The sequence below is a fragment of the Poecilia mexicana genome, unplaced genomic scaffold (genome assembly GCF_051168715.1).
Source record: "Poecilia mexicana isolate PSO_F unplaced genomic scaffold, ASM5116871v1 scaffold_4, whole genome shotgun sequence".
NCBI lineage: Eukaryota > Metazoa > Chordata > Actinopteri > Cyprinodontiformes > Poeciliidae > Poecilia > Poecilia mexicana.
The window spans coordinates 10,752,210-10,893,006 of NW_028263373.1; the positions used below are offsets into that span (position 1 = coordinate 10,752,210).

The window sequence follows — 140,797 nt, forward strand, 5'->3', positions numbered from 1 at the left end:
ATTAAATGAATTTAAAATGTAGGAATGGGATTGGTTAAACATTTTCTCAGTTTTAAAGTCCAATTTGAAACAACATACTTTGAATTAACTGACTTATGACTAATATGAATGAATAACAGATTATACTTAGAATGTCTAAAAGAAACTTCACAGACCAAACAGAAAACAAACAGCAAATGGCTTCAGTATTTGGGTCTCTAGTTAAAACTGGCAATGCAGTTGAAGTTGACTCAGTGAAACATCTGAGAAAAGCCATAACAACCATCAACATTATTAGACAGACAAGAAAAGACTCTACTGTGTGCCATGCAAAAAGGAGAAAGAATGTGTTTTTCCTTCCCTTTTTGTATTTTTCAAGATCCAAAGAGAATTCCACATTTTGGGTTTGTGCAAAACAAAGAAGAAAAAATCTAAATTTTACATATGCTTTTAGACCATATGTTCAAAGAGAATGTCTGCTATCACAGGAAAGATTATCATCCATTATAATCTGAGGTGCAGGAGTGAGGGAATGATAATTGCTGAGCAAAGGGTTTTGCAGCAACATCTGCAGTCATTCAGGCATTTTAGGCAAAGTGTTGCTAAATTTAGAAAGACAATTCCAGAGGGGGAAATAGGGAACATATTGCCAACAACCAGCCACTATTCTCAAGCAGTATCAGACATTTCCATCATCTATTGTTGCTGAAATTGAAAAGAAGATGAGATATTTAGCTCTTTTTTTTAGTTAACAATGAGGGTAAAGACTTTATTTCCATCTGGTCCCTTCAACTCCAAAACTCTTCCAAGCAGTGCTGGAAACTGATGCAACCCAGTGGGAGGCGAGCCTCCACCCCCATCTTGTTTTCCAACATGTTGCCAGCATCATATTTAAAATGCAGATTTGTTGTCTGTGCTGTTTCCATTGCGGGATAATGTGCAAATTGCATCACAGTTGCAAATGTAATATAGACTCGAAGTTTGAGCTACATGTGAATTTAGTATTTAAAGTTAAGTCCCGGAGGAATACTTAAAAGATCACTTTTGATACTTTTAAATGAGTTAACGTCACCTGCCTCTGTTAGAGCATGGCGTTTGGACTCCAGTTCCACCTTAAAAAAAAAAAAAAAAAAAAAAAAGAGTTCACACTGTAAGCTCTGTAGGGGGGTGGTGTCCCTGCCTCTCCCCCTCCCTCCAGTGGCCAAACTTCTTCATTAAACTCAAGCGGCTTGTTTGCGTGCTCAGCGGCTCTCTTTTGGAGGATTGTGCGACCAAGAAAAAGATCCACGGCTCGGTTCGATGTGCTCTAACAACACCTCCGCTGGCTCTCATTGGACTTCATCTGAATTTAATACATCGAGTAAGCTCTTTCATGTGTTTTTCTTATTATAAATCCGACATGTTTAGTGTTAATTTAGAAATACGAGCATATATAGTTGAAGAAGCGCCGTTATAAGTTTGTAGTGAATGTTATTTATGTGGGAATTAATCCAGAATTGCCGACGCAGTGGAAACAGGTGACTGTGTCTGTGTGTGTGTGTGTGTGACCCTGTTTAGAAGTATCCCAGCAAATGCCTTCCCTGAATGCCCCATTTATCTGCTCGTCTTGAAATAGTTTGTCTGTTACACTAAAAAGGACGTGCCCCAGCCTGCAATAAAAAGCAAGTCTGTGTGTACTGTTGCATCCTGAGTGTCGTTAGTTGTAATTACATAGAAATTCAGAGCGAGCTCAGGTCAGATTTAGTGTAGGGTTAGAAAAGTTGCGGATTTAGTGAAACGTATTTGCAGATTACCTGAAGATTATGGAAAGCCCTGAGTTGGTTGAGGAATGTGTGATTCTCAGATGTGGCAAGAGACCACAGTAAAACGTCTAACTTCTGACTTCTCACTTTTATGTTGTTTACTCAACTTATGAACATGTTGTGTATGTTTGCATCACTTATAATGTAGATAGTTTTACTTTTGTCATTTAAACTCTTAATACAGTACTTAATCATACTCCTTTAACTTCTCTATCTTTTTTTATATATTTTATTAACACACTGCAACAGGAAACATGGGGCAGAAAATGACACACGTTTTTTTTTTTTTTATGTTACGTGTAAAAAACATGTTTGTTATTTATTTTGTCTTTTCCTGTCTGTGTAGTTGTGAGTTATGACATCAGAGGGGAAAGATGCAGACATCATGCTGGACCCCCAACTTATCCAAGAGACCGGGGAAGTTTATAGAAACCCCACTGAGGTGCAGATGAGTCAAATCGTGCTGCCCTGCCACGCCAATCATTGCGGGGAGCTGAGTGTGGGACAGCTGCTGAAGTGGATGGACTCCACAGCCTGTTTGTCAGGTGAGGAATGAGAAATGATTGGGGGCAAGACACTTCACCCACCTTGCCTGCTGGTGGTGGTCAGAAGGATCAATGACACAATATAGAAGGGCAGGGCAGCTGTGACTACAAGCTGATTTCATTGTAAAGTGTCTTCCTGGGTCCTGAAAAGCGTTATACAAGTCTGAAGTCATTTCATAAATTCATTTATATATTTTTTCATGCATTTATGGTATTTGTTGTACCTATTTTTCTACAAACCTTCACAGATAATAAATTCTATTATCCAAGTGCGATAGCAAGCCATCTGTTATCTTCCCATACATCAGTGAGTTTTGATAGACCATAAAATGAAATTCGGTGAAATTGAAAAGTTCTGCTGCTGGTGTAAGTGAATGAGTAAAGCTAGTAAAAAATATTCTTAATTTTAGTGTAATCTCTCCTTTCCCAGCCGAGAGACATGCAGGCTGCTCCTGTGTCACTGCATCGGTCGATGACATCCACTTCGAACACACAATAGGGTAAGGTATTATCAACACACAAAATGATCAGCTTGTGTCGTTCGTTTAGGATTAATCTACCAAACTACCCTTTGAAAGATGCTTGGAGTTGTTGATTTCAATTATTTGATTTCAAATAATTGAAATCAAATGTGTTCATCCTGCACTCCCGTAATATTTAGCAATGACGACAAACGTCCCACATTTAGAGTTAGTTTTCTTACTGTTGACTTAAAATAATATCTGAGGGTAAAGAGGGAATATGCTGTGTTGAGTATAATCATGTTGATAGTAAAGAAGGGTCCATCTTTGTCTCTTTCAGAGTTGGACAAGTTGTCAGTATTATTGCCAAAGTCAACAGAGCCTTCACGTCCAGCATGGAGGTTAGTGGACCTCTCTCCGGTGTTTCACTAAAGTGAATCATACTTGAGTTGAGCAGCCGTATTCGTACATAAAAATGTAGTAAACATGTGAATTTCAGGTGGGCATACTGGTGACTTGTGAAGATCTTTACTCTGACAGGCAGTGGAAAGTTTGTCGTGCCTTTGCCACGTTTGTTTCCAGACGAACCGAAGCTGGAAAGGTAACGGAGCGGGGACTGAAACAATCTGGAGCACACTGGCACTTTGGCGGAGCTCGCTTATCTTCTCCTGGCCGCTTTGGTTCTCTGTGCGCACAGGTACAGCTCAAGCAGGTGATTCCTTATACACAAATGGAGCAGATGGAGTACAGCCTGGCAGCAGAGCGGCGGAGGATGCGACTCATCCATGCTGAGATTATCACAGACCTGCTGAGCAGCAGCACAGCTCAGCTGGGTAAGGACACAAGGTCTTTTAGAACAGATCGCCATCTAACGTCAGAAAGATTACAGCCTTTTCTTTTTGGTCTTTCGTCAGGGGAATGTCAGGAGTATGACGACGCCGTGCCATCTGAGAAGACGCGGGTGGAGAGCGTGGAGCTGGTGCTTCCACCCCATGCCAACCATCAAGTCAGCACTTTTGGAGGCCAGATCATGGCCTGGATGGAGAATGTGGCTACAATTGCAGCAAGGTATGCAGTTATTTTTTTCTTTTTCTTTTCAAGAGCTTCACTTTTAGAGAGGCTTGCAAAAATATTCAAAATATTTAACATTCTTTTATATTTTAACCCCAAATCATGAAGGTCAAAGAACCAGATAGAGATGAGTACAAAAGTAAACTTTTTGAACGCACCGCCGCTGGCAGCATCATGCTGTGGGGATTATGTATAGGAGGATGAGCGAAGTTGATCAGAGGGAGGCGAATCTGGAAGGAAACCTGTTAGAGGCTGATGAAGGCTTTAGTCTGACACTGAACACCTTACAACAGGAACATAGCTGTAAACATACAATCAGATCTACAATGAAGTGGTTTTGATCAAAATATATTCATGTATTGGGATGAATGCATGAATACATAAGAAAACAGAGTTGGGAACCTGAGGCAAGACGTGATGTTCAGAGATGCTTTGCAGCCATTCTTTCTGAATCCAAATTATTTTGCAATCAAGCCTACCAAGCTGCTAGAGAAATACCCTCTAGAGGCCTACAGCTGTAACTGCAACAAAGTGTGATTCTTAAATACATAAGCACTCCACGCTTTTATATTTTTATTTGAAAAAATGTAAAAGACATGAATAATTTCCTTTATACCTTACAATAATGGGGCATTCTGTCATTTATCTATCAAAAAAAATTCCAAAGAAATGCATTGAGGTTTGGGGTTTTGGTTTGATACAAAAGGGGTGTATATACTCTTGTACATACATACTCTATAAAGTATGTTTTGTTATCTGTATGACTGGAGTTTTGAAAAATATATATTTAAGTTTAAAAAAGGTTACCACCATGTTATGATTTGTGAGGAGCAAAGAAAAGAAACATTCGGTGTGACTGTTTTATGTAAATCTAGCTAAAGTGTTATTTTTGAGACCTGTGAGCATCACCACTTTGTTTTTCTGAGATCTTTAGAGATCCATGCTGCTATTGCTATGCTACATTTCCCCAATTTTAATATTGTACTTAACACATTCATGTCTTTAAACACATGAGTGGATGTGGATTTGATGTGTATCTGTGCTTTATAGCACAAATACACATCCATATCTTCTCTCTTTTCTGTCTTGATCCAGCCGATTGTGTAACGCCCACCCGACCCTGAGGACCATAGACATGTTCCATTTTCGTGGGCCGTCACACATTGGCGACCGGCTGGTGCTGAAAGCTATTGTTAACAACGCCTTCAAACACAGGTGCGTCTCCACATTACCTGACAGATTTCAGTAAACAATGCCTGAATCAACTGAGTGATGTCAGCACTGTCCATGTGCAGTGCCTCTGATTTCAATCTGCACTTATGTACGCTTAGTGTGTTTGCAGCTCTAAAAAAATAAAATAAAATAATTTTATTACTGATGCTGTGTAGCATGGAGGTGGGAGTTTGTGCAGAGGCCTATCAGGGTGGAGAACCTCTGCGCCATATCAACAGTGCCTTTATGACCTTTGAGGTGCTGGACAGCGACAGGAAGCCCCGCACGCTGCCGCACCTACGACCCGAGCCTGTGGTACGTTAACAACGTTTATTAATATCATTTGGAGACCTTGCTCTGCATTCGTAATCAGCATTCGCTTGTCTGGATTAAATTGGGGTTTCATGTGTTTTAAAGGATGGAAGAAGACGTTATAAAGAAGCTATTGCAAGAAAGAAGATTCGCCTTGACAGGTATGTCACATTTATAGAGCCTTGAATTGAATGTTCACATTTTCTCATGTTACAACCATAAACTTCAACCTATCTTTGTATTATAACCTGGATAGACCAACACACTGCACTGTGTTTTTATGAAATCGAAGGGAAAGGTTGCATTGTGTTCAAGCATTTTTTCTTATAGATACAATTCTTAAATGGGTAATTAACATTTGCATTCAGCTTCTGACTCAATACTGTACAAAACAATGTGTTGCTTCAATCACAGCTCCAAGTCTTTGAAGTATATCTACCAGCTTCCCAAATCTAAGAGGTTGAAAATGCTTGCCTATTTTTCTTTGCTAAATAGCTCAGTTGGATTGAATGGAAAGCAACTTTGAACATCCGATTTCAAGCCTTTCCACAGCTTAAGTTTGGACTTTGACTAGGACGTTCTAACTCATGAATATGCTTTGATCTAAATCAGAGATGTCCAAAGTCGGTCTTTTGATATGTGACAAAATGCAAAGAAGTTCAGTTGGTGTGTGTGCTAATTATTGCAACATGTGCAACAAAACAAATACACACCTTATTACAATTGTGCTCAGTTGATGTTTGGTATAATGAGACTGTAGTCATTGTTAGGATTTGCTGTATAGTGTGAATTTGGTTTGAGGTAGATCTTAGTTTACTGAATCTTAAACTCTTGATATGCATATTATCTTCAAATCAATTCAGTTTGCTTATGCAGCACCAGTTCTCTGTAAAGATCATGGTGCAGCCATAGTGTTTTGTGAATATGGCGTGACAAAGCTCCTTGTTTGCAGTATTTTTCATTAGAAAATTACTTGGCTCGGCTGCGTATCACAGCTGAGCAGACTTTGGTGGAGAGTTTGCTAAGAATGAAAAGCTCATTGTTCAGCTGTTAAACACTCTGCTTCCAGCATAATCTGTGTTTCTTCAATTTGGTAACCAAACGTGTTGGACTCAACCAAAAAAGTGTTGGTGCTGGTCAGATTTGGTCTTTGATTTTGTGCCTTAATGTTTACAGGAAATATATCATCTCTTGCAAGCAAACCCAAGTGCCTCTGTCTGTGCCCTGGGATCCAAGTAACCAGGTATCTTAGAGAAGCGAGGAAAGCCCACCAGACTTGGTGCTCAAGCTCAGGAGTTCACTCAACCGTTTGGTTTTTCAGATGTACCTGAGCTACAACAATGTATCAGCCCTGAAGCTCATGGATACCCGGAACAACTGGGTCTTAACTTCAGAGAAAAATAAGGTCAGTGTATAGTTAGCCAGGCTGGGATTAGCTTTACAACTTTCATTCTGCATTGTATTATTTAGAAGTAGGAGATGGTCAGATACAGCAAAATGTTGATAATATGAATTATATATTTTAAATGCAAAATTGCTTGTTGCTATAAAACATACATATTTATTCTACCACGTCTTTGAATAAGTCTGACCCCCCGCCCCAAAAAAATACACTGAAGTAATGTATTATCAAGTCATTTTACCCTGGGAAAAGAAAAGAATGGTCAAGGGGCATCATTAAAAGCCCAAAACTAAAAAGGCATGCTTGGAGTCTATGTAAATGTCTCACTGGCTCTGTACATGTTGATACCTTGAACAACTTCTGTCTATACATGTTGACAGGTGAGACTATACACATTGGAGGAAAACCACATGCTTTGTGTCAAGGTGGAGATGTACGTCAGCGTCCCAGCAGGGCAGGTGTTCCACCTGTTGTCGGACCTGAGGAGGAGGAAAGAATGGGACCGGCATTATGAGTCAGTAACACACACATTTCCAACATGGTGCTGTAAATACAGCAGATGAAGTTTAGATTGTTCCAGTATCTGTCTTATCTCAGCCACCAGCAGCGGAGATTTACGGCTTTTGCACAGGATTTTTCATTAAGAAAGCACTAACTTCCAGATGAACGCTTACTTGTGACATTACTGTCGAGTACTCAAAAGCCTGAAAACTTTTAATATGTTTCTAATTAAATTTTTTTGTCAATGTTTCAACCACAGGGAGTGTGAGGTGATCAACCAGGCAGATGAGGATGACACTCTTTATCGCGTGGTTACTCCTTCTGTCAGCAAAGGGGGCAAAGGGAAAGACTTTATCTTGCTCGCATCTAGAAGGAAGCCTTGTGATTCCAGGTGCCGCAAAATAACATGTTCTCTTTTTCCAGCTCGAAAATGATTTCATAAGGTTGGCTGGTATTTATACCACAATTTGGCCCACGGTTGAGAAAAACTGCCCTGGATTGCTGTTTGTGAATTATAAATGTTAAAATCAATTAAATGGTGGATTCATTTTATTTAGCATTTTAGATCATATTTCTCACATTTCAGTTTCTAAAGAATGTTATTGCTATTTTTACTATTTCACATTTTTTCTTCAATGTGTATTGATATAAACAGGTCAAATTCCATGCAAAATATAAAGTGCAAAGTATAATTTTGATAGCATTTTGTCAATTCATTTTTAAATGGTTCGTCTGCTGCAGTGCACCAAATGTTTAAATAATTTAAACAATTACTGGGTTTTGTTGGACAGCGGTTTGTCGACTCATTTGAGTAATAACTTTTTTTGTTGAATTCTGGCTCTTTTGTACCTCCATAGAATTTAACCTTTTTTTTTTTTTTTTTTGCTCCATATATAACTCCTTCATAGAATTCCATTTTGTCTCTCTCAGGGACCCGTACCTGATCGCTCTGCGTTCTGTCACTTTGCCCAATCACCCGCCTACAGAAGATTTCTCAAGAGGAGAGGTGCTCTGTGCTGGCTTCACAATCTGGGAGGAGTCCAGTTCAGTCACCAAGGTTAGCCCAATGTCTGTGGCACAAGCTCTAATGCTTACAGTGCATTGTTGCAGGTATCGAAATTGATCATCCATTTTTTGTTTCAGTTCACCTACTACAACCAGGCCACACCAGGTGTCCTCCCCTACATCTCGACAGACGTGGCTGGCCTCTCCTCCAGCTTCTACAGCACGTTTTCCGCTTGCAGCCAGTTCCTGGAAGCCAACAAAGACAGCCTGGGTGCTCTGCCGCCTTCTTCATTTTGATTTAAAACCCCTCTCCCATAAGCAAAGTCGGGGCATTATCAGGACAGAGTAGCATTGTTTCACAGCTCTAATCCTGATTTCACACTGCTTTGGCGGTGCTGGGCTTAAAAGCCATTCTGAGATTATGAAGGTCTGCTAGTTTGTACTTTGCATAGACAAGTTCAAAACAGAAGCGCACAAATGAGTTTATGCTTCTGTAGTTTTTGTTTCTAAGCATTATTTTTTGAAAAATGTGCAATTCAGATTTCTAGATATATTATTTATATTTTGTGAGCCATCAGTTCATACCAGTCCAGTCGTGTTGTCAGATGGTTGTTTCACTGTGACTTGACACTGTAAAGAATTTTTCTTTTTTAGATAAGGTCAAGTGTAACTACTTTGTCACTTTGTATGTTAATATACTTGACTTCAACGATAGGAAGTTTACATGTGGTTTTGGCGTATAACTTTGCTGTTTTCATTTGAGACAACAATGTATAATTTTGTAGAATTTCACTTGAACTGATTTTATTGTATAGACATAAGCTTTGAGGATAAAATGTGTTGAATTGCTTTAAACAATAAATCTTTTAACGCTGTTGATTATATTCTCTGAAACTTTTCATGTGCGCCACCCTTTAACTTTGCATTCCTAACTTTCTTAAACCTTTTTATATAAAAGCTTCTGATACAGTTTCACAGGTCCAGGAGAGGAATATGAACTAGTTTTTTGTCTAATGCAAATCCACCTTCATAAAAAATGGGTGTAATTCTCAGTACAGTGTGAACACAGCCAAATCCAATCCTCTTAATGATTACAGGAACTAAATCTGCCCAGAATCAGCACACCACTCCTGCAGGATCACATCATTATATTTCTGCATTTTGAACTCATGTTTTACAACTAACACTTTCCTCTGGACTAAACAGGCCATTTACCTATTGTTGGTCAGAAACAGAGAAATAAATTTTTCAATTAAACTTTAAAATGGTGCATTAGGCAAACAAAAGCATTTTTTCTCCATTACTCATTTCTGTTTTCACACACTTATCCTGAACAAAGTTAAAGACAGGAGCAAGCTTATTACATTAAACAGCATGCACATGTCAAAAAACTAACAAAGTTATTTTAAATCATCTAGTTTTTTTCAGTCTTCATTTGATCTAATATTATTTCAAGCAATTAAGGAATTTTAGCTGGAAACCTTGGTATCATCCAAATAGTGTGCACCAAGCTAAAATGATGTTTATTCCTAATCAATACAGCTAAAAGTGCAAATCAGTTTACAAAGGCTGCACCCAGAGCAAAGTGGATTCACTCATTATTGTGTTTGTTGTTGGAGGGAGCTAATTTGCTGAAATTAGGGATGGAGTCCACTTTGTGTCGGTAAATTGGGAGCCAGGAAAACCAGCCTAACAACATTAATACTAAAGGCAGTGGTCAGGATCACAGCAAATGCTGAGGGCAGAAAAATTGTACTGTGACTGGTAATTTGAAGCTAAAAATTTTATTATAGTTTTGGGGTTCTGTCTTTTCCTTTCATGTCAGACAAGAAATAAGCAATTCTGTACCAAAGAGCTTGTTACTTTTTTAAGTTTTGAGATTTCCATAATTTTTATTCTTTAATTTCTAAAGAGACAAGCAGTGGCTTTTCCCCCCTTTTGGCTTGTTTGTGTTTTATTATTACACTAATTTTAAGAGAAATACATTTTTGCTTGATCTTGACCTATGAAACACTCAGGCCTTATTAAAAAGCTCTAAAGCTTATGAGATAAACCAGCTTTGGGGCAACACAAAACAGATGGGTTATTAAAAAGTCTACTTTAAGTCAGATCTTTAGGTATTTTGCTAATTTGACAGGTCATTTTTATGCATTCTATCATGATCAGGGACAAGAAGTGGCAGTAAACAAGGGGAAAAAAACAGCCAATGCCATTTGTAAAGACTTTTGAAAACTACAGAGTTCAAGATGCAAAAGTCGGGAAATAAAACTATTTCAATTACAAAGATTTTTTTAATAAATTTATTTTCCTTTTCTATAGTTAGCATGAGCTGGGAATAACTGCAGCCAAAAAAAAAAAAAAAAAAAAAAAAAAAAAAAAAAATATATATATATATATATATATATATATATATATATATATATATATATATATATATATATATATATATATATATATATAATATATTTTATATATATTTTATTATTTTGGCGGCGGATTGGACGCACGCATGCGCTGTAAACACAACTGACCACGTGATCACACCTGACCACGTGATCAAACCCGGAAAAACAGAACTGACATAAACAGAATAAAGTCCCGTGAGTTCAAACTAAAAACAACATATTCGGCTCTCTACTGACTGTATTTAATTTACAGTAGAAGCGCCAACATGAGCCAGGCCTGCAGCAGGAAACTACAAACCGCAACAAGAGAAAAGCTCAGGAGACTGAACTCGCTGCGTGGTGAGCTTAATTTTTCATTCATCTTACTTCGACTGGAGCTCAGTAGAAGTAACATGTTGGCTTTCCTGAAGGTCGAGAGGTTTTACCGGGTGAGTTTTGGGATGTCGTGGCTGTGACTGCTGTGGACGGGAGCCAGAGGGAAGCTTACGAGCTGCAGATCAGAGAGAAGGTTGAGAGGAAAGAGCTTCCCGTCGGAGTTCAGTACAAGGTCTTCTCGGATCCTCCTGGGTGCAAAATAGGTCAGTAAACCGCTGTCTGCGTTATTTTGTTGCACTCTTTTCGCTTCTGTTCTGTAATGTTTAAAGTGGTGTTGTTTTGCAGGAAATGGAGGCTCCACTCTGTATGCTCTTCAGCACCTGAATGACATCTATGGAAAAGCTCTGAGCAACATGAGAGTCCTCCTGATCCACGCAGGTTACCTATATTTTTCTAACTAAAATATCATGCAGAATGTGTTGGTTTGGTTGTAGAGATTTTTTGTGTACACCTTTCTTGAAGGATATGATAGGTTTAAAAATTTCTTTTAAAAAAGAAGGGAAAAATAGTATTTTTTTTTCCTGAAGTTTTGAAAGATACATTGAGATATTATCAGGATTATTACAAACATGTTTTTAGGATTCTAAGTGCTCTTAGAAAAGGATTTAATTGTGTGAAAGGTCCCATTCAGTTAGATCAGTTTTATTGGAGTTGGATAACCATACAAATTCTGTGGTTTGGGGGATTCTTAGAACCACTTTTAAGTGATTTATTATTAATAATAAGAAAGCTAATTAACAAAGACAAGATTGAACTAGAGATGTGCAATATATCAAATATGTTGTCATTTGTCATTGCAACATTAATGTGTGTCTTTATTCAGATTTGCCAATCATATAATTGGCCAAATGAATAGAGTCTCACTTTGCTATTTGCCCATATTTGTAGGTGGCTGTAGCACAGTTGCCAAAGCTTGCAGTGACAGATGAAGAAGGAAAATTAGTTTTAATCACAACAGTACAGTACAATTTATTCACAGTTATGTTTTTTTAATAGTGGATAGTTCAAACCTTGTTTTTGCAAACAACTCCATTGTACGCACAATTTCTGTTCCTATATCACAGTTTATCTTTTCTTGTCTTTTCTCTTTTTTTTTTTTTTTTTTTTTTTTGTCCGTCAGCTTCCTCCATAACGGTGGAAACGTATCCACTTCCACCCTAAGGGAAAGATGAAACTGTTTAGGAATTACAAAACTAAACACTGAATATATTCTCTATTGAAAGAAAATAATACAAAATATATTTTTAATAAATGTAGAATTGTATTAAAATAAAGAAAAACACCCACCAACATTTGCCACTTCCACATGTTGTACCTTCAGGTGGCTTCAGCCAGCGAATGCCCAGTGCCAGCGCTCTGGGAAAGATCTTCATGCCTTTACCGCTGGGGAACCCCATCTACCAGATGCTGGAGCTCAAACTGGCCATGTATGTGGATTTCCCATCACAAATGAAGCCTGGCTTCTTGGTGACCTGTGCAGACGACATCGAGCTCTACAGCATACCAGAGGAGGAGAGAGTCAGCTTTGATAAACCAGGCTTTACAGCTTTAGCCCACCCCTCCCCACTCTCTGTGGGAACCACCCATGGCGTGTTTGTGTTGGAGCCGCGTGAACGTTCCTCGTATCCGGAAATGGAGAATGCCTCCTGCCTGTGTTTTCTGCACAAGCCAAGCATCGATAAGATGCGGGACAGTGGAGCTGTTTGCACGAATCAGAATGGCCTGTTCTCCATGTCTGACATTGAGTTTGTCTACACAGACAGCACCTATTATATGGACTTTAAGACTGCCAAGTCACTTCTGAACCTGCTGAATGAGTTGGGTCCGTTGAACTGTGAGATCGACGCATACGGGGACTTTCTTCAAGCTCTGGGGCCGAAAGCCACAATGGAGTACACCAAAAACACGGCTAATGTCACCAAAGAGGAGAGCGGTCTGGTTGAAATCCGACAAAAGATCTTCCATCTACTTAAAGGAACGCCCCTCAATGTCATTCTCCTCAACAACTCTAAGTTTTATCACATCGGGACCACCTCAGAGTACCTCTTCCACCTGACGGAGGACGAGGCGTTCAGGGGCGAGCTGGATCTCCTGTCATCTGCCTTCAGCGTAAATGCCAATGAAAACTTCTCTGGTTGCTGCATCATGTACAGTGTCCTTGATCCCAGTTGCTCTGTGGAGGCTGGGTCAGTGGTGGAGTACTCCAGACTGGAAACAGGGGTGTCCGTGGGTGGGGGGTCCATCATCAGCAGCTGCTGGGTCAGTCCAGGCCTCTGTGTGCCAGCTGGGGCTTTCATGCACACGTTATGCGTTACCCACCAGAAACAAATCAGTTTTGTTACCGTCTTCTTTGGTATCGAGGACAATTTAAAGCAAAGCGTGGCTTCTCCTACATATTTGGAGGAACTAAAGCTTTTTGGACTGGACCTTGCAAAGTGCCTGTCCCACTGGGGGATGGAGAACGAACGCCTCAGATTCTCAGGAGACGCGTCGAGCTGCAGTTTGTGGAACGCTTGCTTGTTTCCTGTTTGCTCCGAGCAGCAGAGCTCCTTCTCGGCGTCTCTCAGAATGCTGCAGGCCATCCTGAGTGGCTCCACAAGCCCCCCTCCCAGAGACGCAGCTCTGATGTCGATGCAGGACTGTTTACAGCGCAAGAACCTGGAGGAAATGCTGAAGCTCAAGAGGAGGCTACATCATGACATCAATATCCAACTTGGCATGTAAACAACCGTCGCTACAGACATTGAATTCATTTAGAACGTTTCGCTTTGTTGGTGAAAGTGAATGTTTTGACATTTTGTAACTTTTTTTTCCTTTTAAAACAGTTTCCATAAAACCACAATGTGAATCATGTTTTGTTTCATACTTTTATGTGTGGGTTTACATTCATTAAATTGGAACAGTTCACAATTGGAATTGTGACAAACAAATTTGGTTGAGGATACTTTCGCTTTGCCATCATGAATTTTAATGGTCATAACACATTACTACTATTGCACTATCTGGTGCTGCTGGAACATTTGCCAACCTGTTTGAAACGTTCTGTTAATTTTCCCCCCTTTTTGAAATGCCAAAATTGCTGTTATTATCAAACAGCACAGAAAGGGCATTTTTGTGAGATATTTTCTAAATTATCATAGTACACCCCCACTAGCTGCTTCATTACACACTGCAGTCGATGTTATTCTGTGAGCATTTCAGTAGAAGCAAGTCGTAATGCTGTTAGAAATTCAAACCTATAATAAAAATGAATTCAATCCTAATTTTTCTGTCACGCATTTTGTCCTGTGTCCTTCTCCCCTGTTTGTCATGCTGTTTTTGGCGCTACTACTCACCGATCACATGCTTTGTTAAATACAGTCCATAGACGAACAGAGTGAAGGGAGATCGGTTGTCATAGTTGTGAGGCCTTCCTCTCAGAAGTGTTTATTTTTAGCACCCAGCTATGATCCGTCTTTATCTGGACCGGGGCAATTGTGCCAGAGTGTGAGATTGTGTTCTTCTCTCACTGTAGTTCACAAAAAAAGAAAAGAAAAAAAACTACACGGCACTTTTAAGAAAAGACCAGTTCAATGGGAAACTACAAATCCAGACCATCTCAGACATGCACAGGTAAGGCCTTTTTTTTTTTTAAAAATGTAATCTTTGGATGTACAGGACTTGCTCCGCTTGTGTTTTATTCTGAGCTCTCATCTCACTGTTTACCGGAGAAACACAGAGGAGCTGCAGAAGCCTTTTACGTGTGTTCCACTGTTGGCACAATCTCTTATTTAAAGTTGTAAGCACGTCGCTTCACCTGTGTTACGAAAGTGACGTGAAAAGATGATCGTGTTTGTGACAAATGTGCTGTGAAGATGAGTGGAAGAAGAAAGTGGGCGAGTCGTACTCTGTGATCATCGAGAAGCTGGACGACGACTTCCAGCTTCCAGAAAGCGCTCTGGCAGACCTCCACCTTGCTTTCAGGTGACTCAACATCCCCATCCTTTCACACAAAAATAAAAGTGAATCTGACAAAAAAAATAAATAAAAATCTGCAACTTTGTTGGATGTCAGTCCCGCTTCGCGCTCTGTTGAGTTATGATTTTGGGACTGTGGTTGTCTGCGACGCAGCTCCGACGAGGCTTTCCAGAAGGTGAACGTGAACTACCGAACGGAGAAGGGGCTGTCGCTGCTGCATCTCTGCTGCGTGTGTGGAGGTATGCATGCCTGCTGGAGTCTATTAATAACGCCTCTGCAAAATGTGACAGTGGATGGAAGGATTACTGTGGCGCCCATTGACCTTATTGTGTGCAGTCGACCGTTCTGTTGTCTGCAGCAAAAATTAAAGACAGGTGGAGAAATGAAGCGCGGAGAAGGGTTGATTAAATTTCTTTACTCCGTTCTGTGAGATTTTATTGACTAAAGTATCGATTAATTAGTTTCCCGTGTACCCAGGAAATAAAGCTCACATGCGTACCCTGATACTCAAAGGCCTGCGTCCTTCTAGACTCACCAGGAATGGCTTCACTGCCCTCCACCTGGCTGCTTACAAGGTGAGGCAACTTGTGCCCTCTGCCTTATGTTTATGAATTTGAAAACTTTTTTTAAAGGCTTACCACATGATGGAGCTTAAGTGCTTAAAAAAAAAGATGTGACAGCTGCTTCAAAGTGGATATATTTGATGATAACCTTAGGAGCACAAGACATGTGCTACTTCTTGGTGTGTTTTCTGTGCTGCAGGACAATGCGGAGCTGGTGACTGAACTCCTGCACGGGGGGTCAGACGTGCAGCAGGTGGGATACGGGGCCCTCACTGCTCTGCATGTTGCTACACTGGCTGGGCATCATGAGGTGAGACGAAGAGTCACTATCCTACATCTATCCCTCTCCGTTATAACTCAGGTGCCATAGTTTGTTGCGTTCTCTGAAGCCAGTAACACAATTCTGCAAGCTGGAAGAAAGACAGACTCATCAGCATATCTCTAACCCTATGGAAGCCCTTTTCAGCCACTCTAATGGGGGGGGGTGGGGGGGGGGCTAACTTGTGTCTCATCATACTAAGATACTATCTCATAATTATGACTTCACTATCTAATTTTATTGACTTAGCTTCAGTATTTCATAATATTGAGATAGGGAATTTCAATTGTACATCTTGAATTTTTCAATATTCTCTAAAATATTATTTAAAAAAAACCCAAAAGCCTTAAGAAGAGTTGTTGAATTTGTTTCTAGTCCCATCATTTACTGCTAATAAAGTCAGCCATTAGGTTTTCAGAGAATGGAGGAGAGAGTGGAAAAGGTAAAAGCAGTGTCAATGGGTTTTAAATGTCTTTGCAAACACAGTTACTTTCTTTGGGCTTCCACGATGTTAAGTCTATTAGAAATGTAATTGCATCCCCTTGTAGTAGCAGCTCAGAAAAGCCTCCCTTATCAATTAAATAACACACAATCTACTGAAAACTTTACTAAACTAAATGCATTTTGCAAAACCTGTTCTGGTTCATGGTTTGTTTTGACATTAGAAGAACTTGGTAAACTCCATTTGCCTTATATCTGTATGAATGAACTCATGTTGATGTTCTCGTTTAGGCTGCTGACATCCTCCTCCAGCATGGAGCTTTCGTCAACATTCAGGATGCTGTGTTTTTCACTCCGCTACACATCGCCTCCTACTATGGTCATGAGCAGGTTTTCGTCTCGCATTTCTTTGCAGAACATGAACTGAAACAAATATTTTTGCTCTCCTGATTTCCCCGTATGAACTCTGCCTTCTCTCCAGGTTGCAAAGCTACTGCTAAAGTTCGGGGCAGATGTGGACGCCGGCGGTGAGGTGGGGGACCGGCCGCTGCACCTGGCGGCAGCCAAGGGCTTTCTCGGCATCATAAACCTGCTGGTGGGAGACGGTAGCAAGGCTAACGGTGAGACCAAAGAATCCAAACTGATCTGCAAATTAAGCACGAGAAGTCAGAGTCATTTATTTATTTTTTTTTAGCTGTGCTGTGCAGCAAAATCAGTTTGGACCAGCATATTTCATCCTTCAGCAAACCACTTGGGGCTCATTTGCAACATGCTCAAGCAAGCGACAGTTGTTGAGCTTCTCCCACTGCTTGCTGTCTGTTAACCAGTGAATGCCCGAGACAACGAAGAACACGTCCCTCTCCACTTCTGCGCCCGCTTTGGTCACCATGAGATCGTTCATTTTCTCCTCGAAGGGAGTGGCGAAGTTCAGCCTCATTCCGTCAACATCTACGGGGACACGCCTCTGCACCTGTAAATGAAAACGCTCCACAGATCTGAGTCTTGCAACAGTTTGCTGTCGTCGACTCGATCTCTTTGTGTGAATGTGTTTAACCAGGGCTTGCTACAATGGCAAATTTAGTGCGGTGAAGGAGATGATACAGCTTTCTGGTACGGAAAGCTTCTTAAAGGAGAACATATTCAGTGAGACGCCACTTCACAGGTACAGACGGTGCAGAGCTGGTTCATGTATCGCCCGCTGAGCAAGCTGTGAGGTGGTAATAAATTTCTGCTTTATAACGCAGCGCATGCACTTACGGCAAAGACCTGGAGATGGTCAAATTCCTGCTGGGCCAGAACGCCATGAGCATCAACCACCAGGGCAGAGATGGCCACACAGGTGATCTCTCTGTTGCGTTCAAACTGATGTGACTCTCTTTACCTCAGCAACAAAATCCAAACTCACATCCACACATTTAGCTCTCCACAGCGCCTGCTTCCATGGCCACATCCGCCTGGTGCAGTTTCTGCTGGACAACGGGGCCGACATGAACCTCGTGGCCTGTGATCCCAGCAGGTCCAGCGGGGAGAAAGACGAGCAGACTTGCCTGATGTGGGCTTACGAAAAAGGTGTGTGTTTGTAAAAGCTTTAAAAAGAATTCATGATGCTTCAACTTTTAGAATTTTTTTTTTTCCTTGACTGGTTGGGTTTGTCTGTCTCATTAAATCCCATTAAGGCACATCAACATAAAGTGGGAGAATATGAAACAGTTCAAGGCAATATGAAAACCTTTCTAGGACCCTTTCTGCAAAATGTCTATAAAGATCAACTAAAAGCCAGTGATGGTCTTCTCTTTGTGTTTGCCAGGTCACGATGCCATCGTCACCTTACTCAAACACTACAAACGTCCAGATGATTCCCCTTGTAATGAATACTCCCAGCCAGGAGGGGGTGAGAATTAACCCTGTTAATTGTCAGCTGTAATACAATCCTAAAATAATCTCCCAAAAAAAGCCTGATTTTGTACATTTTTCTTCCAGACGGCTCCTATGTTTCAGTGCCATCTCCGCTTGGAAAAATCAAAAGCATGACTAAAGGTAGTGAGCTGGAACGAAGCACATCACCCTGTCATCTCAGAGGGCTGCACACACCGTGTCTGTTGCCAAGGGAATGGGCTCAGATGCTAACACACACACACACACACACACACACACACACACACACACACACACACACACACACACACACACACACACACACACACACACACACATGTGCGCGCACACACACACACGCATGAGACAGGCTTCTTGTGAATTATCATACTGGGTAAAATTCGCTGTTGTCAATCCCACTTAAAAGAAAAGGTTTACAACAAAATGAGACTGTTTTTCTATGGGACAAGTTAACACACCAGAGTAAAAATAGATTTTAAAAAAAGCACTCAGATTAAAAAATTAACTAAAGCAGCATGTGTAATAACAGCAAATATGACACAGCGTATAAAGAGCAGTGTCTCCCGAACAGGTGTTTGGAATAAGCCAATGAAATTTCCAGCTCCCTTCACTATTGTCCGCAGGGCTCTTTTGCCTATTTTACTGCATTAGAGATCAGTCTCTGGTTGTTTACTGCTTAAAATTATAGTCAAATTAGTAATTATAATAGTTCCGCTAAGGTTAAGCTTTTAACATCTATTAATATTTACATTGACAGATAACAGGCTTTCTGAGCTGTAACCATGAGGATAAAATCCAATCTAAGATTATTTGGTATAAGATTTTGTTTAAGTAAATCCTAAATCATTGTCAGGTTTTTAGATAGCCTGTAACTGGGACAGATAATTTAAATAAAGGATTTTCTTCCGACTAGAGTGAATGAGTCTTTTTTTTCTTTGTATTGTTCTTCCAGAAAAAGCTGAAGTGCTCGTGCTCCGGGCCAGCCTTCCGTCTCATTTCCACCTTCAGCTGTCTGAGCTGGAGTTTAATGAAATTATCGGATCGGGTAGGTCCACTCGTCTTTGTTTTTCCTGACGGCTAATGTGCTCGAAAATCTGATAATGCTATTGATGAGCATATGCGTTACATCCGCAGGCTCCTTTGGGAGAGTCTACAGAGGCAAATGCAGAAACAAAATTGTCGCCATAAAACGGTATTTTTCGTCCCACGCAGACAGGAGAAGGGACTTAGTATCCAGCAGAAAGTGAGGAGAAGTTTGATTTCTTCTTCTTCTTCATTTTGGTGTTGTTTTTAACAGGTACAGAGCCAACACGTACTGCTCAAAGTCTGACGTGGACATGTTCTGCAGAGAGGTTTCCATCCTCTGTCGCCTCAACCACCCCTGTATCATCCAGTTTGTGGGGGCGTGCCTGGACGACCCCAGTCAGTTCGCCATCGTTACCCAGTACGTCTCCGGAGGCTCGTTGTTCTCCCTGCTGCACGAGCAGAAGAGGTGAGGACATGCACGTCATCAATGCACAAACATATATCACAGTGCACCGATTTATAATCTGACATCTGACAAAACCACTAATTAGTATTCCTTGTCAACATGGTCAGTAAAACAACTACAAATAGTCACAACCTGAAGGAATGCTACATCTTGACAGTAAAGTAAAACTGCATGAAAAAGAAATACAAGCTGTAAAAACTTCAGAGGAAGATGCAAATACTTTAAACGGTGATCAATCGAAATCATAAATAAAAGTTAATTAAGCGATGAGTTGTACTTCACAAATGTTCACAGAATAAGAACAACTATGAAGAACTGACCTCTAATAATATTCAGCTATTTTCATAAAGAAACAGAAGGTATTTAAATATGATTCGTTGTTGATTAGCATACCTTCAGTTCCCATTTATAAGGTTACCCTCATTTGTCATAGAATGATAGATGGAAAAGAACCTGAAATACTAAAAAACAGATCTGTCAAAGTGCTTTGAGGAAAACACTTTCTTTGATTTCTACAGTTCATTTAAAGCAATTCAGTCGGGTTTATTACGTCAGAAACGCCGCAGGTGGAGAGCCTCGACAACCACCTGGATCAATGAATACCTGACCAACAGATCACAGTTTGTGAGACTGAAGGACTGCGTGTCTAACCACCTGTACAGGAGCACCGCAGGGCGCTGTACTCTCTCCACTCCTTTTCTCCCTGTTCACCTCAGACTTTCAGCACAATTCAGAGTCCTGTCATTTAAGGACAATGTGTTGGGGCATTCTTCTGTTTTACAGTCGTGTTGGTACAAGCAATCATCACGTCTCTATTCTTTCTGTGCAACCATCTCCATGTTACTAGATGCAAACTGCGTTTTATATACTGGACCAGACTTCTTCAGAGTAAGAAGTGAACTGGAGCAGTTCTATTATGTTGCATTGATTCCTAAATCAATTTGTGTGTTGACACAAACAAATGTATCTTTTCCAACTAAATGGAAGTCGTGGAGAAGCTCAGCGTGTTAAATTGATGTCATAAATCCAATTTATCTATATTTTGTAAAAGATCAGTGTATACCAGGCGGTAATTTTGATGTAAATAGAGGTCAAACTGCAGGCGGTAATTATTTGGTGTTGCAGGATAAAGCACATGTTTGTACAATGCGGGTGACAGGTTCGGGTCACATTATCAGCCTTTTGTTCGCATCAGTCCACCAAACTCTGCCCCTCAGCCGGGATCATCATTGATCCAGATGAAGTGTTCCGCTAACTGTGTGGCCAGGTGCTGTCTTTATAGACTGTCCTATTGATCTGTGTAAAGTGCTGTGTGTGATTGGCAGAGGCCATTGATCCGGCACTAAGTGGTTGCTGCTTTAATGATGTGTCAATGGACAGGCTCATCGACCTGCAGTCTAAGCTCATCATTGCCATCGACGTGGCCAAGGGCATGGAGTACCTGCACAACCTCACCCAGCCCATCATCCACCGGGACCTCAACAGGTTGGTGTCGCACCAATGACACGTGTGGCGGGCTGCCATTTTTGGTCCTAAAATGGCTGCTGACGTTACGAATGGCATGTCTTCCTTTCAGTCACAATATCCTGCTCTATGAGGATGGACATGCGGTGGTGGCTGATTTCGGAGGTCAGATTGTCTTTTCTTTGAATTTCAAAAGAAAGATGAATGGATCCAGGATGGATGTTTTAGATCTTCCATTTAGGACATCCCCAGTGGATGTCAGAAAGGTGGATGAATGACCAAATAAAACAGCAGAGAACATCCTCTTGACTGGTTAACTAGTGCACCTGAACAGCAGCATCTGATACTTCCCCACCTAACTATGATGGGTGTACTTAGTTTTTTTTTTACAGTCGTCTTGTCTGTTTTAACTTTTTCTTTGTCTAATAAATAATGAAAGAAAACATATTTTACACCGCTTAACATGTAACATGAATCTCTTTCCAAAAATACGTTTGTATTACGAGAAAAATAACAAAAAGAGCTACTTACATCATACCGATTTGTGTGAACAACAGAGTTATTGATCTTTGCTTTGCCTCTGAACGTCTGTCTCCTCCTTTACAGAATCAAGATTTTTACAATCGGTCGATGAAGATAACCTGACCAAGCAGCCAGGGGTCAGTGGTATTTGCTCCTTTCATCCCAATTCTCCTTCCCCTCCTGCCGGATAGCTCTCCTACAGAACTAGCCACTTTGAGCGGAAATAAAACTCTGTGCTGTGTATTTTGTGGAAGCCCAAGCCAGAGATTCTGCTGGCACCTACCATCAATTACCCGGCAGCTAAAAAAGAAAAGTGCCATCATGCAGAATTTGTCTGGATGTGCTGACTCAGTGCTACAGAGTGCTTTGCCTGCAGTTTGATGTTAAGTGTGTTGCGTCTCTGGGGAGCCGCCTGTTGTCTCCAACTACTTGCCCTCACTAGGACTCTGTGTTTATCACAGTAATTGACCCATATTTCACCTGTGCGGATGCATGCGTTTGACCTGACTTGATGTTTTAAAACACATCATCCATATTCTTCTCTACGCTGCAAAACGAGATTACAGAATTGCTCTACCCGCTGTCCTCTGGGTGTGCAGAACCTGCGGTGGATGGCTCCTGAAGTGTTCACCCAGTGCACCCGCTACTCGGTGAAGGCAGACATGTTCAGCTATGCCCTCTGTCTGTGGGAGCTGCTCACTGGAGAAATCCCTTTTGCACACCTGAAACCAGGTAATTTTCTGTCCTCTAAGCAATATCGTAACTTTAGGAAAATACATTTTTGTTGCATAGTTTTTATGTGAAGTAGTTTTAGGATCTGAGTTCTAAACTCTGATTTAAAAAAAAGGGTAGTATGTATTTTAAAAAGTGTATACGACACCCTCCACTATCGCTGAAAGCCCTGATAAAGAAACCCTCCCCCCCAAAAAAAATAAAAAATAAAAAATCCAACTTTTAATCAGTGGGAGGAAAAAAAATTGTTTATAATACTTATTTCACAAAATTACCAGATCCACATTCTTTCACACGCTAACAAATAAGTGAAATAAATGTAAATCAGTCAAAGTGGATCAAATTGCCTGGGAACCTTTATTAGTATTCCAGTTTCTATTTCCTTGAGGTATGAATATAATGTGACACAGATTTTCATAATTATCTTGCTGCAGCACAGAGAGGAATATAATGTGAGAAATGGGGAAAAAAAAAAAATCTGTTGCCTTGCGACAGACTGGCGACCTGTCCAGGGTGAACCCCGCCTCTCGCCCGGAACGTTAGCTGGAGATAGGAGGCAACAGCACCCCTCCTGACCCCACTAAGGGACAAGGGTGTAAAGAGGATGGATTGATTGATTGATTGATTGATTGATTGATTGATTGATTGATTGATTCTCCAGAGCTCAATGTGGGAGAGCTGCAACACAGTCACAGAGTGAAGACTTTCAGAGATGTGGGTCACAAAGTCTTTACCATCAACAATTAAATGCCACCAGCACATCAACCAGAACCTGGAACCCTGGATGATCTAGAGAAATTATACAAAGAAGAACAGTCGAAGATTCCTCTCTCTGTTTTCTTCAGCCGTTACTACCAATGTGAGAGTAGAAGACTAATTGATTTGTACAAATGTGAATGTGAAAAGTGCTGCATCTGCATTGATGCTTAGCTATCAATGCAATTTGATAAGAGTTCCTGCACAGCTGGTACATTTAATTTATTATGGTATGAAATTGGTAACTTACATATTTATTACCAAGTTCATTGTTTATAACTTCTCATGTTCAAAGTGCCATGTTTGTGTTTAATCACAATAGAAAGTGGAAATTAACAAAAAATAACAAATCAGTTACATTCCTGCATCATTGAAAGGTTTACAGCAGAAATGCATTGTAATACTTGTCAGCAGAAATTGTTTGATTTCACACCTAAGTCTCAAATATTCCTCTTACCCTCAGCTGCTGCTGCTGCAGACATGGCTTACCATCACATCCGGCCTCCGATTGGCTACTCGATCCCCAAACCCATCTCTGCTCTTCTCATGAGAGGCTGGAACTCCTGCCCAGAAGTACTTTCTCTGATTTCACTTTCCACCGAGTTTATCTCTTTAATTATCAGAATTAAGAATGGGCATCTTCTCCCCCCCCCAATAGTGTACAAAAACAAATTTCCATCTACTATATTTGGCACTGCTCAGCATGTACACGTTATATTAAACAGTGAAATACAATAATTTCATTAATCTCTTTTGCTGTGGTAAAACAATGCAGAGTCAGCTGGTCCTTTATGCGCTTTACGAATGATAGAGTCTTGTCCCCAGATGATGCAGCATTACCCCGGTGTTTACATCAGGGAACAAATGGGACTGGCTCCCACTGTGCTGCGATGCTCGTAATTATCTGGGACAGTTTTCCACTTTGCCTCATTAAGACGCATTACTTCATGGCTGAATGGTGCCACCGCCGTATTTCCCTTTGTGACAGATATTCTTCCTGTGTGCCAATTAAGGTTGCCCAGTAAATCACCCGTTTACCTGCCTTTGAGATGCCACGTCACAGCCCAAGTGTATGGGAACACGGTTATTGAATTTCAGTTAAATTGAAAAATTGCTCTTAGAAACGCATTTATTCATGTCAAATATGATTGTATGAATATGGTTCCAGTGTTTATCTTTATTTTCCTTGGTTTTATTTGCTGAACTACACACAGGCTGTGACGACCACGCAGGGCGCATAACCCTAGCAGGTCCCAGGGGGCGGTGTTTGTTCTTTTACACCGAGAGAGGAGATCTAAAGCATCACTTTTAGAGCCAAAGTTCACCTTTGCTTCACATGTGGGTGGACTTATTTAATAATGAAAACAGAAAGACAAGCACACACACACACACACACCTGTGTCTTTGCTTTGGGGTAAGATTGATGCCCTAGGAGAAAAAAAAGAAAAATACAGTTTGTTTCTCTCTTATTTCAGGACAGGCCTGAATTCTCTGAAGTGGTTTCCAACTTGGAGGAATGTCTGAGCAACATTGAGGTGTGTAGCAACAAAACGTACAGATTTTATGCTTATGAATATCCAAAGCAAATTTGTCATGGAGATGAGAGGAAATTGCAGGGAAATCCAGCCAGAGCAACCTCAGGTTAATCAGATTCACAATAGATTGCAGCTGTGTACACAACAGGACCGAATGCTGAAACTGAATAAATTACTTGTTTAAGGGTCAGCGCACATGCTTTTTTCTAACATTTACCAAGCAGATTGATTTTGTTTTTTTTGTTGTTGTTTTCTTTTGCATAAAAATTTACAGGACACATGTCCTAAAACACTGAGATATTTTATCCTGGTTTCATATCTTTACATCACTAAAACATAGATTTATAAATAAAAAAGGGCATGTACAATTCAGAGATCCACTAAAGCAATGCAATCTTCCGTGATGTGTCACAGTTGATGTCTCCGGCCTCCAGCAACAGCAGTGGCTCACTTTCGCCCTCTTCCTCCTCTGACTGTCTGCTGGGCCGAGGAGGACCCGGTCGAAGTCACGTGGCCGCCCTGCGCTCTCGTTTTGAGCTGGAGTACGCTCTCAACACCCGCGCCTACGCCTTCTGGACTCAGAGGTAGAACAGATCAAGGACCTTCTTAGACAACCCAAAGATTAAGGGGTTTGCAACACAAGGGGCACTCAGAATATATTTTCTCAGTATCTCTACATAAATAAAAGACGTCCATAATGCAAATCAGCAACCAAAATACTCCCTAAGCTTTCACGGTCGAGTTTCTGCAGGAGGCTTTCAAAGTGAATCCTTGAAAATGTACAAACAATAAATTCTCGAGGGAGAAAATGTCTGGAACACTTGTGGTTTGTGGGGGAAAAAAACCCCTCAGTCTGTTTAAACAGTTGTAAAACTGTTGTCCTAGTGACTAGCTCAGTTGTGTAATGCAGCAGTGAACAATGGAGTTACTTGGTAACCGAAGAGGAAACAAATGAAACCAACAAGCAAAGGAAAATATGTGTGGCATTTAGTATCAGATCAGGTTTTAATGAATGCCCAGTTTTAAAACTATGCACAAAAAAAGGGGAACTGATAACGGTAATTAACTCGGTAAATAAAGGTGAGATTATTTATCATGTTACTGACTTGTACACAAAAGCAGTGCAAATGCCAGCCACAGTCAGTTTGATCTTTTTGTAGATTTAATATATTTTAGATTTTGAAATAACAAAAGAAATTTTATTTCTAAGAAGTTTCATTTCACGGTCACATCTTTTAAAGCTTTCATGAGGATTGTATACTGTGTTCTCCCAGAAAAGGAAAGCAGTACATGCTGAATGTCTCATCTTTCCCCATCTCATCTGTCCTCTTTACTCGGTCTTTATTTCAGGACGTGTATTGTTTTGCAGCTGATTGACAGACAAAGAGCTGAGGTTAGTCATTTTGTCATTTTCAGTGAGCGCCGCAGAGCTTCTGGTGGACTTTCACTGGAGGAGATCAGGAGGAACATGCAGTTCTCTCCCATTGATCGAAATGGTTGGTTTGCACAACACATGAAATGCAATCTATAGGTGTTTCCTTTGCATGTAGGGCAAAAAGTATAACGAACAGATATATTTATATATATATTTATATATACATTTTTTAAACTTTTGCTTCTCGGTTGATTTTGTGTATTAGAGCTTACGATAATTAAATAATTTTCCTTGTTATCAGTAAAAAAAAAAGGTAAAAAGTGCAAAAAAGTAAAAAGAAAGTGAGTATGAGTCAGCAGCTAAAATTTTCGGAAAAGGGACGACATGGCACGTAAATAACATTGAACGTGGGTATCAATTTGCAACACAAAGTCTAACTGCAGGGTCCTCAATGAAAGTAGTGATAGCAAAGTTTCTGGAGGTTATGCTGGAGAGGTGAATGGAAGCAGCTAAAAGTCTCACTTCTCTGTACTGCAATAATATAATCCTTTTATTTCTTAGGCAGAGTTTAACTGCAGTACAGTTACGTAGCTTTTGAGAGGTTTTCACATTAGAGAATGAAAACTCTAATTTTGACTGTAGATAGCTTTCCTACATGCCATTTGAACCTTAAACGCCACTTGAAGATAGGGCTACATGTGGTTCATTTGGATGTACTGTGCAGTTAGACATGCTATATCATCATCAACATGTGGTAATGGTGTTTCTATTTTAAACAAATGTGGCTCTACAGGTCAATTTGTGTCCAAAAAGTATGTTTTATAATGTCTTTAACATTGCTGCTTTGAAAATTATAGAAAGGCCTATTGAGATATAGCTGTATTTATTCTTTCAAGGCTTTTAGGTTTCTGGCTCTCAATTATGATGCTTGCCCTTTAACCCACAGGCAAGCGTTTCAGCTGTGGATTATTATATGTGTACTATATGAAGTATTTCAAAAAGAAAAATGCATGTAATTTTATGTACCAGTGTAAAATAAAAGTAGCCCATTACTTAAGAAGCTCACAACAGCCTGACTCTCGTCTTCTTCTTGTGTTTCTCAGGGTATGTTTCTGATCCCATGAGCACCATGAGGTTCCGCTCGTCCTTCAGTAGCAGCGGAAGCTTTGAAGACAATAGCTGAGCTGTTGATCATTTACTGCATTTTGTGAAATCGCTGTAGATAATGTTGGAGAGGCGTGCAGAAGATGTGATTTTTGCTGACTTATTGCGAATTTACTCAATGTTTGATGTTTGTTTCTCTTTTATATGAGCGTAGTTTAGTTTTATGTCTTTGCATATGCTTTAGAACAAAGGCTGAAACGTAAACAATTTGCTTTTGTCAATAAACATGTAGCACCCACTTTCAATTCTCATTAAATTTATTTTCATGTTGGCCTATTCACACAAGCTGTACATCAGGGATAGCTATTGCATAAAATGCTGAAGCTGCACACACCTACACCTAAACATAAAAATATAAACTCTATCTAAAAAAAATACAGTTAAGTATTAGCAGCAAGGATCTTTTTGACATTTCACTTCATCACCACCAAGCTAATCATCATTATCGGTCTCCTGTTGCTGATAATGTCACTAGGTAATCATGTCAGAGTGCTGACTGAAATGGCCATTACCAGTTTGAATTACAGACCCCTGCTGAAAGCCGGCCTGCTCGTAGCCACTTGGTTGGAAATGTAAAGTGCATCAGAGGTCGGCTAAAGATGCGGGAGTCTGACAGCTATGAATTATTCAATCATACGTAAGCAGGAGTCGAGGTGGATCCGTTTACAGGTAATAGATGATAGCGGCTGTACTTGATACTGCCACATTGTGGCTAACAGTAGGAAGAGGTGGGTCTGCTGTAAACATTGCGACCAGCAGTCAAAACACAAGGTACAGCTTGTTCTTTCTGGTTATTCAGGTGCGACGGCCGTCTAAGAACCTATTCTAAAATACACAGAGGCAGTAAGAGACACTTGAGGAATTCTGTCAAACCCAAACCTATGTCGTATTTGCTCTTGATTGCTGTAATCGATTACCTATGGATCTTAAGTTAGACAAGATTTTCTCAAATTAGCTATTAAAAATGTGACGTTATTGTTACTGTCCACCATCAGACCCTGAAGTGGTCAGTAAAGGATAAGAGGTGTGACCAAACAACGAGAAAGTGCTCAGGCGCTCTTTGCTCAGGGTGTGTTTGATGTCTTTGATGTCTCTTGTCTCTCCACTGAAGCGTCGCTCTAACATTTTAGTTTGGACATCGTCATCATGGGGCTCTTCCTGGCTCCCATCAGCTGAGTGAGATGTTGTGAGCTTCGTTATTTGCGTAGTTTGACGTCCGTCTCTGCTGATGTTGTTGAATGTGTCGTCTGTGTCGCCCTGCCCATTCAGGGAGTTTGATTGTTCTGGTTTGAATGAAGGGTCTGTGGCTGTTTGCTTCACAATCAGACCTGGACCACTGTTCGCATTTCCACTACTTTGGTTCTCAAAATCACTTTCGGCTTGGAGAGAACTTGAGAAAGTCTCCACTTCAGCTGTAAAAGGAGTGTTTCCCTCTTGATTTTCTTTGTCATCTTCTTGTGATCCCCTACTGTCATGTTGGTCAGTCTCTTTATTTGTTTCAGGGTTTTTCTTACCGGCCTCCTCACTGCCTTGTAGTCCACCTTCATTAGCTTTAGTTTGAGCCTCATTTCTTGAGTCCTCTATGTCTCCATCCTCTGAGATCCTTCCCATCTTTGTTGGGCTCTCTGGTCTTAGTAGCTCGGCAGATTCTTTTTCTTCACCATTTGGGTTGAATGCCTGTGCATCTGAGATCTCCTCCCTCAGATCTTCTAAAGGCTCAACAAATGTCTCAAAAAACTTTGACGTTTGGTGCATTTGTATCCAGTTTGTGACCATATCCGTATTGTCATCTTTTGCTAAAGCCTCTGGGTTTTCTTCACCGACAACATCTTCTCCGTCTATGTTTGGATCTAGAGGTTTGAGCAGCACACTTGCTCCCTCCTCTGATGCCTTGCTTATCTCCTCTGTGTCCTCTCCATTCTCTCTAGTTTCTAGTGGTTTGTCAGTAATAGACCTAGACATCCCTTCATCTTTTTGCTCAGCTGTTTCCTCCACATCACCAGGTGAAGAGATTTCACTTAAAGGAGACACCTCACCGATATCGCTCTTATTGTTGCCTAGGATCAAATTGTACACCTTGTTCTCATTTTCAACTTCCTCTACTTCCTCATTGGCATTTCTCTCTTCTTGTATTTCTGCTCCAAATGTCTCTGGCTCTGAGACCGTGCTAGCAGCTTCATCATGCTTCACCATGCTGCCATCCGCTTCCTCAGCATCGCTTTCCGGTACACCAGTCTCTGGGACCTGATCAGTCAAGCTGTCCTCTTGCTTTTCGGCATCGTCTCCAGACTCCGTAACTACTCCTTTTACCTCTGTGCTCTCAATTTCTTCATCTGGCTCATCCGTTTGTCTTTTCTCTTCAGATGTTACAGCATTTCCCTCATCCTCTTGAGGTTCTCGCTCAGCTGCGAAAGAACTCTCCCCATTTTCAGCGTCTATTTCCCCTGTTTCACTTTGCTTCTCTGCTTCTCTTTCACCAGTCTCAGCTTCTGAAACAGCCAGATTTGGCTGATGCATTTCAGTCCCTTCTGCTGCTTTACTTTCACTGACTTTCTCTGACTCAACGATCTTTTCAGAACTTGTTTTCATTTTTTGTGTATCCAAGTCAACATCTTGACTTCTCTCAGGTACTTCTGTGGTCTCAGATGCCCCTATTTCCTCTGCTACACTGTTATTGGTTATATCTTCATATTCTTCATCGGTTTTATTCCCTTCAACTTTTTCCTTCTCACCATTTTCTGACATTACTGCTTCATCATCTTTTTCTCGTAAAACTTTCTTTGTCTCACTCCCTTCTTTGCTTGCTTGACCTTTATCATCTCTTTTTGCTTCAGGTTCGCCCCAGCTGACTTTACCCTCATCTTCTTCATCTTTAGCATCTTTCTCAGTCTCTCTAATTTTATCTTTATGCTCCTCATCTTGAATTTCTTCACATTCTGTCCCCTCTGGTGGGTTTTTAGTTTGCTCATTACTTTCATCAACCTTGCTTTCATCATTAATTTCTTCTGCTTTATTTTCAGCTCCTGTTATCCCCTCTAAATGTGTAAGGCTTTGCCTCTCTGCTGTTTCATGCACTTCCACAGATTCTTCTTTTACACCACAGTTTTCCTCTTGACTGTCATCCTGTCCTCCTTTACCTCTTGCCAATTGCTGTTTTGTTTCTGCATGAGTCTCGTCATTAATGCTCTGGGTTTTCACAGCTTCCACATGCACGTCTACTGTTTCCTCAGCTGTGGAGTCCCCACACTCCTCTGGTGATCTGCTTGAATTCTCCGCTGTGACTTGAGCTTCCTCGCTGTCTTCCTGCATCTTGTCTGTGCCGGTTTCAGGTGCCTCTTCACGGCCGAGGGCCTCTTGTTCCTCTGAGGATTCTGCTTTTGTCTCCATCGTCTCGCTTGTAGCCTCTGCCTCAGCAATATCTGGCACTTCTGGCTCATCGACCTTCTCTCTTGGCTCTAATACTGATGACTCATCCTCTTCTCTGCTTTTTGCCCTTTGCCCTGACTCATCATGCTGACTGTCAGGTTTTGCTGAACCTTTTTCCACTTTTTCTTCATCGCTATGGGAAGCCTCAACGTCAGCCAATTCATTTCTTTCAAAGGGATCCTCTATCTTGTCGTCTTGTGCCACGTCTCCATTTACAGGGAGGTGGGCTTCACCTGGTTCCTCTGATTTATCCCCCTGTGTTCTGGCTTCATCCTGTGTGAGCTTTCTATCCTCCCCAACCTCACCGACTCGCTCTTCTTGGGTGTTGTCACCATGGTCTGACACCTTGACCTCCTCGTTTTCTGCTTCTGTAAACACTTTTTGTTCCTCTACGACTTCATTGGCAACATTTTCTTCACAATTCGTCTCTTCTACCAGAGCCTTCAGATGTTCTAAAAACGGAAAAAGCAATTTAGGACATTCAACTGAATGCAATCTAACTGAGTCCATTTAAAATGACTTGCAAATATATTCATACCTACAGTTTTGCATTTTGGCATTTTAAACCGACAGACTTTAATGTACTGTATTTGTGTTTTATGTAATGGATCAACACAAGTCGTTGTTGTTGTGAAGTAAAGGAAAAGGATACATGCTTTCCAAAACTTTGTCCAAACAAAAATCCTAAAGGTGTGAAATACATCCTAAAAGGAAACCAACAGCCGCCTCGCTCGGATCGGCACTTCTCTCTTCGCAGTGAAGGATGGTTGTTTACAGTGCGGGCAATTTCCAGATTTTGAAAATCACATTTTCTTTTTCTCCCACTTCTCAGGTCTGCCCTACCTGGTGTTGGTTTACATAAATCCCAAATCAAATACAATAAAGTTTTGTGGTTGACAGACATGAAAAAAATCAGTGGTTGTGATTACCTTTGAAATGCACAATGTATAACACCTAATTACATCAATTGTCATTTTCAGATACTTTTCAAAACAAGTTGGTCCAATTCACATCCAGTTAAATTTAATCCAAATAGGTACAAAATTCTGTTCAAATCAATCCCATTTTCAGTTGCAGAAACAAATCAAACTTTTTCTCAGGACGCTTTATTACAAGAGTTAAAAGTTTGGTACCTTTGTTTTCTTTGTCAGGGGCTTTATCCACAGGTACCTCCTCTTCTTCAGTACTGGTGTCACTCGGTTCAGGCTCAGAGCTGCTCTGAGACTCTTTCAGGATGGCTTCTGCCAGCTTCTCCTGCACAGATTTGGCTTAGGAAGGGCAAGGAGACATGGTGCATGTGACTAATCAGAATATATCAATGCTTGAGCACATAAAGAGAAAGAAAGAGAAGAACTCAAGAAAAGCACACCCAACTATGAAAGCAATTATTTAATCACTCTTGGCAAACACAAGAAAACTGCACAGCATGCACAAAATGTTGGAACTTGCACATGCAGACACAAATCCACAACTCAAACAAAACACTTAGTCTGTTTTTTAAATTTTAAGGCAACTTGAAATTAGGCCAAAAAGAAAGTCTCTTAAGTTTGGCTTACGGTGTTCAAAAGGCTTGCTATACAGTGTAGACAGCTTTATTTACTTATACATCCTATCTTTGCAGAATGCATGAGTGAAATATTGACAGAGAGTGAAAAGCTGCTTGATTTGTTTAGGTACGCACCGCATGAATATAAAGCAGCTCTTCACAGCTGCATATTTTAAGCATACTGAAAGATTATGCCACATGCAAATGTATGCATTTTTCCTCTAAGTGACTGCTTCCTTCCTCTTTTCTGATTGCAATTTCACCACTTATAAGAGCTCTTCTTTTTGTTTCCTGAGCTTTGAGCAATGTTTTTTTGTATGTACTCAATAGATGATGTTCTCTAAGTACTGCTGATTTAAGAAAATAAACAAAAGATAACAGTTTTAATCTAAAACACTAACAAGAATGATGCTACAATAATAAAAAAACAGCACACAAGATGAAGCTAGTCTTTTTATTTAGCTCAAATATCTTCAGTTCCATCTTGTGCGTTGCACTCACCCCTCTCTAGTTCATCCTCAGTTTTGATCTCAGATTCAGAATCCCCTACATATTTGCCTTGTGAGGGGCTATCATTGCCCAGGAGGACGCCGGTGTCAGCAATTTCAATCCCTGTGCTGTCCATGGCGCTGTCCAGTAACTCTGGGTTATTGACCGAAGTGGGCTCGTCTATGCCGGGAGTGGTTTCTTCGTTTATCCATTTGACTTTTTTACTTACAGGAGCAGCATCTTCTGCTTGGTTGTCCTCTTCAGTATTATCTTCTCTCTCCTCATCTTCTGAGGGTATTGTGGTTTCACCACTAGTCTCCTTATATCTACCTGACATGACGGAGACCGAACGAGACCTGTTCTCTTCTGAGCAAAAAAAGAAAAAAGAAAAAAAAAAGATGGAGTGTTTTAATTTCTCTGCTTCAAACCCCAAATGTAAACATGAATACCAAAATGTGGTGATGATTTTCTCTCAACACATGAGCCAATAAAAGTGCTTTCTAATTTAATATGAAAGCATTGCTCTATACATGTTGTAATACCTCTTATTTTTTTCTGTATAACTTAAAGTTAATTCCATGGGATTTATTGGGGTTTTATGTGATAGACCAAGACAAATGATTTCTTATGCAAATAAAAATCAACCTTCGTGTCATTTAATCTCAGCATAAATCTAGTCGTTCGCCCTCAGATGTCCGTTAGAGAACATTACTGAACATCATCTAAAGGAGAGATTCAGTAGCCGTGGGAACTCTGGAGGAGATGCAGAGATTCACAGTTAAGGTGGAAGAGTCTGTTGATTCTGTATTAGACACTCACTCTACAAAAAGGTATAAGAAGTTACGTTAGCGGTGTAAGGGACACAAGAAACGGGTAGAAGACAATGTTCTGCTCGGATAAGACCAAATCAGACGTGATTTTTTTATTTTTTTTGTGGACGGACGCCATGAAATATAATTGGGGTGGTGAAATCTGACACAACACATAGTCAGCAACAGATGATTCAATAAACTATTGAGTTGTCTTGTAGGATTTTTCTTTGTTGAAAATGTTGAAAACCATGAATCATTATGGTAACACTTTATTTGAAGGGGGTTGAATAAGACTGACATGACACTGTCATTTACACCTGTCATGAATGTTAATTAGCCTTCATGAATATTTATGACTGTTGTCATAAAGCGTCATTCGGTAAATTATGACACTTTTAATACAAAGTTGACATTATTCAAAATGTCTTTGTTATGACAACTTGACATTAACCAAGAAATCATTACTGATATAAATTTGTTATAAAAGTATTACTGATTGCACTTTAAAACTTAGATAACTTTATGTTATTAAAGGTAAAGTTTAAACAGTAATGATTTCTTGGTTAATGTCAAGTTGTCATAACAAAGACATTTTGAATAATGTCAACTTTGTATTAAAAGTGTCATGATTTACCGAATGACGCTTTATGACAACAGTCATAAATATTCATGAAGACTTATTGATGTTCATGACAGGTGTTATGTCATGTTTATGAAAGTGTCATGACAGTCTTATTCAACCCCCCTTCAAATAAAGTGTTACCATCATTTTACATTCACACCAAAACTATGGACCTTTTGTTGGTTTATCAAGTGAAATATTGAGTTTGTGTTGGTGCAGCAAATGTGACCAAGTTAAAGGATCATCTGCTTTTGTAATGTCGAGTGAGGAGGTTTCCCTACCGCTATAGACCTCCTCTTCCTCAACCTCACAGGCCTCTGCCTCCTCGCCCTGAATCTGGGATTTCATTTCTTGTGGCGTTGTTTCTTCCATCGAACTTTCATTATCTGCTTCAAAGTCTTCTTCATAATCTGAGGATGAGAAAACCAAAAATGAACCACATGTATCTTTCAATCAGGAGCCAGCCATTGTTTAGTTTTTACTCAATTGTTTTAGGTACTATACCATTTATGATGTTGCTCTCCACAGATGCTGTCTGCTCTATGGCTGTTGTGTCCATTTCAGGGGATCGGTAGCTCTCGTACTCCTGTTTTGAGACAGCTACTTCCTCAGTTGTATCTGCCTCCATCTCATTTTCATCTTTAAGGCTAGTGGCTGACTGTTTTCTGACTGTTGAGACCATTTCAGGTGTTCGACAGCTCTCGTACTTCTGGTCTGATGCAGCTTCCACCTCACTTGCATCTGATTCCTTCCCAGGTTCATCTTTAAGGCTAGCAGCTGACAGTTTTCGTGACAGATCTCCTTTGACTTTCTTTGGAGGAGGAATGGGCAGTTTGTCCACGCCCATTGCTACGATGCACCTAAAAAAACAATCCCCCAAAAAACAAAGACATTTGGTTGCAATTAAATACTGACCTGGGTCCTGCTTGCACCTTCCCTCTTGCCCCTTGTTATCCACGATAACCCCTAATGCCCATGATCATCTACTCTATAGGATGTAGTGGGAATTACTGACATGTGAATCGTTGATATAACAATCTCTTTGTTTTTGCACATTTCAAATGTAAAACTCTCACTTGTAACAAGGAGTCGCCCCCTCCATGCTGGAGAAGCCAAAGAGTCCATTCCTTCCTCCGATTCGGGAGCCTTTACTGTGTTTATATTCACAGCAGGAGCTCAGCCGCTCCACTAGTAACCCGTTCTGGTAGAAGGTCAAGCTGAAGGGATAGCCTCTGTGGCGCCTTGAAAGGAACTGGAAAACATCTAAGGGGAGGGAAGATCGAAGAAAAAAAAGAAGAGAATCATAAATTAGGTGTGATATATGAGTATATTTTGTCTCGCTCTGCGAGCACCAACCTCCCTCGCGGAGTTTTCCCTGGTACACACACAAGTTTTCTCCTCCGCAGTGCTGCTGAAGCACTTTGATTTCATCCCTTATAACGGATGGGTGGTCAGAGAGATGAACCAGTTTGCCAAAGTACACCATGGTCACTTGCACTCGGCTCTGGTGAATTGAGCCCTTTAGCCGAGAGGGATACTGAAGAGAATAAAAGATGGTCGGCTGATGTCATTTTATCAAAATGGATGGATGGGCACAACTTTATGACAATAAGGCAAAGAATAATGTGTAGAAATACCAAACATTAGCCATATGTAACAAGTAAAACAATATTTGACGATATGGGCTGGTATGAAATGTGCATTGTTGATTGGATGGACTAGTGATTTATTACGTTAACACATCTAATCACAGAAGAGCAGAAAGCACTGACCTCAACTCCACTGGAAGAGGTGCTGGGGCGCAGCCTGCGGCCTCTGATGGTGCTGCTGGGGGCGCCTGTTGGGGGTACCACTGGGGGCGTTGGTATTATAAAGTTCTTGGTGACTGGGAGGCAGAAGCTGTCCAGACCAGGGTAGATGTCTTTTGTGGTAAAACGTCTGCGGGACTTGAAGTTCGCCTGAGTGGGAAATCGTGGAAGTCTCAGTAGGTGCTGATAACACCTGGCTTGGTTTCAGTGCAGATCAGACACTCACAAGGCAGTTGTACGGCTGGCTCTCCAGAAAGGACAAACTTTTTCGGTAAGGTGAGATGTGCCTGGGTAAAGCTGTGCTGCTTCTCCTGTGGATGGGCTTTAGGCGCACCGGCCTCTGCATCTTTCCCGGAGCCGTGCTTGGTCGAGTCAAGCTCGGCTAGTTCAGCCACAGAGTTTCCATCAGAGTTGTTGCACAGTCACTGAATACTTGAACTACATAAACCATTCCGTTTCATTTACTGTGCCTGACAAAAGCATTCACACCCACTGAATCTGTTTTGGCATTTCATCACAGTACACCCAAAATATTCAAAGCATTTTACAGGATTTATTTTTGTGACAAACCAACACAAAATAGAGCATAATTGTGAGCTTAATGAGACAAGGTTTTCATTTTTCTTTTAAATAGAAATATTTTCCCATGCATTAGAGCTGTGCTTTAGGTCTCAGCTGGTTTCTTCTCTGATTAAAGCTTTCCTCGTGGTCTTATCAGTTTATGTGGAGGGCCATATCTTAATAGCTTTGGAGTGGTGCCATACTCTGTTTTTTTGATACCGGATTGAAAATCCTCTACGAGATGTTTAAAGTTGTTATTTATTTATTTCAAAGGGAAGCATGTGCATACAAAATGTCCCAGAGTTAGCCATACAGGCTAGTTTTCTAACCTCACCCAGTTTCAAACGTCTCTACGATTGCATCCCTGGCCTGTCTGCTGTGTTTCTTAGTCTTCACTAAAATTCACCAATGTTCTCTAGCAAACCTCAGAGGTCTCCACATAACAGCTGGATTTATACTGAGAACAAATTAAATACAGGCGGACACACTTTTTGATAATCTGTGACTTCTGGAGGCAATTCCTTACCCCTGGATTTGTTTAGGGTGGTTAGACTTTTGAACAGTGAACAGGATTTAATTAGTTAAAACTGTTGAAAACCATGTCAGATTTTCCAGATATATTATGCAATATTATCACCTTAAATGACATTATACCATAGATGTAGTTTGTAGTTGTAAGATGATAGAATGTGAAAAGTTCCCTTGGGTATGAATACTTTTCGCAAGGCACTGTACAAATTTGATGTCTCAAATTTATTGTTTAATTTTGATCTGATAATTCAATCTAGTTTCTGAAATGTGATCCATACAAATTAACAGTAAATAAAGGTGGCGGGAATGATGTCGTCGTTGGTTCTGCATCTTTTCGTTTCCCCATGCACATCAGCTCTGCTGCACTTCAGACAAGGCCCGACCTGCTGAGCTGTGAGATGTTTGCAGACTTGAGAAGAGGGGGATTTCATACGGTAAGCGCACAGATCAATGACAGGATTACTGCTGCTGTTTGTTCTGGCATCAGGCCCCGTGACTTTTAAGGCTGTAAAAGACAGCACACAGCTAATCCTCAGCTTCACACAGAACACAAGTCTGCAAGCAGAGCAAACAAACGCTGACATCCAGACTTAAGTATCAGTGTTGATTCTAACATGCCAGCTGTCAGCGAAAAGAGGAAATCCTTTTTTATGTTTGACAGAAATTCTGTAAGGAAAAAGAAGTGATTAAAATGTTAAAGATCTACAGCTCAGCGGATCATCCTGTTCATTTGTCTGCAGTCTAGACTGATAAGGTTTTTATTTTAATTGCTAAATAAAAGTGGTACTACTTCTTATATAAATATCTGATTAAGTTATTTTAAACAACTGATGCTAGCAGGTCATCCTTACCACCATGTTTTTTTTAAAAAAGCATTTTTTTGTGTGTTTATGGTATTGCAAGTGAAATTAAAATCCCTGAAATGTTTAAAACTGCACTTAAACATGTGAAACCAACGGAAACAACAGGACAGATTATTTCTAAGAGAAATCAACAATCACTCATCAATACAGCCAATGTAGTGGGTGTTGTTTTGTGCACATTTAAAAAGACAACAACAAAAAACATATTTATTATTACATTATTTTTTGTAAAGTAAAATAAATTATTTTTGAAGGATTCAGAGACAAGCAAACAATTTCATCTAACAAAAAAAAAAAAAAAAAACCTGAAGCTTTCATCGATTTATCATAAAACGGACTAAAGTTTACAAAAATAAAGGTATTATTTGACTTTGTATGATTTAGCAACTATTATAAAATATCAGAAATGTCTAATGTCTGCAACATGCTGAACGTCATCTTACTGAGGATTCTGTGCTGGTGCACCGGCATGTTTTAACTCACGATGTCACAGGGTGCAAAGTGTTTCCCCAGTGGACCCGAGAGCTGTTCCCAGATGGACCTGGATGTCGTCGGGGGGCACGGAGTCAGGGCGCGGATCATCTCTTCCTCATACTTTTTACAGCGCTCCACCTTCCAAACAAGAACATTTATTACAACTTTATATGTTGCCGCATATAAAAAGTGTCATCCGAAAAGGTTCCATCTTCATCACTAAAGTATTTCACTTTATATTTCTAAAAATGGACGGATGCTTTTGAGGCTCTTCAGACATTTATATTTGAAAAGAGTCAAATTTGGAAAAAGCAGGACGGCTGGATTGAATGTAAATGACGTACCTTAAACCTTTGCACTCGTTGCTTCTTTTCAAACTCCACCTGTTTCCTTTTGACATCGATTTGGTGGTAGTGCTGCGTGGCCGAGCAGCAAGAACAATTAGCCTTACTTACTGAATGAAAAGATTTACAAATGAGATGATTTTTCTTTTTTTCCCCCTGTTTTCCTCCCATTTTTCTCACCTCTCTCTCCAGCACCTTGTGGACAATGGCTTGGGCCAGGCACTCTTGGACATGGTTCTGGTTGGCTGTCTGGATCAGTTTATGTCTATACTCCTTTTCTGGAACAATTCGCCCACTCCTGGTGATCTGATCACAACAAGCGCTCTCAGACAGACAATATGAGCCCTTTGACTCATCACATGCCTGAAAAATGCACAGTGACGTACCAGTCCTGCTCTCAGCAGGTGTTTCCTGATTCGACTGTTGCTGAAGTAATCCGCGAGATGTTTGTCGGTGAGGCTGTTGTAGGCTGGCAAAAACCTGCAGAGACAAAACCAAACCCAACGAGAGCCTGAGCACAGTCAGACTTAACGAGGAAGCCTCAGACATTAAACCTCGTCTTGATTACAGCTAATCAAATGCTTTACTTGTGCACCGCTCTGTGTTTGTTTACTGGCTGTTGTCCTCTTGTCCTCATTAACAAGAAATCAGCTCTTCCACAGTGCGGCAAATCAGAAAGGAGGAAGGAAGGAAGGCACCTCTTTTTTTTTTTCCCTTCCAGAGAAGATTTGATTTCCACCAGCATTTGTGTATAGGGTCGCTTACAGGTGTTTGATTACACACATAAATTAAAGGGCTTGGCACACTTGACCTTGGCGGCCTGCTCTTTGTGCACCTGGCTTATGTCTGCCTTTGGTACCGTTCAGCGCTGGGTACAGCTTTCTGCCTGAAACCCTGGCTCTAAGTACCAACTCGGGCTTAAAAAAAACACAAATGTTAAGTTTAGACAGCGTGTTATATGTGTTAATATTGAAGGAACTGTTATTTCTGGTTGGCCGTTTTTGCTTGTCAGGACTTGTTCAGCGTAATCCCAGTTACACACTTGACTTGGTAGGTTTCGTTGTAGTGGGCATATGGCCTCATAGCAACATGGTCTTAAAATGAGGCTGAATTGCGTAAACACAAATATACCTTAGTGAACTGGACCGAGCTAAATTGTGCTTTGTTAGATTTGATGAGAACGTTAAAGCTACTTTACTGTGAAATCGGCCAAACTCCTTTTAAATGTTGTTTTTCACAGACACAATAATGTGATGTAGTCAATGTAATTTTATAGTCAGACGGTCGTAGGGACGATTCCCGACCTGTGTCTTTTCTACATCGAGTGTGTATGCGTGGGTTCTCTCCAGGTACTCTGACTTCCTCCTACAGTCCGAAAACATGACTGCCAGGTTAATTGGTCTTTTTAAACTGCCCTTAGTTGACTGTGCGCATGGTTGGTTGTCCTGTGTGCCTCTGTATTGGCCTGTGATGGATTGGCAACTTGTCAAGCGTGTATCTGGCCTCCCTCATAATATCCGCTTTATATTATTCACTAGCCGCCTGTGTTGGAGAAAAGATCCATTCCAATCTGTCTATTCCAGCATAAATTGCATTCAGTTGATCAGTGTTATTTCACTGAGTAATACACCCAAGGCCTGAGTGACCTACCACACATAGGAGTGTTTGTGCCTTTCCCAACAACAGAACTTTATCAAAATTGGTAAAAGCAGGCAATATGTTAAAATCCACGATGAAATGCACAAGCCTTTTGAAAAGAAAACAGGCCCAGGAAACCACATAGACCTCACCATACTTAACAGGAGACGTGGAAATTGCCCATTGTTCAAGTTAAGGTAAAATTTCAGCAAACTTCCATACTACCAACATTTTATTTGTGATAGTAGGAGGGGCAAAAAAGCATTTTTTTGGCATGCTTTCCACCACAGGGTTGTTATGGAGACATGCTATGGAACTACTTAACAGAACTTCAACTGTTTTAAGCTAAATAATTACCCTGACTGTTGACATATCGGTAGCTATTTTCTTGCACATATTTCTGGACTCTGTGCACATCTGCTTACTTTCACATGTTCGTTTGTCTTTCCCATTTTGAAGACAAAGAGAAACGGACCTATTTGTCTAGTAATTTTTTACACAATAGGAAAACAGAAAGTCATAACACACTAGATAAGAGCTGCTTGATAATGATTCACTTAAAAAAATGTAAAAATCACAGCTTGGTTTATTATATGGGAATTGATAACTGTACTAGTAAGTGTATAATTGGAAATTTCATTTAAAAAAAAAATCATATTTATTTGCTTACGTTTTAAACCACTGTGTCAATTAGGAATATGTGGTAATAAATTTGCCATAATCGTAATATCACTGTGCACAGAGTGAATACTGCAATTACTTCTTTGAAGACAAAAATATTGAGAATTATTTTTAAAAATCTGCAAATTATCTTTTATGCTGTTGAAAGAATACAGCTTTGAAGAAACAAAGTTTTAGATAGTTTGAAACAAAAACTATATTTAGAACTTTTAACTATCAAAAAATGTATTAACTTATAAGACAATTAAATTATTATTATTATTATTATTATTATTATTATTATTATTATTATTATTATTATTATTATTATTATTGTACTTTTGGCAAATTAATTTCCTAAAAGTTAACTAAACCGTTGATCCTTTCACAGCCTTTACAGCAAAATGAAGTTAATGTTTTGTTGTTGTTTTGTTTTTTTCTATTAAGTAAAGCAGAAATCGAAACATGAAGCCGAAGAGCAACTAATCATGCTAAGGGTGGTCGCACTACAGTTTAATCTTACGCCTGAGGCTCCCTCCAGTGCTGAATATGGAAAAATTAAACTGCTCCTACCCTGGGGTGAAGTGTTTCATGGTTTTCAGCCCGTAGTCTCTTTGTTTTGTTTAAAAATAAAGGTCCCGCAGTATCAAAAGTTTAAAAGGTTGAGATATGTTGCTCTGCCTCCCGCTAGAAGAAGTCCAGGAACAGCGTCAGGTCAGAGCGGTGTTAGTTAGAAAGTGCAGCGGTAGATTTATAAGCAAAGATACGGACCATCACAGGAGCTGCACCGCTCACCACCGAGTAACTAACCACCCTCACGGGTTGCCATGGGAGATCACGTGACCGGGCTGGTTTCCACTTTCAGCGTCCGACTGACAGACAAGCTCAACAAGGCTAGCTTGAGTGTAAGAGCAACATCTTCTGGTGTCAAAACTTAATTTTTAAAGAGTACGTGTTGAGACACAAAAATAAAACAATGCAGAGGTGAAGGTTTCATAATATGATTTGTGTTATTTTATCATGAAAATTTGTTTTATACCTTAAACATCTTACTGAAGATTAAAAAACGGACTGAGGTCAAATAGCCTTTAAAGCAATAAAAATGTACAGTAATAGCGCAGTGTTTCACCATTAGCATCACTTGTGAAATAAAGTTGTTATGCGTTTAGATGCATAACAACTATGTAGCATTTTTAAAATTCTCACTAAAGCAGTAAAGTAGATCTGCTTTAGGTCTGTAAAAAAAACACCAACATTATATATTCAGTATTATGTCATTATTAATGTTAGTATTGGGTAAATTTTAAGCTATAGTACTTGGGCTAACATTCAAGTTTCTTTGCACAATAGACTCACAATAGATTAGTGGCTTAGGGTGGACAGAACTGGTGCAACTGAATCCCTGAATCCAACATGGAGGCCTACAAACGTGATTGTAGGCCTCCATCTTGGTACATGTTGGCCAAAAAAAAAAAAAAAAACCCTGACCTTTTATGTTGTGTCTGAGTGGCCTTTCAGGCCATGTCAGTGCAGGACTCGTTTCAAAGCACTTTTGCTTCCACCTTCAAACAGAATCTTCGAAATCCGTCATTGCTGTAATGTTGTGCACATAGAAATGATTTTGCTTGACCTAACTGGTCTTAAACATAAGATGATTCGAGCTTAATGGAAGGTTAATGAATACAGAACTGGAAGGATTTTATAGTTACTATATTGATACTATGGCATCCCTGGTGATTTATGTCTTACTGGCTGCTGATAAATGAAATAGCTGCTGCATTTTGTTTTCTATGTGTAAGTTTGTTTGATGAATTGGACTTAGTGTGAAAACAATAATAATAATAAAGGATTTCTGCCTTGTTGCATTTCAGTGCACTTTTACCTCCCTTTGCAGTGATTTACTGTTATCTAAAACAGGAAATATGTTGGCACTGATCCACTCAGTAACATCAGTGCAGCATTTATTTTGTGATGTGTAATGCATGGAAATCTGGACAAAAAGAGTTACGACTGCAGGTCCTCTGTTGCCCTCTTGTGGAGAAGTAAAAAAAAAAAAGTAATCTTACTTCCTTACCATCTTTGTGGCCATAGATTTGAATAGACTTACTTTATTTAACTTCATATAGTCAAAAGGTTAGCTCATTTCAGAAATTGGCTGAATCCACTGGCAACATAGCACAAAAATCAACAATTGGAGAACAACTGAGAGATGTAATAACTGTGCGAAACGCTTGTGAACAGAAGTGTGTGATTTCTATAATGACAATCAACACTTTCCACTGATTATTGTGACAAATATTAATATTTTTCAATGCGACATTTGCAAATGTAAACAGAAACTTAAATTATTTCTATTTCAAAGTGATACACCTTAGATATTATCCTATCTATTTAGAGATACCTATGTCATTTCAATCAAAAACAGACGTCTTAGTTACATTAGAATAATTTCAAATTCAGAGTAATAAATCATTTTACCCTCAAATGTATACTTAATATAAAAATGCCAGTGAAATAAATGAACACAATTATTATATTCAGTGTGACAAAAATGTATCTTGTGTTGACATCGTTGACGTCTCAGATTCAAGTGTTTGTCGTTTGTCAGATACACTCTCAGTTGGGCTGCAGTTGCTACTCAGTGTATCTTGTATTATGTCGTATTGTGTACTTTCCATGCTGTTGTAATTATTAGTATTAAGCATCGTTGTTGTTTCTCGGTTTTGTTTTTCCTCTTTCTGCAGATCGAGAGGCAGACTGCAGAGGTGCGAGACTTGTGTTCTCTCATTCTGTGCTTCTTTTTCTGTTCTACTCCTTTCTCCTTTCCTTTTAAACATTTTCCCAAACTTTTCCTGTCTATTCCATCTCTGAGTCCATTGCACTTGAAATAAACCCAAAGAAATTTCTAATTAAAGTATCAATGACAAAAGCTGTAATGCTCCACTTATGAAAGTAAATCAAAATTTGGGCGTCACCTTGACACGCAATGATTCTGAGTGCAACACAGGACACATTTGAAATGTTAAAATTAAAATTAAAATAATACTTATAGAATTAGAAATGCAAAGTGACTTCCTAAAATAATTAAATAAATATGAATACGGTGCAGAAATAAAGATTTTCATATATTGTAAATGCTGGCACCTTATTTATTAAGAACAGCTCCACAATAAGTTAGTCCCTTTCAGTATGGATGACATTTCCTGTAAAATGTAAAAGAAAGAAGAAAAAAGAAAGAGTTGCACCATAAGGAATACAACCAAAAGCTTGTCTCTCAACACAGGAATTTAAACATGAAACAGAACAACTGAAATGGACCTTTACAAAGTAAAACTAAATTCCGACTTTACTGAAACTTACACACAAAAACAATTTTAAAAGTGTTGCTCCTTTCTAAGACAATAAATCAGCATAACTTTCGAAATTAATAATTATCTTCTCGGTACAAGAAAAGCAGGCTGAGCTGCAGGTTGATTTCTGTTTTAAACAATATGTCAGTGATTAACAACTGCTTATAAGTGCTTGTTAAAGGTCTAAATTGTTTTTGGACAATATTGAAAAGCACAGAGTGATGCTGAAGCACAGGCTGCTTTGTGCCGCCTCAGCAATGGCCTCTGCGTGTCCAGATGTGCACCGCTGCAGACCCCTCGCACTCCGTCCTACTGGAGACCCGCCAGGTAGGCGAGACGCAAACTCTTGTGGAGCTGCTGGAGTCGAGATAGATGCACCTTCATCCCTGACAGCAAACAGCAATCAAGGCAGATATTTTCACCAGCACTAAATACCTGACACACACACATACGCGCGCGCGCACACACACACACACACACACAACGCAAGTCTTAAAATAACAATTAGCGTGGAAATGGAGGAGGGGTGATTATAAATTCCATTCAGGAAAAGGTCTCGGCTGTGGGGTGGGAGGTGGTGGGGCAATATCAAGGGGCGGGGGGGAGTCCTGTCGTTCTCAGATTGGGGTGATGGGGTGGGTGGGGGGTAGCAGTTTTTGCAATCAGCGTTAAATAGAGCAGTTTTGTGCCTGTGTGATTGTCAAGTGGGCCATTACTCGTTGATAAGAGCACTTTTTCCTTATGCCGCTCTGATTGGGCTGCGCATGCTGCTCAGTCTCGCATGCTGTCCCAATGCAATCAGGGCCCTCTTTCACCGCACTGCCATTTTCACTGCTGTGATTTCCACCAAAGCCCCCCCGCCCCCCTTCGCCCGCCGCCTCGATCCTCCACCCAACTCTACCCCCCCCCCCCCCGCCTTCCACCTCCTCATCCAGCCTCCCACCTCCTCCCTTTAGATTCAATGAGTGCCCATTTACAGCAAGGAGAAAAGGTCACGCTAAACTCGTTGGGTCAATTGTAAACCACCTCAAATCCGACTGATTTCAATGAAAGAAATGAGTTGGGTGCAGCCCCCTAAGAAAGCAAAGGTCCACGTGGAAGTGGCAGAGTTTTTTCACCTTGCTGAACTAAAATCTCCCCCACATTCTTTCATTTAATAATGCTGAGTTTTTATGAGACAATATCGTAAATCAGTCAAAATCCGCATGCGTGGCTCACCGCCTCCAGGTTGAAATATAAAACAAACTGTAAGTGAGTTTGTTCTAAAGTTGAAGGACTGTTAGGCGCTGTTCAGGTTTGTCACCGCTCTCAACCTGGAGTGTCGGCCAGAACACCACTCAGGCCAGGATTCAGCTCAGGACCAGTTTTGGATGAGGTGCAGCAGGAGTTTAATGAAGACACGAGGCAGGATCCTTTAACTGTTCTGTATTCCAAACTGTATCACAGATAATCCACTGAACATGGATGGGCATAAATGTGTCTACATGAAGGTGTGTGTGGTTTCCTAGAATAAACAAAAATACAGAAAATAAGTTCAAGGTGTCCTATCATTACACATTACACCATGCTATTATACCTTAGATAAACTAAGAAGGAAACCTCTAAGTCAATATTACTAAGCAAACTTAGGCAAGTTAACTCCACAGTTAACTAATAACCATGCCTCTGCTCTACTGAGAATAGATATGCATGTGCGACACAATGCTCTACAATACACACGTAGCATATAGCTTGGACTTAGCAACAGGTGAAATAATAGCAAACAAATAAACTTCAAATCACTCATTTAGCTGCAGTAAACACTCAAATATTGCAACTTACTCATCAATGACGCACACTCTTAAGGAGAACACATATACGATGGTCTTTCCCACGTGTTAGCACAGCGGCTCGGTTACCCAAACTTCCCCACCAGATACCAGCAACGTTGGCTACGGCAAGGTGTTGACGTCATCACTGCCCTAACTACGGTATCCCTTAAGGGACAATAGTAACGCTGAACAGAAAACACATAATACAAAGAGTAATACTCAACACCAAACTTAAACTATATATAAGGGTCTTTTGAACAGCCGCCCCCAAATGTGTACAATACATTTGCTCAAACAAAAGACTCTAGATAGGGCGACCTTGCGCCTGGGGGTCACTGTCCTCATCAGGTATGGCAGGGAGGATCACAAGCCGAGCCACAGGTCGAGTGTAAGTTCTGTCCTTAATCTTCACATCTGCTGACCTGATGTGTCCATCAGGACTGGGGTGAACCTTGACGATGTGACCCACGGGCCAGAGAGCCCTGGGCAGATGAGGATCCACAATCATGACAACCGTCCCTTCTCTGATGTCATCTGTAGAGGTTTGCCATTTCTGGCGGGTCTGAAGTCCAGGTAGATATAGACGAATAAACCGTGCCCAAAAATGGTCAGTGAGCACTTGGGCATGCCTCCACCGCCGACGGCTCAGAAGTTCATCTTTGGAGTAAACCACCTGTGGCAGTGAACCATCCCGCCGCCCCATAAGCAGGCAGTTTGGTGTCACAGGATCCGGATCTCTTACATCGGATGAGACATAGCCCAGCGGCTTTGAGTTGAGGATCCCCTCTACTTCCACAAGTACTGTACGGAGGACCTCTTCTGTGACGGGCTGAGCTCCGACTGTAGCATATAGTGCTGTCTTCACAGAGCGGATTTCTCGCTCCCACACGCCTCCAAAGTGCGGAGCTGCAGGAGGATTGAAGTGGAACTGGATCTTGTGTGGAGCTAGCAGTTGCTGAAGTTCCAATGTCATGGCTGAAAACGCTCCCCTCAGCTCAGCATCACCTCCTCTAAAATTTGTGCCCTGGTCTGAATAAAGCTCAGCTGGTGTCCCTCTTCGCGAAATAAACCGACGCAGAGCCATCAAAAAGGAGTCTGTGTCAATGGAGGTCAGTACATCCAGATGCACGGCTCTAACAGTCATACATTTAAATATTATCCCCCATCTCTTTTCCAAACGGCGGCCTACTTTAACTTCAAAGGGACCGAAGCAGTCAGTTCCAGTGGAAAAGAAGGCTGGCTTGAAGAGGCGGAGTCGAGCTAAAGGCAGGTCAGCCATTTTAGGGACAGTAGGTCTCGCCCTCCATCTTTGGCAATCTGCGCAGGTCCTCTGGAAGCGCCGAATTGCTTCTCTGCCCTTTAGGATCCAATAATGGCGCCGCAGTTGTGCAAAAACTCGTTCTGGTCCGGGATGCCGTAGACGACGGTCACAGTCCTGAATGAGCAGCTTGGTCACTGGATGAGAGGGATCTAGAACCAGCGGGTGAAGGTTGCAGAAGGTTAGGTCTTCGGCGCGACGTAGACGGCCACCCACTCTTATAAGTTCTCCACTTTCATCCAGCTCTGGAGACAGTGTTAAAAGACGACTACTTCTTTGAACTGGTTTCCCTGCTGTCAGAAGGTGAAATTCATCTGGGAAACTCTCTTGTTGAGCCCTCTTAATGAGAAGCCTCTCTGCTTGACGGTAGTCCTCAGCAGTGGGACAAATGTCCTTTGCCGCCCCATGAAGCTCCTGTACTGTTGCATCCAGCAGCTCCTGCCAGGTATCATACTGACTCATGTAGGCTGGGGAGGCAGATGTCACGGCACAGAAGGTTGATCTGCGAAGCTCAGATACATCTGGGGAGACTTCAAGGGTATCAGTGGGGTCTTTCGGCCACTGATCTCTCGGTAGATGTAGGATGGGAGGACCGTGACTCCATCGGTTTGGTCTTGCTAACTCCTGCAGTGTTTTGCCACGTGTTATGTCATCAGCAGGATTTTGGGCAGATTCCACATAGCGCCAACTCTGCAGATGAGTCAACTCCTGGATTTCAGCAATGCGTGTGCCCACAAAGACTTTGAAGCGGCAGGATTCAGATCGCAGCCAGGTGAGCACCGTGGTAGAGTCTGTCCACATCACTGTTTTCTCAATATGCAGAGAGAGCTCACCCTCAATAAGCTTAGAAAGCTGAGCTCCCACAAGCGCTGCACATAGCTCCAGCCTTGGAATGGAGTGCAAACGTTTGGGAGCTACTCTGGAGCGAGCCATAACAAAGGATACATGTGCTTGATCATTCTCTCCCATCATTCTAAGATACGCCACAGCACCATAAGCCTGCTCTGACGCATCACAGAACACATGCAGCTCTCTTCCTTTCACCTCCCAGGCTACATCAGTGGGTAGGTATGGTCTGGGAAAACGGATTTCAGGAAGGAACTGCAGCTCCTGTTCCCAGATATCCCACTGTTGAAGAAGGTCAGGTGGCAGCTGGGGGTCGTCCCAGCCCCGATCCTTATCCCACAGACGTCTGACTAACATCTTAGCTCTGGTGGTGTATGGTAGTATGAACCCCAGTGGATCGTACTGACTGGCCAGTACTCTGTAGATGATGCGCATGGTAGGAGCCTCATACTGGACTGGACGGTGCTTATAGCCAAGCATGTCTGAAGCGAAGTGCCAGCTAAGGCCCAGGGTTGATTCTGGGCTCTCCGTCTTACTCTCTGCAAGCCAGAGCTCAGCACTGTCTGATCGATCTTCTTCTGGTAGGTGACTGATGGCACATGACTCGTTGCTGGCCCATTGCCTAAGGAGAAATCCAGCCGATGACAGTAGAGCTCTTAGTTGCTCCACTAGTTCTCTGGCCTCGGCAGCTGTTGGCACACTGTGGAGACAGTTATCCACATAAAAACATCTCTCTATGGAAGTCCTCACCTCTTCTCCTGGCCGACTGTGGTCTTTGGCATGGCGTTGCAGAGCAAATGTGGCACAACATGGGCTGCAGGTGGTGCCGAAGGGTAACACCTGCCACTCGTACACTGCAGGTGGTTCCTCATGTTGTAGGTTACGCCACAGGAAGCGCAGAAGAGGGCGATCTTCAGGTAGTAAGCGGACCTGGTGGAACATAGCCTTTATATCACCACTTACTGCCACGGCATGCTCACGGAACCTTAAAAGGATCCCGAGCAGAGAGGAACCGAGGGTGGGGCCAGGAAGGAGATAATTATTCAGGGTTTGACCTCGGTGCTGGTAGGAACAGTTGAATACTAGTCTATGCTTTCCATTGTGGCTGACGAGGTGGTGAGGAATATACCATGCTTCATCTCCTTTCTCCAGCTCTTTAGGTTCCACTCTCAGCACATATCCAGCCTTTATCAGTTTGTTTATCTCTGCCTTGTAAATCTCCGCTTTTTCTGGGTCTTTGTGAAGCCTTTTCTCCACTCCTCTCAGGCTCGGCATGACAGCCTCAGGTGTGGCCTGCAGGAGAGGCATGTCTTTGCATCGCAGCAGGGGGGTGGCATAGCGTAAAATGCCATCGACTTCCACTCGGGCTGTTTTAGCCTCTAGGAGGCCCAGAGCTTGATTATCTTGCTTGGAGCGTGTCACCATTTTATCACTCCTAAGAGGGATGATATCTGCTCTCCAGAGCTTCTCCACATGTCTCATTAACTCACTCACTTGAGGGGGAATGGAGGTGACTAAACACTGCTGTGATCTTTCAAATTGGTGTAGGACGCTGGAAGGACCTTGTAGTGTCCAACCTAACCTAGTGCGAACAGCAGCTGGACCTCCTGGTGGACCAAGTCGCACAGGTTCTGTAGGAGTAATGAGATGTGGGTGGTCGCTACCTATCAGGAGCAAAGGCTTTATCTTCTTAAAGGGCTGGATTGGCAAGCCAGTCAAGTGCTTGTATTTCTTCCTGAGTAAGTCAACAGGGTAAGTGTGATCTGCTAAGTCAATACGTTCAGTGGTGAAAGCATTATGGATGCGGTATTGAGTCCTCTGCCTGTTTCTGGGGGATACAGTGAAGGAAACACAGGATCCATTAAGTGTCTGAACATCCTGCCTGATGGTACGTAGAGGCAAAGACTCTGGTATGCCCTGAAGTCCCAGTTTCTGAGCTGCTGAAGGCAGGAGCATACTTCTTTCTGACCCATCATCTAAGACTGCATAGGTTTCCAGAGTTCTGACACCATGACGTAGGAGAACAGGAACTACTTTCAACAGAACTCGGCTGCCCTCTGTTGGTCGATCGAGATACAACACCCCTGTTGGATTCTCACTTCTCTCTTGGCTGGGTGATGCTGGTAATGGCCCCTTTGATGGCCCTGTGTTGACATCATGAAGAACTTGTAAGTGTCGGCCCCGGCACAGGTTACAAGACTTCTTCAGGTTACACTGTGCAGCATGATGTGCACGTGCACAGCGCCAACATCTTTTGTTGGTCCTTATCCAATCTGCCAGCTGTTCCTTTGTCAGTTGACTTATGGCTGCACATTGACTCAAATGGTGCTCTTTAACGTCACAAAAGGCACAATAAGGGGGTGGCTTGGCTTTATTCAGTGAATTACTTGGTGGTTTAATGCTTTGAGATAAGCTGTCCGCACCATGGAGCACAGCAACTGACCGTTTCCCAAATCTTCCTTCTCCTTTCAGGCTGCTTGGTTTCTCTCTTAGTCCTCTGGCAGGTAGTTGGCCATCATAATCTTGACACCAAGACTCATATTTTAACCAGTCCGACAAATCAATAAGGGTGTGGTTACGTCCAGACTGCTTAAACATGCATCTACGGAATTCCGCTCGCTGCTCAGGGGGTAACTTACTAAGCAGGCGAGCAACATGTGAGCCACAGTATAGCTCCACCTCTCCCTCAGGACCGAGCGTCTTCAGCATGCCAACCAGTGACTGGATCTGGAGAGAAAATTTCTCAAAGGCGACAACATCACCACGCCGGATGTCAGGTGAGTCCATCACAGCGGCAATCCTCCTCAGGGCCAGTTGGTGAGGCTGTCCAAACTTCTCATTTAAGGCCATCATGGTATCTGTAAATGGGGTTGGAGAGTGAAGGTAGGCTTCCGCTACCAATCTGGCATCCTCCAACTTTAGATGGTCCACTAAAACTTGATATTTGAAGAGCTCTGGACTGTCAGGTGGTAGTAAGTTCTCCAGAGCCATCTTCAGGTGGGCAAACTCACCAGGGTCTCTGTGAAATAGGTTAGGGATGGTTGGACGAGGACCATGATAAGCTGTATCTGAGCTGAAACTTTGATAGGGTGGCCCAGGATTTGGAGAGGTTGTTTGGGGGGCATGAGGAGTCTGCGGAAGAGGTGCTTGCTGAATTGGTTGCTGAGGGGGAGCAGCCTGAATGCTCATGGGCCTGTAATTGGTTGTGGAGCTAAATCTTGGAGTGGTAGCTGAAGGATGTGTTGATCCATACGGCAGTGGGTTTACTAGAGGAACCTGACTGCTGGTTTGATAGTTGTTCCTTGTCTGTTGATAACCTGAGGCCATTTGTGTTGCTGGTTGAGCTGATGACTGATTGCGTTTGGTTAGCAAAGCCTCACCTTTCAAAATCTGAAGCTCACTCATCATTTTGTCCAGGCGCTCCAGGACTGGTGTTTCTTCCTCATCCTCAGTCATCCAAGCTGGTGGTGGTGGCGGTGGCCACTCCTCATCCTCATTATTAACAGGTGGGTCAGAAGGCTGGAAGCATACTGCTCCTTTAAGCTGTTCCTGCTGAGCTTCATGGGCAACATTCATTATTTGTAACATGTCAGTCTGTATAGCTCTTAAATGTGCCAGGTCTGCTGAAATGCGCTGCTGTGACTGCTGAAGGAGGAACCTTTCATGCTGGAGCTCTTCTAACTCTGATCTTAGAGCCATAGCTTCATTCGAGGTGGGAGGTAAAGAACTGGGGGGGGTAGAATGTCTCCATATCCTTGCTGGCCTTTCATCAGGGACTAGCGATTGGGCTAATTGCTCCTCTTTGAACCGTAGCAGACTCCCTACTGTATAATGTGTTATAGGTTCGCTGAGAACCGATGCCTCAGCAGCTGTTGGGGAAGCATATGGCGAGGTGAGGGGGGTCTTCTCGGCCAGTCCCTCCTGTGTAGCCATCCTTCCTCTCTCCACTCTGTGTTGGTAAGAGTTGAGACCATTGAAATCAAGCTCGTAATCTTCATAACGTTGTGGGAGACGAATCTGGCGTTTAGGACGTGCACCACTTCTGAAGTCCTGATTTTCATCCATCTTTACTAGGGTAAGGCAGTGACTCCGGCTCGAAGGACCATTAATGTAAGTGAGTTTGTTCTAAAGTTGAAGGACTGTTAGGCGCTGTTCAGGTTTGTCACCGCTCTCAACCTGGAGTGTCGGCCAGAACACCACTCAGGCCAGGATTCAGCTCAGGACCAGTTTTGGATGAGGTGCAGCAGGAGTTTAATGAAGACACGAGGCAGGATCCTTTAACTGTTCTGTATTCCAAACTGTATCACAGATAATCCACTGAACATGGATGGGCATAAATGTGTCTACATGAAGGTGTGTGTGGTTTCCTAGAATAAACAAAAATACAGAAAATAAGTTCAAGGTGTCCTATCATTACACATTACACCATGCTATTATACCTTAGATAAACTAAGAAGGAAACCTCTAAGTCAATATTACTAAGCAAACTTAGGCAAGTTAACTCCACAGTTAACTAATAACCATGCCTCTGCTCTACTGAGAATAGATATGCATGTGCGACACAATGCTCTACAATACACACGTAGCATATAGCTTGGACTTAGCAACAGGTGAAATAATAGCAAACAAATAAACTTCAAATCACTCATTTAGCTGCAGTAAACACTCAAATATTGCAACTTACTCATCAATGACGCACACTCTTAAGGAGAACACATATACGATGGTCTTTCCCACGTGTTAGCACAGCGGCTCGGTTACCCAAACTTCCCCACCAGATACCAGCAACGTTGGCTACGGCAAGGTGTTGACGTCATCACTGCCCTAACTACGGTATCCCTTAAGGGACAATAGTAACGCTGAACAGAAAACACATAATACAAAGAGTAATACTCAACACCAAACTTAAACTATATATAAGGGTCTTTTGAACACAAACATTATAATTAAGTCTTATATTATGACACGTCTTCGATCCAATGAGAAATATTAAATCAGAAAGTTTAATCAATCCAGGCTTGGATGCCAGCAGCACTTTTCACAAGTTAGACGAGAGACAAAAACAGAGAAAAGTTAAAAGTTTGCAGAGTGTAAACGTAACAAAAAGCTGGGATGCAGTTAAGTCCAAAAGTGTTCATACCCCCTCATGATTTAAGATCTGGGAGGCTGAGATATTTTTTTTGTTTTGCTTTTTCCATTAAAAAAACTAAGTGGATACAATAAATTAATCATAACATAATTTTTTTATTGCTTCTATGTGCTTAAATATAATAGATCAATATTATACATAATTAGTTCACATTATTCACAGCTGGATCATAAATGTAAGGAGAATTTTCATGTCAAATAGGGTACAGTTAAAACCCTTCTTGGTATTTTAAAGAATTCAAAAGGTGGCAAGAATTAAAAATACATTTTAAAATGAAAGTTAGATAAAACTTTTTCCCATGTAAATTGATTATTTATTTGGTGTAATATATTATGTAATTTTTAAATCTTTTTTTTTTGTTTTTGCTTTTTATATTTGTCATGAACATACACCACTGCTGGAGAAACAATAATCAGTTGGAACATTAAAAATACATTTTTGGACGAAGAAATCTAAACTTTACTTCAAAAACTGCATTCGAAATTCCTGAGAGATGTGGTCTGATTTATCTGGGATTTAATCAGCTGTTTCTTAAACATTTTGGGTCCTTTATTCTAAAAAAATGGAGAGAATCTAGATTCTGATATAAAAATGGATGAAAGTTGGTGTCTGCAAACATGGCATATGAGTGACAATAGAAACAGTTACTGCTCTATTTTTAAATTGTTAAAAAGTTGGACTGATGAGAGTAATCTTTTTTGTTTCTTCCTTCACAAACAAGAGTTCAAGTGATTTGAAAAGGTCTCTTGCAATTTCAGAGATTTTTCCAATCTTTGTTTTACCGGATTGTGGTAAAACTGCTAATAATCTGACATAGGTATTTTTTAAAATGCACAGCAAAGCCCAAAAATGATTTTTACCCTGGCATGTTTTTTTTTTATTCAATCAAGAAGTTTGATTCTGAAAATATTTACATCTCAGAATTGCAAAATGCAGAAGACAAAGCAGACAGTCTTTTTAAAAAAAAAAAAAGTTTTATATCTTGATTTGTTGTGTCAAAGCAATCAAAAAGTTTGAAGCAATTGCTAACCAGCTCTTTGGATGTCTCCATTGCTATTCTGAAACTCCTCTTTGGTGATAAACTCCAAATCATTGAGGCTGGAAAGCCACAGATTTACTATGAGTACCAAACAGCTGGACAACTCCAAGAATTAATTCCTTTTAGATATAAAATGTTGGTAAAATTAAGACCCCCTTAAATCTAAATCTGCCAGTGGTACTACAGATTTAGTATCCTGATTACAGAACGTGCAGTATTACTGAAAATGCCTCTGTGTTCAGTCAGAGGCATTTTCAGATATGCTGCAATACTGACTGCTACAGGAGATCCTTCCATCACCAACTGCAAAAACCTAAAGAAGCCTGGATAATACCACATTTCCCTTAAAAAATCTGAATTGAATTAGCTGAATTATGAAGCAGGAATTGAACATGGCTCATGTATCTTCCACGACACGACAAAATAAAAGTTCAACTGAATATATTTATGTTATCTTTGACGTCTGCAATCAGTGGCTTGTTTTCCGCCTAAGAAGAAACAACGGAGCACTAATAGGCCATAAACTGTATGTTCCACATTCTCGCAACGTCAGACGTAAAACAGTTAGGCGGTAAAACAAGTTTGCTCTCATGTTGATGGATGAGATGTTGTTTTTGTCTGATCCACATCACGCAACCCGTCTGAAGAGTTAGCCAAGCAGGACTCAAAAAGTCAAAACACTAAACTGTTACACAGCACGATTCCCATCTCTTCCAACATCTACACTCGTATCAGCTCGTGGCGAATTGAAGTGAGAAAGACTTTGACTTGTCTCCGAGATAAGCCCTTGAAAACGTTAGAGACCCCCTTCGCTCTGGTGGACTTTCGTCCCTCAGAGCTGAGAACCGTGAGCTGCCACTTGGATTTTTGGATTTTTGGATTTTTGTCCCGCAGCGGTCGGAGCGTCCTCCGGTGTGGACGACTCGGTGGTTGGAGGTGTTCTGCAGCGAGCTGTGCTTGAGCAATGCTATCAGATGGAGAGTATTCATCTCCACTGGGTGGAACAGGACACATTCGGATGGAGGCACGCTAACTCCTTTATCCCGGTGAGATGGTGCGATACGATCTGGGCTCATGCTGCTGCAGGTCCGTCTGTTATCCAGCCACAACAAAGCAGCTGTGGACAGAGAGAGAGAGAGAGAGAGAGAGAGAGAGAGAGAGAGGGGAAAAAAAAACACTTCTGCCTGACTGTGAGTAGTGGGTGTAGGGAAAATGAAGGGGAGGTCAAATCAATCAGACGACGGGTTTGAAAAGAGTTAAATGGGTGAATAAAAGAATGAAAACCTAAACGAGAAACCCAGGGGGCTGCAGGGGTGGGGGTGGCATCCTTTTGATTTCTGTAAATCAGCTCCGATTGCAAACAATACGCTGTCTTCTGTCTCCGGATGGATTCATATGATTTGCATACAACCCCAAAGCAGGTGATCCAACTATTTTGAGCTAAACGGCAAATTGCAAACAATCCCCGCCCCGCTGAGAACGTTTTTGTTGCACATTTTCACGTTGTGTATTTCACCGCCAACAGGGATGGAGAAGTTCCTCCGTCTCTCAAACCATTTAACATCTAAATATTCAGAGGGACTGAGCTAATTATGACCTCAGGGTGTTTGGTGTTTAATGATGGTGATCGGGTTTTAACTACTGATTACTGACTGGGGCGATAATGAGTGGTTGTAGATCACTTAAAGTAAGCTCTTGTTAAGAGATTTTCTTTTTTTTTTTTGCTTTCTTTTGTTGTTTTATGTTTTCATATGTTGTGGCAAATACACAGAAATTGACTTGTTAACAATGCGGTCGATGTTCTTGAAAACAGAAATACATAAACAAAAATACTATTTGAACAGCCACAGTCAGGAGTATGAAATACAGTGTTTTGTCTAAAGGTCTGATTCCAGTATAACCTTTTATTCACATCACCGGATTTTACAGCCACAAACTTCAATGCATTTTGTTGGGATTTTGTGTGATCAAACAAAATCGAAAGACAAATTGAGCTTCATAAAAAAAAAAGCCACTAGCAAAGGTGAAACTGCAACCATGAAAGTAGTCTTAATGAAGATGTTGGCGTTTAAGACAATTTAATCAGCTTAAACCATTTTTTTCATCCTCATTCAGATGTTTCCCCTTTTCACTTCAGAAGAAATAAAGGCCTCATTGAAAGTGTGTTGTTGAAACAAATGAACTGCTGTGAGTAACTTAATGTATATGAGTCTACCAGTTATTTGATAATTAGATGTTTTCCATACGACTCACTGTGAGAATTAGCCTGTGATCATATATAACCTACTGTGAAATTTTTTTGAAATAAATATAAAAGTACCTCAGAAACTTACAGCATCTTAACATTCAACGTCTAGGAATGTTATTGCATAGATGTTCAGTGCCTTCCAAAAGTATACCTCAAACCTTTGCTCTGTTAGATCCACGGATGACATTTGACTCACAAAGTAACACGAGACTGTGCATTGGAGAGAAACAATGCATAGATTTCACTACTTTCTACAATTAAACATGGGGGGAGCGGGGAAACATGGTGTGGATTTATATTTGGCCCCCTAAATTTTGATCTCCCGAAATAAAATCCAGTGCCACTAACTATCAGTGGTTTAGAGAACAATAAGAACAACTAACATAAGGAATGCTGAGAAATACAGCAGATAGATGCTGGAGGCCATTGTGGATACATTCTAAGCCACGTTCAGTTTATCTGAAAATGGAGGAAAAAAGAGTAACGCGACCATAACGCAACCGCTCGAGACATGACAAGTCAGGGATGCAGCCAAGTCAAGAGGATCGTGGTAACTCTGGAGGAGCTGTAAAGAGTCTCAGCTCAGCAGGGGGAATCTTTTGATACACCCATCACTGGTGAACAGCTGGCATGTGGAAGAAGAGGATCTGCTCAGGGGAGGATAAAAATGATTTTTTTTAAATCTGCACATAAAATGTACTGGGTGGTGGGAAAACAAAGACTGAAAACACCATCCATACCGTACAAAACATGGTGGTGGCAGCATCGTGCTGTGGGCATACTTCGTTTCAGCAGAGTTGATGGGATTGGTTCCGAGATGAAAACCTGGTCCAGAAGACTGGACTTTGGAGTCGGCTGGACTCCAAAAGGTATCGGTCTTTTTTGCTCCTTCCACGGAAACATCAAAAACCACACAAGGAGCTTATTTCCGAAATGGAGGCGCGGCCAGGAGCAAATATGAATTATGATCCGCCCTCCACAAACTGCTCGGAGCAGACTGAGTGACAGACTGAAACACACAGGAGACCAGCAGGAGAGAGAGAAAGAAGGGAGGAAGGAAAGAAACAAAGGCAAGAAAGGAAGAGAGTAAGGAACAAAGAAAGAAAGACGCAAAGAGGAAAAGAAAAAAGAAAGGGGGAGAAAAGGAATAAAGAAGAGAACGTTCCTAACTTTGGGAAGCGGGACTTTTTTTTTCTTTCTTTCTTTTTCTTTTTCCGTGCTGGACGCAGACATGCGCTGGAAAAGTGAAGTCAAAGTGGAATGCTGCGCCGTGAACGACAGCGAGAGCGGATCTCTGCTGTCCAACGGCGAGGTGAGCGCAGGACTTGCTTCTCTCCCTCTGTTTCGCTGCGGTCGGGTGTCGCGGAATAAATATTAGTGGAAATTGCTCTGCCCAATTAATCCAGAGTGAGCTCTGGTGTGTCATTATGGAGCCCGGCCTTCCACTGTAGCTGACAGCTCGGTATTTTCACAATTTGAAGAAATGTCAAAGAAAATTACCCCTCCCTTGTATTCTGCAATTAAAACTCAAGTAGTTAATGAGACCTCTTCACCTTTTGGTTGCTCCGGGTAGAACGTTTGTGGCGAACTTAAGCTCCTTTTAATTGCTGTTATTAAAAAAATCAGTCCTCCCTTTTTTTTCTGCCAGACTTCGCGCTGGTTTCCTGATTGACGCGTGAAACGGGTCTGTTGGTTGGCTTAACCTGCAGCTCCTTCTCTCTTTTTTTTTGCTTTCTTTCTCTCTCTCTCTCTCTTTTTTATTTTTTTATTTTTTAGATTATTATTATTATTATTATTGCCGAATCACAAATTCTGAAGCTCAAGAACATAAATGCACGGGCGATAAGTGCCGGCTTAAGTGTAGTCTGGTTTTGTAAGTAATGGCTATCTTTCTCTTCTAAATGTCATTGTGGTTTTCTGTAATCGCCGCGCGCGTTGTCATGGTGAAAAGGTGAAAGGCATGATATTTATGGGAAGGTGCGGGGGGCATTTAAGGCTCACACGCCGACATCCTCCTCTTGTCGCGCAGCTTCTCGTCATGTGTGAGGACTGCAAGGGAGACGGAGAGCTGCCGGACAAGTGCGCCGAGGACGGGAGGGACATGATGGTAGGCTGGAAGACGCACTCCGATTCAGGATGATAAAAACGATGTGCAGGTTTAGAGTCTGAGATTGGTTACAGCCTCGAGCAAGAGAAAGAAAAGATACAAAATCTAAAATAAATGTAAAAGTTTTCAGGAGCTGGTTGGGCTGCAGCGTTCCTGTGCGTAATTTTCCTAACTGGTGTTGTGATGATCTCCCTCAGGGCGCGCCAGTGGAAGTTTTGGATGAAGAGACTTCATCTCCGCCGGCGATGGCCTCTGCGCCTCTGCTGGGCAGAAGTGTGTGCGCCAACTGCAACGAGGAGATAGTGGATAAATATTTATTAAAGGTAAAACAAACCAACCAACAAACAAACAAAAAAAAAAAAACAACAACAGCAAAAAACTTTTCTCGAGGTTTCATATCCGCCTTTGCATTTTTTTTCCTCATTGCTTTTGCTGTTTTGCGGCGGCGTTTATCTACAAATTCAGACAGCACGTCTCCTCCTAATTCATCGCATCTTTGCTTTAGGTTAACGACTTGTGCTGGCATGTGCGCTGTCTCTCCTGCAGCGTGTGCCAGACCTCGCTTGGCAGCCACGCGAGCTGCTACATCAAGGAGAAGGAGGTTTTCTGCAAACTGGATTACTTCAGGTATGCGCGCGCACCTTTTACTGTTGTAGATTTCCTTGCACAGTTGGGTAAAATCCTAATTATTGAAAAAAAAAAAAAAAACATTGACAAAAATCCGGCATGTAGTGCATGTTACATAGAGAATTTGCACCTTACCTTGTCTTTGTATAATAATAATAATAATAATAATAATAATAATAATAATAATAATAATAATAATAATAATAATAATGGTGAAATATTTGTATTTATTTGCATTTTTAATAAATCTAAAATCTCAATAAATGTGTTCACAATTTAAATTATTAGAATAAATAAATAAATAAATAAATAAATAAATAAATAAATAAATAAATAAATAAATAAATAAATAAATAAATGTCCTGTACGGATGCAGAATTCGACTCTTATTATCACATCGTGTTATTTTGCAGAAACAATAATAGAAAATTATATTCAGAAAACTGTCACAAAAAAAAGATCCTGCTGTTGTTTGGAGCTGTGAGTGACTCGAGCTCTTCTTTCGCAGACGTTACGGCACCTGGTGCGCGTGCTGCGGCAGGAACATCCACTCCACAGACTGGGTCCGCAGGGCCAAGGGCAACGTCTATCACCTGGCCTGCTTCGCCTGCTTCTCCTGCAAGAGGCAGCTCTCCACCGGGGAGGAGTTCGCCCTGGTGGAGGGCAAAGTGCTCTGCAGGGTCCATTACGACTGCATGCTGGACAACCTCAAGAGGGCCGTGGAAAAAGGTGAGCGGGCCGCAGCGCAGCGCGATGCTTCCAACCAAAAAGGGAAAGCTCTGCTGAATTAAATTTTTTTTTGTATCCACCAAGGTAAAAAAAAAAAAAAAAGAAGAAGAAGAAGGAAAAAGTTGATTAGCGTAATTGGATAATATAGTCTTATTTGGATGGTCTTAATGAGAGCCTTCTGCTGCAGGAAACAGTGTTAATATGGAGGGAGCCGTGCCAACGGAACAAGAAATCAATCAGCCGAAACCATCCAAGAGAGCTCGCACCAGCTTCACAGCCGACCAGCTGCAGGTTTGTAAGATTACAACAAATAATAAATAATAATTCGATTCATTGTTTTATTTGCTGAACAAATTCATTCAAAATATTCGTTCAGGTAATATTTAAGCAGCCTTTTTCCTCCCTGTTGCTATAACAGGAAGATTTCAGGTTTGCTCTTTTATTTTGTTGAGAAAAATAAGCAAACTGATATCTTCAGCCTAATTAAAAATAATAAAGTAAATAATCCGAGGTTTACTTCTTTGTACAACTATGGCTAAAGTGGGAGGCCTGCTTCAGATCCCTTTTATTTTTATTTAATTGACTATTTTACATTTTATGAGTCAAAGCTTCTGACTGACAAATGTTTATGTTAGAGAGGCACCAAAAATATTGGTCAAGAGATCGGAATCTGAAATTATTCCTTTAATTAGCAAATCAAATCTAAAATAAATACGTTTTTCCTGTTCCTTAAATGCATCAAACCCAAAACCTAACCTCCTACACATCATGGTTTTAGTTTTGATGCCCCCTTTTTTGAATTTCACAGAAAAATTCAAAATCCCTATATATTTCAGATGTAGGGACATATGCTTTGGTGCTTACACCATAATAATTTCTTCTTTCTCTGTTAAATTCAAAACGTTCACACCTAATGACATTTTGGCTCTTCATAGTTGTCAGAAATAAAAATGAATTGTCAACAGGACAGACTTAAAAGGAATGACCCAGTCAGTGTAGTGAAAAAAAAAAAACATTAGATCCTGTATAAAAAATTAAAAGAGGAACATATGAACAGAATGACTGTTAATACCAAAGACAGGTATTGATAATTGTTTTCAGTATTGATTATTAAAACAGCAGAGATATTCAAGCAAACGACAAACGCACAAACCCCATAGCACCGTTAGCCAGCTTTCACTCTGGACATTTTTAGATTGTTATGAATGAGCCAAGAGTTTCAAACATTTATGTAACGCAACAAGTTACCACAAATTACATAAAACATCTATTCCTCACCCAACACAAGCTCAACGGTAATTCTTTTATCGATTTTCCTCCTGTTTGCGATGCATGCAAGACAAGTGGAGTCAGCTGAAGAAGGCTTCCGCCACACACACAGCAGCACGGCTCTGTCGGGCCACACAAGAAGTGACTTTCCTCCGCTTGTTTACATGCAGGTGATGCAGGCTCAGTTCGCTCAGGACAACAACCCTGATGCTCAAACTCTGCAGAAGCTGGCGGAGCAGACTGGCCTCAGTCGAAGAGTCATACAGGTTGGTGCACAAAGACAAAACACGTCACGCGTGATCGCAAGATATTGGTTGGTAGAAACGTGTGGTTTGTGAGCTTGGTGACGGTGCATTGTGTGTCGAGTGGATTTATATTTGCATGCCTGCTTGGTTAGTGTTACTTTTTACTCTCTGACTGGAAACTATGTGTTCTCCAGCTGTGTGCCGGATAAGATGATTTAAATCTATCTCAGTCAGATTTGTTTGTGTTGAATCTTTTTTAGAGTGTTTTTCCCTTTCTACATAGACATTTTAGTGATTTTTTTTTTTTTCAAAATTATTGTTCTGTTATTGTTAGATGCCAGGGATGCTGGTCTTTGTCATTTAGTTGTTCTATTTCTGGTTATAATGCGGTTATTATGTTTATTATCAATGTGAATTGTAATGCAGGTCTGGTTCCAGAACTGCCGAGCTCGCCACAAAAAGCACGTGAGCCCCAATCACACCTCGAGCACCCCCATGGCCTCCCTGCAGACCGGCCGCCTGCCCCAGCCCACCCCGACCCCTGAAGAGCTGCAGTACACGGCCTACGGCGGCCCAGAAGGCTCAATGCTCTCAGCGCTACACTCCTTCATTGACAGTGAGAACAAGGCTCCCCCCCACCCCCTTTTTTTAAACAATAACAGCACTTTAAACATTTGACCAAAAACTGAATTTTTTTTTACTAGTACACTTTATATGTGTTTTATGATTATGGTGAAGGGTGATTTTTGTATTTATTACAGATAAATATTTTAAATATCTCTCATTGATGGCACTCAATAGTCAAATAATGGGGTTATCTTAAGAAAAAAATAAAATCAATTGTATTAGTATTGCTAGTGTTAGCAGCACTACTACTGCTACTACTACTACTACTACTACTAATAATAATTTTACATTATACTATTCTATTTCTACTAAAATGTGCACCTCTGTTTTTCTGCTGGTTGTGAAAACTCAGAAAACAAGAATGCTTATAAAAACGAAAAATGCAAGCTTAATCTTAGGTAAGAAAAAAAAAGCTAAACATGGTGGAAGGGGAGACACATCTAATAGAAATAAATAAACATCAGATCAGATGTCAATGTTCATTATGATAATTATGGCATACAGGTCACTTTATTTCTCAGATATAACAATAGCTTCAATTTTACAACTGGCCAACTGAACTGAACAGTCTATACACTCAGTACTTCACCATGAATTACTGCGTCAGTCCTTGGCGACACGGAGACGATGAGCCTGTGTTGCCTTAACAGCGGCACTCAGCTCGTCTGGCATGTTGGTGTCTCCGATCTTCCTCCTGACAATACTCCATAGATTCTCCCTGGACTTCAGATCAAGCCAGTTTGCTGGTCAGTCGAGCACAGTCATGCCATGCATCGCTATTTTAGCAGTGTAGGCAAGATCTAAGTCCTGCAGAAAAAAGGAAATCAGGATCTATTGAGGCTTGTCAGCAGAGGTAAACATGAAATCCTCTAAAACTTCCAACTGCATAAAGCACAGACCTTAATAAAGCACAGGGAGCCTACCAGAAGGTGACTCGGCTCATAACTGATTATGGAAACGTCAAAGTGGCTCACAAGTGACTACTCCACTGTTCCGCCAAAACATTGGGATCTAAATTAAATGTAAAACTTTCATTGTATCTAAAAATTGATTCCAGGTCCTTGAGCAGCACTACTTTCTGTCTTGTCTGTTAAGATTTTGTTCTTTAACTTTTGTGGGCTTTGCTCCACAATTCTTTCGAGGTTGTAGTCATCCCTGTTGTGCCTATTGTTTTTTTTCCCTCCACTCAACTTTCCAATGTTATGCTTGGATACAGCCCTCTGTTAGCAACCAGCTTTTGTAGAAATGACCCTTGTGGCTTGCCGCACACAATAATGTAACTGACCTCTGGCATGTCAGCAGTTCGCCATGACCAAACTTTTACTAGTCTGATATGGAAACCTGAGTTTTCATCAGCTGTACGCCATAATTATCAAAACAATAAGAAATAAATGAGCAATCTCACCGTGTATAATGAAACTGAAGACATTTTTTCCTTTTCGAATTAAATCACTCAAGCAAATGAAGCAAATTGTTGATATTGTATTATTATAGATATATTAATACTCTTGCCCCAAAAACCTTAGATTAAAACAGGTTTGAAATATCATGATTGTGTTTTTTATTATTATTACTTCACAAACAAACCTGCACCTTAATGATGTGACAGTAGTAATAACTCAGACTCCGTTTTCTGTGTGTTTGCAGTACACTCTCCTCCCTCCATGTTTCAGCCGCTGCTGCCTGCCCACGCCATGACCTCCTTGCCTGTGTCTCACGCCTAGCCGCTTTCTCTCTCTCTCACACACACACACACACACACACACACACACACACACACACACACACACACACACACACACACACACACACACACACACACACACACACACACAGCTTCAGACCTCACCAGCGTTTCTTCTCCATAACCAGATGCAGTATTTTGATGCTCAAGGTAAATCTGATTTGATGTTCATCGCTTCATCTCATCATTTCATTTAAACTTCAACAAATTCATCCTTCCATGTCGGTATTAAAAAAAAACATAAAACAAACAAACAAAAAAAAAAAAAACACTGTTGAAGACCATGACTTACAGTCCTCTGTGTACTGTATAATGTGGAAATGCAAAGTTTTCAGTGTACCTCATAGAGCTGTGACACATGGCAGTATATTTGTTTATGTTGTTGTTGACGATGTCTGACTGTGTTACTCCATGTGAAAGCCGAAAGGCTCTAAAACTCCGTATGAAGGTGAACCCGAATTTGTTTTGTATAAATGTTGCAATTTAATTTATTGTATGTGAAGTTTCTCTTTCAAGAATAAAGAACTAATTTCACAAACCTCAAGGAAATGATTGCAAACCTACAAATTGTGTCGACATCTCTGCACAGCACGGCATTTTATTGTTTTACAAAACATATTAGCTTATGGATCCTACAAGAACATTTTCCACATGCAACTCTAGATTTTCAGTCCTGCACATTACAAACATTTAAACTCGTTTTCACGTCAGACAGCTCAGAGCTCTGCATCTTCACAATTTTTTTTTTTTTTTAATTCTGAAGAGATTCTGAAAGAAAACGGAGTCCAATCTTACTAGCAGGGAGGATTTACTTGTGTCTACTTGCAGACTGTGGTTGACCAAAAGAATCTTATTTTCAGACATGGGAGGGAGCGGAGGGCATATAAAAACAAAGTTTTACCACACTTATCAGATCTGAAGTATTTCCCCCCCCCGGTGGGAATGAGACTAAGTCCCAGCTACACGCACAACAACGAAGAGAGATGTACGATTCAACTGGGAGCGCAGCCGCTATTCAGCGCAACACCGAAAATGACAACATGTCACATGTGTGCCATGCCCCACTGAGGCGCTGCATGCTTCGTTTGTCCTGTTCCTCATCCACAAGAACTGTTGTTGTGCTCTTTACTGAACGGCTTCATGTCCCGGCGTGTTCAGCTCAAACGGATGCCGTGGGTGTGTGTAAAGTCTGGCAGCGTTGTCACTCTGAGGTACCATGAGGGCAGGCTCTCATGTGTGTGACACACACACACACACACACACACACACACACACACACACACACACACACACACACACACACACACACACAAGGGAAAGACTCACAAACGTGAGTTGACTTTAAAGAGTCAGAAAGATTAAAATCATTTAAATAACAGATGCATAAGTCCACCCTGGATAAAAAAGAAATTAAGCAGAACAGAGTGTTTTGAGACTCAGAGGACAGCTAAGATGCTCATTTATTCAACGTTTTTCCAAAAAAAAAAAAAAATTAAATAAATACAAAAAAAAAAAATAACGGACATAAAACTTTACATCTTATTCTCTACTCTAGAATTAGTCTCAAAGGGTAAAGACATAAAAAGATGCATCTTACTGGGTTTTACAATCAAACACAGTTAAACGAACAAACTTCCAACTACATCTAGCACATAGGTGGGAGGAAACTGCTTTGAACTGGGCTCAGAACTCCTACAAGAGTAAGTCAGCAGCTCCTTTTAGGATGCAGTGAAAGAACAGTATCAGACTTTGAAAAGTTGTGTAAAATATTCACAGTTTGAGATATAATTTACTGCAGTCGCAATAAAAAAGGGTCGGTTGTACTGCAAGCGCCTTACAGCATTCGGCTGATTTTTAAAGTGGCATCAGTTTGGTAAGGATGTCAGTTTAGCTGAGAAAAGCCACGTCTCCTCATAAAAAAATAAAAATAAAAGTAAAATAAGCCTTTGTGCAATCTTTAATAATTTCTAGCGTCTTCTACAGCCCATAATAGTTAACATTCATTAACTTTAATATATTTCTCCTCTAGTTCACACATTTGCATACCTTCATATCAGCACCAGGAAAAAAAAAGCAATAAAATAGGACAAGATAAAACAATCATTAAAAAATGTAAACAATGCCATTTATAAAAACACCTCACACATTCTTCAGAGAATATTATGACATATTTTGAGCTATAAGGTCAGCAGTGCATTATCGTTCACCAGCAGTACATACAGAATACGGCATGGAAAAATGACTGGCTCCCTCACATGGCAAAAACTGGAAACTACAGGAGCTCAAAGTGCAACAAAAGCTGAGGTTACTGCAGTCCCAATAAAGAAATGTGTTGTACCACAAGAAACCTTCGGTGAAACTTGACTGCAACTGTAAATAATACGATTATTAATAATAATTTGACAGCAGGCGGCCAAGGACAGCCATCTATTTAAAGGGTTTAAACTTGGTGTAAACTTGCAGAGTCTGAATCAAATTATTATTATTTTAGAAAAGCTCATGCCAGTTAAACTGACATTTGACAGTTTACCGCCTCATCTTCTCCTTCTTGTAACTACGCGCAATGGCGTCGACGGTCTTTCCAGTACTTCTACAATCGTTCTTTTCTGGAAGATCTTCATCAGGTTTGGGGTCATGTGGTAGGGCTTGCTCGGCGAGCCGTTGTTCACCTCCAGATCGCACACTACGGCGAGACAACGTTAAAGACATTTGTGATTATGTGACGCTTTAAAAATCAAGACCTCTACAAAATGCACATGGTGACACGTCATCCATTTATGTTTATTCAAAAAGAAACGATCACATTTTCAATCTGATTCATTAAGTTAAAAAAAAAAAAAAAAAAGAAGTCCTGTACAAAACTGAAACACAGATTAACCTCCAGACAGACGTGTGTATTATACTGAATATTAAAACAGCACAACATCGGAACATCCAATAATCCAATAATAATAATAATAATAATAATAATACAAATAAAAAGAATACCAAAAATGGCTTTGAAATCCTTTTATAAACTTTATCCCAAAAACTCCTGGTGTTTAAGTCTAAAATTACAGAAGGAGGAACAATTTTTTCATTCCTTTTTTTTTTTTTTGACAACTAGGCACATAAACTAGCGGCTGCAATCACATGTCCTGAAGATACTCAGGCTCTGTCCAGATTTTAAGCAATAACCATAAAATTTATGTTAAAGTCTTAACCTCCCACAAAGTCTTTGCGTTACAGTACGTACAAGAGGGGGTGGGGGGGAGTATTAACTGAAATGAAATGATTGTGTGGTGAACTGAAAATAAAAGTTTAGCTGTGTGAAGTGTTCAAATCATATTCGGATTTGTTTTTATAATTATCAAGGATGAAAATCACCTAAAAAAAAAAAAAAAAAAAAAAAAAAAAAAGTGGGGAAACAACAGCAAATCATGCTGCAGGCAGTAAATAAAACACACGATTCCTTTACTGTAAGGTGAATCAAACAGATCATGATTTCACACCAAAAGACCAAAGTGCGATAAGAAAGTGCCCCAGAAGTCCAACACTGTTCAGGGTGATGCTTTACATCATAGTCCATCAGTGGCATCTGTACAATTTAAGGTCCCCATGTTTGTTTGGGTTTAAAATCAAAACAAAACAAAACAAAAAACAATGTGTCTCCGCTTGTGCATCCATCCTGTATATTGATGTGCATCCTCAAAGTAAGGCAGAGGTCAGCAGAAAATACAGAGAAACATGAAGAAAAGCATAGCAGACAAAAAGGCAAGTATCTGAACTGGCTCATGAGAGGAAGTGAAGCCAAGTGGGTTTTTTTTTTGTTTTGTTTTTTGTTTTTCAGTCCACTGTGCTTTGGGACCAGAACTGTGTACATGTCCTTTCATGTTCAGGTCATCCCTGCATCCAGTTTAGATGTTTAGCCCTCGAGAACTTGCAGAGCCTCCACACACAAAGCAGATATGGAGAAGTGAGTCAGAATCAAAAGTTAAAAAAAAAAAAAAAACAGCTGCACATCGCTCAGGAGGAAGCACTCGATTTAGCACGCTCCTCTCCTTTGCGGAGGATCTTGTGCAGGCCTGGAGATACGAAGTAGGGCCTGGAAGAAGAGCCATCGTTCCTCTCCAGGTCCTCACCTGAGACCGTATCGCAGCACAGAAGGAAAACGGCAGAGGCAGGTGAGCGGTGCAAGAGAGACGGAAGGGGAAAGAAAGGTAAAGGCTTAGTGGAGATAGTAAACAAAAGCAGAATAGGAAACTGTGAATAACTAGGAATGCCCTTTAGTCGTTTAGAGGTAGCTTTGCAGGACTCCCGCATCCCCACACATAATCTACAACTGATACGCTGAGAAGTTTATAAAAATACTGCATACTTACAAAAGCATAGGAACAGCGTGTCCACACACATGGCATAAACATTAAAAAAGCCACTTGTGATCATGAACGACCCAATTATCAGCGTCTGAAAAAAAAAAGAAAAAAGTCTGCATATCATTTTGTTTTTATGCAACAAACAACAGAACGGGTCAGAATGGGGCCCTCGTTGATTACCGAGTTCCTGACTAAATTCAGCTCTCCATGTCAGTTGTTACATCAGACACACTACCATGAATTGGGCAGCCAATGATTTAAATCACAAGTAAACTGTGTTCACAGATTGCAAAACTGTCATAGGTTATGCACAATATTTTGATTACATAATTTGTTTATATTACATAAGAGAGTTTTTATATACTTTACAATGATTTGCTAAGAGGGACTGCATTGGTTGCTTCGACTTCCTGTGTGTCCACGTATTGTTATCCAATGTTTGAATTACATTTTGTTTGTTTTTTTTTCAGCTTTTTTTTCTGTATAATACATTACGAGCCAAATTTAAAAACTAATAAAACAGAGACTAAATAGTCTAGCCTTAGCCTAGCTCTTCAACAAACTGTAAACACAAACGGAAGGAGCAAGACGGTAGTTTACTGAAAACTGTCTCTGCGAATAGAGTCAATTCTACAGTTAGATAACATCTAAACGACAAATTTCATCTTCTTACCAGAAGGGGGACCCAATTGAAGTTGAGTTGAGGTACCATATCTTGAACAATCGGTATTCTTTTGGAGAAGAAGAGAAATGCAAGGACCCCTGAAAAAACAAACATATAAATTTGTCCAATTGTATGTCATATTTTATTTCTAAAGGATAAAGTCTACAGAATGTGTTAAAAAGATACAGGTGCAATAACACTAATTGATTAGTACGTCCAGAACCCAACGTTTTTTTCCCCTCTTCTTTGCAGCTCAGTCAGATAAGACGGAAAGCCTCTGCGAACAACAACTTTCAAGTTTTACTACAGGTTCCCAGTTGAATTTAGCTGTGAACGTCTGACAGCAAAAAGTCTTTTTGCTGTCAGGTTTTCTTTCCTTCAACTCTGACTGGCTTTACTTGTATTTTGCTGAGGAAAATTATCAACACCCTTCACAAAGGTAATTGCTGAGGAAGCTGTTCGTTCACACAGTTCTGTATCCAAGCATATTATCAGAAAATTAAGTGGAAAGAAGAAATGTGACAAGAAAAGGTGCACCAGAATAAGGGAGAACCTCAGTCTTAAGATTGTCAAGCAAAATCCAGAATGCCAGAATATAATTCATTTAGGGATATAAGAGACTAAGTTAAATTCATGCCAAACCTTTCCGATTTTTATCTGTAAGAAAAAAAAAAAAAAAAAAAGAAAGCAAGGGACATTTTCCTTCCATTTAAAGTTGTGAACTATTTTGTGCTGGTTTATCACATACAATCCAGCTGACAATTACACTGAAGTTTGTTGTTTTTGGACGATATGAACTCAAAAATTCAAGATGCACACATACGTTTTGCAAGGCATTCTATGTAGAGGTACTTAATCTGGGCCAAAATAAATGTGATTTATGTTTGATGAAAAGTATCAAACTGAACTGGATAAAATTACCCTCAAAGTAAAACGATGTCTTTAAAAGAACAAAGGCAGAACAGGAATTTGAAGCAGATTTTGACATGCTACTATTTACAGAAGTCAAATGAAAGGAAAACTTACCAATTCCTCCTGAAATGACCAGTTTTCCTATGAACAGCAGAAACGTGATGAGGTTATCTAAGACAACCACCCTTCAGAAGAAAAGTAAGAACAAAGATATCAAAGCGATGGAGAGGACTTTTCAAAACAGATTTGCAACTCTAAGCACCATTACATTAGTGAGGATGAAAACAACTGCAAAAGTTGCACAATCTGTTGAATATTTAACTGGTGTCTTTACATTATCGTTAAACCAATATAGTTTCCAATAAGTTTTTTTTTTTAAATGTAGCTGCCTGAAAAGAAAAAAGATCCAACTTAAAAGGAACTGTGACACCTACAATCACAAACATAAGTGTATTTCATTGGAATGTTATGTGAAAGACCAACACAAAGTGGTATACAATTGTGACGTAGACAGAAAATTATACACGATTCAAAACATTTCTTTTTGTTTTTACAAAGAAAAAAAAACTGAAAAGTGCGGTGTGCAAAAGTGTTTTGCAAGCCACTGTATTTTGTTGACGAGTAGATTGGCTTTTAGAGAGCTGGAGCAAATAGAAAGCTAACGCAGGTACACACCGCAAAATATTCCTCATCAAGAGATCAAAAGCGTCCCTGGAAGATTTGCAAAAGCTGTGCCCGTATATTGCTATCTGTTGGTGACAAAGCACGGAGATAGTTAGGCACAAGGGTGCAAGCGTGGCCAAACAACAGCTATAAATCAAATGAATTCATGGAAATGACCTACCATAATGTATGCATTTGTGTTAAGAAACTTGATGAACCTTTCCAGGCACCAGAAGCAGCACTTGAGGCAGTGAAGCAGGAACCGACTCATACAACTTTGAGAATCTGGGAAGCCAACATCATCACTTTATTTGAAATAACTGTTCATTTTGTTCAGAGTAAGAATACCAGTCTGTTAAAGAGTTCAAACTTGCGTTTCAATTTGAGATGAAGGTTCTCCAGAACAATTCGGATCATCTGCACCATAGCAAGGAGTAGAGAACCAAAGGCTAGAGAACCCGTGTGGTAACTGTGCAGAAAGAAAACAAAACAAAACAAAACAAAACAAAAAAACATTTAGCTGTGATTAATTTTAATACTGGATCAGAAATGATCAAAACCAAGCAGTTTCTCATGAGACGACTCATCTCATTCTGTTTTACTGACAGTAAAATACTAGGATTTTGTAAGCAGCAGAAATCCTAAACCACAAATTTTTTCCCCGCTTTTGAGATTTTTATTTTACCATTGGCAACTCTTTACCCCACATGAATACGGATTTATACACAATGTTATTAGCTTACTTTAAAGTGCGTCTGAGACCTACCGCATGGCTCTGCTGAACGAAGCGTAAACAGGGCAGGTGGGGATGTCTTTCGGCTTCCTCTTGGCCCAGTAGTAGGAGGCGAATGCCCCTGCTAGAGTGCACTTTCCCAAGGCCAGGACAAAGTTGACCAGCCAGAGGAACACAAACAGGTTACAAACATGGAGGAGGACGATGTAGTTGTGGTATATAGTCTCTCCACCGTAGAATGCAAACATGCACTGTGCTCCAGGGCACTCTTTGGCTATGTTGGTCTGATCGAAGGTCTAAAGCATAGAAACACATGAGAATTTGGTATTTAGTGAAGATTTGTGAGTAGTATCAGTGTGCATCTGAAGTAATCACGTATTTACTAAACACTGTTTGACCAAGTTATGTAGAAATCCTTTCAAATAAAAACTATTGCACGGTAGAAAGGCACCGTAAAACCTATTGACGCACAAACAATTCATTTCTCACACTGCTAATGTGATGTGGTGCGAGTGTGTGGGTCTAACCTTTGGACTACACGTGAGGTTTCTGTGAATGCACTTATCATCAGGGGATGTCACCTTGTAGATGGCGTTACCTGAAGAGGCCAAGAAGCTGAGGGATCACCAGATAAGGCAGCAAACCCAATAACTCTCAACTAAATTATAACTACCACACAAAGCTAAATAACAGGGGCATCTGAAAAATAAAGGATACACTGCTGTGACAGCAGAGTAGGCTATACAGATGGCCAGAAGAAAAAAGGTGACGATCGGGTAGAAGAGAGTACATATGATGTAAAAGATGGCCCTAGAAACAAGATCAAAACATTGTATGAAAAAAGGTGGACATATACAGCTTACTGGTTAAAGCTTACAGTCACACTCACCTGCTTCCTTCCTTCATTAGTGCAAAAGCGATGCTTAGATTCTTTCTCAGAAAAATCAGCATAAGAACGATGACGATCACAATCAAAATAAGCACGATCACTAAAACACAAACAACAAAAAAAAGACACTTTCATCTGGTCTCTGTTACCAACTTTGGTGCCAACGCATGCGCCGCCAATAATGGGAGTTGTTTTGCAACGTACTCAAAACGAGCCACGTCTGGCTCATCTCAAGGTAAATGCTGAGATCTGTCTGGAAGCCAATATCAGAGATGGCGACGTTTGTATCTGGTTTATCCAACAGAAGAACGTACTCTTTGTAACACCGCCAGCCACCTGAAAATTACAAAAAAAAAAAAAAAAAAAAAAACCCCGAAGCCATCGTAAGACCATTTATCATAAGAGCAGAACTAGGAGCAAAACTGTTTAAGATGTGTTCTAGTTGTGCACGCTCACCATAGCCGGCTGCAATGATGATACCACAAATCATGAGCCACAGTACCACACAAGCAATGTAGCGCATCAGAAGGATGAAGCTCAGACTGAACACCATGGTCATTCCCAGGCCTCTGTGGCAACACAGAGACAGGATGGCATGAGAAAAAGCAAACACTACGCCAGAGGCTGCCAGTCATCTGTGGCAGCCTTTTCAGATGGGATTACATCTTCGCCTGTCCAAAGCACAGTACACGCATACTTTTGCAAGTCACTGTATATAGATAGTTCACTGTGTATAGCAGAATATGTCCAAATATTTGACAAGTGAACAGTAAAAACTTTTCTTTTTTTTTTTGAAGAATTTACAAGAAACTGTCACATAGAACATACTACTGTACTTACATTAATATCCATACCCAGGAATTTGCATAATCTTCCAAGATCTTTATGCCAATTTCTTTGGCATTCAGCAGACTGGCTATTCCCCTGTTGTAAAGTAACAATGTTTGAGAGAGAGAGAGAGAGAGAGAGAGAGAGAGAGAGAGAGAGAAAGAGAGAGAGAGAGAGAGAGAGAGAGAAAGAAGAGACAATAAACACATATGAAGATCAGGTTTGCAACCTATGTATTACTAGTTTGCTAGTATTTGTTGTATGTAATTTACTATGTAGCTTTAGGGATTGTTTTTTATCAGGAGAAGTTTACATTCACTCATACTACCTTGACTTTAACCTATTTGGAAAAGGCCAACAAAACAAATGAAAGGCCATAGTCAAGAAGAAGAATTGTTTCCCACAGATTTTATATATTTCGATGGAAAATGTGCAGCACACTCCCAAAATGAAAACAAACGTCCAAGTGAAAACTAAATACTGGGAAAATGTATGAAAACTTCTAATTTTGAAAAAAATTATATATATATATATATATATATATATATATATATATATATATATATATATATATATATATATATATATATATAATTAAAGTTATGTCATTTTTATAGAGTATGTACTGTGCATACCTGGTTTCAGATGTTTGTGATATCACTTACTTAGATTTCAGTGAATAATAAAGTAACTTTTAGAATTAAAATCCCATGTTATATAATAACATCAAAAGTAAACACATTGTACTAGAAGATTTTTAAATGTTGAAGAGTTGCAAAGAATGACCAGCAGGGGGCACTACACCCTTTCCCATTATTTAAAAAGTATAGCCCGGGGTATGAAAGTAACAAAAAAAAAAAAAAAAGACTTCAGAAAAATAAGAATTTTTATTTTTAACTTAATGACCAAGCAGAGTGTGACGGAGCGTAATCAGAGTGTCTTCACAAACACAGAGTAGTCAATGTAAGTTACTTTGTGTTGCAGACTCAAACCTATAAAACACCCTTCCCCCCCTCATCAACATTTAGCAAATTTTATGAATAAAAGTGAAATTTAACCTTAAACTATAATCTAGTTTTCTGAAAGAAAAGGCAAAGATTCAGGCTGGCAGGAAGCAGGTCTTACATTGCAGCATCTCTGAGATCGTTGACAGTCCACGTGTTGTTGTGATGGTCTCTGAAGGTGGTCTGATTTGCAACAGTTAATAATCCCTCCTTTGATGTGAACTCAGGAAAGCACCGCTGTAGTACTGAAGGAAATTTGGAAAGGAAATGTTAGACGTTTGTATTTGCCGTTATGTCCAAAACGTGTCATATTCCTGTGAAGATTTAGTTTTAAAATCATTTTCATTCAATCAAGAAGTTTATTTTTTTAGTAGACAACAAGAATATCCCAGAACAACATAAAAAGAAAGCAAAATGTTACATGTTTTGCAGAAAATGATCCTCAGATGAGATTTCACCTGCTTGGTTCTGCCTATTTTGAGCTCCTTTGAGAATGAGTTGTTTTAGAGCTACACCGCTGTTATGCAAACAGCATGGTGATGACCAAGCCAATAACTCTGTGCTGACGTGAAAATGACTGCAAAAAGACATACAATTGTACATCTCTGACCCCAAGTCCAGCTGCTTGCTGTATCCAGGCCTTCAAGGAGACAGCAAGCAGCGTCTGAGAGGTAATCATGTTTAATTTGCATATTTGCAATAAACAGTATAAACAAAACTTTCTTTCGGTCGAAGTCTGTCGGCTGGTGTTGCCGTGTACTGTCGGTAGTTTTCAAAATAAAGTCTGTTGTGAAGTGATTCAGACAAACCGAAACTGGATGGGATCATTCTCCACATCACGATTTATTTGAGAAATGCGTTTCCACCTTTAGAGTTTAGAGAACAAACGTTTTTCAGAAAATGCAAAGATCACCTGAGGCGAGTGTAAAACCTATTGAGAAACAGAAATTGTTAGTTTGAATTTTGCTGTTTCCGTCAAGCTTTTCTAGTGTGATACTTCAAATTGTGCATAAAAATAAAAATAAAATGAAGCCATGCAGCTCTGTTCTCCATAACTGCAGTGAGGAACAAAACACTTTTCATCCATCCATTATTTTGGGGTTGCTTTAGGTGAGGGGAAGAGTCTGCCCATTGTGGTTTTTCAAAACGACTTGTTAAAAAAAGAGACATATGTGCAATATGTCCCCTCTAATAATAATTCCAGTTAGAAAAAAAGGTGTTAGTGACATTCAAATTGAATTTTAAGTCCAAATTTGCCAAGGGTATAACTTTTGACTAAGCCATTATTTGGCAGACAAGTACTTATTTTTTCCACTTACTTGGTTTGCTTGGCACAAGCATTAGAGGGCAATCTTCATCTCGAATGACCTCTGCAACTGACTGAAAGAGCAACAGACGAGACAATGTTATATACAACTCAAAATACGTAACAGTCATCGACCAATCGGTTGTTTAAAAGAGAGATAAGTGCTACTATAATTTTCAAGGGCTCATTGTTAAACAAAATCTCTTTGGATGCTGCCTAGAAACTTTCAACACTAAAAAGGCCAACAGGTTTTGCCATCATAATTTATCCTGAATGAAACCTGAAGTTCAGTGCTGCCAGAACTGAACAATATACACACTTGAAATGATTTGGGAAGGAAAATGATGATTCAGTTCCGAACAGTATGAGTGTGGTGTCTTTTGCTCCCACACAACACCTTACACCGCGTCATGCTAACGTCATTAGCACTGAGCTGCTGTCAGTCGAGAGAAGACGGCTGAGGTGAGTATGAGTAAAGGCCGACTTTTTTCCGCTCGTCTATCAAAGCTGTGTACATCAAGTTATTTAGTAAATAACTGCAGACATGGATCTTTATCAACCTAAATTATATAAAAAAAATATATTAATGTTTTTACGCTAAAAAAGGCCTACAGAAAGAGACTTTAGGTGGAAAATAAATTGTTTGTTTTCAACTATAAATCAGCTTGTTCGAAGAATACAACAAACATCCGTCACCATTTCCTACCTTACTTCCAAACTCAAAGCCAGGCTTGCAGAATTGCCTGTAATATTCCCAGCTGTTGTCAGCTGAAACGTTGGATAGCGTGGCAAATCTGTCAGGGCACTTGGAGACACAGAGCTGAGGGAGAAAACACATCTCTTGAGGATGAATTTCACCAGTTTTGAAGGAAAGATTGAGAAAAATGCTTTGTTTTTTTTGCACAATGCTCTACTGGACAGGGCTGTCTTCAGTCTCGTACCTGAGTTGTAGGGCACTGGAGGTTAATTAAAACTGCAGGACTGGCACATTTCAGCATGTTGAAGTAGAATAATATGTTTTTATTTCTACAAACAAAGAAGACACAACAGACAAAGAGGGGCTTTAGATTAGAGAGATCTAAAATTCTATTGCAGAGACAATTTATGAAGCAAGTCTTTAGGCACACATACACACAGAAAAACAAACGCATGCTGTGCTCTGTGAATTAAGACTTGTCAGGATTAATCACAAATCATCTCTCGTGTACTGGTGCTGCAGACAAAGCCTATTTAGAGCGTAAAGATAACAATGGGAAAGCTGACAGACAACATGGACATCATAATTATTTCACTGTAATGTCAGTTTTTGAAGGCAAATGTATTGTAACTCACGAATTCGAGGTGTCCTTCTGGCCACAAAACTGACCCTGGCTGTCAGTTGGAGAGATGATTTTCCTGGGGTCTCCGTGGAACCAGGCTAGGAAAAAAACAAAACAAACAAAAAACAGCTTTTCATTTGAAATGCCACTGGTAAGATCACTACCCGCCTTTTCGAAAGCTAGAAAGCAACAAATTGCATGACAGTTAAAAAAGATTAAAGTAAGTGCTACACAGTTGCTGACATTACTGCTAGGGACTGTTGTCATATTATATAATCTAAACCAGGGGTGTCAAACTCATTTTCATTTTGGGTCATATCAAAAATCTGAATGTTCTTAGTAGGGTTGTGCCAGAATGTATTAATTTTGCTAAAATATCAATAAATAGCTTCTATAGTGTTAAAATGTAATAATATTGAACATTTTTTCAAACTGGTCAGTCCATCCAGGATTCTGTGATTTTGTGGGGTTTTTTTGCAATCAAAATCACAGATTTTGTGGTGCTAATTAAGAAATATTTGGAAGGAATTTATACTATATTTGCACTAATGTGTGACGTTAAATGTAAATTTTTATTATTCACTGTATCGGTCACAGACTATCACTTGGCATCAAATGAAGTTGAGGCAGTAGTCACTTAAGCCCAATGGTTTTTTGGCCAATTTTGAGAAAAATTGTCAATAAAATCAGAAAAAATATGGGGATCTGTTGGTGACTTTTTTGTGTGTGAATTTTGCAGATTTGTGAAAAACTGGAGAGAGTTATTGTTGTAATTTGGAGTGTAAAAGTTATTTTATTGGTCTAATGTGATGATTTTATTTTAAATGTGCTTTCCCTAGCTCAAGGCAGAAAATTGTCACAATTAGCAGAAATAAAGGCATTAAAGCATCAGTCTTTAGAATTTATTTCACTTAGCCAATTTAGTTGCTGAAATAAATTAACTTTTAAATAATATTTTATTTTTACTGAATAAGTCTGTACATTCAAGAAAAGTGCTAGATTGGTAGATGATGCAAACATTTGGGCAATCTTGTCACGATGACAAGGAAGAATGCTTGGATTAGTCAAGGTCATATTTTGAAGTATAATAACAGCACCACCTATCAAAACACTTTTCATTAAATGTCAAAAAGGTACAGATTAGGAGAGTATAAGTCTGGCAAATCAGAAAGAAAATGTACCACACAGTCTCTGCTAAAGAAATAAAATCATTCTTTAAACAAATAATTACAAAGTTAAATACTTGACTGAAACAACACACTATTATTTTGTGATATTTTTTTCCAAGGTTAAGACATGGCCAGAACATAGCGCATTCTTTGAGTGAAGGTGTTTTATTTAAATTTGCTACACTCCAAACAACCAGATATTTGGGTTATTAACAAACTTGTTAATTCAGGGCTTTTGTGATGTAATCACCGGCAATGTAGGAAACTCACCGACAGTACCCAGGGCGATGTAGCCCAGGATAACGATGAGAAAGATAATGCAGCAAATCACATCAGTGCACTTCCTGTAAATTAGAACACAAGCATAAATAACAGACAGGGACATAAAAACCCAAAACAGGGAGTTTAGTTTTACAGTGAACCGACAATTTGCTGTTATGTTTGAAGAGCGAAAAAAACCAAATTACGCGCCCCTGGATTTATAGATAATAACTGTGTTACACAGTAGTAGGTTTATGGCAGGTGAATTACAGCTCTACAAAATATATGATGTACACATTTTGGAGGGAGGATTATCTCTGTACTGCATTTTCAAAAGGACTGCTGTAGTTCTCAACCAACTTCCTGATGAGAATCCAATTCCTCAAAGGGTTAACTGTCCCACTGGCACAGAGACAGATATTTGAAGATTTTCACAGCAGTCTGCCAAAAATAAAATATATATAAAACAAAACAATAAAGAGATAAAAAAGAAATGCATTCTCTCCAAGTCTTTTTTCACTCTTTTATAGGCTTGCTGCATAACAAGCCGTCTTCCCCTCCCTCCTGCACAGTGAGGGGCTGTGCAGCTAGCTCATTTTAAAACCATTCAGATGCTCGGTACACCCATCCACAAATGAAGGAAAGTCCAGCCCACTGTGTCAAGTGGCACCATTCAAGCGAAGGACAATTCAAAACCTTCCCATGGTGCAGTCTGCTTGGGAAATTGACTTGAGGCTCTCACCCCCTCCACTTTTCAAAGCCAAGGTCAATAGGAGGCCTAAGCTGAAAGATGCAACAGTATTTCTTTTGAGTCTCTATTGGGCAATGAATTGTCATTTTTTTCTGCAAGAGGACTATATCGCTGCACACAGACTCTATTGCACCTCACAATGAATTAGCAGAGATAACAGCAGTGGAGAAACCCATGTGGAGAAGAATAAAAGCTGAAATACGCAATTTATAATAATATGAGTAAAATACTGCTAATTGTATACTTACTTTAACTTTATAGATCAACGGTCTGACTTTGTTTACATGTGCTTTTGGATGTAATAAATTATATTTATGGTCCAATAAAAGTAAATATAAAGATGTAAAAAATCTTTATATTTTATATGATCTTAAAGGAAGAATATTATTTAATACCTAAACATATAACTGTGTATATGCCTATAATACTATATATAATATGGTCAAGCATATTATTTTCCAACATGACATTTGTTTTTGAATTTTTACAACATTTTGACTTCTGAAATAGCATCCAATTACATTATTAGTTGGGGTTTTTTTTATCTTGTGATATCAACCATTTTATCTAGGCATAAAAGAAAAAAAATGGTGTCAAAATTGGTCACTGCTATGTATGTTTATGTCAGCCACAGACACAGAATATAAGGTTTATAATGACAATATGCTTCTCTATTACCAAAGAGTTTCAAGATGATGGGTCTTAAAAAGAAGGTAGTAAAGCAAAGTGTCACTCGTGTCATTCTTTTTAAAAAAAAATAAATGTCTGGGTTCCTATGGAAAGTATATCATTCCTAATTTTAAAATTCATCTCCATCCTGGATGGTAAATAGCTAAGATATCACTCTTAAACATCAGAGGTAAATTACAGCGAGAATATCTAAAAGCTAAGCATCCTCAGGTGAAAGTGCCTCTCCTGTTTTTTTGTTGTTGTTTTTTTATAAAGGTTTCCATGAATTTCTTGTCTGTTTCATCTCCACATTTAGACAGGACTGCATTTTTTAAGGAAAAAAAGCAAGCACAGCACTAGAGTGTTAAAACAAAGTCACCTTTGAAGCAAATAAAGGTCAGTGTGCTGGAGGAAGGCTGATAAAAAGAGGAGAGTGAAACAGTTCTGCTTTGCTCTGTTATATCTCAAGTAGATTCCAACATGGCTGCACTCCCAAGCTTCAGATCTGCTCAGATGTCACTTGCACAGAGATCAACAAAAGCTTTCTCCTACTTCCTGTTGGCAGGAATTCTGCTTGAAAACTAAAAAGGACAAAAAGCAAACAAAAACAAACAAACAAACAAACAAAAAAAAACAACTAAATGTATAAATACTTGAAGCATCGCAAGTGAAGTGGCAAACTTTGGAGTGTGCATCGTGTGTGAAGGGCTGGTTATCTGCGGGAGCCAAAGTGACACAGATGGCAGGTTTTTAACAGGATAGTGGGGAGCCATTGTGGCCGGAATCTGCCAGATTGTCCCAGCTTTGTCAAAATCATTTGGGCAAAAAAAAACCAAACAAACAAAGAAAAAAAAAAAAAAAAACAGAGATTTGCTCAAATACGGGATATTTTACATGCTTAAAAAAATCCATGAGTGGCAGCTGCTCAGGGCAGCTGTATCACCAAATACAACACTCTGAAAGAAGAAAAAGAGTGATGAAAATGACAGTTTGATTTATGTTTAAAATCTACATTTAAGACTGTTCACTGCTGTGTCGTTTTGATTTTATATGTTTAAAATGGTAAACATTTACAACATCTAACCTATAAATAACTTATAGTAACTGTTACCATATTCAGCCTGGTTGGGAAAAAAAAAAAAAAAGAAAAAAAAGAAAGACAACCGCTGAGTTACTCTTCTCCGTGCTCTCATTAAGAAAAGCCTGTGGGTCAGAACAACATCAAAGTGTGCTCTGCTCCTCCAAGCAGCCACATCGCAGTGATGTGTAATGTGGAGGGTTGGATTCAGAGAAACAACAGGACTGGAAAATGCCTGCACAGCAACCTGCCAAACTGGCACTAAAGATAAAAGATAAGATTGGTCAAAGGGGAAAATTGGTCAGGTAAGAAAAGGAAAAGACTAACTCATAAAGAAAAATGGAGAATGAAAACCTCAAAGGCTATTGCAAAGTGTACTTTATTCAAATAAAATTAAGAAGAAATCAAACCACTATTAAATGTAAAATTAATTTCAAGACTTTGTTTTATTTACCCCTCCTATAAATAACTGAATGTTCTTTATGCTCCTCTAAGTAGGCCTATGTTTATTTTTTGATGTTTAAAGCTGCAGTATATAACAATTATATATATATATATTTTTTTTTACATATTTGTTGAAACTGTCACTATGTTGTTATGCCCATAATTCCCTGTGGTTGTATGACCAGAGTAGTTATCATTATCATTATTGTTGCATGAAAAATAATCCATGTATCTCAATGTGACAGAAGTATGCGCCAAAATGATTGCACAACAGGGACAATCAATACACAAGTAGGGTTCAGACGCAGTGGGTCAGGTCGTCTAAATTACAAAAAAAAAAAAAAAGAGTTTTTCTTATTTTGCAATAAAGTGCAATGGAAATACATGTTTCTGATATAAATCATATCCAGTCAGTATTAATATTTTGTAGAATGTCACGTGTTGAATGTCAGGTTAGGTAAAGATTAGCATCTACCTGTTCTGAACAGGCCCTCTGAAGTTTGGGTCAAACTTGATTGGTTCACCTGTAGAGAGAACAGCGACATGGATTAATAAATACAATCACAATTAATCAATATGATAAATAACAAAGGCCGGAACTCCAAGCCATTAATTTCCATCCATCCATCCATCCATCCATCCATCCATCCATCCATCCATCCATCCATCCATCCATCCATCCATCCATCCATCCATCCATCCATCCATCCATCCATCCATCCATCCATCCCCCTTATCGTTCCAGTGTTGTGAGGGGGGCTGATGCCTCCAGTGGTTATTGGGCGAGAAGCGGTGGACGCCTGCACCAAGCCCATATCACGGTCACGCAGAGACAGACAGGACAAACAATCATGCACACACACACACGCACACCTAAGGAAAATTTAGAGAGCTCAATTAACCTGACACTCATGTTTTTAGACGTTGGGAGGAAGCTGGAGTACCTGAAGAGAAGCTACTCATGCACAGGGAGAACATGCAAACTGCATTCAAAAAGACCCGAGGCCAGGACATGAATCCCAGACCTTCTTGCTGGAAAGCAACAGCACTACTAACTCTGCCGCTGTGCTGTTCAAACACATTAATCTTTATTAATTAATTACATCGACTTTAACAATCTGAAAATGTTAACGCAGCCCCAGAACATCATTCACGTGTTACTGACACGCACAAATCTAATGCAAAAGCGACATCCGCAAACAACAGCGTTGGACGAAAAAGACGTTTCTCTTGGGCCCCTGGGGGTTAACCTTTTCTTCAAAACTCGATCTGATGGGATGCTGGAAAAACATCTCATTACTCTGTATGAGCACCAGTCAACTTCCAAAGAACTCTTAAGTTCTTTAACGTGCGCACTTTCAAATGCAGCAGAGCACATGTACTTGCATTTAATCACTGCTTCTTTAGTCCCAAAACAGTCTCAACTGCAGTTGACAGTACATATGACGTGTTTCTGATGCCTCATTAATCGTTGCACATGGGGTGTGATATTTCTGAGCAGCTGAGGCAGACTTGGGGGCATCATGACTGGGTCTCTCCCATCTGCCCAATTCCCAAATCAGTGTATGTACAAATCAAATTTGATTGGGAAAAAAATATCTGAGAAATGCAAAATTCGGTTGTTGGTTCAGACTTCTAAAACACCTGTATTCTAAATGAATAAAGGGACCTACAATAAAATTCCCTTATACATAGCAGCAACCTCAGTTGAATGGATATTACTGGAAGGTTTATTTCAGCAATTCAACTCAAAAGTGAAACATTTATTACACACAGAGACATTCTTAAATAATTTATTTCTGTTCATTTTGATTATTTTCATACAGCAAAGAAAGACACAATTCTGTTTCTTAGAAACTGTAAATAATATAGAGTTTTTGTTTTCTTAAAGGAACTGCTAAACTAAATTTACTTTTTGCTCATAATGTAATGCTTTTATTAGGACTTGTGAGTAGAGCTGTTGTAAACGAATATTTTAGTAATCGAGTAATCTATCGATTATTCTTACGATTAATCGAGTAATCGGATAAAAAAATTATAAAATGAAATATTGGTAAATCTGGCATAATACCGGTGTTACTATCAGATATCAATATCAGTCCAATTTTTCATATTTGAGCATCCCTAACAGTTGCTTTTTTGTAGTTTAGAAAACTAGCCTGTAACAATAATAGCTCACTTTCTAAGTTAACCAGAAGAAAAGTTATAGAAAAATCTGAAATTATATTGAATTTAATAACAAAGAGGCAGGCTCACAAATATGCTTATAAAAAATGTCTACAATCCAGCTTTTAGTTTATGTATTCATCTTCAGTGAGTTTAATAGATTAATTAAACTCACCTTGCCACCTAACCTGTCACGCTTTGGGTTTGAAAATACGGGAAATGCCGCCTGGAGTGGGAGGAGAGGGCGAATGAACGAACGTAAGATGGGGTGGAGGGGAGGAAATAGACCAGCGGACTGACGAACCGTTAGACCGGGGGACGAACACGGGGGGAAGCAATACGGGATATTTACGACACCTTCACTGGTCACTCAGAAACTCATCTACCAGCCATGTACGATGCGCTCCGCCACCCGTTTCTTCAGACCGGGATATGAAATTTATTGTGCGGTTCGTCGGTAAAGCTACATTTACACGGTAAGCATCAGCTACTCAGCCGCCCGCCCTGTTCAGTCTATCCGCTCACCTCAGCGCTCTTCCCGCCGTTCGCTTTCAACCAGCAGCCCCGGAGGAGAAATGCTGCCGTACTCCAGGCATTCCCCAAGTCATTTTAAGGATGCTTATTGGTTCCCCAAAAACGATAAAAAGTCGGGCATTATCATCAATCAATAAAATCCCCACGGGCCAATCTTGAAGATTGGACTTTATGCCGCTGAGACTTAGCTTTTGTCAACAACTCAGAGGCGGAAGTGAGAGCTCCGCGCAACGCAAATGAAGTCCCGGCCGGAACACGGTGCGCTAACTAATAAAACATAAATTAACGAAGCTTCGAGGCAGGTAAATTTTCCTCGAGGAATTTTTGTAATCGAGGTACTCGAATCATTCGAGGAATCGTTTCAGCCCTACTTGTGAGTATATCAACAACATTTATCAATAATTTTCTAAGACCAGCAAAGCCTGATTGTTAGCTATACCTACAAAACTACCAGCTACAATACGGTGAACATTAGCTGTGGCCTTTCAAACACTTTCTATAACCTTTAACTGCATCTAAAGCAGTAACTATGAATGGCAGAAATTTTAAATACATGGGTCAACAGTAAAACAGGGTGTTTCAGCAGGTGTGCGAAAACTCTGCTCAGCAGCTATTTTAAATTTAAGGGGTGCCCTTCAGCTGCACAGTCAGCAACAAAAGAAAAACACATGGCCAAAAATATACTTGCAGCATTGTTCTCTTTTTGCTTCGACTCACTCTTAACGGAGGCATTAAAAGTTACAAGTTACTGAGAACACCTTCTTAAAGCACTGCAGGTGATGTATTGAGTTTCAATTTGTGAGGAAAATTTTGAAATGTGCCCTGTTAAAGGGTGGTATTGTGTATTTACTGTAGCCACATTATATATCGAATTTCCCATCAAACTATTGTGCACCTGTTTTGTGTTTCAATAGCATAGAAATGCTGCCTTGGGGAATCAGTGCTCCAGCATCACCTTCCTATGGGATTGTAGCTAGCAGCTAAGCCAGGATGCAAAGGATGTTTTTGACATGACAGTGTGTCACAATGAAATGTATAGAACCACTGCGACTAAGCTTACACAAGTGACTCCAAATGTGTTAGTAATGACCCAATAATGACATTGGTTAATGTTATGCTACGCAAAAGCTTTGTCCGCATTGCTGAATACTCGCTTATCTCACCATGTCAAATACAATATGACCTCCTTTCTAATTAATTCAGCAACTTCATCACTTGAAGGGACTCAGACTGTGTGGGGAACAGTGAACTTTTGGCACACAAGTATGGAAAAAAGAATGAGACGGTGACATCATGGCAAAAGTAATTTATCTTCCCCTGATGGAGTAAAACACTGAGATCACCCCTCATTTCAATATGAATGCTCTATGCAAAACGAGGGTTTCATCAAAGGGACAGACAGACTTCATAGCCCAACTGGATGGAAAAGTTTAGCTAAAAAAAAGACTTACTTTCCTTACTTTAGGCCCACAAAAATGTGATTTTAGACATGGCGACATACATGGCAAGATAGGAAACAGGGGAAAAGCTGCTTCAGACTGAAAGATGTTTTGGCCCAAATATCTATGCTCCTTTAACAGGAAAACTATTAGCTTATTTAAGAATATTCCTGTGTTTTAAAGTACTCATCAACAATCACAATATGTGTCAAAATATACCCCTCCAGGAAAAGCAAAGCAAGTATTTTTCCTTACTACCCACACAGACAAGGTGAAGTAGGTCATTTAATAATCTGATTATGTAAATTCAGCACATTTGCTTATTAATAAAAGGAAGTTATCTCTGGACCGTAGACCATGTCCTAATAACTGGTCGTTGACACAGATCCGTGACCAGACGATTATACTGGATTATCCGAAACCAGAGATGATTTAAAAAACAAAACAAAACAAAACAAAAAAAACAACAATTGCTCGGTTGAGCAAAATGTGCCATTTGCTAGCTGTAAACAGATATATTTAAGGTAAATTCAGTCATCTTAGCCATCTGAACACCCATTACAGTCTTCAAACTTCAGGAAATGTTGTGACAAAAATCTGCCCATATGGTGAGTGGAAGCTGAATCATACTGAGATCAAGGGGAGCCAGTGGTGAGAGGACAGATTGTGGTGCAGAACAGTAAATGTCAGGGGATGCAGTCGTGTCAGTGGTGTCCGAACTCAACAGCTTTGAGATACTTAAGCTGCCAATACAGAATATTCGGTATGAGATATGAGTCAATAAGGTATTTGTCAATAGGTTGCAATGCAGAGAAATCATCAAAAGAACAAACTGGAAAAGCACAGACTAAGAGACTGTTTAACTCAAGTGGCTCAGCAAAAAGAATTTACAAGTGGGATCTTGAGCAGCGGAAAGTTTTAAAATTTCACTCACACTCAGTCAAACTATTTTGGATCACTTCAACTCCTCATTACTCTGATACAGTCATAATCAGAGGTGCTTATTCAACTAAAAGCTAAATTTAGCACAAGCTACGATTCCTGTTCATGACCTTAACTACTTAAGACAAGCCTGATGTACTTTTCTCTGACCCAAAAAATGAACATGAAGGAGGGGCTAAGCGCGAACTCGTGGTGAAAATCATCAACGATGCTGGGCCACCAGCAGACACTGCATTAGATGACGGCTGTTTAGACTGCACTGCAGTCTGCCTTTGCAGGGTGGACTGTATGTGTGCTGCTGGTTGTAGTCAGGCAGAACAAGAGTCTGTAGTCAGAACTGCTCGGAAAAAGCCTGGCAGGCATGCAACACTGTGACAGCTAGTATCGCTGTTAGCAGCACAAACATTTAATCTATTGACATTAAGTTGGACAATGGCACTGTGTCCTTTTCTGAATGTAAGCATAAGAATTCATGGTGACAAACAAAAGGCTTCATATAATAAAGCTGTGTACAGTGAAGAATCAGCACAAGACTTTTTTTTTTTTTAGCTAAGCATTCCCTAGTATTGTCTTCATTGAATAATACTTTGTAGAAAGGAAAAGTAATTATATTGTGTAACATCCTCATTACCTTTAAAACATAGAAAGGTTTCTACTTCAAGTCATTTTCTCTCAAAGAAGATGGAAAGACAGACCATCTATATATATATATATATATATATATATATATATATATATATATATATATATATATATATATATATATATATATATATATATATATATATATATATATATAAATAAATAAACACACACACAGACACGGGCATCAGTGTCCCCTAGAGGTCCACTGTCCAACACAGGCCTCTTTCATACTGTAGTCAGGCAAACAGCTCAAGTAGCACAGGTGCTCTGCAAGGCCTGGGTCAAAAGGGTCAAAAAGACTGTTTTTTGCTGCTTCTACTCACTATGTCTACATACATTTCCACAATAAAGAAAATGTGAAGTATCGCTGAACTGAACATTTTTCAGAACTACGGGGATGAGAGAAGGTATCCCTCACCCACCTCCTCCTTCCTGTCTTTGCTTTTTTCCACACTTTTTTATTTATTATGGAAAAAAAGCTATCCAGACCAACCTGGGCTTACGTGATTTACGCCAATCTCTAAATCATGACACAACTAATATTAGCCACATTTTTTTGATGCGTTCCAGTATACAGGCTTGATGACTACCAGACCTGCAGGATAAAGACATTACTATAATAAAACATGTCAGTTTAAAGTAGGCTAATGGATATCAAAACCCATCATACAATGAAGAACAAACAGGATTTGTGACGTCTTTCAGCTAATTGGAAAAGGTTAAAAAGAAGCCCAGTGAAACAAAGAGAGGCATAAATGGCATCTACTGCCAAACAGTCCCTTTTTGAAATTCTTAAAAGACAAAATGAAGGTTTTGAAGGCGTAAAGTCAAAGTCTTTATTTGGATCCGATTGAGACGAGTGGCCTTAATGTTCATGCTCAAAAACATTCTAGTATGGCTAAATTAAAACAATTTTGTAAAGAAAAGTGGGCTACAACTCCCCCACAGCGATATAAAATACTTATTACAGGAGTCGCGAATGTCAACTGTGGCAAAATAAGTTATTTGGTTTAAGGCAGCGAACAAATTTCTGATGTAGTATCGGATTGGTTTAGAAAGCCTTTGCTTTAATAAATGAAATCACCAGTTCTATTTACTGTCTGATTTGCTCGAAGATCTGAAACTTTAAAGTCTATCAGGGAAGCAAGACAGAAGAAATCTGAAAGAAGCAAACACTTTTTCAAAACTCCATCAATTCATAAGGTTCCCAATTTGCCAGAGTCTTATCATTTTAATTGTAAAAATGTTCCGATGCTGCAATCCCTACGCTTGTCTCCAGGAATGGTGTTCATGATGAAACAAAAAAGGTCTGCTCAGCACTCTCCCAGCAGGTTTTCAGCGAACATTTGAAAACTGGCTTTTGTCTGGTCGCTTGTCCATTAAGGTGGTTTGGGAACATTACGGTGATTGTGCTCTTACGATGCAGCTGAGGCACTTTTGACAAGTGAATTTACCTTCTATTTGTTCAGACACAGAAGTCAGTCCTTCTGGGAAAGAGATGGGCAGCAAATGGACACTAAAAATAGTTGCAAGTTTCTTTTATTGCTTCAGTAGAGAAATGTTGGCATGTTACTAATGTTCAAGCACAGAATTGGATTCAAGTTAATTTCGTCTAAATCCCCCACAAGAAATTACTAGAGGGTGAAAAAAAAGCACCTAAAAATATTGCTCCATTGCTGCCTTCTTTGACTGTGAGTAGTCTCTCCTATCTAAAATCCTTTAAAAATATATTGATTGGTCAGCCAAGATACTCCATAGTGTTGCTCTAAAATACATAAATAAAACATCCATTTTTGAAACTTTGTAAATGTATTTCAATAAACTGTGTGTACTATGAGAATAAAAGGAAATGACTATTTTCACTATACTTTCATACAACAGACTTTTAGATATTATTATAAAACTTATAAGGGGAAAATTCCCTAGTTTGTAATATTAGCTGTCTAGCTGAAAGGAAAAATTGTGATAATTTTACATACACTACTCCCTGGACAGAATTCTTTGCTGTTTTTGTATTTTTGAACTTGATATATTTGGAGGCAATAGTGAAATCATTGTAAATTAAGTATAAATAAACTCTGGGATGGAAGTAAATTAACTTTATAGGACCAGATGTTTTATCCTCAGCTATCAAGGTCTGTTTGGAAGACAGTCCAAATCAAGTTAGTTGGAAAGAATCTCTCATCTCACTGGCAAAAAGGACAGGCAATTGTTCAATGAAACAAACATACATGCAAAAGTTTAACTTCATCATTATTTTTTTCCAATGAAAAGATGTGTTGTAAAAAAGCAGACAACCCCATTTTTATCTATTAGCTCTGCATGACTGGTTGACCTGTGAGAGACACAGAACACCATACATTGAAATCTTGGCTAAGTGTCTTTGGCTGCTTGTTATTTTGTTCATTATTTATCCCCCAAGCTACCATATCTATTTTGTTATGAGAATGGGAATAGACACCCTGAAGGAAGTGCCAGTAATATATTATAAAGGTGTCAGAATAACATTAAAGTAACAGCAAAGTTTCCCTTTTCTAAATGTACACAATTACTTAATATTAAATGTGATTAAAGTGTCAGGCTTCAGATTCAATTAGGTACCTCCACGGCCACAGACAAAAATAGTCACTCTTACAACAAAATTAATAGATAAATAAATAATCTACATCTAAATTATCTAAAAATCCTAGAACAGTACATTCAAACCACAAATGCCCCTCTCCCCCAATTGGACATAAGTCTGAATTTTTTATATTTTATTTGATTAAAGTATAAAAAAAATTTCTCCAGATGCTGAAACATAAGATTGAAAACAAACAGGAAAAATCAAAACCCAAACAATCCAGCAACAAGACCTTCTTTTCCTTCTCCTTTGTCTATCGCTCGTTAATGTCCAGACTTCTTTCCGTCCTTCTGCCTTTTTGTGCATTTCCCCCCTCTGGAGGACAGATCAATCATTAAAGTGCTTGTCTATGTTTTAGGACAAGACAACAACATCCAAATCTCAGTGTAGTTTTACCTAGCCAAGTCCTTTGGGATCCAGTAAAGTGGATGAACGTGTTCTACTCATATCCTCATGTGTTACATGACTTAGTAACCCCCTCAGTTAACTCCTGTTGGAGCATGATGACTTCTTCCCCGTGCATGTTTTCTGAGAGTGGTAATGATACGGCGTTAACTGACGTTCCTTCACATAACAAGACTGTTGGATCTTGGCTGGGATTCAGCTCCGTGTGGAATTACCGTCAGTGTCAAATGCTGACAGCAAGGCCTTCTGCTCCGAGCTGAGAAAGAGTAGTTTTGTGGCTGGGGCTTTGTGACCTTGGTTACTTCAGTGGGAGCCTCCAGGCATGCAAGTGATAGCGCTGAGTTTTTGCAAAGTGAGTCCCACTACTTCTGTAGTAGATCAGTGACAGGCTCATATGGCTCAAATCAGGATTTATTAAGACTAAAACCAAGGATGATAAACACATTGAAATATGCCAGAAATAAAGGGGAACCTCTCATATCCTCATGTGTTACATTGAAATGCAGGCACGATGATGATATTTAGGAGAGAATGCCATTTACCTGTCGTGGGTTTGGTGTGTGCCAGCAGGTGACGCAGCCAATCCACAACTACATGATATTACCAGCTAAACTAGCTCATCACTGTCACGGCAAAGTTTATCTGACAAAGATTTTTGCAGGAGACGGTAGCATTAAAGGGAGGGAACAACAATACTTCTTTCTGCCTGTAAGCCATCACGTTTTAAAACTGCAACGCATAGTAAAAGACTAAGAATGCTGCGATACCAAACCATTGCTCTCAGCGCCCTGTCAAGACTATAAAAAATGCAGTGTTTAGGGAAGCTACCCATGCGGGAAATTTGTTAATTAACAGGGTGCCCAACTCAACACTTCTGTGGTGAATGGATCTCATATCTCCATTGTCACTGGACAAACCTGCTACAGAATGATTATGAGCTACTTTCCTACTTTTCTGACTAGCTGAGCATTTCCACCAGCACAGTATATGCACACAGGGCCCTCGCTACAAAGTTAGAAACGTTATATAATACACTGCCCTCAGGGGTACATTTAAATCTGGATGTGGAGTGGATGATGGTTGAATATGAATAACAGGCTAGCAGCTACTTTCTCTAGTTGTGATGCACTGTTCGTATTTTTGGTTTTCTTCCCTGAAACGCCCTCCTAATTATTATTTTTGGTTTTTCTAATCATTCCGCAGCAATAACCCACATTTACCACAATTAAAAAGTTAACTCTTTGTAGTAAACGTTCCAATTTTCATCTCAAAAAAGCAGGGGAAATGAATTCCTTAAAATCTAATTACCAGACCATATTATTTTCAACTGTATTATTAACTTTCATTTCACCAGTAAAATATCATCCCTAGTACTTTCTTAAATCTTAAAGCAGTTGACCCAGACGGCTTCTGTTCCATATCCCCTTCTAAGGCCCTCGGAGAATCCAAGGCAGGGCCAGTTACAAGTATCCAAGTATTATTTAATGGTTTTTGAAACAGCAAAAACTTTTGGTCTTGCCATTTCTACAATTTAAATTATTCTAAGGAGATTCCAGAAAAGTGCCAGAGTGAGCAGAATTCACTCTGGTTTTATGAAGTTTTGAGTAACGCTGTCATGCTCCTCCCTGACATGCTGCTGGGTGATAAAAGGCTATAGACAAAGTGGTCCGGTCCTAAAACAAAACTGTTTTAAACTGTTTTAAAACTACAGGTGGCAATCTATAAGCAGTATTGTAGTGCTGTTTTATAGCATAGTCAAGTAGATATGTTACCTTCAGTTAGAAAAATGTATATCAAACTCAACGTGAAAGAAATCTGACTTTGCGCCATTTGATCCATCGATATTGACATGTGTCAAAGCTCCTTCTCTTTCCGACAACTCTCCAGGTATGTGTTTTTGATGATGGAATTACACTGCAACATGATGTAATGTTTAAACATCATTTGTGTGTAGATATTATAAAAGCAACAAAAGTCATTATAACACAATTTTAACTTGTATAAATAAAAGTCTAATAAAAAAAATAAACTCAAAGTATGTTATTTATTTATTCATAAATAGACAATAGGAAGTAGGCTCAAGAAGCAGGACATTATTTGATCTAAAGGCATAGTGAGAAACCAAGTCACTAATATCTGTCATTGTGAAAAGTGTTACAAAGCCAACCATTCTGTTTGGGGACTCTTGTGAACCACAGTGCTGCTTCAGGACCAAGACCACTTATTGATGGAGCCATGCATTCACCTGTCAAGCAGAAAATACTGATGTAAAAGGTACTTGGAACACAAATTCACTTGAGCCATGCAGCAGGGGAATGATCTCAAGCAAGACCATCTAGAGCTGAAACGATTCCTCGAATGATTCGAGTACCTCGATTACTAAAATTCCTCGAGGAAAATTTACCTGCCTCGAAGCTTCGTTAATTTATGTTTTATTAGTTAGCTCACCGTGTTCCGGCCGGGACTTCATTTGCGTTGCGCGGAGCTCTCACTTCCGCCTCTGCGTTGTTGACAAAAGCTAAGTCTCAGCGGCATAAAGTACAATCTTCAAGGTTGGCCCGTGGAGATTTTATGGATTGATGATAATGCCCGACTTTTTATCGTTTTTTGGGGAACCAATAAGCATCCTTAAAATGACTTGGGGAATGCCTGGAGTACGGCAGCATTTCTCCTCCGGGGCTGCTGGTTGAAAGCGAACGGCGGGAAGAGCGCTGAGGTGAGCGGATAGCCTGAACAGGGCGGGCGGCTGAGTAGCTGATGCTTACTGTGTAAATGTAGCTTTACCGACGAACCGCACAATAAATTTCATATCCCGGTCAGAAGAAACGGGTGGCGGAGCGCATCGTACATGGCTGGTAGATGAGTTTCTGAGTGTGACCAGTGAAGGTGTCGTAAATATCCCGTATTGCTTCCCCCCGTGTTCGTCCCCCGGTCTAACGGTTCGTCAGTCCGCTGGTCTATTTCCTCCCCTCCACCCCATCTTACGTTCGTTCATTCGCCCTCTCCTCCCACTCCAGGTGGCATTTCCCGTATTTTCAAACCCAAAGCGTGACAGGTTAGGTGGCAAGGTGAGTTTAATTAATCTATTAAACTCACTGAAGATGAATACATAAACTAAAAGCTGGATTGTAGACATTTTTTATAAGCATATTTGTGAGCCTGCCTCTTTGTTATTAAATTCAATATAATTTCAGATTTTTCTATAACTTTTCTTCTGGTTAACTTAGAAAGTGAGCTATTATTGTTACAGGTTAGTTTTCCAAACTACAAAAAAGCAACTGTTAGGGATGCTCAAATATGAAAAATTGGACTGATATTGATATCTGATAGTAACACCGGTATTATGCCAGATTTACCAATATTTCATTTTATATTTTTTTTTATCCGATTACTCGATTAATCGTAAGAATAATCGATAGATTACTCGATTACTAAAATATTCGTTTACAACAGCCCTAAGACCATCTCAGAATAATAATAATAAAAAACCTAATTAAAAGAAGAAAAAAAAAACAGATTTAAATCTGAGATCCAATGGCATAATCTGCCCTTCATGCCCCAAAACTATTCAATGTGACAGAATTAAAACAATTTCACAAAGAACAGTAGTCCAAAATCCACCCACAACAATGTAAAAGATTTACTGCCAGTTACTGTAATGCTTAATGGCAGTGGCTACAGTACGGTCATTTATTAGGTTTATGGGGTCATAACTTTTTCACACCAGAGTAGGCTGGGTTGGGGAGCTTCTATAAACTGCATTTTATATTTACTCAATGATCTTTGACGGTAAAATGTGTTTGATGGTCTAAACTTTGAATAGTGACAAAATAGCAAAAACCGAAAGAAAATGAATAAATTAGGGGAAATATATTTTCACTGCACTCTATAATAATGTCTAGCTAAATTCTCGCCCAAATTTTCTAGAAAGCAGCACTTCAGCCTGTATGACAGAGTAAGGCATGTATACTATAAAATAAAAAAGAATGTATATTACATAGGCATACAATAAATGACCCGTGGGGTAACGACTAACTTTACCTACAGTTTACACAATGTTCTCCAATGTCAAATCCATTGTAGATTATAGAGAATGAGGCTGAACTTGTGAAAGAGGAGAGACAGAGTCTGACATCCCCCATGGTGAGCTGCATGTCTGCAGAGAACAGAGAGGATCAACTGCAGCTGACAGTCTGCAGTCTTGACTGGCAGATTGCTGGAGTCATGAGCTCTAAGGGGAGAACTGTGTCAGGATTTGGGGGGTGGGTGCCAGGAAGACACAGAAGCTATCCCCATCTGGGGATCCGTCAGAGGCCGATTTGACAATGCATCTGTTAAATGTTGCAGTTTTTGTGATAGCCTAAACTTTTCCGGATCGTATACTTGTTCCTGCAAGATCCCGTACTCATTCTGGTTTCTTTGAGAATTAAGCAGGGAAGCATGTTGATTTCCACTGCTATGAATAATGTACATATGTTGCATTATAGATTAAAAAAAAAAATCAGTTACTGATAAAAATGTGTACATTCAGCAGGATCAGTGGTGTCAAAGGATTGGCTATCTATAAACTTAGTTTCCGTTCCTTAACTGAAGTAACCAAATAAATTCAGATTTTAAATCACAGATTTTTCATTCTGCATGAGCTTCTGTGGTTGATTCTGAACACTATACTCTGTGCTTTAAACATGTCTAGCATCATAAGATGTGTATCACAAACTTTTCCCACCCAAACAGTCATCACAGGCAATAAAACTTTATAAAATTCCAGCAAAACTCTAAATCTAAGACGCATTACATTATGAAAGAAGGTTCACTGTGAAAGACTTGTTACAGCAATAATCATTATTGCTCTAGATCACTGTGCTGATACTATATTGTATATTGGTGCACGTGAGACCCATCTAAGCATAACTAGGGGGACTTAATGAAAACCAGCTATTGGGAAAAAATAAAAAAATCATTATTCTGGCTTGGTTTCATTAGAAAGATACTACTGCCTAAAGACAAAAGATTGCATTGCTTGGGTAATTATGAAGGTGTATTAATGGAGAGAAAATCTGCATGTGGCCTAAATATATCTAAATCTATCATTGTGAGCTAAGAGTCGCAAATACAGACTTACAGAGATTATAAATCCTTTGCTTTTGAATGTGTTAAAAAAAAATGTACCGTCTTGCCTATCAATACAGATAGCAGTGCTAAGACAATAAAGAAATAAAAACAATCCAAACAGGACACGTGGCTGCTACTCTTCTGGTGTGAAAACAAGACTGAGATTATATTAAAACATTATGGTAAATAGGTACAATGGTAATGAGATGGTGAGAAACAGAGAAACACCACCTCAACATTCATCATCCTTAGAAAAATAATATATTGTTAGCATTGCAAGATCTACGAGATGAAAAGATAAAAGCCAAGTATCATCATTTAGAGATTCAATTTAGATATAAAATCTCTACATTTTATTTTAAACCAAATGTAAAAAACATATATAACAATCTGTCCGTCAATAGTCTAATATTTTTTTTAACTAGATAAGTGATTTTAAAATGCACATCTCGGACTTAAAAGGAATCTTTTGAGTCAGCCCTTCAAAACTTCCATTATGCAATTCCACATATGATTGATGATGTAACGTATTGAACCATCTAAAAATCAGTAGTCAAAGAATGGATTGCTCTCTTGAACTTTCTAATGGAAATAAGCTGGATGGAAGTGTGACCACTGAAAAAAAATGGTATCCTTTTCATCACAACTTTTGCAACTAGAAAATGTGGGGTGAATTCCATGAAAGCAAACAGATGACGTGGAAGTATTTATACTCAGCCTAAAACAACACTGCATGTTTCTTTATGCAATATGTATTGGAAGCACAAGACTCCGCAAGGATCATGAAACAATTAAAATCTTGAATTTAAGGCAATTTAGGGCCTGAAGCATGAGGACACATCGCAGATGTGACTACAAATAGCTCAAGCAGAAAACATTTCAGGATGGGACGAAGATGATTTTTAAACATATTCTGCTTTGTGGTGAACACAAAACACCTTCAAAAGCCTTTCATTTTATCCCCAAATACATAATTGTAGTGGTAACACTTCATTCACATAAATGATCCCGTAAAGTACAATCGGTTAAAATTTTATGTTACTGAGATGTAAAACAAACTAAAAATTGTATGCTTTTATGGGGGAAAAAAGCTCGGAAAAAATTATGAAATTACAATATTTATCAATAGATTAATTAAATAAAAACTCGTTGTCAATAGATTAATTAAATAAAACCTCGTTGGTGGCAGCCCAGAATTGAGGTTGCCATTGTGGGCTTGAATTATGTGCACTCTTTGTCATCATCGCATATATAGTGCTAAGGCTCAGTACTTCCATGTTAAAGGCAATTTATCCCTTAACACAGAAAAAATGTTCCCACAGAAAGTACCCCAGGACAAGCACATCCCTGTTTGTTTTATTAATATATTTTATTTATTGTAGTTCTAATCTACCCCCAGTCATGCCCAAGGTGCCCTGCTGAAAATTTTATACTACTAAAAGAGTTGTTCCTTTCCACTGTCATCAGTGATGGGAATGTGAAATTGCTGCAAACTCACTACCTGGATGAAACTCTTACTGATGAATACCAAAATTTACATTTTCCAAGGAACTGGATTAGTTCTATGATCAAATCGGACAGTAGATAATTGAATTTCAATGCATTTATGAGACTGAAATATATTTATAAATTAATATTAATCAAATCTGTTGTGCTTTGAGATTATATTTGTTGTGAATGTGAACCAACTTTACATAAATCAACTCAATTGAATTGGATGAAAATATTTAACCTTGGCAAGCTACTATGACAATCAGGTAAATAATAGCCCTGGTTTAATGCAGGGAAGCAAAGTGGTGTGGTGGCTGCACCAGAGTTAACTAGTGCATTTTAAAGTCAATGTTGTTTCGGCTTATTTGCAATCGATTAATCAATTAGTCTCACAATTACAGACGTTCATAACCAACTGATTTTCCCAAAATAATATAAGCAGTAATTTCACAAAGTAATATTTTGCTAGACAATTTTCACCAAAACAAAGGGATAAATGTGCAAAACTAGAGCGACAAATGACGCGGTTGTTTAAATGCCTAGTTTAAACAGACAAGAGAGGAGACGCTACTTGTCTACTTCAATGAAACTATCCGCGTTTTAAACGTTATTCAGCCGTTACGTAGTAGATGTCAACCGTTACAATCTCTTAATTAGCATTTGATAACATAAGCTAACATCACGTAAAAGCACAGGTAACATTCAATTGCAGTTTAGGCGTAAAAAAAAAAAAAAAGATATCGTTACGTCCCGCTGTCACAGCGTTCCACAGTACAAAAAACCCCCACAGCGTTCACAACAAAGACGAACCAACTCACCATGGTAAGGATAAGGAGATGGGGTGTCCGTGTTTCTAGCCATGGCAGTTAGTAGAACAAGCACACCACCGCCGTGCTGGTGTTGGAGACTGCATATGAGAGTCGAGGTGAGGGTCAGTTATTTTATCCCGTCGCAGTAGCAGAAACAGGGACAGCAGTCCCGTAGTGAAATAAACAAAGGCAGCCTGCACGGTCTTGGGCTCTTGGATGCTCTGAGGATGCTTCATCCACGCAGCTGAGCGTCAGTCGTGTTTACAGCGCGACGTCATTAATTATTCCAAAACGGCGTTAAAGGGGCCGCTCCCCCTACGGTGTTTCTTTGTTATGAACGAGACTCGGTAATATTCCAAATGGACGAGAGGAGTTCGCTTATTAAATAAGACTAACAACCGACTTTTGAATACGTGCTGAGTCTTTCTCAGAATAACTGAAGAAATGTTATATTACAATATTTAAGGTACTGACAACTATCCGAAAGTGAGTGAACTAAAGAGAGAAACACTGACCTCAGTCGGGATTCCTGCGATATTGCATAGTTTTCTTTGTCTCTTTGTCTTTGCCTCCCCCTCAAATTCTATCAAACCCCAAAATAGGTTTCATACCTACCTCTTTATTGCCTGTTTATTTAAAAAATTTGCCCTTTCCATACAGGTAATAGTGAAAGATTTTGTATTAATGAAGCCAAAAAAAAAAGAAACTAATCTACAAAAACAATGTGTGACACAGTCTGACTGAAGTCTGATTCACAAACACTCACATAGTAGTCGTAAGTTATATCATTTATAGAATGCCTCAGGGTTTTTTTTGTGTGTACTTGCTTTGTTTTCATACATAAGAGAATATCAATACCAATCAAGCATGTCAATGTGACCAGATGATCATGATCTTTTCACCATGGCACCTGTCCAATATGTAAGCCAGCATGTTAGTATTTTGTCCCCAATGTTGATGTGTCATACAGGAAAGACAGGCAAAAGTGCAGATGTAAATGAGTTTGAGAATGAATAGGTCAGAGCGTCTACATAGCTCCAGCTCTTGTGAGTTGGGATGTAAAAGAATGTGGGCTACAGGCAGTTTTGATCTCATACTCATACAAGTTTAATTTCAAAACAAAGAGCCCCACCCAGTTCCCCCTCAGTTGGGGGAAACAGAGCTCTGTGATGAAAGTGCAAGTTTCCAAATGATGGTCATTTAGAGTGACTGTGCTTTCCAGAGTCAAATCACATGGTGGTGTAGCACAATCACTGCCAATGGCAAACATACAGAGTCATAGTCATGTTTTTGCTAAGTGGAGTAAATGTGAGAAAACTCTTCTTGTTGAAGATGTGACTTTTCCAGACCTGAATGAATTTCTACTATGTTATGTTAAGAATGCAGAAATTCGGTGTGTCTATGAAAGACAGTGAAATAATAACAACATGATGCACAGTATAGGCAACATTAAGTATAATTTGAAATGCTGCTTTGAGAACCCCAATAATTTTCAAGTAATTTATTCTATTTTTGAACTTTTGTTAGCTGATGCTTGAAGTCTTTTGGTTTTGATACTATAAAAAGGAGGATACCACTGCCAGATGGATCCTTTCATTTTATGGGTAAAATAATGTTTTGTGCCCCAGTCTGCAAAAACAGATCAGTTTACAAAAGTGATAGAGAATTGTGGGAATATACAGTATTATCTGCCAGATTTTGCAACAAAACTTTTCACTTTCAGATGTATTACTGAGCTCAAGCTTTAATATTAAATTTCTGGACCTGTGGTACGTGTGCCAACAAAAATATTCTGAACACAAGCTTCTTTCCTGTTGAAATCAGGCTATGGGAACTTCAAATTCAATTTTCTCTGCTCTGTTTTGCCGAAAGGAATTAAATGACTATTGCAGTAGTATAAATGAAACAGGTTCATTGGAAGTCTTTTCTTTCTTTGTCAACTGGATATGCTCAGCAAATCTGAGAAACAATTAACACACAGCAAGTTGTTGGAAATTGCATCCATAACTAGTGCAATTGCCAGCCAAGTCTGTCTGTAAAGCAATTTGCAAAAGTAAATATATTTTATTGGCTACAGAAACAGGCATGAAAACAGACAATAACTGACTGGAATAAAACATGAAACAAAAGTCAAGTTTGCTAAATCAACCCAAAATGTCACAGAACTGAAAATAAACAAAATTCAAAAGCGCATGGATTCTGGTAGTCTCCAGTTTGAATCAGATATTTTCATACTCAATATAAAAAAAAACATGTTCATATTTCCTTTGTACTACACACCTGAATATATACAAATTTCTTATCTTCTCATACATTTTCTTTGTATTTGGTTGAATGACCTTTTAAACTTCATGGCTTGTTTACTTTGAATGTACTTAGCTGAACATCATTCAATATTTTCTGGGATTTTGGCCCATTCCTCCTGACAGAACTGGTGTAACTGAGAGATGTTTGAAGACTTTCTGCTTGCACACACATTTTCAACTCTGCGCACAACAGAGGTCAGGGCTTTTTGAGGACCATAACTGACAGTTCTGTTGGTGGATTATTGACCATTTTGCAGACACAGTTTTAACTCATTGACTCATAGCTTGACATGTCACTTCACATTTTAAAACTTTGTACTTCACTCATGCAGCAGTCTGTGCTGGTGCTAAACAACCCAGCAACATGATGCTCCCACCTCCATTCTTTGAACTTTGCCTTGTGACCTGAGGTTGACAAGCTTCCCTGATTTTCCTTGAAATGTAACAGTGGTCATTATGGCCAAAAACTTCAATCTAATCAGACCAAAAGACCTGACTTTGTAATTTTAGAACAGTCTCTAAGTTTTGCCTGTCGGTTTTTTTTAATTAACCATTGCACTTCACAATGAGAATTTTCCTGTCTTCTAAATCTCACTATACTGGCCTAGGCAAGTTCAACTTTATTTGGCCTGTTTGCAAATTTAGACATATTACACAAGGCTGATACTATTTGTAGCAACATACTACTAGCTTCTTGGTTATTTTTTGTTTGTTTGCTTTGTTTTGTTCAGGTTTATGTTCTACCTGATCAATGTGATATGTAACAACAAGGTTTTCTTGTTCCAAATGCAATGCACAAGGCTAACAGCTTACCATATTCTTGTGTTGTATTTGGCTCAGAAAAACTGCTGACTGGTGCCTCTGTTGATAAGAGGTTGGAGTTAATTAAAAAAAGCTTTTGTTCTTAGCCATTTCCCTTGTAGTTTACTGGGTTTGCTCCCTCTGGAGCTCTGCTTTGAGATGCATTTTAGACCTCAGGGTCTCCTTGAATTATAAAACAACTGACTGAAAGCTACCAATCCCCGCCAGTTTACAATGGCCAGAGGTTTCTGGATGTTTTCATCTCTTCTGATGCAGGCAGTCTGATGACTGCATTTATGATGTTGCCATATGGATGACAGAGAGAGGTAGGAAGCATAAAAAAATGCATTTGGTATTTATATTTATTTTGCAAGATTTCAGCCAGCTCAGTATGACTCATATGTGAGTGCAGTGAGTCACTTCAACATACACGCTAAGTTGCTCTCCAACTACAGCAGGAATCCAGTGTTATCAAGTTGTGCAAGACTGAAATGAACACTGATGTGAAGCCAACATTTGATTGCAGTTGTCTTGGCCTCACATGATCAGCTCTATTTAGATTGTTTTCATGGCTGCACACAGAATCAAATGTAATCTATTTTTTTCTATGTTTTTATTTTTATTTTTTATTTTACAAAAGACTAAGTAGCTACATCCAGTTAAAATAAGGAATTACATTAAGATTCTATAGTCTTTCCCACTTTAGCTGCGTATTTGTCATGATTTCATCCCTGCAGCTCCACCTTCTGTGTGCTGATTAATCATTACCCTCACCTGCTCTGTGCTGCTGCCTATTTAAACAGCTGCTCGTCACCAGCTCAGTGCGAGATCGTCTGTTGCCACTGTCACAGCTTTCAAGCCAAGTCCATGTTCCTAGTAGTCTTCTGGTTTCCTGATCCTGCCTGTTTTTTTGACCACTGATTTTTGCCTTTTTCCCTCTGCTCTGAAGATTGTGCCCTCCTGTTGCTGAACCCTGCCTGGTCCTGACCCTGCCTCCTGATTGCCGTCTTTTGGATTTCTTTGCCTGAGAAACCCCTGTGCATGACCCTGGACTGTGTTAACGACTGGCCTCTGGTTTGTGGATTTTGTCCCGGTCATCTAGTTCCTCCCTGAGTCCCCGCGGCCCCCCTCTGCCCTTTCACCCTACCCTCTCCAAGCCGGCTTCCCGACCCCTCTGGTCCTCCACCTCCTCACTCACCAGTGTGACCACTCCCCTGTGGAACCCCTCTTTTTCCCTTTATTTAGTAATAAACCTTTTGTTCTGATCTCTGGTCTTGGCTGCGTTTTGGGTTCTGGCTGATTTTCGCATACACGTTACAGTACGATCTCGCCAGTATGAACCCACAGCCTAATCCAGTTTGGTGTTCTAGGGTGGAGAATGCCATTACTGGCCTAGAAAGAAATGTCCAGGAGCTTTTACAGGGACTTTCATCTCTTAAAGATTCCCAAGCTCAAGCTAGGCCCTCTATTACACCGCCACGTCCTCTAGCTGTCACTCCCTCAGCTAATGCTAACAATGAACCTAAGATCCCCCCCCCCAGAGCGTTTCGATGGGGATCCCGAACAGTGTCGACCTTTTTTAACCCAGTGTTCTCTACTTTTTGAACTCCAGCCCTCTGCCTTCCCTTCTGAGCGGGCCAAGGTGGCCTACACCATCTCTCTACTATCCGGTAAGGCAAAACAGTGGGGAACTTCTGAATGGGAGAATGATGCCGACAGCTGTGACTCATTCTTTGATTTTTCTGAAGAAATGAGGAGGGTTTTTGATCCAGTCCGTCCTGAGAGGGAGGCTGCCAGGAGACTGTTTTCTCTCAAACAGGGCTCTCGACCTGTGACTGACTACATAATCAATTTCCATGCCTTGAAGTCCAGTTGCCTTTGGAATAATGAAGCCCTGTTTGACGTTTTTTTACCAGGGCCTGTCAGATGAGATCAAGGATGAGATAGCAGCCCGTGACCCTCCGAGAACCCTTGAGGCCTTGGAAAGGCTTGCCACACGGATAGATCAACGCCTTCGTGAACGTAAGAGGGAGAGGTCTTCAGCTAATTATCAAAGAAGGGTTTCAACTGTCCAGGCCAGTCCCTGCAGCATGCCACAGGTCTCCACTACTCCCCCTGCTGGCACTGAGGAGCCCATGCAGTTGGGTAGGACCAGGCTCTCTGCTGAAGAGAGGGAGAGGAGGTTCAGAAATCACCTGTGTTTCTACTGTGGAGAAAGAAACCATCGCGCTCTTAGCTGTCCGTCAAAAGGACAGGCTCAGTAAAGCTCGGGGGGTCTTTGCTGAGCCCTATCCTCAGATCTCAGAACCCTCCACACAACCAGTGCACCATCAGATTTTCTGACTCTCCTGAAGGGAGGGAGGTTCCGGTTTTCATTGATTCTGGGGCTGATGCTGACTTTATTGATGTTAGCCTAGCACATGCGCTCGCCTTGGAGTTGGAACTTCTAGATAAACCACGTGAGATTTTTGCTATTGATGGGCATCTGATTGATCAAATAACCCACTGCACTAAGCCTGTGTCTGTACTGATTTCAGGGAATCACCACGACAGGATCACCTTTCTGCTGACCAGGTCTCCTGAGATCCCTGTGATTCTGGGACGCCCATGGCTAATCAAGCACAGTCCAGTCATCAATTGGCGCACGGGTGAGGTTCAGTCTTGGGGTTCATCTTGCTCCACTTCTTGTTTAAAGGAAGCCCCTATCATGATGTCCCCCAGTGAGGTTAACCTTGACTATCCAGATTTGTCTAAGGTCCCTAAGGTTTATCATGATTTGTGTGAGGTGTTTAACAAATCAAGGGCCACCTCTCTGCCTCCCCATAGAGAGTACGACTGTGCCATTGACCTCCGCCCTGGAACCACCCCACCCAGGGGTAGATTGTATTCCATTTCTAGTCCTGAAAGAGAGGCAATGGAGAGATACCTTTCCGATGCCCTCAAAGCAGGTCTTATAAGAGTCTTCTTCTCCAGCAGGGGCAGGATTCTTCTTTGTGGGCAAGAAGGATGGATCTCTTAGGCCCTGCATCGATTATCGAGGTCTTAACGAAATTACTGTCAAGAACAGGTACCCTCTACCTCTCATGACTTCTGCTTTTGAGCTCCTTCAAGGAAGTACGGTGTTTACTAAGCTGGATCTGCGCAATGCCTACCATCTGGTCCGTATAAGGGAGGGAGATGAGTGGAAGACGGCTTTTAACACCCCTTCAGGGCACTATGAATATCTGGTCATGCCCTTTGGGCTCACCAATGCCCCAGCCGTTTTCCAGGCATTGGTTAACGATGTCTTAAGGGATATGTTAAACAGATTTGTTTTCGTATACCTTGACGACATTTTGATTTTTTCCAAGGATCTCCCCACCCACATCAAGCATGTTCGCGAGGTTCTTCTTAGGCTCCTCCAGAATAAGCTATTTGTGAAGGCTGAGAAATGTGCTTTTCACCAGCCATCTGTATCCTTCTTGGGTTTTATCATTGCTCCTGGCAGGATTACCATGGATCCATCTAAGGTGGCAGCCGTCTTGGAGTGGCCCAAACCATCCAGTCGGAAGGAACTTCAACGGTTTCTTGGATTTGCCAATTTTTATCGCCGTTTTATCAAGGGTTATAGTTCAGTGGCTGCCCCTCTTCATCAACTCACTTCCACCAAGACTCAGTTCCAGTGGTCCTCAGAGGCAGAACATGTTTTTGGTAAGCTGAAACGTCTTTTCACTTCAGCTCCCATTCTGCGCTTTCCTGATCCGTCTAACCCCTTTGTTGTGGAGGTTGATGCCTCAGAGACTGGGGTTGGAGCCGTCCTGTCTCAACGGTTTGCAGATGATGCCAGGCTACATCCTTGTGCCTTTTTTTCTCGCCGGCTCTCTGCCTCAGAGAGAAACTACGACGTAGGAGACAGAGAGCTGTTGGCTATTAAACTAGCATTGGAGGAATGGAGGCACTGGCTGGAGGGGTCAACACTTCCTTTTACTGTGTGGACAGACCATAAGAACTTGGAATACCTCAAGTCAGCCAGGAGACTGAACCCACGACAGGCCAGGTGGGCACTGTTTTTTAGCAGATTTGACTTCACTCTGGCCTATAGACCTGGCAGCAAGAACGTCAAACCAGATGCCCTTTCAAGACTTCATCTGTCCTCTGTCTGCTCTTCTGATTCTGTTGACCATGACTTCATCCTTCCCTCCAAGACCAGGTTAGCTCTAACCAGAATAGAGACCTTGCTCAGGAGGAGTCATCGGAAACAACCACCTCCAGCTCAATGTCCTAAGGGTCTTCTGTTTGTTCCCGAAGAGATGGTACCTAAAGTCCTTCAATTCTGTCATGGCTCTAAACTTTTCTGTCATCCAGGTATTACCAAGACTCTGGCTGTGGTCCAGTCAGGATTCTGGTGGCCCACTCTGAGAAAAGACACCCGAGAGTTTGTTTCAGCATGCGTCACCTGTTCCAGAGTTAAGCCCTCCAGACGTCCTCCAGCTGGTCTTCTGAGGCCTCTGCCGATTCCTCATCGACCATGGTCCCACATCTCTTTGGATTTCGTCACCGGCCTTCCTCCCTCTCAAGGTAACACAGTACTCCTCACTGTGGTTGATGGGTTCTCTAAGATGACCCACCTCATTCCTTTACACAAGTTACCTTCAGCACCTGACCTCGCTAGGGTGATGGCTCGAGAGGTGTTCAGACTTCATGGCATTCCCCGCAACATTGTCTCTGACAGAGGACCACAATTCATTTCCCGTTTTTGGAATGAGTTTTGCACCCTTCTCGGCATTGATGTCAGTCTTTCTTCAGGTTTTCACCCTCAGACGGATGGCCAGACAGAGAGGATAAATCAGGAAGTTGAGTCCAAGTTGCGCATCCTTTGTATGGACGCTCCTAGTCGCTGGTCCCAGAACTTACCTTGGGTTGAGTATGCCATTAATGGATTACCATCAAGCTCCACAGGTCTGTCACCATTTCATGTCGTTTATGGCTATCAGCCGCCCATTCTCTCTGTTCAGGAGGGAGCCACCCAGGTCCCGGCTGCCCATTTATCAGCACGTCGCTGTCTCAGAGTTTGGAGAAGGGCCAGAGCTACTCTCTGCAAGACTTCTGCAGTTTATGCCAGGAATGCCAATCGCCACAGATCCCAAGCCCCGAGATACCTGGTCGGTCAGAGGGTGTGGTTGTCAACTAGGGATCTGCCCATCAAGGTAGAGAACCGTAAGTTGGCACCCCGTTTTGTGGGCCCATTTCCAGTTACTAAGATCGTTAACCCAGTAGCTGTACGGCTCAAACTACCGCCTTCATTACGGGTACACCCCACCTTCCATGTCTCCAAGATCAAACCACTGATGTCATCCAGGTTTTGCCCTCCAGCCATACCCCCTCCACCCCCCCGACTCATTGATGGGGCCCCTGCCTTTACTGTGAGGCGGTTACTGCGTTCCCGACGTTGGGGCCGTGGCATCCAATATCTTGTGGACTGGAGGGGTTATGGTCCTGAGGAGAGGTCCTGGGTTCCTTCTCGCCTGGTCCTGGACAAGGACCTTGTCCGCAAGTTCCACCGCCAGCATCCGGACCAGCCCAGAGGGGCGTCGAGAGCCGCCCCTTGAGGGGGAGGTGATGTCATGATTTCATCCCTGCAGCTCCACCTTCTGTGTGCTGATTAATCATTACCCTCACCTGCTCTGTGCTGCTGCCTATTTAAACAGCTGCTCGTCACCAGCTCAGTGCGAGATCGTCTGTTGCCACTGTCACAGCTTTCAAGCCTAGTCCATGTTCCTAGTAGTCTTCTGGTTTCCTGATCCTGCCTGTTTTTTGACCACTGATTTTTGCCTTTTTTCCTCTGCTCTGAAGATTGTGCCCTCCTGTTGCTGAACCCTGCCTGGTCCTGACCCTGCCTCCTGATTGCCGTCTTTTGGATTTCTTTGCCTGAGAAACCCCTGTGCATGACCCTGGACTGTGTTAACGACTGGCCTCTGGTTTGTGGATTTTGTCCCGGTCATCTAGTTCCTCCCTGAGTCCCCGCGGCCCCCCTCTGCCCTTTCACCCTACCCTCTCCAAGCCGGCTTCCCGACCCCTCTGGTCCTCCACCTCCTCACTCACCAGTGTGACCACTCCCCTGTGGAACCCCTCTTTTTCCCTTTATTTAGTAATAAACCTTTTGTTCTGATCTCTGGTCTTGGCTGCGTTTTGGGTTCTGGCTGATTTTCGCATACACGTTACAGTATTGGAATAAATTCAGAGGGACAGGATCTATGTCTTTCAGAAGAGCATCTGTGTTGCGTGTGAGATGCACTGTCATTTCTTTAAAAAACTGCTGCAGAAATAAAATATTCATAGTTTGGTCTGCTCACATAACTTTCTCTTGTGTTGATGTTGCATGTTTATTGCTTCCCAGCCCGCACGCATATGAACCAACCATCAGAGACTCATTAAATATCTTCCAAGGTTACATTAAATTAATTTTCCAAGTGAAAAGTTTAGCCCAAATGGCAGCAGACCCATGTGGATAACGCTATTTCCTTCGAGCGTGCCTTAAATCAGATGTTTTTCAAAAGCAGAAGTTTGCAGCATTTGAAACATTTTTATTTTGAAGGCTTACATAATTTATTTGATTCATTTTCTTAGATTTAAAATATGTTTTACTGCTATGTTATTTATTTACTTGTACCGTTTTGCGTGCACGTTATCATGAAACTAATTCATCATGCTATTTTATTTAGATGAAAAATGTTCCCACACACGACCGACTTAATCAGTGCAATTGATCCACAGAATAGACTGTGTGTGTGTGTGTGTGTGTGTTCTCCTTTACAAATGCCTACTATTATCTGCATACTTTCACACTGAGATGATTGAAAAGTCCTGATGCAGCCGCGTAGAAACCTGCACGGAAAGCACACACCGTACAGCTTCTGGAGCTCCTCCAGCAGAGACCGGAGCATGCTGGTGGAGTATGATGTGTTTAGGACCATGAGGAGCGCTTTGCAGAAGGAGGCTGGGGTAGCGGAGTATTGGAGCGTCGCTCTCTGTTGCTGCGCGCTGATCCCGGCGATGCTGCCGACCGCTCCAGCGTTGCGCATGCTGAGGAGCCCCTCACGCCTCTGGTTCCCGGTAGGATGAAGACTCGCTGTGCGCGCTGAAACAACGAGGGAGGGAATCAAGATGAAGATAAGAGTGGTGATTTAGACCGGGGAGCGCTGGGTGGGGAGGGAAAGTGTCTTGAAGGATTCTGTTGCGTTGTGTGGAGCTTTAGTGTCGTCTGTGCCACTCAGAAATGAGTTGCATACTGTTCTCTATCCACTGTGACCTAATTGCACCGTGCAGCAACATATTTATAATATTCATGAAGGATGATCCTATAAGAGCGCATCCTTGTGAACTTTGTTGTTGTTGTTGAGTGAAGATATAATTAGCCTGTAGCACATTAGAACTGAGCAGTCCGAAACATGCTTCCTGTTCCAAGAGCATGGTGAGCGCAGCTGAGAGGCACAGCTGACGTTTCCTTTTTGCAGCTTTTAATGTGCGGTTGTCGCAATTACCCTTTCTCTAGTTTGAATGTCTTCTAATCTTCCTGTTAATATCATGAGATTATTGATTTATTTATCCCCTCCCCCCCCCATCTTTTTCAAATGTCAGGGGGTTGGTGGCATCATCATCGTTACCATGGTTACAGGATTTATGGTTGTGTACAACAGCAGCTCTGGTGGGAGATCGCCTTCCTCTGCGTCCAGATCACTGCATTCCCACCACGAGGACGCTCGGTCCACAAAGAGAAAGCAGAGTGTGCAAGTTTCCACTCTGGAAGGCGTTGCAGGTATCATGGACCTGAAGGTAATCATGCATCACACGTGCAGAGTGACAATCTGATTAATTTCACACAACAGTACCTGATTTACATACACCCTCTGAGATATTCTTTTCATCTCTTACGATAATGAAAATTCAAATGACGGAGTGTCCAAATTTGGGCAAACAGTGTTGGTGTTGTCGTACAAGCACCAGTTAAAAAGCATAAGGATTTGTAGGTGGCATCATAAGCAAGTTATCTTCTGTTCTTACACACATGCGGCCTGTGGAGAGGATTGCTGTTTTATGTGCTTTTTGTGGGACTGTATCGCATATGGACAGGGTCACCCAGGGAACCTTTTATACAAGAACCGGCAGTTGCATTGTGTTGACATTGGAATTACTGCTTTTTGCTCTGGGTGCCTCTATGTTAGTCAGGGTCACAGTGAAAAAAAAATCTATCCTGTTGTGCCACAAATTACATCTATTCCTTATTTGCATGGAACTGGAAGCAAGTAGCTCCTTTCAAGAAAATATGGTCGTACACCATGGCGAGGCCAGGGCTGGAACTCTACTAGAACCGGTGACTTCCTGTCTGTCTTCGTGAGATCCAGCTCTTCGGAGAGCCTCTCCTTCCCTAACACCTACCCTGTACTAACCGACCTCTCGTTATTTGTACTTCCATCTGTGCCTGCGCTCTTTTCCTACACTTTGACTCTTGTCACCTCCGACAGAAACTGACAAGTAGCTTTCCTTGTAAGTCATCTGATGTTCACTTTGAAATTACTTTGCCATTTTCACATCATTATGTCACTTTGGATAAAACTTTCTTATATTCTAGATCTTTCCAAAAATAATTTCCCCAGATTTTTTTTTTAAATCCAGGCCCGTGAAACAAAACAAACAAGTACTCACAAAGTAGGGATGATAGTAAATATCAAGCAATGGATCTATATTGTTTACATGTTTAGAATGTCTATGTGTTATCATTTTGAATAAAATATGCGTTCAACAGTTTACTTGACATTTATGTAAAAGTGCCATTTTAGCACTCACTTTAATAACCGGATGCATATTTCTGTCTTCTCCACAGTTTTAGTCTCTAATAAAACTGTTTTTTTTTCTGTTTTTTTTTAAAAAATGTTGATCTTACATCTGTCCTTCGTTTTTCAAGTTTTGTATTCTCATATCTCATTTCATATCTTAAAAATGACGTATATGTAAATGAGAAACATTTGCGACCCAACTGATGGATCTGATTGGTGCTGCACAGAAAATGTGCAAAACAAACAAACAAACAAACAAAAAAACAAATCATTTGCATTTAAACATTTGCTCTGTTTTGTCTCTGCCATAACTGGAAAGTTTTGTTTTCTGTAATCATCATCTGATTTAATTTTTGAGTATTCATTTATGTAAATTTTCCATGTTCACGGGTGCATGAAAATGTAGCTGTGAAACAAATTTGAAAACCGTTGCATATTTTAAATATCTAATTACTTTCCCTCTTTTAATTGTACGCATTTGTGTTCAGTTCAGTATTCATGTACGGATGCTCAGCTCAGTTAGACTATGACCTAAAGCCAAATCAGGTCAAACTCATATAATGGTTGTTTAAAAATGCAAGAATGAAAAATTAGAAGCTAAAGATTGAGTCGGGATCCCTCAAGGTGAAGCAACTTCATTTATGTAGCACATTTTGTCCAAAAGCAACTCAAATGGCTTATACTAACATACTAAGATACAGATTTTTGTTAAAAAGCAAAACAAGCAAAAAGTAAACTGCCAAATAGACTATCTAATATTAAACTTCTGTTAAACCGAATTCTGTTGCACTATTAAAGTTTGATATGATCTGGCAAAAGTATTTATGCCCTCTAAACCTTTTCATACTGTGTTACATTACAGCCACAATCATGAGTGTAGATTAATTAATAACTACTTTGAAACTGCACTGAATGATGGTTGTCACAGTATTTTCCAAACATACATTTGAGAAGTTTGATGTGCATTTATATCCAGGTAGGTTGGATTTAGTTTTATCTCTGTGAATCACAATAAAGGGGACTGAATACAAAAGTACATGTTTTTACAGTCATATAAAGGGTAAGCTGTGTAATCCGAATGAAAACACTGAGGTTTGTGGTTATAGCATGAAAAAAAAAGGGAATACATTTGCAAGTTGCTTTATAGGTTTCTGATTTGCAACATTTTGAAATAAAAACAGTAGAATTTATTTTACAAAAAAGGTTTCTGAGTACAACATTCTGACCGAAAACATTCTTTAAGATTCCAATCCCCTTCTCAAGATCTAAAGTAAAAAGCCGAATTTGCTGGGATAGAGCCAGCCCTAAATCCATCCTGTACTTTACTACTCCCCTTTACAATTCATAATTAATGTGTTCACCATACATTATTTAGCGACAAAAGCACAAAAACTGGAGGGATTTCCAGTGGAATTCCTTTTAAAATATGCTACACGTCTGCTGTGTTCTTTGTGTCTGCCTCATGAATGCACAAGCCCATCACTCACACCCATATTGTTACCGAGTCTTTGCACATCCTGCCTCCCCCTCAGAGAGAAAGATATACAGTTAGACCCTGGAGTGTTGCTCAGACAGCATTGAAGAAGGGGAGGATTTAGAAGGAGAGCACTTGTTCGGCTACCGCTGCCGACTGCCTAATGACCAACGAGAGGAGATCGTGAGGTTGCCGCTGATTTGGGTAGAGCTTTGTGTCAGCTGCTTAAACTCTCTGTTGCCTCGTTTAGAATAATGCGGAGTTTGGAGTTTCGCAGAGATTTTAAGAGTTTCACCTTCCGTCTGATGATAGTTTTTAGTTTCTGCTGCTGCTGTCTTCCCAGAAAGACTAATCAGAGTAAACTCTGATTAGTCTTTCTGGAATGCAGAAAGGCTAATGCTCTAAAGTGGACGCATCCGTCTGAGCGGTTCCCCTCGGTGTCATCTGAGGGCTTCTGCTGCTTGAGGGACTCTTGGCTTTGACACAAGTGCACAGACACACTCTTATGCACACATTCGCATATCTCTGGAACGCTAATGCAGACAACTCCATGCAAATGCTCAAACAGTATTAAAATTTCATACCTCATGCTTGAAAATGAGGTCTGTTTAGTGCACTGTCTAGACCAGTTTTATGCTCTAACTCAACACACGAGTGGGTGTTGCTTGAAGAGGCCGTGACTACAGAGCCTTTCGAAAGAATCTACACTCTCTTTCCACATTGTGTCACATTGCAACAGTGAACTTCAATGTATTTCTCGACTTTACGTGCAAGACAAAGACGAAGTAGTGCATAACAGTAAAGAGAAGGACAAACGATCAGTTTTTGATAACTGCACAGTATTTTCTCATGTTGTATTGTTGCCCTTAAATACGTGTACTTCATGTGGTTGATGTAAGCCATTCTGATTAGACTAAGGCTCCGTTTACGGTCATTATCCTTTGGGAAGGTGAACTTCTGCTTCGCTTTATAGCTTTTGCATCCCCCTAAAAGTATTGATCAACAGATTTTATCACCTGGGGCGCTCATCGCTGCAGCTCCTCCAGAGTTATCATGGTCTGCTTTCCTGATTAGTTATCCAATCTAAATGTCGTATGAGTTTGTGGTATCAACATGACTAGATGTGTAAAAGTTCATTAGGTATAAAGCTTTCTGCAGTGACACTGCAAAAGATGATTAATTATTTTTATATCAAATCATTTAAAAGATGGTAGGTCATTGCTGTTTTATTTCCTAGCAGCTGATTGTAATTCTTCCCCCCCCCCAACAACACAGTGTGCACTGGATCTCTCCCTGCCTTTTGCAGTGTCTGCAGGTTTTTGAAGGCTGTTCCACCCGACTGTCTTCTTTTTGACAAGCTGCGGTAATAGGAGCTGTAGAGATAAGCACGCGCATCCAGACGCTTCCAAATGGGTGCTTACTCTCACGTTGGAGTTTGAACTCCCTAACACACGTTTGCTAGATTCCTCTCTTCCACTCCTCATCTTTTCTTCTATGATGTTTTAGCGATCGTTATCAGAGTCAATCTATGCTGGCCTTAAGAAACTCTGGTAATCACGAATCTTGTGTAAGAGCAAGAATGTGAAGATTTGTGATGAGTCTATTCTTCCTGGGCTTTATTACACGTTGGTGTTCTAATGCACATAATGAGATCAGGAAACCTCTTCTGTTTACTCTTTAAAGTAATTTCTGAGTATGCAGAAATAGCTCATAAAACAAACTTTACCAACCCTGCACTGAGCTTGCTTCTTTGATTTATTCCCATGATGTTCACATTTTAAATCCACCTAAAGGCGGGTATTAGCTGTCTTGCTCAAAAACAATTTGTAATCTACTTTCTTTCTAATTTATCTTGATAATAGGACACACTACAACAAAGTTAAGTTCAGGAAATAACTTATTCCTGTAGCCATAGTTCTTTATTACTGACAGCTTGTAATTTGACATATTCAGTCTCATTTTACACACCTTTAAGTAGCAGAGGCCGGAAATCATAGTTCCAGCTGAGGACTGTGAAGATAAATTTAAATTAATTAAAAACAAAGATGACGAGCGGCATGAATACTTGCCAAGAGACAGTGAGAGATGAGAATGAGAGCGAGACTCAGGAAGAAGATGAGGGCAGTGAGGGTGAAAGTACGTCCTTAAGAGGTTTGGAATGAGGCTGAATTTACTCTGGAACCAAAAACAAAAGGGTGGAAATTATTAGCAAGCAAGTAAGCATAGAGTATGGCCTATACTATAAAGTTTATTTCATTGTCATAAATATCTAACTTGTCTTTGAAGATCAAACAAAACAAAACAAAAATGATGAAAGAGAGTTTGTTTTGTAAAGCATTTTCATTTAAACTGCCGAAACTACTCAACCTTTTGACACATTATAAAATAAATAATGTTAGAACAGGAACGCATTTTTCTTTTTCACATTTGCACCATTATTATTGTACAACCCCAAAACAAACATTGTGCTTTTTTTTCCTGCAAAAATCCATCCATCCATCCATCCATCCATCCATCCATCCATCCATCCATCCATCCATCCATCCATCCATCCATCCATCCATCCATCCATCCATCCATCCATCCATCCATCCATCCATCCTTCCTTCCTTCCTTCCTTCCTTCCTTCCTTCCTTCCTTCCTTCCTTCCTTCCTTCCTTCCTTCCTTCCTTCCTTACTTACTTACTTACTTACTTACTTACTTACTTACTTACTTACTTACTTACTTACTTACTTACTTACTTACTTACTTACTTACTTACTTACTTACTTACTTACTTACTTAAAGAAAATCAGAAAGCAGGAACATCAGCACTTGACGATGTTTTCAAAACCAGCATTAAATAAAATGAGATGTCTGCACTCTGACAAGCTCTTGCAGAGGTAATCATTGTGCCTCTTCCACCTGAAAAAATAAAAATAAAAAATCATCCTCATCTTTGAGCTTAGCTGCATAAGCAGCCTTGACTGTGAATGAGCTGATTATGAAAAATGCGTCTATAGATAAACTTCAATCCGATGTAGTCTTTTGGAAAATGGACTGTAAGATGAAAAAGAATTTGTCAGAGATTTTTTCAGCAATGCTAGAAGAAAAGACTTATTAAAAGAAAAAAAAAAACCACTTAGAGAATCATTCATATAGTGCAGCTTCACAGTGTCAAAGCTGCTGCACACACATCCTGCTACAGCTGGGAGGAATGAGGCTGGAATAAATTTAAACAGATCATTCAAAGGAAATGTTGGCGGTTCTACTTGTCTCTTTTGTTATTTTGGTCTAGGAGGTTTTTTGAGGACTAATGGTTGGTATTTTTCAGCATTTTGCTTTAGAACACAATTATTTTTTAATAATAAAGCAACAAGATTTGTTTTGCGTCTTATTGCGTTGCCATTAAAACGGCTCCATTTTAGTCTAATTTCTGATCTCCACAAAAGCCTATATTATGTGTTTGTAACTTTATGTCCTCTTTAAATTGATTAGCGTTTCACTGTGACTCAGTGCAGGTTCCTGTGCAGTAATACTGACAGTTGAGTTTTCCTCCGTTTGCTGTCATGATGTGTATTTGGGATGACGGAGATGCACATAGAGTCAGTCTGAGAGTTGTTGATGGAAATGGGAACTAAAGCTATCCTCCAACTTTCTTATTTTTCTGTTTCTCCTCTTAACCGTATCGATTTCTATGGCCTGGTAACATTAAGCCAGTTTTAACACAATGATGCAAGTATATTCTTAGACACTGCCAATAACTCTATAAGCACATGGACATTTAAGAAGCACTCGCCTCTTAAATTTTTAGCTATGGTGAAGTTAACTTTGAATACTTGTTCTCCCCAAAGTGCGCTGCTGCACAGCCAACATTTATTTATTCAGCAGTCTGTGGGTTGCATCTCCAGGTTTTTTCACTTGATTTTGAAAGGTCTTTTCCCTTTGATGTGGAATAATCAAGCTGTCAGAGAGGCTCAGGAAGCAGGAGCTGCAGAGTCACGTTCAAGGACACTTTCAGTTTCCAGCAGACTCTTTTGACTCAAATTGAAGCAGTGCAGCCTCCAAACTGGCTCTTGCGTGTTTGTCCCTTGGTTTCCCAGTTATTAAAATCACCAAATGCTTAGGAACGAGTTGGTAGGACAGTGATTAGGGAAAAGGAGTCTCTATCTTTTGTTGGTAGAAATGAAAAGAACAAAAATGAACAGGACTTCTCCCAGCTGGAGAGAGGATAGGCGGGTTTGTGCAGCGAGGTGTGTAATTTGCTCCAACCTACCTGGTATTCAGGAATTGGGTCTGCTCACGCAGAGCAGCACACGTCCTGATGAGATAGTTCCTGTGAAGAGATGGGTTGGAAAAGAAATCTGGCTTGACTGCGGTTGTGTATTTGTTTCTTTTTTCCAGAAGACATTATAAATTGCTGGATTTTAGCCACTTCATTTTCTGCGACCACGCTTAAACGTTTCACCGGGAAACGCATGCAGCACAACACACACTCACGCCACGAAATTATTCAGTGCGTGAGTCACGTGGATAGCAGTTTTATTATTGTAGATACAGCGGCAGGAGCGGTAGCGCCTGCGCTGCTTGTAATCTCACCTGTGTGTATGCAGACAGACAGACTCACTCGCTCATCTATCTGCACCTCAGGAACTGGCGGAGTGTGAAGCTCAGAGCCCGGTTCAGAATTCTGATGGAGCTCTCCATTAAGGTTGGGAATAATTCATGCGGGGAGTCTTTGGGTGTTTGCTGTCGGATCATTCACCATCCGACCTCTTCCTTTTCCAACTCAGAAGAGCTTGTTTGGACACACACACACACGCGTGCGCGCATACACACACACACACACACGCACACGCACACACACACACACACACACACACACACACACACACACACACACACACACACACACACACAAAAAAAATTCAGCCTCTCTTCAACAGAGTTGAAGCCTGTGTTACAACTTTTCACTTCTTCTCCACGATGCTGATAATGCTCACCAATAACTAAGTTTCTGTCAGCTTGAAGGACATTTCGTGTGAAAGACCACTTGAATACGCAATGATAGTGCAGTGTGAGAGAATACTTTTAATTCAGTGTGGGTTGTAATATGAAGGCAGGAGATCAGTGGGTCGTTCTGGAAAAAATAGAGCCCCGAGTAAGGTCCTCCTTATGCTATGCCCCATAATCAGTAGAAATGCAAAAAAGACATCAACATTTTAGGGCAGTAGCACTGCTGACACAAAAAGCATCGGACAACGTCACTAAGTCATCGTGACAAAATTACAAACCGCTGGAAATACTGGAGGAATCAGGAATCTGGCCTGAGGGTAGGAATAGGGAAGAGTGATGTTAAGAAAGACATAAGACACCAAATAAAAAAAATTAGCAAGAAGCTTCTCTAGTCAACTGAGACTATGACCTAGAAGAAAAACAAGAAAAACTAACACTATGCTTCCCTGAATAAATCCTCCTCATATTAAAACATGGTGACGGCATCATTTCGTGGTGATACTTTCTTGTAGCAGGAACATGGAAGCGACTAAAAGGAAGCTGGACAATCCTGGAGGAAAACATTTTGGAGACGAGGGCAGAGGTTCACCTTAAAGCAGAACAACAACCACAAACATACAGCCAGATGTAGGGACGCATGGTATTCTCTGTACGACCATCACTCTGTGACCTTTAGCATTTCGGAGAATGCCATTAAAGTCCAGCGTGAGGATTTCCTGCTAGTTCAAATGCATCTTTGTAACACTTGGAATAAATAGGCCAACTAACTGTTCTCCAAGCGGTCCTTTGAGGTATGAATATTTATTATAATAACACTAGAATGATGACATGTTAGTAATTTATTGTGTAGCCCTAGCCAAAGTTAAAATTGAATAGTTTAAAGCATGTGCTCTGTGTTGCAGTTTCTTAGTCAAACTGATGTTCACAGGCGCTTATAATCCAATCTGTCTAGGCTCAAACTGTTTGGCAAAGCTGACATAGAAACATTTGAAAATAAATCTTGAGCAGTACAATTAAAAAGATCTGAAAAGTTCTACAGATGTGAATATTTTGGGAAGGTGCTGTACCCCTGTGTGACAACAGTCCAAAATATATTTTTAAACGTCAGTGCTATCCTGCTTTTCTTCATTTCCTTTCGATTTATTCCTTACAGCCTCTAAAGATGCACTGCAGGACGTGCGCCGTGGTGACCAGCTCTGGCCACCTGACTGGCAGCAACAGGGGCGAGGAAATCGACCACTCCGACTGCGTCATTCGAATGAACGACGCTCCCTGCGCGGGGCACCACCCGGACGTCGGAAGGCGCACGAGTCTCCGCGTCGTGGCTCACTCCAGCCTGCAAAGGGTGCTCCGGGGCAGACAGGAGCTGCTCAACGGGAGCCAGGACACGGTGTTCATCTTCTGGGGTCCAAGCAGCTGCATGAGACGGGACGGCAGAGGCCACGTTTACAACAAGCTCAGACTGTTGAAACACCTGCTGCCCAAACTTAAAGTGTACACGATCTCCCGGTCCAAGATGCTGAAGTTTGATGAGTTGTTCAAGAAGGAAACAGGCATCGATAGGTAAATGTACACAAGGCGATGCTGTTATTTGCAAGCTATAGAAACCATGGGACCCAGGAAGTACTTGCGAGGACGTCGGCTCACAAAATACAAAAATGAGATTTATAATACTTTGATTTCTTTTTGTGTATAAATTACAGGCAGTTGTACTGTGGAAAAACACCGGCTGAATATGAACATTATAAAAAAAGTGGAATAAATAGATAAAGGCATTTGACTGATGTGAATTTGGCTCTTCATATGAACTCATTTGCATGTAAACAATGAATCCCCAGGTTGAGAAGCTGATGTGCATTAGAATGAGAATTCAGTCACTCAGAGCAAATGTGTCACACTTCTTCATGTCCTTCCTCTGCTCTGCACAGTGCAGGGAGAATCTGGGGAACAGCTGCGCTTTGTTTGTAAAAGCAGGCACGCTGCGCGTCTGTGTTTACTGAGACATGGCAATCCTTCCCTTGTCTTTATTCCAGAAAGAGCTCCAACTCCTGGCTGAGCACCGGCTGGTTCACCATGGCTATGGCCCTGGAGCTGTGCGACAGGATCAACGTGTTCGGCATGGTGCCCCCCGATTTCTGTAGGTTAGTGTCTAAATCTTATTTAAACAGGAAGCTGGGTTCCCCAGCAGTTTGTTTTAGCCTTTCATCCAGAATTGTTAGCGATATGACAAGCACGTTTTGTAAGATACCTTTGCATACAACAGGTTTGCTCCTGTAAGGATTAAACAAACAAAACAAAAACAAAAATCTAAAAATATCAACAACAGAGGGTGGTTCTGACTTGTCTCTAATGTACTTCACTCAACTGAGATTAAATAAGAAAAGGAAATATGTTGATGCTAAACCTGGGAATCTCTAAATGGGAGGGATTTAAGAATTATATTTTTACATTGCTGATTCTCCGCCCTGTACTTCATAGAAAGCATTGTCATGCATACGCTATAATATAAGAATGCAGTAATTCATGGTCTACATTAGTAGACAACCATAGTTCATGTGAAACACAACCTGTACTTGACACAAATCTCTGCTCCTCCTTCACTGTTGACAGAGACCCCAGTCTTCAGTCTTCAGTCTTTGTCCAACATTTTCCCATTACATAACAAATGTAATGAAAAACACTTTTTGCTTAAAAAAAAAAAAAAAAAAAAAAAAAAGGAAGAAAATTGGGCATAAAACGTGAGGCGAAGGATGATTCAACTTGTAGAAACTGGAGATGAGATTCTTTATTCCGAGGCTTGGTATGGAGTGGGTTCTTCTTCCCAAACTTAATTATTTCTTCTTCCCTTTAAGGTTTTTATCTTCAAGCTGGAGATCAGATCTAAGTCTGACAAAATCAGTCTTCCAAATTGAATAGATTTTAATATGTTTTGCAAGGTTAGAGTGGGGGAAAAGTACAAAGTCGAGATGCGCTCTGCTGATAGATTCTTCTTTTTCAGTTCAAAGTTGCTTCAATAAAGTTGACGGATGTAAGTCAGTGCTTTCGCAACAGGGTTATTGCAACTTTCTTATGCTGTGTGTTTTTATTTTGATTTTAAGTTTAATCGTGCAGGATATATCTCAAGGTATGTATTTTAAGTTCTATAGTTTTTAAGTTTTAAAATGTTTCGTTTGTACGACAAAAACCTGGCATTGTCACGTTGCATTTCCTGGATTGCTTGCTGTTTTCACCCGGACCTCTTTACTGAAGTGCTGGGTAATGTTGTTAGCGTGTTTCTCCTGCAATGAGTTAGGACTCACTGGTAATTCTGCTAGTGACACATTTCAGTACACAGCAAGTGAATTACACAAAGTTAAATCTTACAGAAGAAATCCTTCTCCAGCTTCATAAACTTTGCGCTCTGCTTTGAACGCCATAAAATTTAATGACTACTATTTTGGCGGCTCTCTGCACCGCTTCTCCAGGACAGTGGGAATAACTGAGCCTCACGATTGGCGCGTTTCTCAGTAGGTTTAGATTGTCACATTCTCTTTGAAAAAAAAAAAAACAAACTGGGGCAAACATTACATGAAGCACAAGCGACTCTTCTTTTGCAGCTCCGTTTCCTGACAACGGCGTCTGCATTTCAGTATAAGGAAATCTCATCCTATGCATCTTTAATTGTGCCTCTAACTTACTCAGAATTCAGTGAATGCTGGAGCGTGATTTTAATGTGAAAAGCATACCCTTGCCCTAACCACCTCTTTTCAGTCTTAAGCAGAGTGTAGTTTGCCTTTGTCACATACAGGGCAGACGAAATGTCTGCCGCTATAACTCTCACATTAAGCTACAAGGACACAAGAGACGATTTGAAATATGTAGGGCAGATTGCATCGACGCCCATGTGTCACACCGAGCTCCTCCACCAAGCTTGATCTGACTGAGAGCATCAGGGGAAGATGACAGCGTATAATGAATGCCTCTTTGAGCTCAGATTCTTCTGATGTCTCTGTTTTCTCTTTGTTCCTGTCTCCTTTTTTTTTTCATTCCCCGCTGTGACTCTCTTCTACTCCCCCTCTCTACGCCCCTGCATCTCATAATTATCCCCGCACTGCTTTCACATTCCTTCCTCGCGCTTTCACTTTCAAGTCTAACTTGTCCCTCTCTCCCTCTTTCCCCCCACGAAGATCCTCTTTACGTCCCACGGTCCCGTATCACTACTACGAGCCGTTGGGGCCAGACGAGTGCGCCATGTACCTCCTTCACGAGAGAAGTCGAAAAGGAAGCCACCACCGATTCATCACGGAGAAGACTGTTTTCAAAGTGGGCTCAGACTCTGAACATCCACTTTTACCAGCCGGACTGGACGCCCACTCCTGCCGTCACACATGCGAACTGCTCAGGAGCCCCAAGTCCAGTCGGATCCTGAATCTGTCTCCACAGACGATCCCTGCAGAAGAGAGTTTCCAGTTTCCAGAGAAAATATTCCCTTTGAAATCACTGGGAAACAACCAGGGTTGGCCCAAGGTTGAACTGTTTGGGACACCACATTCAAATAGAATCACACTGCAGTATTAGATTTTGTATGTATTTAAAAAAAAAACAAAAAAAAAAACTTTTAGGATAAATTACCTGTAATCTGTAACTAAATTAAAAAAAGAAGATATATTGAAAATTCTTCATTTCTTTTTTAGGCCCATTTGCAAACTGTTACTGTGTGTGAAATATAATGAAAAAAATTACTTCAATTATTAAATTAAATATTAGTAAATTAAATGTCAAATAAGTAATATACTACATTTAATTCTTTTTTTTTCTATTTTTGAAACAGTGCTGCAAATTTCTGAGGCAAAAGGTGACACATCAGGACTCACCCAACAGGAATGCCAAAAATCCGTAGGCATGTTATCAGCCTGAAAAGGGCTACTGAGCCTTTTCCAGTTCTTTGAATAAGAAAAATCTTGGGCGAATTTGACACCCAATGGAGGCCAGAAGTGAAAACCACCGCTGACCGAAAAGACCACAAAGGGCAGGCTAACATTGTTCAAAAAAAAAAAAAAAAAAAAATCTTAAAGACATGCGGTTTTTTTTTTGTGTGATAATATTCAGTGCACTGATGAGACAAAAGTGGGACTTTTTAGAGGGTGTGTGTCACATTACGTTTTGAGTGAAATGAGATTTCAGAAAAAGAATGTCATGCTTACAGGAAAAGACAGTTATCCGAAATGCGCTATGGCAGATGTTAGGTGGTTTTTCCTTTAAGGGCATGGGGGTAAAATACTTGCTCCCTGCACTACTTACAGCACTGTTTGATAAGCCGATGGCTCTAGTAGGCACCGTAATGGACTGGTGACCCGAGGCCGTGGCTTAGTTCACTTCTGCCTTGACCTGGCTCGGGAAATTGCTAAATGATAGAAGAAGCTGCTTTTACCTGCTGGCTGACTATAGCAGCATGACAGAATGGGGTCACAACAGCAGCTTACTGTAACTATAAAAGGATGAATATCATAACGGAGTCATGAGTATCTGTTGTCTTAAAGCACAGCTTTATGTTTCAGAACTGAAGCGCAGCATGACTGATCCAGACCTCAGCACAGACATCTCTGTGATGCTACGTTTCAGTAGATTATTCACGCCTCTGCTGGCTTTATATTTTAAACTGTTTTCATTCAAATAAAACGTTTATGTCAAAGAATAAATGAAAAATGTAAAAGGGGAATAAATATAAGTCTTCATTTACATTTGGTGGCCTTCTAACCATCACTCTAATCTTTAGTTCCCTCTACAGACTCAGACTGGGCAGTTCAAAAACATTTATGTTGCATCCTGCTAGAGGAAACCTACTGGTAAATTTAAAAACTACTTTAAAAATACATTTGCAGGTAGATTGAATCATTTTGTGCTTAAGTGTAAAGTAAGGCCATCATTTAAAACTTTTTTAAATAACCTGAACTGTGAGAAACGGGACAGTAGTAGTACTCCACTATCAGGGCCACAGTGGTTTTATTGCTGGCAGTCCACAAACACACGGAACAAAAGTAATAACCACTGAAAAAGATATTTTTTAAAAATGCCATCGGTGGCTTTTCTCCATAGAATCATAGTATTGTAGTGTGGGAGGAAGCTGGAGTATCCAGAGAGAACCCACACATGCACAAGAGAACATGCAAAGTCCATGCAGAATGGTTAATACCACCAACAGCCCCATTTCAGTGCAATTTATTAATACACATAAAAATTGCTGTCTTTTGTTCCCGTGTTTTGTATCCATTGGTTCTTCCTGGCAGATTGTGTCTCATATTCCAAACAACTGTAATTAACGGCAAATATCAGAACAAGTCCTCAGAGACTTTCTTCTAGTTAAATACAAGACAAAATGACATCAACTCATCTCCAGCAGCGTCCTCAGCCCAGACCCATAATCCCGTCTCAGTGTGTAGGACTGTGGGGAAGGAGGTGAGCTTGCTGTGAGTAAAGAGTCAAACCATATTTCCTCAGACAGGTACAATCTCTGCAGTAGCATTCAGAATGTGTTGCCCTGCAAAAGAAGAGGAAGAGGAGGAGAGCGGCGAGTTGCGGACAAACACGCTGACTGCTGCCTGTTCAATCACATTTAACCACAACTGCTTGCACTCAGGTGGAATCCTAATGTTAGAAAGCTCTCAGGTGCTCTGGGAAAATGCCGTGCAGCGCCGGGGTGCCATGCAAAGTCCACTGATTCATTCTTAGATTTGCACTGTGCGTCCCGCACATCAATCAAAGGCCCTTCATGGTAGAAACGTTATATTGTTTTGTAAAGGCATAAAAAGTAAACCTGCAACAAAACAGAGTCAATTTAGGTTTTATTTCCCCTGATTTTAGAAACATTTCAAAAATAAAGTAAGTGTTTCTACCCGAATCTAAGATCAATATTTGTCTCAGCTGCTGGTAAAGAATAAAACAACTTAGAATCCAAAAATTAGCTGCCTACTTTAATTACAGGATGACTTCATTTCAGAAAAGTTGTAATGTAATGTTGAGGTAATCGTTTGAGAAAAACAGATACGAAGGAATAGACGAGAGTAGACAGCTACCATCAGGTAGACTGATGACAAACCGCCAGAAAAGTCAACCATCCCCACCTTACCGCCATCATAATTGTTGTGGTCTGACTTGTGTTTTGCTGTGATCGTTCGGTGAAGAAAGTGGCAACCAGGATAAAAAAAAAAAAAAGAAAAAAAAACCTCAGCAGCAATATCCATTCTGAGAAATATCACATCCACCGTATCCACATACCTGCTGTCAATAAGTGCAGCCTGTCTTTTCCCCAGTTGCACAGCTGCTGTATTTGCTATAGCTCTGCCTTATCAGCTAGCCTGCAAAATGCCACCATCCTGCAGAGCTGTGATTGTTCTGAGATAACTGTTCATGGATGAGTTTATTGAGATTCACATTTTATCACCAAATCTTGCCTACCTTTACATTATGCACTATTTTTAGAGGCAAAATTCACCAAAAAGTGTATTAAAGCAAATATTAAGCCTTTACTGAGCCTGCACTGCCTCCTGGTGGAAACTAATCATCATTGCAGTCTGTTTTACGACCACAAGTCATGGAAGTGGGCAGGAGTTTAAGTGGCATTTTCTCGTGTTAAAGTTTTAATTATAACAATATTACTGCAGCCAGTGAGTACTGCAAGACGTTGTTGTTCATGATATGCCAATTGCTCCCACTCACTGTACAAAAACATGCAGGCGCTGTAAAAGACTTGCTCACTAAAGTTGATTCAGTTTCCTTGTTGCTTGAACTTGGTTAAGCTGCATCAATTTTACCTGTCAAATTCAAAACACTTAATCAAAGCTATTTATACAACTTTAACTAAGTTGATATAACTTTCCTCATCATTTATATTAAAATCAAAAAAACATGTTTTATATATATATATATATATTGTGTAAAAAAAATATATATATATATATATATTTTTGTTATTAAATCATTGTCTTTACACAATTAAGTTGATTTAACATTTTCATAAAGTTCCAACACACATGATAAACAATTATGCACGCACACCTGAGGGGGATTTTGACAGACGGTGTGAGCGGAAGCCGGAGTACCCAGAGAGAACCCCTTTCTGCGTGCAAACTCCATGCAGAAAGACGCCAGGAATCAAACCCAGGACCTTCTTGCTGAAAGGCACCAGTGCTACCAACTGCGTCCCTGTCACCACTGTGACTTCAAATGTATCTTATTTAGGGTTTGGATCCTAACTGAGCATGAGTCTGCTCCAATTCCCAAGAAGAGATGCTGCATAACTTCAAAAGCATATTTTAGGTCCTTGGGATAGGGCTATTCCCATTGGTGTAAAAAAAAAAAAAAAAAAAAAAAAAAGTGAAGGTGAGGTCATGAAGGTGACAGTCACAATGTTCTCCTCATGCACAATGGAAACGTCCTTGTAGAAACATGGGAGTGTTTTGCTCACATCCTCTGAAGCCCAGAGGGCCCCTGCAGCTTTCCTTTGAGTTTGTCTTCACAGTCTGTTGGCCTCATGGAGAACAAACGCAGGACTACTTTAGGGAAGCTCAGCTAAGAGCTAACAAAGCACTGCTCTGCAAATTGCTTTGTTTTGCAAAGAAAAAAACAAAACAAAATCATATCGATTTAAGAAAAAATGTTAAGCAGACATAAACAATATTTACAACTCAGACAGTTTTTTTTTTGATGAATCAATAAGTTATACAAACACAGAATGCAAATAATGCTCTAAAAAGATTTACATTATATGAAACGTTCTGTTTTTTTTTTTTAGCGTGTATCATGCTGTGGTGTAGGCTTGTTCTGTGGATCACCACTGTAAGTCATTTTCTTATGTAGAGAGAATTGATTAGTTCTAGTTTCTCTCTCTCTCTCTCTTTTTAAATTGAAGATCTGCTAACATATTGTCATAAATTAAGTTAGGTAATGTGTACTTGATTAAATCAGTCAAGCTGTCTGAAACCGATAGCTGTTTTTTACAGTGTGTGTCCTTAATTAGCCATCTGACTTGCCCTTCCGTGAGACTGTGGACAAATTAGTTTGTCCTGTGTGTCTTTGTGTTGCCCATGAAAGGCTTGGCAGCCCCTAAAGGGTACACCATGCCTCTCAGCCAATGAATGGCCCCACGTGACCATTAAGGTATTGAACAGGGGTGGATGAATGGCTGGTATTGATAATGAGGGAAAATGAGAAAGTCTCATTTTCGAAGGTCAATGGGATGCTTTGTGATTTCATCAAGAAAACATATATTTTTTTCTCATAAGTCTGAAATCCTGAATCCTCATTCTGAATGGTTATTTCTAAGATCAGAGAGTCATTTAATTTTAGTTAATAAGACTTCTAAATTATAAAATATTTGAACATTGACTGTATTGTCTGGTGCTGTTGGGTTTTTTTATTATTATTTTTGAGATTTAGAAGCAGATGTCATCTGAATGTAGTGTTTTGTTTTGTTTTTTCAGCTAACTCTGAGCGTTTTCCCCAACCCTGGATTTGCTGCTTTCCAGTGAAATCCCCCCGTCTTTGTGCCACATCAAGTCAAGAAATTACACGGGTTTGATGTGCTCTGCGGCAACTTTGCCCGATTAACAGTTTGGCTCAGCGGGGCAGACGCTGAGGCGGAGGAACAAGACAAAAGAGAAGAGAAAACGTACAAGAACAGAAGGTCCGTCTCTCGTCTGTGAAGCTTGTCTTCTGAGTGTCTTAGTGATTTTATGGAGATACTGGGAAGAAGAAGGAAGCTTAGCTGCTTGGGGGGGAGAAAAGCATGAATTATGGGTTATTTTCCCATTTTGCCCAATTTCCTTCTGGCTCAGACTAAAACCCTGCAGAGGCTGTCAGTCTATTAGAGCAGCCACATTTGATGCTGGCAACAAAAGAATTTTTTTCTCCTCTCTCTTTCCAGTGCCTCATCTCCCCTCACATTGTTACCAGCTTCTCTGCCACTTGGACGGTCTGACACAACACTTTGGGGGTGTAATGTCACTAAAGACGTTTGCATTGGGACTGTCCCGGCTGCGTAATTAGTGATCCATAGGCTAAGTAGGAGAGCTCAGTGGGAGCGAGAGGTTTCATAACCACTTCAGGACGACAAGAGGTTCTGTTACGTCAACGAGAGCAGACGTCACTGATTCAATTTTAGAGCAAAAAGATCAAAATTGAATGAAAGGAAAAAAGGAAGCTGCTTTATCTTCTTTTCTCTTTCAGCAGCTGCTTTGTGTAGCTGATGGACTCATTGTTATGAGGTTATTCAGTGAAATTATACCGCTTGTGCATCAGAAAGGTGGCATGACTGTTTGGCAGTCCATTGAACTGTTGATATCTGAAAAGCACGTTTCTTAGGAGGCTTAACGAGAAAAAAAAAAAAGGACAACAAAATTCGTTGATTCTCATGAGGTGGCAAAGTGCTACAAAACTAAAAGATAAGCTGAATGTTTAATAGACTGTTAAGTCATAAAAGGTATCCTGCAAGGATTTTAATCGAATACACGCTCTCACACACTGCTATAGATGTTTAAAAAGCCTGAGAAAGTATTAGAGAAACGTTAGATCTCAAGAAGCCTCAGGCAGCCAGCTCATTTTGGGTATTTAATTTTTTTTTTTGTTCATTTAAGAGATAAAAATCATAATTTTGTGTATAAGCCTAAATTGTTTTCCCGGTGACTTCACTATTGAAGTAAAAACAAAATAAAATAACTGAACATTTCAATTTGATAAACAAAAGTTTCATCAGAGCTCAAAGTGCCAAACTCAACAAACTGCTTCCAAAAAGAAAAGAAAAGAAAAACAAAACAAAAAGCGAAATGGCTCCTCAAACAGAGGCATTAGACCAACAGTGACGACTTGCATGCATGCCTTTTGTTTTATCTGTTCAAAGTAAGGCTAAATATAAGGAATAACGTTTGAATTTCCCCTCGCAGGCTGTTGCAGCATGCCTCTGAGGTTCACTTTGTGTTTCATCCCCTACTGAATGATGCAAGAACTAATAACAGCGAGTGTCTTTTTTTTTTTTCAATCGTTCTTAAGGCTTTTATGCATTAAGAAATGATGCATGCATGTTTGTTTTCGACTGACGGTGCATGCAAGGATAACAAAAGGTATTTTTTAAAGTTAAACTGTTTTGAATGTATTTGGAATTTTTGAAGAAGCAACTCCTCCAAGATAAAAGGAAACGTTGCACAGGATTTTCTTTACGCCAAAACACAAACTACGAGAAATAAGACGTGAGCATTGAGTGTGTGTGCACGGCTTTGTAAAATCATTCACAACCCTTGAACTTTCTCCTCGTTCTGTCCCATTGCAGTCACAAACCTTTTTTTGTATTTTATCGTAATTTTATATATTTGACCAAAGCAAATTTGTAGATAGCTTTGAATCCACCGTATGCTGTGAATACAGCAGGAAGTCTTCAGCGCTGATAACTTTGTGCTAGACTTTGCCTGGGCAACGAAGAGGAGTAATTTCATAATGATGCCCACAAAGTGAGCAATACTTTTGGCTGAAGTGATTTCCGCTGCTTTACCTGGATTCTGGCCAAGAGGTCGAATGAATAAATTGAATTGAACATGAGAGCAATTCTCAGAAAGTGCTTGAAAAGTTTCAACGAGGTGCTCCAGTTGCTGTCGACGTCGGGAGACTTAAACAACACGATGACCTTTCAGCTTCAGCAGTGAGCGTGAGTCCAGGTTGAGAGAAGAAGACAGCTCGTTATGGAGACCGAGACATGGAAGATTTTTATTTTATTTTTTTCAACTTTGGGTGTGAATATCAAGACAGAAGAAACAAATGTACCAAGAAAATTGGTTATATGTTCTACATTTATTTTCTACACAGCAAATTTTGCAGACTTAACTGGAGATGGGAAATTATGTTCCAGTTCCAAGTGTGAAAACCAATTATAAATTTAATGATGGCACTTGACTTAATGTAATGTCTTGACTGTTGATTCTATGTTGCATGACGTTGTGCTTTTGTGTTTATGATGTGAAGCGCTTTGAAATGCCTCGCTGCTGAATTGTGCTATACAAATAAAATTTGATTTGATTTGATTTGAAGTGTTATGACTCAGTAAGCAGAATCGTTACTCTTAGCAAAACCAGTTTTGCTCAGAAAACTGGTTTCTCTGCAATTGTCTCTCTGCATTTTGTATTTTCACTCAATGCAAGATGTGCACACAGTTTTTTACCTTTTAGCGTATCTTCAAGGCAGCAACATTGAACTTTGGGGTCTGGATTGATGAGAAAAGCCCTGACCTTTCACCTTAAGGAGACTGTTATTTATTTGCTGTTTGTTTTGTTTCCACCTTGCAAATCTGGAAACTTTATGAGTAAAATTATGACACTACTCGATTGATTCCCCAAGGAATGAGGAGCGTCTCATTAAAGAGAGTTTCTTGATGTAATGGGATACGAAACTTGTTTTTAAGAGGCGAGTTTTATTTCTTGTTAGACCTAGAAACTTTCTCGTGCGTTTCTCTGACAAATCACGACTTCTTAAAAAGGCATAAAGGGGCTTCCTCATCCGACTCTCCGTCGTCTCACTGTGTTTCTGTAGACTGAAACATCCCACAAGCTGTTGCCATTTGGCTGATGTGACCTTTTTCGTTTAAGCAAAATCATAGTTTGGTTTTTCATGAGATATAAATGTGGTCACAGCGAGAAAGTTCCAATGCTACTTTATTTGTTTTCCATCTCTGGCAGTGAAACACTTCCGTACGTTCCTAAGTCAAACATGCAGAGCTACTTTTTTATTCTTCTACTTTATTTATTTATTTTTTTTTGCTGTTTCCATTTTCTAACATAACCCCAAACGGCTGAAAAAAAATCCCAGACCAGTCCAACCATTATCTAAGCTTTACTGAGTTAGAGCCAAACTGTGAATGCTCTCTAAACTTAATGTCCATAGTTTTAAAACATTGTATGCCTCCTTATTTATTTATTTTTTACTTAAATGTTTCTATTTTGAGCCGAGAGCCGAGAGTAAGTGACTTTTGAAATTCTCCAAAGTCTGACACTGTAAAATAAATAACTATCAACTCTCCCTCGCTCCGTTCAATACTCAAATTCATCATGCCTATAAGTCCTGGGTGGGAGTGGGTTTGAATGGTCCCTCCCTCCCCACTCCACCCTTTCGTGTCGCCTCGGTCTTTACATCCATTTTTCTGACTTGTGTTGTTAGAGAAGCGCAATTGAGTTAAATGGGTGTCAAGTGAATCAAAGACAATGCGTAATTTAACAACGGACACAACTTTGTTTCACTGCCAGGTCAGATTTTCGCCTGACAAAACAAAACAACAACAACAACAACAGCAAAAAAAAAAAAAAAAAAAAAAAAGAGGGCATTCGGTCTTTTCCTGTTATTTTTCTGTCTCCCCTCAAATTCAAATGTTTTTAAGGTGCGTCTGAGTCGATGATGCGCAGCTCGCCTCGTCTTTGAGCTCTCACCAAGGTGTCCACCTGCTGAGCGAAGGCGGAACAGCGACTTTCAGTGGCAGTCACCGAGAGACGGGGAGATGCGCCTTTAATTCTGCTGATTCAAAAGACAGCGACTTGGGGAGGCTGTTTACCACAGGAGACAGCAAACTAAACTGGAGGTAAGAAGTGTTTCTTCTTCTGACATTTGCAGGCGCTTAACAAGAGCGACATATAGACCTGGAATTTGCTTTAATTGCCAGTTTTACTGAGCTGGTGCGATCATGTTTTTTTTTTTTAACTACATTCTGCAATATTATTTGATTTGAAGATCTTTTTTACAGCTCAAGCTGAGCGCAGATGTTATTTATAAACATGAGGGTATCTTAATTAATTCTACAAGAAAACATCTGTATGATTTGTCAAGAAAATCATATAGCGCAAAAATACTTGTAAAGTTATGATTCAAGTAGATTAAATCTGTTTTTCAATTTTATTTATTTTTATTTTTATTATTATTTTTATTATTATTATTTTTTTTAGAGATTGCAGTAAGTGATGTCATCCAACGAGAGCTCCAAAACCCAATACGGGTCAGAGGTCAGAGGTTCCAACTCCACCTGCTGCCATAAGGAGCTGTCTGTCACTGCATCCGTCATCTCCATGACTGTGGGCATCTTCTCCAACAGCTTCGCTCTCTTCATTCTGATCAAATCCTACAGTCGCCACCGCATCAAGTCCAAGGCATCCTTCCTGCTGTTTGCCAGCAGCCTGGTGACCACCGACCTGCTGGGTCACCTTATCAACGGCTCCCTGGTGCTGCATGTCTACCGCTTTCACAGGAAGTGGGACACTTTCGACCCGCATGGCATCGTCTGCAGCATCTTCGGGGTGTGCATGGTGTTCTACGGCCTGAGCCCCTTGTTCCTCTCAAGTGCAATGGCCGTGGAGCGCTTCATTGGCGTAACCAAGCCCATCTTCCACTCGGCAGTGTTGTCCTCGCACCTCATGAAGAGGCTGCTCGGTTTCACCTGGCTGCTCGCCGCCCTGGTGGCGTTGCTGCCTGTGCTGCTGAGGAGACCCTACGAGGTTCAGAGGTCCAGGAGCTGGTGCTTCTTCCACATGGAGCAGCCCAGAGACTGGCTAGATGTGCTGCTGCCTCTGATCTTCTCCGTTCTGGGTCTGCTGGCTCTTCTGCTCTCCATCGTGTGCAACACTCTGGCGAGCTGCGCCCTGCTGCTCGGCAGGCTGCGCCACAAACCCGGCAGCAGAGGCACGTCCTACCACCTGGAAATGATCTGCCAGCTGCTGGCTATCATGCTGGTGTCCTGCGTGTGCTGGGGGCCGTTACTGGTGAGCACTTGTTCCCAGCGTGTCGTTACTTAGCAGATTTGATGGGAAGAATTTCGCTATTCTTTTTTAGGAGCCAATACAAAGAGCTTCACTAGTTACACATTTGTTGGTGTTTGAGGTTTTGAGAGTGAGACTAAGACCTTAATCAAAGTACAATCCTAGGCTTTCCATTTCCTATCTTTATTTTTATTTATTCACTAGGCTACGTTGGAGTCAGAATTATGGTATGCATACTTATTTTACTTTAACTTCTTAACTTTTCTCTCAGGATCAAAATTATAGACTCAAATATGCAGATGTTCCCTCCCGCTAATATATTCATCAGCAATTTGTAGAGAAATTGCACTCCATTTGTAGCATTAAGCAAGTTTCTGTCTGCATATTTAAATGCTGTTATCAGAAACAGTAGCGCTCATTCAAATTGATTGGTTTCCTGGAATGGACGTAGCTTTTAAACGTAGTCCACAAATCTTCATTATGGTTCAGGTCGTGGGCGTTTGAGAAGCTTAATGTTAGCCTGCATTACCCATTCCATTATGTGTGTTTTGAGATCGTTGTCCTTGGTGACAATAAAGACGCTCCACTGTGGACAGAGACACTGGAGTTCAAGCGTATTTCTTGTCTTTAACATCTGGAGGTTCCCTGGGTTGTTTTTGAACATTCGAGTCAATCTCCTTTCACATGACACACTTGGGGTGTCCACCCACATCATGCTCCAAAACACAAATCAAAACTGATCTTTGGATCGATAACTTAGTCATTGACAAAATATAGATCACAACGCGGTGCATAAAACAAGAAAAACGTAAATTTTGCATAAAATGTTTATCTTTTTTCAGCAATTCTTTCTCTTTCACTGGAATAACTGGCCAACAAACTCAAATTCAAGCTATTTTCTTTAGCTCTGTAGCATTTCACTTTGTATTATTCTGTGCTTCAGGTCCACGTGATCATTCTCAGCACCATAGCTAAAGACGAACCGTCCAGTTTCAGTCTGCTGACGACGGTACGGATGGCCACATGGAACCAGATCTTGGACCCCTGGGTCTACATCCTTTTGAGGAAGGCCGTCCTGAGGAAAATCTTCATGTTGTTTCACAGCTGCTGGGGCTCGAAGCTGCACACCTTCCACCGCTGGCAGCGCAGCACGCTCGGCAGCTCGGGGGAGCCAAGCAAATCTTACTGCATCCGCTACAGCAGACAGCCCCTGCCAGACACCGCCGTCCAAACCATCACCTGAACTCTGGCCAGAAAGGTTTTATCTGAAGAGAAAACAGGACCAGGATGTGGAAACATTTCACATGTCACTGGTTGACTACGCAAGCGGCAGTGCAAGTTCTGCTCTGAATGACGTTGCATTTTAACATCACATTGAGAATCGTCTTTGCTCCATAAGTGGCCCAGAACAAAACAGTCTGAAATTTTTAGTGCTTAGGAGACATTTTGGAGGATTATTTCCACCATTTGTTGTTCTAGTGAAGCTTAGTGTCTCTGTTTTGAGTGCAGCTCCAGGACATCGTTCCACTTTGACGTGAAATGTGAATGAATGATTTCAGCATAGGATCATACTTGCAACAACCACTTATGTAATTTGATCAACATTGACCTTGTTTTTGATTAAAACATTTTGGATGTGAATATTTCTGCTTAACTCCATTACAGAAAGGTTATTTCAAACTCCTGCAGAGTGAACTCATTGATGTAAGATGACTGAGAGTTTTTGTTTTGACCTTTCATTGTAAATTGCTCCCGCTATTGAAGCTGTAATAATAAAATACAGTCATGCAAACTAATTAGAGTGGTGGTTTCTCGCTTGATGAGAGAAATGCAGGTAATTGAGCTAATAGAGCCCCACAGAACAAATCTCTCTCCACTTCTCTAGTGTATTTTCACAAAAGAAATGGTTGATTTTTGGGTAAAATGTTTTGAACGACTTACAAGCATTGAACTAATGTCATGTCATTATGTTAGTGTGATAGTTTCATCTATCGATTGCATTAGTGCTATTCTAACATATTAGCTGTAAAAGTCAGTTATGTCAAGTGCAAACATTATAAATAGAGGTTGGTAAATACAGTCCCAAAAGCACAGAATACACTTTATGCGTATATTAGGAGTCATTAAAACAGAACGAACCTCAGTATAAAATTCAGGTGTTTTACGAATCAATATGAGAAAGCAATTGCTTTGTTTTTGTAATATGCTAAACGTCCAGTAGGTGTCAGCATAATCCCGATCTCTGGTCTCTATTACTGATCGAAAACGAAGAAGAACAGAAAGACGCCGCTGTGTGCTTCTCTGCTGCAAACATCTGGGGAGATTTCTGCAGGTTTGTTCAGATTACAGCTTGTTTGTGTGAGCGGACCGTGAGGTCGTTGTTTTCTGGACGGAGGAGAGGACGGCTGCGTTGTTTGTTATCGGTCCATGTGTGCAGCTGTTGGACAAGCAGGCTGACCAATTCACATCTGATCGCATCAGCTGGCGTCCAATTTAAAGCATGTGTGCGCTTTTTATAGATCTGTTTTATTTCTGCACGGTGTTCCTTAAAGGCAGAGCTAATGTTGAAACTAATAAAAGCAGCTGTTATGCCATATCAGTAGTTCTTTTTTTTTTTCTTTTTTTTTTATGCTGCTGATGTCATTGTGTGGTTTCCTGGCAGGTGACGGCATGAATCAAGAGAAACTGGCAAAGCTTCAAGCCCAGGTGCGGATAGGAGGAAAGGTGAGCTGTCCAATTCAGTCTGGTCTTTGGCAACAATGATATCTTAAAAACGTGTTGCAAATAAGCAATGAGAACTAAGAAAAAAAGGAGAGAAAGAATGGTTCAGACTGTCAAGATGCAGAAATACAGTGCCCATAAAAGTATTCACTCTCTTGAATGCTTTACTCTTTTATTGTTTTTACAAATCAATCACAATAAACAAAATGTAGCTTTTTTTTTTACATAAAATAAATAAAATATACCCCTCCCCTCTGTTAAATGTTAAAGGAAAACTAATTCCTACAAAATGATGAGGATTAAATAAAACACAATAAGGACATACATATTCACCCCATTCATGTCAATAATTGACAGATGCACCTTTGGTTGCAATCACAGTGTGGAGTCTGTGTGGATGGGTCTCAGTCTGGATCTTGCATTTTTCTTCTTGCTAAAACTGTTGAAGTTCTGTCAGGTTGTGGGGACATGCTGTGAACATCCCCCTTTCAAGTCACATAATCTCTTGGGGATCAAGGTGTGGACTTCGACTGGGCCACTCCAGAATATCCACCTTATAGACTTCAAGTCCCTTTGCCCACTTGTTCACACTGCAATCCAACTTTTTATGGCCTTCATTTCACTGTGACTTCCTTCTTTCAATTTTTTACAACACCCAGAGTGGTAGATTACACAGCTTATGGTGTTTCCGACAACATATTCTCCCACTTTAGCTATGAATCTCTCCTTCTCCCCTGGAGTCACTTGGGGCCTCTTGGCTGCATTTCTGCTTAGAGCAGTCAATCAGTATTTTAGGTGGAGAACCATGTCTGGGTAGGTTTCCAATTGTACCATGCTCTTCCCGTTTTCAGATGATTGATTTACCAGTGTTGAATCATTTGTTTGTTTGGTGCCTAAATCAAGGCACCAACCAGATTAAGTGTATTGAAATATTAAAGGTTTTAGACTCAGATTAATGAATTAAAATCGGGTTTTTCTTTGTCGTGCAAAACAAAAACTGTTACAGTATTCAATTCAGTATTCATATGTTTACCCACTTTTTACAGATCTCTGCACTTTTGCAAGTGGCTTTATCACTGAAGAGCTTTTTTGTGTGTTTTGGTTTCAGGGCTCAGCGCGTAGGAAGAAGAAGGTGGTGCACAGAACCGCAACGGCAGACGACAAAAAGCTCCAGAGTTCGCTGAAGAAGTTGGTTGTCAACAACATAGCTGGAATCGAGGAGGTACAAACACAAAATCGAGCGCTTCTGCGTTTCATAATAACCCAGGCAGCTTCCCTTACTTCGCAGCACGCCAAACATGCTTAGACTTAATCCGTTCTTTCTCCGCTCCAGGTGAACATGATCAAGGACGACGGGACTGTGATCCACTTTAACAACCCGAAGGTCCAGGCGTCTCTGTCCGCCAACACGTTCGCCATCACGGGCCACGCCGAGACCAAGCAGCTCACAGAGATGCTTCCCAGCATCCTCAGTCAGCTGGGAGCGGACAGCCTCAGCAGCCTGCGGAAGCTGGCTGAACACTTCCCCCGGCAAGGTGGGTGCAGGTCGAGCGAAGGATTTCTGTCCGTAGCTGCTGGTGTGGAGAAATAAGTAGCTGCCTAAAATGTTGCCTTGTGGATGTTTTGTCATCCTGAGAAGAGGAATAAAGTGGCACAAGTATGTTACCGGATTAGATTGCTTGATCGCCTAATTCTGGGAGGGATCATTTTACAAAAAAACCTTTGAAAGAATCTCCGTCTCAATAGAGACAAGATGGTGAGTGCTGCAGTTTAAGGGGATCTTTGTCCAATTTCATCGAGTGAATACGTAACTTGCTCATTAAGTCAATTATCAACATATGGACTCGTCTGTTTATTGGAAAAAGTGATACGCCTCAGCAAGTTACCACATGACACCATCTAGTAACTCATCTAGTAACTATAAGCATATAGTGACAGACTGAAAAGTAAGAACTTATTTTTTCTAGCACATCAAGCTTTATCTTTATTCCTGGAATCATTATCTTTGTACATATCTTTGATGCCACTGATATGCATCCAGTCATTAAGCTTGATCTCATGTTCACAATAATTACATCTTGTTCTGAAACTAAGATCTCCAATCTGTTTTGTACACAAAATGGAGAGCTGTGCGATAAAATGGAAGTGTGTAATTGGAGTACTGTTGCTGAATATTGCAATAATGATGTCCGTTATGAGTAGCCCACATGTCCCTTTCTCTCTTTTCCCCGCTATTTTCTGTGAGCTTTAGCATCTCAGAATATATATGGTGTCCATCAATGGCAATTAGATATTATTAAATGGTATAAAATCATTGCATCTTTTATTTAAACCTTTAGAGCAGGGGTGTCCAAAGTCGGTCCTCGAGGGCCGGCATCCTGCATGTTTTAGTTCTCTCCCTGGTTTTACACACCTGCGTCAAATGATGGCTCATTAGAAGGCCTAAGCAGAACACTGACTTGATGAGGAGGTTGTTACAACCACTAGGGGGAGAACTAAAACATGCAGGATGCTGGCCCTTGAGGACCGACTTTGGACACCCCTGCTTTAGAGACTCAGTAACAACAGGTTATTAAAATAAACCTTCCTGGTATTTGATTGTTAGTTTTAAATTATGCAAACATAATTGGTTTATGTTATGGATCTTTCTTCTCTCCCAGCTCTCGATGGCAAACCTCCCAAACCAGAAGACATTGAGGAAGAGGATGATGAGGTTCCAGGTATGTTCTTTGTAAATGTCACAGCTGTTTACACGTGCTGTAAGCAACGAAAATTCAGTCGCGCTTGCTAAATCTAATGGAGTAACTCCAGTGTGCAGTGCTGACATTGTGTAATTTAATCGCAGTACAAATCCAAGTGTCCTGTTGTGACCTCTGAGGTTTGTTAGAGAATATTAGAGAACAAACAGCGTTGAGGATCACAGCGGACAGCTCGGGGAGAAAGTTGATGCCGAGTTGGGTTATAAAGCAACATCCCAAGCTTTGATCGCCTCACGGAGACCTGTTCAATCCATCGTCTGAGAATGGAAAGAGTACGGCGCAACTCCAGACCTACTCGGACACGTCCGTCGATCTAAACTGAAAGGGCTGGCAAGGAGATCATTACTTGCAGAAGTACCGTAAAACCTGTAGCAACTCGGGAGGAGCTGCAGAGGCCTACAGCTTAAGTGAAAGAATCTTTAGCAAAGACAACTAATTGTAATTCCACAAATCTGATCTTTATGGAATAGAAGGCCATAAAGATCATGACGTGTTGTTAGCAGTTTACCATAAACCATGCTGGATCACAGAAAAACTCTTGAAACTAGTTGTAACTCCAACAAATGCTCTCTCGTTCCACTCATAAATGCACAGTGCCTATATTTTTATTGATAAATTGTAGCTTGTAGGCTTAGAAATAAATTAAATGTTTTAGCCATCCATACAATTTATCTACCGTATGTGAGCTTATCTGTCCGTGTGTGAAAAACCACAGTGTCTGTCAGCCACACTAAAAACATTTCCACCACTTCTCTGAATAAAAGAACTAGATGTACTTCCTCAGGTGTCGCCGGATTCAACAAACTCCTGGCAGAGTCTGTTCACATTCAGCTTGTCCAGTCCCCCCGAAACCGACGTTACAGACAACAGGATGTGCCTCTAGAAACAAATATAAAATGTCAGTAAGATGTGAGTTGAGCTTACATCTGACATGAGCAGTCTGACTGACATTTTTTGAAAAATGTCTCCTCTTTATTTCTTCTGTGTTTTACTTCGTCCTTAGTGATCTCATTTTTGTTTTCCTCCTCGCTTCCCTCCCTTAATCGTGTCCTCCTCTCTGTTTTTTCTTCTTGTGTCCTCCTGCGTGTCTTCGAAATATCACAGACTTAATATCTTGGAAGTTTGTGGAAAAAATGCGAACGTGTTGAAACGGTATGAATGCCGCTGCAAATCATTGAAGTTGCGTAAATAACAGCGTATCTGCTCCTGTGTCGCAGATCTGGTGGAGAACTTCGACGAAGCTTCAAAGGACGAGGCAAACTGACGCAGACGTTGACGACCTCGTGGACCGAGAAGAAGCAGAAACGTCTCTCTGCGTTTATGTCGCCCAGGCATTTCACATGTCATCAACAATCCCAGAGACTTTTCTACTTTACAGTCAGGCTGGCGTGTGGAAAACCTGGCTTAAATCTCACCACTTTATTATTAGTCATCGTGAAGATTACACGTTATACACAGAAGGTCTTAAATCGGTTTCATTTTGTTTGTTTATGGCAAAATAAATGTGACAAACATTTTTTTATTTTAATTTTTTTTACATAGTGCTGTGGTGAATGTAGAAACGTTATTAACCTATTTTTTCCCCTCAGAGGTTTTGTGCTTATGCTGACTTGCTGAAACAGCCTGACAGATTGTGCATAAGGCTGGCATCTATGCACTGTTATCTTGGCTCGCACACTGTCCTGCGGGCTGTGTGGACAGCAAACTGGGGAGGGACGTTTCTGCACACCTCTTGGATTTCTTCTAAGAGCTGCAGAGAGACACCGGGGAGGAGGGGGCAAAGGAGGGGAGATCTCCATGAGAGAGGGGAGCGAGGAGGGGGGGGCGCTACAAGACAGGAGGACGAATCATCTCATTCTCTGCTCTTGGGCAAGCCACGGCTGCTTTCCCTGCACTCAGATGTAACGGGATAAGATGCTGAAGTTCTTCTCTGCCCGGGATGACGAGAATGAAAGCCTTCTAGGAGAAGTAACGGAGGGTAAGGGGCTGCGTGCATGCACGCATACATTTAAGCAGGCTGATCCAGTTTCTGTGATGCCGCGTTGCAGGATGATGATAAAGAACGCTGACACAGCATTGGCCGAGCTCCTTGACCGCATCATTTCAAACACGCGTGTTTGTGTCCGCACACATGACCTGTCCGGCTGGATGTGATGTAACCAAGAGGATGTCGCATTGCCGGCCGGCTGGCCGGGGCTCGATTACCGCGTGGCAGGATGAAAGCTCTTTTGCACGTGTGTGCCGAATGCGTCACTGTCCCGATAAGGAGAGCGCGCGACGCGAGGAGCGGGATGCTGCGGCCGCTTTCGTCTTTTTACACTGATGCTTCTCTGTCCGCCGCAGGAGCGACTCCACCCGGCCCGTTTCTCTTTCATTAAAGCTGCAATGCAGTTTGAACTGCAGGATTAGTCATTTAATTAGGTGGACGAGCTCCAACATCAAACACAAATCTATTTGCAAGGGTGTCTCCAAACATTTTGTTAATCCTAAGGGTTGACTAGAGCTGCAGTCTGCTTGACTTCCTCTCGTGCGTCGATATTTGCGGTTCAACGAGCCATTAGAGATCTAATCAGTGATTGGCTGCGGCTGCAGAAGGTCACAAAAAATAATGAATCAAGGTAGAGAGAAGGAGGAGCTTGTATCACTGGTTTGCATATACAGATAAAACCAGATATTTACATGCGTTATATGAAAGGACAACCTTTTTACCCCTCTATTTTTATTTTTACTTCAACGTCTGCCTTCAAACATTTGGAAGAGCCTTGATGATGATGATGATGATGATGTCATGACTTTGGTAGGTTGAGTTAAATAGAAGCAAGTATTTTTATTTTTTTTTTCCAAATAAACTCAGACACTATAGCTTACTTGCATGACACAGTGGGAAAACCAAAACAAATCAGACAAGATATCAAGAAAAGACTTGTGACTCCACAAGTCACAATTTCAGATAGTTTCCAGATGCCTAAAGGTTCACTGCTTCGTTCATTTGTTCAAACAATTATGTGGAAAGAGCTATCATGTTTTCAAACGGCAAACGTTTTGTATCTTAGAGCTGGATGTTTTTTTAATACAAAAAAAAAACATGTGTGCGTTCTAACCTCACCAAAAGAAAAGATGTTGGCTGAATCAAGTAAGAGGAACAAGACTTGCTCCGGTATGGGATGAAATGCTACCTGGAGAAGACAAGACCTGTAGACCAAAATCAACATTTAAAAGCCAGGTTTATTTTGTAAATGTGTCAAGGAACAAAGAAACCAACTTTGAGTTATATCCATGCATGAAGTGAGAGAAAACTCGCAAGCCTGAAAAAATTGAGCCAACAGCGAAGCACTGGGCTGGCAGTATCATGTTTAAGTATTTTGCTCAGATAACAACTTAAGGAAAGAAAATCATCTGAAAATATTAAATTAACATCGCAAGATATCGGCTTATAGTAACCACCAAATTGGACTTCACTTAGAGAACATTACTATGCTGCTTCTTGTTTTTCCTGAATTTCATCATACCCCTCGAACCTACGTGACAAGAATCAGCTTTATTGGCTGAGATCGCTCCACGATATTCACATTTTCATTCAGAAAAAATAAAAATGTTTTGTGTAACAATTTTCACCACAAAACTTCACAATATTTCACTACATTTTGTTGATCTATCACACATAGTCCAAAGAAAATACACTAAAATTGGTGTTGCAATGTGGAAAAAATACATGTAAAGGTTTAAAGAGTATGCACAGTCGGGACAAAGACATGTCTCTCCCCACTTTTGTCTGAGCAGATGAAGGAGACAACCCATCTCTTCAGGACTCCAAGCAGCAGTGGCTGAACAGACCCTGCCTACTGGTCCTCAAAGATGGTGAAATGACCAAGCCTGGACTGAGCTCCAGTCAATTCCGACCACATTCTCCCTCCAAAGCCTCCTCAGACGCGACAATCGGAAGGCAATGTGGGCAAAAACCACTGGAGCGGCCAACCAAAGCAGCGTCACAGTCCCAGCTGGAGGAAGGCAGCTGCACCGTGACCACCATCTCCACGTGGGGCGATGACGACCCTTCTAGCACCCTGGTTTTGAGCCCCGCCGAGGCCGCCTGGCCAGAAGAGGAGGATCAGGCGGAAGGCGTTCAGTCTCAAGTTATCCCGTCCAAAGAGGAGTCTGTGATTGAGGAGAAGGAAAGGGAAGAAAGTGGGTTGGAGCAGGCAGAGCATTTTTCCAGCTTAGATGAAGCTGCAGCATCTTCCGCTTCGTCGAACGAGAATCCGTGCATTAGGACTCGGGAGTTCAGGAAGGTCAAATCAAAAGGCGGAGCCGAGACGAGAGGAGGCAAGACCCAGGGAGCCGGTGAGGATGAAGCAAAGGGGAAGAACGCCGATCCTCCGACGGATCCTGATAATGACTCCCAGGTGAGCCCGTCTGGAGTTCTGCCTGAGGACCAGGGTGACATCCTGGGGGAGGTGGCGCCGGTGTGGGTTCCTGATGCTGAAGCTCAGGTCTGCATGAAGTGCGGGACAAAGTTTACATTTACCAAGAGGAGGCACCACTGCCGTGCCTGTGGCAAGGTGAGGGGCAGTTTGATTTACTCAAAACTTGAACATCTCCTATGTGATAACGAAGCGTGCGTGAAGTGAAACACAGTGTGAAACGAACGTGTGCATGTTGGCAGGTGTTTTGCGCGCTCTGCTCCAATCTGAAGTTTAGACTAACACATCTGGATGGCAAGGAAGGGAGGGTTTGCGTATCCTGCCATTCAGAACTCGTCAAGAGTAAGTAAATTGCTACTGTAGTTGTTTA

At 40.5% G+C, this 140,797-nt stretch overlaps 11 protein-coding genes and 2 long non-coding RNA genes across 19 annotated transcripts in view; 8 read left to right on the top strand and 5 right to left on the bottom strand.

Annotated features, from left to right (window-relative positions):
* Window positions 1-742: 742 nt before the first annotated feature.
* On the top strand, window positions 743-9,172 carry acot11b (acyl-CoA thioesterase 11b). Of its 2 annotated transcripts, XM_015000467.2 has the most exons (16): window positions 745-1,339; window positions 2,128-2,326; window positions 2,757-2,826; window positions 3,128-3,188; window positions 3,287-3,388; window positions 3,485-3,620; window positions 3,702-3,855; window positions 4,954-5,073; window positions 5,247-5,385; window positions 5,488-5,543; window positions 6,559-6,625; window positions 6,704-6,787; window positions 7,165-7,298; window positions 7,545-7,676; window positions 8,216-8,342; window positions 8,429-9,172. In XM_015000467.2, exons 2-16 carry the CDS (start codon window positions 2,137-2,139, stop codon window positions 8,585-8,587), a joined length of 1,731 nt encoding a protein of 576 aa, XP_014855953.2. In that variant the 5' UTR covers window positions 745-1,339; window positions 2,128-2,136; the 3' UTR covers window positions 8,588-9,172. The 2 variants fall into 2 exon arrangements, with proteins under 2 accessions (XP_014855951.2, XP_014855953.2); XM_015000465.2 differs by having other exon boundaries at window positions 743-1,339; window positions 3,485-3,855.
* Window positions 9,173-10,796: 1,624 nt separating this feature from the next.
* fpgt (fucose-1-phosphate guanylyltransferase) lies at window positions 10,797-14,333 on the top strand. Its single transcript, XM_015000478.2, has 4 exons — window positions 10,797-11,034; window positions 11,106-11,273; window positions 11,356-11,448; window positions 12,392-14,333. The coding sequence occupies exons 1-4, from the start codon at window positions 10,962-10,964 to the stop codon at window positions 13,792-13,794; spliced, it is 1,737 nt and encodes a 578-aa protein (XP_014855964.2). The 5' UTR covers window positions 10,797-10,961; the 3' UTR covers window positions 13,795-14,333.
* On the bottom strand, window positions 12,039-14,484 carry LOC148159933 (uncharacterized). The gene is made up of 3 exons (XR_015762672.1): window positions 14,406-14,484; window positions 12,358-12,563; window positions 12,039-12,227 (listed from the first exon to the last, which is right to left on the bottom strand). It is a non-coding gene; the product is annotated as an uncharacterized LOC148159933 (long non-coding RNA).
* tnni3k (TNNI3 interacting kinase) lies at window positions 14,409-27,524 on the top strand. Its single transcript, XM_088004940.1, has 25 exons — window positions 14,409-14,682; window positions 14,925-15,033; window positions 15,181-15,266; window positions 15,505-15,602; window positions 15,790-15,900; window positions 16,642-16,740; window positions 16,832-16,970; window positions 17,178-17,322; window positions 17,408-17,512; window positions 17,595-17,689; window positions 17,770-17,919; window positions 18,158-18,241; window positions 18,331-18,387; window positions 19,199-19,291; window positions 19,381-19,438; window positions 19,544-19,738; window positions 21,119-21,223; window positions 21,315-21,367; window positions 21,809-21,861; window positions 22,324-22,456; window positions 23,676-23,785; window positions 24,688-24,747; window positions 25,162-25,331; window positions 26,164-26,243; window positions 27,226-27,524. Exons 1-25 carry the CDS (start codon window positions 14,643-14,645, stop codon window positions 27,303-27,305), a joined length of 2,508 nt encoding a protein of 835 aa, XP_087861066.1. The 5' UTR covers window positions 14,409-14,642; the 3' UTR covers window positions 27,306-27,524.
* A 107-nt stretch (window positions 27,525-27,631) lies between these two features.
* erich3 (glutamate-rich 3) lies at window positions 27,632-44,794 on the bottom strand. The gene is made up of 14 exons (XM_088005249.1): window positions 44,724-44,794; window positions 39,149-39,242; window positions 38,943-39,068; window positions 38,763-38,834; window positions 38,428-38,556; window positions 36,216-36,371; window positions 35,954-36,139; window positions 35,538-35,718; window positions 35,258-35,444; window positions 34,686-35,041; window positions 34,463-34,591; window positions 32,760-33,110; window positions 31,846-31,980; window positions 27,632-31,164 (listed from the first exon to the last, which is right to left on the bottom strand). The coding sequence occupies exons 1-14, from the start codon at window positions 44,792-44,794 to the stop codon at window positions 28,265-28,267; spliced, it is 5,073 nt and encodes a 1,690-aa protein (XP_087861375.1). The 3' UTR covers window positions 27,632-28,264.
* Window positions 44,795-45,820: 1,026 nt separating this feature from the next.
* On the bottom strand, window positions 45,821-49,810 carry LOC148159934 (uncharacterized). Its single transcript, XM_088005250.1, has 2 exons — window positions 46,232-49,810; window positions 45,821-45,914 (listed from the first exon to the last, which is right to left on the bottom strand). Exon 1 carries the CDS (start codon window positions 49,808-49,810, stop codon window positions 46,526-46,528), a length of 3,285 nt encoding a protein of 1,094 aa, XP_087861376.1. The 3' UTR covers window positions 45,821-45,914; window positions 46,232-46,525.
* Window positions 49,811-52,658: 2,848 nt separating this feature from the next.
* LOC148159935 (uncharacterized) lies at window positions 52,659-53,313 on the bottom strand. Its single transcript, XR_015762673.1, has 2 exons — window positions 53,070-53,313; window positions 52,659-52,752 (listed from the first exon to the last, which is right to left on the bottom strand). It is a non-coding gene; the product is annotated as an uncharacterized LOC148159935 (long non-coding RNA).
* A 4,011-nt stretch (window positions 53,314-57,324) lies between these two features.
* Window positions 57,325-64,718, top strand: LOC106925914 (LIM/homeobox protein Lhx8). 3 transcript variants are annotated; one of them, XM_015000482.2, is made up of 9 exons: window positions 57,330-58,133; window positions 58,851-58,928; window positions 59,126-59,251; window positions 59,434-59,555; window positions 60,064-60,284; window positions 60,472-60,575; window positions 61,724-61,819; window positions 62,237-62,414; window positions 64,073-64,718. In XM_015000482.2, exons 1-9 carry the CDS (start codon window positions 58,053-58,055, stop codon window positions 64,147-64,149), a joined length of 1,083 nt encoding a protein of 360 aa, XP_014855968.1. In that variant the 5' UTR covers window positions 57,330-58,052; the 3' UTR covers window positions 64,150-64,718. The 3 variants fall into 3 exon arrangements, with proteins under 3 accessions (XP_014855969.1, XP_014855968.1, XP_014855966.1); XM_015000480.2 differs by having other exon boundaries at window positions 57,340-58,133; window positions 62,225-62,414; XM_015000483.2 differs by lacking the exon at window positions 58,851-58,928 and having other exon boundaries at window positions 57,325-58,133; window positions 62,225-62,414.
* A 1,392-nt stretch (window positions 64,719-66,110) lies between these two features.
* On the bottom strand, window positions 66,111-98,112 carry slc44a5b (solute carrier family 44 member 5b). Of its 3 annotated transcripts, none has more exons than XM_015000479.2 (22): window positions 97,390-98,109; window positions 81,690-81,738; window positions 78,282-78,355; window positions 76,856-76,940; window positions 76,465-76,549; window positions 76,230-76,343; window positions 75,537-75,597; window positions 74,339-74,462; window positions 73,226-73,309; window positions 72,842-72,954; window positions 72,590-72,721; window positions 72,386-72,485; window positions 72,214-72,306; window positions 72,024-72,111; window positions 71,530-71,792; window positions 71,138-71,232; window positions 70,945-71,048; window positions 70,776-70,849; window positions 70,215-70,285; window positions 69,198-69,286; window positions 68,531-68,615; window positions 66,111-66,852 (listed from the first exon to the last, which is right to left on the bottom strand). In XM_015000479.2, the coding sequence occupies exons 1-22, from the start codon at window positions 97,430-97,432 to the stop codon at window positions 66,704-66,706; spliced, it is 2,175 nt and encodes a 724-aa protein (XP_014855965.1). In that variant the 5' UTR covers window positions 97,433-98,109; the 3' UTR covers window positions 66,111-66,703. The 3 variants fall into 3 exon arrangements, with proteins under 3 accessions (XP_014855965.1, XP_087861067.1, XP_087861068.1); XM_088004942.1 differs by lacking the exon at window positions 66,111-66,852 and adding an exon at window positions 66,925-68,290 and having other exon boundaries at window positions 97,390-98,112; XM_088004941.1 differs by lacking the exons at window positions 78,282-78,355; window positions 81,690-81,738; window positions 97,390-98,109 and having other exon boundaries at window positions 76,856-77,117.
* A 9,992-nt stretch (window positions 98,113-108,104) lies between these two features.
* Window positions 108,105-121,490, top strand: st6galnac5b (ST6 (alpha-N-acetyl-neuraminyl-2,3-beta-galactosyl-1,3)-N-acetylgalactosaminide alpha-2,6-sialyltransferase 5b). The gene is given in 5 exon segments (XM_015000484.2): window positions 108,105-108,299; window positions 116,924-117,333; window positions 117,804-117,911; window positions 119,937-120,062; window positions 120,064-121,490. Coding segments are annotated over 5 exon segments (927 nt in total). The 5' UTR covers window positions 108,105-108,131; the 3' UTR covers window positions 120,179-121,490.
* A 6,522-nt stretch (window positions 121,491-128,012) lies between these two features.
* ptgfr (prostaglandin F receptor (FP)) lies at window positions 128,013-132,322 on the top strand. Its single transcript, XM_088005252.1, has 2 exons — window positions 128,013-130,529; window positions 131,470-132,322. Exons 1-2 carry the CDS (start codon window positions 129,735-129,737, stop codon window positions 131,767-131,769), a joined length of 1,095 nt encoding a protein of 364 aa, XP_087861378.1. The 5' UTR covers window positions 128,013-129,734; the 3' UTR covers window positions 131,770-132,322.
* A 428-nt stretch (window positions 132,323-132,750) lies between these two features.
* btf3l4 (basic transcription factor 3 like 4) lies at window positions 132,751-137,523 on the top strand. Of its 2 annotated transcripts, none has more exons than XM_015000497.2 (6): window positions 132,751-132,858; window positions 133,189-133,250; window positions 134,356-134,469; window positions 134,581-134,782; window positions 135,908-135,967; window positions 137,224-137,523. In XM_015000497.2, exons 2-6 carry the CDS (start codon window positions 133,197-133,199, stop codon window positions 137,268-137,270), a joined length of 477 nt encoding a protein of 158 aa, XP_014855983.1. In that variant the 5' UTR covers window positions 132,751-132,858; window positions 133,189-133,196; the 3' UTR covers window positions 137,271-137,523. The 2 variants fall into 2 exon arrangements, with proteins under 2 accessions (XP_014855983.1, XP_014855984.1); XM_015000498.2 differs by lacking the exon at window positions 132,751-132,858 and adding an exon at window positions 132,907-133,028.
* A 124-nt stretch (window positions 137,524-137,647) lies between these two features.
* Window positions 137,648-140,797, top strand: part of zfyve9b (zinc finger, FYVE domain containing 9b) — a 9,937-nt gene continuing 6,787 nt past the window's right edge. Inside the window, exons 1-3 of the mRNA XM_015000487.2 lie at window positions 137,648-137,984; window positions 139,787-140,565; window positions 140,670-140,769. Coding sequence (XP_014855973.2) covers window positions 137,921-137,984; window positions 139,787-140,565; window positions 140,670-140,769 — 943 coding nt within the window. The 5' untranslated portion in view covers window positions 137,648-137,920. The remainder of the gene's footprint in view (window positions 137,985-139,786; window positions 140,566-140,669; window positions 140,770-140,797) is intronic.

Coding starts and splice junctions, on each gene's coding strand:
- slc44a5b (XM_088004941.1), bottom strand. CDS start 77,109: ATGACAACAGTCCCTAGCAGTAATGTCAGCAACTGTGTAGCACTTACT. Junction 71,793..72,023: donor ACCTCACGTGTAGTCCAAAG/GTTAGACCCACA, acceptor TCTATGCTTTAG/ACCTTCGATCAGACCAACAT. Junction 68,616..69,197: donor TCAATTGGGTCCCCCTTCTG/GTAAGAAGATGA, acceptor TTTTTTTTTCAG/ACGCTGATAATTGGGTCGTT.
- LOC148159934 (XM_088005250.1), bottom strand. CDS start 49,810: ATGGTGACACGCTCCAAGCAAGATAATCAAGCTCTGGGCCTCCTAGAG.
- erich3 (XM_088005249.1), bottom strand. CDS start 44,794: ATGAAGGTGCATCTATCTCGACTCCAGCAGCTCCACAAGAGTTTGCGT. Junction 38,557..38,762: donor AACGAGTGCAAAGGTTTAAG/GTACGTCATTTA, acceptor CTTGTTTGGAAG/GTGGAGCGCTGTAAAAAGTA. Junction 36,372..38,427: donor ACTTTGCACCCTGTGACATC/GTGAGTTAAAAC, acceptor TGGCTGAACTAG/CCGAGCTTGACTCGACCAAG.
- fpgt (XM_015000478.2), top strand. CDS start 10,962: ATGAGCCAGGCCTGCAGCAGGAAACTACAAACCGCAACAAGAGAAAAG. Junction 11,035..11,105: donor GAGACTGAACTCGCTGCGTG/GTGAGCTTAATT, acceptor GCTTTCCTGAAG/GTCGAGAGGTTTTACCGGGT. Junction 11,274..11,355: donor TCCTCCTGGGTGCAAAATAG/GTCAGTAAACCG, acceptor GTTGTTTTGCAG/GAAATGGAGGCTCCACTCTG.
- acot11b (XM_015000465.2), top strand. CDS start 2,137: ATGACATCAGAGGGGAAAGATGCAGACATCATGCTGGACCCCCAACTT. Junction 3,856..4,953: donor GTGGCTACAATTGCAGCAAG/GTATGCAGTTAT, acceptor GTCTTGATCCAG/CCGATTGTGTAACGCCCACC. Junction 6,626..6,703: donor CCTGGGATCCAAGTAACCAG/GTATCTTAGAGA, acceptor TTGGTTTTTCAG/ATGTACCTGAGCTACAACAA.
- ptgfr (XM_088005252.1), top strand. CDS start 129,735: ATGTCATCCAACGAGAGCTCCAAAACCCAATACGGGTCAGAGGTCAGA. Junction 130,530..131,469: donor TGTGCTGGGGGCCGTTACTG/GTGAGCACTTGT, acceptor TCTGTGCTTCAG/GTCCACGTGATCATTCTCAG.
- btf3l4 (XM_015000497.2), top strand. CDS start 133,197: ATGAATCAAGAGAAACTGGCAAAGCTTCAAGCCCAGGTGCGGATAGGA. Junction 134,470..134,580: donor ACATAGCTGGAATCGAGGAG/GTACAAACACAA, acceptor TCTCCGCTCCAG/GTGAACATGATCAAGGACGA. Junction 135,968..137,223: donor AGAGGATGATGAGGTTCCAG/GTATGTTCTTTG, acceptor CCTGTGTCGCAG/ATCTGGTGGAGAACTTCGAC.
- LOC106925914 (XM_015000480.2), top strand. CDS start 58,053: ATGCGCTGGAAAAGTGAAGTCAAAGTGGAATGCTGCGCCGTGAACGAC. Junction 59,556..60,063: donor TGCAAACTGGATTACTTCAG/GTATGCGCGCGC, acceptor CTTCTTTCGCAG/ACGTTACGGCACCTGGTGCG. Junction 62,415..64,072: donor GCTACACTCCTTCATTGACA/GTGAGAACAAGG, acceptor GTGTGTTTGCAG/TACACTCTCCTCCCTCCATG.
- tnni3k (XM_088004940.1), top strand. CDS start 14,643: ATGGGAAACTACAAATCCAGACCATCTCAGACATGCACAG. Junction 23,786..24,687: donor GCTGGAACTCCTGCCCAGAA/GTACTTTCTCTG, acceptor CTCTTATTTCAG/GACAGGCCTGAATTCTCTGA. Junction 25,332..26,163: donor TACGCCTTCTGGACTCAGAG/GTAGAACAGATC, acceptor TGTCATTTTCAG/TGAGCGCCGCAGAGCTTCTG.